This window comes from Anastrepha obliqua, chromosome 1 (assembly GCF_027943255.1).
Source record: "Anastrepha obliqua isolate idAnaObli1 chromosome 1, idAnaObli1_1.0, whole genome shotgun sequence".
NCBI classification, from domain to species: domain Eukaryota; kingdom Metazoa; phylum Arthropoda; class Insecta; order Diptera; family Tephritidae; genus Anastrepha; species Anastrepha obliqua.
This window is the reverse complement of record NC_072892.1, coordinates 4302089-4427922: the sequence shown is the minus strand read 5'-3', so window position 1 is coordinate 4427922 and position 125834 is coordinate 4302089. Positions and strand designations below refer to the sequence as shown.

The window sequence follows — 125834 nt, the reverse complement described above, 5'->3', positions numbered from 1 at the left end:
TCGTTTCATCCCAATTGGAAGTATTCGGGCATACGTCCGAAATTCCCAAGCCAAGCAGTCGTTCCAGCAAACGAGCATTTGAAGACCTGCAACTTCAACTCTGGCGTGAGTAAGCTCTGGTCCACCGTAGGGTTCCTATCGACGAAGCACAACGACAGTTTGGCAATCACTTTGGTGGGCGTATATCGTTGGTCCCGAGTAGATGCGCGAGCTTTTTTAGCCAGGAAATCATTTTGCATCCGCCGGTCGATAGGTCCAAGCATGCTTTCTCGAGCGGTGAGGTGCAGGTAGTCATTTACAAAGCAAAACCTTTCAAAGTCCTTGGCTCCGACGGAATTGACAAGTTGATGCTAAAAAAATGTAGTTCATAGGCAGTAAAAAAAATAAGGATGAATCAGTACTTTGTATGACTACGCCTAGCATCTATAACAGCTTGTATTCTGCTTCTCATAAAATTAATCAATTTTTAAATATTATATTAAAGTCATGTCATTCTTTGAAAATAATGGTTTTGAGCTTTGCTCGACCTTTTGAGTGTTCTTTTGCAACTTTTTTTTAAATATGCCCACAAATTGTCTATTGGATTAATAATACTTTGAAATTGAAATTTGAATTGGTCGAGCCAAGGAGCACCAAGAGATTTGGGGGGCTAACAATTTATGTTTTTAATAATTAAACTTGTAATGAAAAATATCCAGAAATATGCACACATTTCATGAAACTTAATTATTAAGAAAAGTAAAATCTATAGAACTAAAAGAGTATAAGACAAATGTTATTATATTTAAAATAAACAAATAGAATTCTTGGGGTGAGCTTATAATTTGGAGCTTAGTAAATTGTGTTGGATCCTGCTTTGATTATAACTTGTTAAAGTCGCCGAGGCATTGATTTGATTAAGTTTTTTATGATCAATTTTTGACCATTCGACATTAATCGCGCTCTAAAGCTTTTAGAAGCCGTCTTCTGTTTTTGAAGGCCGATTTAGAAAGTATTGCTCATACATTTTCGATTGCGTTAAGGTCAAGGCTGCAGGCAGGCCATTCTAAAATAAGAATTTTTTTCCTGCCAAAAACTCATCAAAATTATTATCAAATAAATTTTCTTCCGTTTATCAAGCCAATACATTTAGGAATCATCTGGTCTGTCAAGATTGAATTTTTTTCATAGGAAAAAATTACTCTTTCCAATATATTTATTTATTTTCAACAGGATTATTTGTTTTATTTGTACCTAAACATTTGATTTCCCGAATATCTCTAGCGCAAAGTTTTGGTTTTCTACTACTAGTGCAACCGTACTTTTCTTTCAAACTTAAGTAATGGAAGGCCACAGTTTTGCTTCTCTTCTCCAAGGAGTATCTATTCTAGAATTTGTAGAACCTACACCTGCTGTAGTAAAGCGATATCCTTTATGCCAAATACATTCCATTTAACTGAAATTTATTTGGTCTCTGACTAAAACCTTACAGAGCAGATTACAATAAAATAAGTACAATTCGGCCGCCGTAGCCGAATGGGTTGGTGCGTGACTACCATTCGGAATTCACAGAGCGAACGTCGGTTCGAATCTTGGTGAAACACCAAAATTAAGAAAAACATTTTTCTAACAGCGGTCGCCCCTCGGCAGGCAATGGCAAACCTCCGAGTGTAGTTCTGCATTGAAAAAGCTCCTCATAAAAATATCTGCCGTTCGGAGTCGGCTTGAAACTGTAGGTTCCTCCATTTGTGGAATAACATCAAGACGTACACCACAAATAGGAGGAGGAGCTCGGCCAAACACCCAAAAAGGGTGTACGCGACAATTATATATATATATATATATATATAATAGAGATAAACCTATAATAAGTGAGAATAATGATTTATATATAAATTTCGACAAGGAAAAACCAATATTACACTCTGAGATTTTGTTAAATCCGTAAGAGCTCCAGAAACAAATGACAAAGATGAACATACAGACCTGTGAGGTGCATTAAAGGATATCTTCTCAAGAAATTTTGGACAATCCAAAAATCAGCTACGAGTTTAAAGAAAGAACTGAACTGTTCCTCTACAACAGCAATGTGCTATAATTAGGGACATCATTTCTATTGCTAGATTTGCAAACTGGAGTATTGAGGCAATATTATACTAATGGAAGTGCAAAAGCAAAAAAAAAAAAGAGAAATTTAAGATCATAGATATAAATTTTTTGTTTTCGAATATCTGAACCTGCCTTGAGAAGCATGGCATGCGAGAAGCTACTTGTGCAACTGCTTTACCTTCATTAGGATCGGGTATCTAGCTTTGGAGAAAATGCGTTGAGGAAAATTGAGTACGACCAAAAATCTACTCACACATTTTCAAAGCGACTTCGAAAAAAACTGCTAACTCTTCAACTAACATTATACACTCTCTGCCTCTCTATGTGCCCGCACGTATTTTCTCTACACCTTGAAGCATTACTAAAAGGAAAAGAGATTACCTTTGAGCATAGTTTTGCGCGGGCACACCGCATGCTTAAGTGTAGTGAGTATGTGACAAATGCAGGTGAGCATTTGGTGAATGAATATGTGCTTCCCTCAGCAACAAATGGGGTAGGTACTCGCTGAGCACCACATGAGAAGTAAAAGTATATGTTTTGACAATTGTTCCGTGGTGGATGGCCACTGATGAACAATGCGCATATAATAAATTTAAGAGAACCGAAGTCATACAGTCACGAGAGAGTGCATTTTGTTTCCCTATCTGTTTTTCGTAGAGGCAACAAAAATCGATTCCTTGAATCTCGTTAACGAACTTTTAACACGAATTTAAAGATTCGAATGGTATGAAATCAGTACAAAGTAGCACCAAGAAACAGACAAGCAGACAAGCTGTGACAGTAGATTTTAGCTACTCGCTGCTGAAAGCCAAAGCCAAAAGTAACTCGGCCGACACGTCCGAAGCATGAAAATCGAACACCACGACGAGCGACCGAGGATGATGACCCACTTTTCGGAATTTTCGCATTAAGAAACAGCAATATTTGTGTCGAATTCAAATAGAATTTAGTGTTCAAATAAATATGTAAATAATTGTGTGTGTTTAGAAAAGCGAAGAGTAAACAAATTACTAATAATTAAAGGCAGTTAAATAAGCGTGGAAAATTTATAAAAATTGAAAAGAAGGAGGAGAAAGAGAGTTTAACCACGCGCATTGAAAAAATCTATTGGCAGAAAAATTCGCTCTATACTATAAAAGCACCCCACAACTCCGTACCGCACCGGACCGCACGTTAGTCAATGTAGCAGTAACAAATATGAGGAGCGAAAATGGAGCACCAGTGGAGCGCTAGCAGATACGATACAGAAAACTGCTGGCACGAAGTTGTGTGAAAATCGGTCGCAAGCTGGATTTCTTGGATACGCGTGTGAAAATGTGCTAAAGATTGTGTTTTCTGCAAAATGTTAAATGAAAAAGGCTAGCAATGTAAAGAATTAAGTAGATAGCAATAAAAGTGTCAAAAGTAGCGAAAATCTATAAAATAGTGGTGTAACAGAGTCGCAGTTTTTTGTTTGGTACACACACAGTGAGTTGGCGAGAAATGTAGAGCAGAGGTTGGCGAAAATAGATCGAAGTATACAAAAAAGTTATTTCTGAGTGAAGGTGTGAACAAATAGTAATATAAATACATACATACATATATCCATTGAAATGCATTTATGAAAAATAACTGAACTCCTCCGAAATGCAAATGTAAAATATAGAAAATCACCAAAAATAGCAACAATACCTAGTAAAATACATAGCAGCAAAAAAATCGAAATCTATATTACTAAATCTAAGCAACCATACGTATATACAGGCATACCTAACTAATAGCAATACATAAAAACCAAAAATACACATAACTAAAAACGTAAAAAATAGAAAACACTTAAATTAAATATTGAATTTAACAAGGAGCAGAAAATTTCGTTAGTAAGCGAAAAAGTGAGAAAATATTGTTAATAAACGATTGGGAAGTCAAACTTTCCAAACGCGAAAAAGCATATCGATATATAAAGAGGCGCGGAGGTGCCAGTGAAGGGTCAGCAGGTGGCAGGTTTGGCCAGCAAATTCGTAAAAATTGCACGCACGCATACCAACACACACACACACGGTGACAGGCAGACACACATCGCGCACGCACGTATACGCGCCGAGACAGCGAATATAAATACGTACACACATATACACGCGCAAAGTGACGAACAGTTGGATGATAGCAACGTAAGCAACGGCCACGGCGATTTGGCTGATTGGGTTGACGCTCACACGCTCACACGTTTGGCAGGCATTTTATAGGCGAGCTCGTGCACACTCGGCTGCACTGTTGTTCTGCAGCCTCTGTAGGCTGTGACTGATGAAATTTATGGTTGCTTGTAAAATCAACTCGCGTAAATGATTTCATACGCCGAGCGGAAGTGGTAACAACAAAAAAACAAAAAATCAACGGCAACAACATTATCACGATATACAGCAACAGCAGCACTAAGGCACAATAAGGCGGTATATCTCAATACCTAAAACAAGAACTACAACGGCGCTTTTAAATCCACATTTAACAATCACAAAATCATAAAAATGTAAGTATATAAAAAACACAAAATGAAATTGTATTATTATTAAATTCACTCATATATACACACACACAGTGCTCAGTACACACAATTCACAACTATACAACTATTTTTTCAACAATTTTGTTGTTTTATTTTCTGTGACAAATGCCGTCGCGTGTTGGCTTTTATAATGCAATGGGCGTCCGCCGCAAGCGAATTGTCTTGTCCTCATCCCCTTGAAAAAATGTTGTGCAGCATAAAAGTGGAAAATATAAAAAAAAAAACAAAATGGGAATAACAAAATTATAAAACTTTCTGCTCGTACGCGTGCATATCTACGCATACATACATATGTAAGCATCTACCCTTGCGCTCATTCCATGGCATAATATGTAGGAGGAACATATAAGCAACCATACATATTCATACGTGTGTGCGTGTGTCTGTGAATATGTGTGTCATACTCTTATGTCTAAAAGCTTACAAATGGTAGCAAATACAAGATTACAACAATTCTTTCACTTTGCCTGACTGAGTTGGCCTTTCTGATAAGAGAGCCACCAACTCATACCCACGCACGTACAAGTATAAAATTGCAGATATTGCTAGGGGTTGGCGATAGCGTTTTCTTAACTTTGCGCTCTTGGAATACTCATACGCCATGTACTCCCTCTCGCCATTCTAACTCGAGTCCAACGTCAATGAATTGACTAGAGAGCGTGAATGTATGAACGAGTATGAATGAGTGTGAGAATGAGGGGATTGAGAGGCTGGGTAAGTTATAATCAACATCGTTTCTGAAATCATATTCAAGTAAAAGTGTAACAAGAAGTTAAAGCAGCCAATGTGGAATAACATATTTGTACCTATTGCTGTTGTTTGCGCTATTGAGTGTAGTAGATATATTTTCGTGCTGACCGACTACCAGCCGGAAATAGTGGTTTTCTTAAGCTTTTTGAACACTATATTTTATACGAAAAACCATATGCCTAGCGAAAACAGCCTTATGAACTATTATGGGATTCTTCTTTATCTAGAAGTGGTCTACTCAGTTTCATATGTGATGCGCAATTAGCCGAAGGAAAAAATCTTGAAAAAAGACCCGATTTGCAAAAGAAAAAAATTCCTTTTTATCATGGAGTATTCACCAGATTTGGCCCCCAGCGACTTCCATTTCTTTTCAGGCCAAACATTTTTTTTTTTAATTTTGCGCCTTTATTACAAGAGAACTAACATAGAGGCTATCGGCCTGAGCAAAGTCTATAGTAGATATGCCGCATTTGGTTCTGGTTGGTGGAATAGCTTTCATTCATATATATATATTTGGCACGTACCACCTTTTTGGGTGTTTTGCCGAGTCCCTCCTCATATTTATAGCGAGCGTCTTGATGTTGTTCCACAAATGGAGGGAACTATAGTTTCAAGCCGACTCCGAACGGCAGATATTTTTTATGAGGAGGTTTTCATGGCAGAAAATACTAGTTTTTTTGTTATACATATGTATATTTATCTATTAAAAACTGTTAAATATTAACACTATGCAATCTTAGTACAATTAGGATTTATTATGCAATGTAGCTTCTGCTCAAATATGAACGAGACGGTATCAATAAAACGGTCCGCGGATGACATATGGCAAAAATAAATTTTTTGTTTTTTGGTAGGACTGTTATAAGCTTACATGGCACATTTCAGTGTGATATGTCACGTAGTTTGTTTTCTGTGCTACTGTAAACAAGACAAGCTCGAGTGTGTTCTTCGAATTTAACGATAGAAATTCAAAGAATTTGTTTGAAATTTTGTTATTCCAACAAATGTTGCAGACAACCTATGGGGACTCTGCTCTCAGCAACATCAGTAAACGACGAAAACATCGGAAAAGTAAAGGAAATTGTGCTTGGAAATCGCACAAATCGCAAAATCGGTTAACGCTGAATATTATTTAGACGTTTTAAAGCGTTTGCGCGAGAATATTCGTCTTAAAAGGAAGGAATTGTGGGACAACAAGTCATGGTTCTTGCATCACGATAATGCACCAGCTCACACATCACGTCTTGTTCGCGATTATTTGAACAAAAATAATGTTAATATTGTTCCGCAAGCACCGTATTCGCCTGATATGGCTCCATGTGACTTTTTCCTGTTTCCCAAGCTCAAGTTGCCGCTCCGTGGAAAACATTTTGAGACAATTGAAGTCATAAAAGAGAATTCGAAGAACACACTCGAGCTTGACTTGTTTACAGTAGCACAGAAAACATACTATGTGACATATCACACTGAAATTTGCCATGTAAGCTTATAAAAGTCCTACCAAAAAACAAAAAATTTATTTTTGCCATATGTCATCCGCGGACCGTTTTATTGATACCGTCTCGTTCATATTTGAGTAGAAGGTAAGTATTTTTGTTAATTCAGTGTGAGCTGTTTTAATTTTCTTTTCTTCGCTATATAAGTTGAAGAATTGTATTTATAGCCGTTTCCCTTATTTCAATTCCGTATTTCCAGATAGGAGTAATAATTGTTTTGTATATAAGCACCATATTTTACTTATGTATAAAGCGATAATTCTGATGCTCGTCCAATTTTTGCATTTTTAATTTTTAATTTTATTTGCTATATCTTTTTTAACTCCGCTCGGGAGCATAGGGCCCCGAATCTTCCATTGTACTCAGTTCTGGGCTGTTGTTTTTGCGCTGTCCCATGTGATGTCGACATCTGCTATTTCGCGCAACTTCTCAAGTGATCTGCTCTCTTGCGGGTTCCGATTAGCTAATTTTTGAAGTGTTAAAGTTGCCAATTTTTCGTCACTGTTTGATACCATTAAAACAGTATCAGCTGCGAGCGTTGCTATCATTTCATTACGTGTTGGCGGAGTTGGCAGTTGTCATTGGTGAGTTATCGGAATATTCGTCTTCAAATTTTATATAAAATTTTGGATGAAAAGTTGTTTTTTGTTGTCAGAATTTTAAAACGGAATATGATGAGTATTTTATTTTATACAAGCAGTTAGACCACTGCCACCGGATACATTGCACTATTTGTGTTGTATTTAATTTCATTTGAAAATTTTTTACCTCGAGGAAACACCTCGAACTAATATGAATTATGATGCAGGAAATGCGAAAGGCATATCGGAGCAGTGCGTAAAATCTGATAAAAAAACTAATAATAATTCCAAAAAATCTATGCGAACGGCAACGGAGTTAAAAAGAAAACAGAAACTAACAGACCATGAGCATTGCACAAATTCACACAAAAAGGTGTAGAGTAGTAGAGAAAAACAGTGAAAACCACAGTCACGCAAAAGAAGTACAGCATTCCAAAAATAAATAACTGAAGCAACTAAAAACGCCAAAAAAAACCGTGCCCATAAGGAAAGCTGAAACATTTGAAAAGAAAATAAAAAGTAGATACTTTTATATAACTATAAGAAATTCACAACGAAAAGTAAACAAAAACAGCTTTAGTAAAATATTTTTGCTAAAAAGCGTCTAAAAATACTTACTTCAACTAACAAATACGAGTATGTATGTGTATGTATGTAAGTACATAGGATACATACATGGGTACATTCGGCACGAATAGTAACGAAATAGAAATTGGAATAACTGTAGCAACAAAAAAGGTCCTTGGATGCCTTTTGACAATGGTTGCATTGGCTCCAGCTAACACGTCGTATAAAACTATAATTCATATGCAGTACACATATACATACACATACACTTATTTACACATATATGCTCTTATTCGCTTATATGGCACTGCAATGGTAAAGTGTGTAGATGTTGTTTTTGCACGGGCGCTGGTGGAAACAAATTTTCTACTACTCTAGAAAATATTGAAGATTGTTAGTTGCGATATCGTAGTTTGGGAGTTACTCTTTGCTTTGATGTGTTTATTCCCACAGCTTTGCTGATACTTGGGTACGAAAACGGCATACAATGACGCTTGTTTTCATTGCAAGTAAACTGAAAAGTTTGGGCGATGTTTAGGGGAAAATGTGGAAGAGTAGAGAACTAAAACTACACTAAATAAGTTTATTTAATGTTCTTATAGGTATACGACTGGATAGTTTTTTTATTATTCATTCGATTGCTTTTGAGTCGTTTAATCCGAATTAAAATTCAGGAATAAAGAATTAAATAAAATTGCTTTGATTTGGTATTCAAATATTTAGATTCATTGTTTGAAGTTTTTTGCTTCCCCTATGTAGAATGAGAGAGTTGATTGTTGAAAGCACAGGTGTTAAAAGTGTAGGTGACGTGCTATATATATAGGGTTATTCAATAGGTGCGCTTCAACTTTTTTCCGATAGGGAGGGCGAACGACGCAATATTTTTTATTTTTCGCTTGTCATTTGTAAACTTCATTAGTATACATTTCATCATGGAACGCTACACACTTGAGCAACGATTGCACATCGTGCAAATTTTTTTTGAAAATAATCGTTCTGTTGCTGCTACTTTAAGAGCATTACGGCCATTTTACGGTCCATTTAACAAGCCGTCCCGTTTTGGGGTTATGTGAAGTCATTGGGCTACAGTAAAAAGCCGGCGACGATTTGTGAGCTAAGAGCCAATATTGAACGCGAAATTGCTGGAATTTCGGCCGATTTATGCAAAAGAGTGGTCGAAAATTGGGTTCAACGATTGGACTTCGTAAAACGTGCACGCGGTGGTCATGCAAAAGAAATCGAATTTCATACTTAAATGTATATGTTCAAACTCGATAATAAAAAAAAAATTAGTTAAAAAAGTAAAACCGTTTGTGTTTTATTAAAAAAGTTTAAAAGTTGAAGCGCTCTTACTGAAAAACCCTATACTATATACAGCCTTGGTCTAAAGCAGTGGTCGCCAACCCGTCGATCGCGAGCTACCGGTAGCTCGCAAAGGCAATTCTGGTAGCTCGCGGTGCTCACGTTGCAAAAAATCCAAAAGCCTGAAAATCATACCAGTATTAGCAAATTTCAGAAATTTTCATAATAAATAGATAAACAGCGGCAACACTGCGGTAAGCGATTTCGCGCCGACAAACACGACGCGAAGTCTCGTCTCCGTTCTAGGATCGGCTGGAACCGATTAGCGTGTTCGAGAATTTTTTGGCTTTATATATACGCAATGCACGTCGACATTGCGCTCAGTTTAATACATAGATAACTAGATGTGAAACTTATTCATTTTGTTAAATTCTGCCACCAGAAAAGAAAAACTGAAACATTTAAAAATCCAGTTAATTGGACAACAGTCAATATTTTTGAAAACAATCGACAAAAATAAGGCTGCAACTGAAGCATCTTATCGTGTTTCCCAGATAATTGCACAAAAGAAAAAACCTTATGAAGACGGGGAAATCATAAAACAAGCATTTTTGGAAGCTGCAGATTCTTTATTCGCCAACTTTAGAAATAAAGACGAAATAGTGTCTGCTATAAAATCGATGCAACGTTCTGCTAATACAGTGATGAGGCGAGTAGAAGTAATGAGCAATGATATTTTTTTACAGTTAAGAAGTGACTTAGATAACTGTATTTATTTTTCACTGCAACTGGATGAATCAACAGATGTAGTTGACACCTCACAGATGGCCATATTTGTCAGGATGGCTTTTAGTGATTTTACAATTAAAGAAGATCTTTTGAAGTTTATTCCACTCAAAGGACATACTACTGGGCTAGAGCTGTTTTCTCATTTAAAAAATCTCATCTCTTCTGAGAAAATTCCAATATCAAAAATGGTAGGCCTGACAACTGACGGTGCTCCAGCTATGGTGGGTTGTGATAAGGGGCTCGTGGCGCTATGTCATAAGGATGAAAGTTTTCCACAATTTCTTAGTTACCACTGTATTATACATCAGCAAGCATTATGTGGAAATTTTCTAAACTTGAACAACGTTATGAAACTGGTGGTGAAAATTGTGAACAAGATTAGAGCTCAAGTGTTACAAAGAAGATTATTTAAAACCTTGGCTGATGAAATTGACTGTCAATACGGAGAGCTACTTCTTCATTCTGAAGTGCGATGGTTAAGCATAGGACGAGTGCTCAAACGTTTCAATGATGTCCTGCCTGCTATACTCCAATTTTTCAAAGAAAGCGATGAACAGATTCCTGAACTGGAAAATTCGACATGGCTCAGAGATTTTTGTTTTCTTGTGGACATTACAGAGAAATTAAATGAGCTTAACTTGCAGCTTCAAGGCAGGGATAAAGAATTAGCGGAAATGATTTCTGATATAAATGCATTTATTACAAAACTTGATTTTTGGATTTTCTTTTCGAAAAGTTATCCAAAAATCTATTAGAGCCCTATGACAGTAAATATCATATGGAAATAGTTTCTAACTTGAAGGAAAACTTCAAAAATCGTTTCAAGGATTTCAACAAAATTGCTTTAGTGACGCAATTTGCTGTTTCACCCTTCATGGACATTGATATACAACAGTTTGCAATTTGTGTTATGAACAACTTTGGCGAAGACATTGCTGTGACAGAAATGGAACTGATTGCTTTTCAAAGTGACTTGACTTTAAAATCTTTAGGTTCAAATACAAAATGTATATGGCCTTTAGTAAGTAAAGATAAGTATTCAGTTTTATGTCGTGTTGCGTTGAAAGTGAAAGCGTTATTAAGTTCAACTTATTTGTGTGAATCTTCTTTTTCCAATATGAGATTTATTAAAAATAAATACCGCAATCGGCTAACAGATATACATTTGGATAACTGTATTCGAATGACTGTATCAAATTATACTGCAAATATTAAAAAAATTATCGATGAGTCAGAATGTCAACCCACTCATTAAATATGCTCTTTTTATCTGCCCATATTTTATTTATATAATAATGTACTATTACTGTTTTGTTGTTTTTTAAGTCGCCTGTGATTTGCCATTATGACTGCAAAAAAATGTGTTACGATTGATAGGTGTAAACATGGATGTAGTTATGCATAAGTATAAGCACTATAAGTCATAAGTTTATTATATATAGAACGTATTTTAGTAAAATAAATACATGTATTGTATGTCGAATATAACTGTGTATTACTTAATTTATGTTGGCTTGTGCAAGTAGCTCGCTGTTTATTTCAAAATCTTGAAAGTAGCTCAACACATTGAAAAGGTTGGCGACCACTGGTCTAAAGTCTTGGGCACCCCACTGAATTACTGATTTTTTTGTTTTTAAAAGTGAAGTAATGATCTCTTAATAATAATTCAGTACAAATAAAAGGAATTTGTTGATAAAAACATTTATATTTATTTAGTACGTCCACTCCTTGCTTTGATAACAGCAGCAATCCTCTGGGACATACTGCGTACAAGATTTGCACATTCGGCTGTACTTATTGCGTTGCACTCGTGAATTAAAGAATTTTTCAGGGCTATTTGCGATATTCGGCTGTGTTCTTTTATCTTATGTTTTAAAATAGCTCACGTTTGCCTTGAGGGGTTTAGATCTGGAGATTGTGCTGGCTAATCTAACAAAACAATCATATTGTTTCTAAACCAATGCATCGTAGTCGTTGATTTGTGACAAGGAGTATTGCCTTGTTGGAATAGAACTCCATCTGAATTAGTGTCGCCGAAAATGCGCTTTAACAAAGGCAAATGTACAGTTCCATGCGACCGTCGCAAATGAATATTTCGCCATCGGCCACAGAATATTCGAATTGGTATCCAAACGCCTTTTCCGATTTTTTTTCTTCAGGGCTTTGCATACTTTAAACCTGCTTCGAGAAGCCTTAGAAGCCCTTTAGACCGAAACAATGAAGGGTATAGAATTTTGAGTGTATATGGATCAGAGCTTTGCAAAGAATGACGTCTAACAAATGCCAGCGTGGCAAGTGACATTGTACTCCCATGTTCTTAATCTCGTCGACCGATTGAATAGTGGTATTATATAAGTGGCACGATATAATAAGTGGCTTGGGCAATAAAGTATGACATTTTTTAATGTTAAAACTTAAAACAAAAAGATACAATGAAATCAGATCGGCATATGCCTAATCAGTTACAATATTATTTATTTTTTTTTTATTTCAATCACTTATCATTTCTTTAATGCATACATATCAGCACTAAATTCATGTTTGTGATCAATAGATGTAATTTCTTATTATGCTTAAGAAAAGTATACACCATAAGTGTGTGCTTGTAAGCAACAGCAACGATATGAGTGCCATCATCAATGAGAAACTGATGGTAGCCAGCCGTACAAAAGGATGATAGATTTATTAGATATCACCAATAACTATGGTGAAAAACAAAATTGTGAGGGGAACTTCGGTAGACACGTCTCGGGGGATTCGCCAACCGAGATCATACATATTTCACAACACACTCGTCCAATCAGTCGCTGTTCAGACGAGAACGAAGTGGAATTGCTTTAATTTCTTTCCTATATCACTAACACATTCTTGGTTTTTTCATAAACACCTGATTCTGTTAAATTCGCTGAGAGCCGGCTAACCACGCCGCTACGCCATTATAAAATTGCTCATATAAAAATGTCTCTCCAGAAAATTTAAGCTTACCAAATACGATTCGATGATACGGCAAGTACTTGTATACGGTGCTGAGATTTGGTCCGTGCCACTGGCAGAAGAAGAAATACTTGGGATTTTTGAGCGCATTAACTTAGGATTTCTTTTTTTCGGTTACCAGATACGGTATAACAGCAGCTGATGTGCAACGGCAGACGAACGTTGAGATGGCTACAAAACATAACCGAAGACCTGAAGAAGATGAAAGTAAAAACTGGAAGACGGCACATCTTGATCGAGTTAAATAGAAGAGGATTGTTGCGGAGGCTAAAGCTCACTCCGAGCTGTAATGCCGATGGATGATGATAAAGAAAAGTATATGTCTTTTATTTATATTAAAAATTAAAATAGCACTGATTAGTTGCCAAGCAGAAGTCTCAAATTATTATCTGCATAGTTTACCATAAGTACTTCTCTTGGCGCTGGTGGTGCGACCCTGTAGGGGTGGTAGTCCGAGGCATTGGCATTGACATTAGTCAAATACTTTTTAAATATACTCAAGGTCCCACGAGCCGAGTTCCAATCGCAAAAGTTTGTAAGGCAGGCCTTGAATTTGAGGTGGCCCTTTTGGGTAAGATAAGCGTGTAGATTTGAAAGTTTTTTTGTGAAATGCTGTATTTCCAACAGTCTATGAAAAATAGACTAAAGTTCAATAATTCAATCAATAATAAATTAAAGCTATAATTTACTTATTTGGTTTTAATGTAGAGAATGTAACATTTCTTAAAGTTTACAAAGAAATAATTTTAGAGAATACTTAGAAACTAGTTAAACAATTCATTTAGTAACACTTTGAAGTAGTACTTTGTGGAATTAAATTATAGGTCAGTATGGTTTGAAAGCATAATAAATTCTCTCAATGTTATGCAAACCAGATCATTAGCAGTTTAATCAGTTCAAACCATTCTTAACGAGAAAATACCATGAATTCGTAAGCTTCGTTGCGGAATATTGAAATTAAGTTTCTCGAGTAGCGATGGGGAGTCAATCAACCCAATTATCAAATCGAAGGCGAAAGTGAGAGAACGAGAATTCTTTCTAATATCTAGTGTTTTTAGATGAATGAGCAAGCGTCGGCATTTATAGGCAGGAATTGGATCAGTAAAATACAAAGAACGCAAAGCATAACGAACAAAAAAATTCTGGACACTGGATTGGCCATTCTTGTCCATTCACTAGGAAATAAATTCTTCTATGGGTATACGTACGAGTATTCTTCTTCGATAATTATAAATCATAAATTCCGTTGTGTACAATAATAATAAATTATCGCATTGTTAAATCTTCCCATTCCCCTCTATCGCAGGCATTTTGTATAAACACAATACTTAAACCCAATAGCATTGGATTACACTAATTCTTGGTTTGATTGTGTGCGCGTGTGTGTGTGTGTATATCTATATAAAAGGTTGTTAAATTGATGCTTTGTGCGTGCATCACCATGGCTTTAGTGGTTAATTAACTATTAACTCTGCGACTCGACTGCGCACATCCGTTTGCATAAAAATTTTTTAAAAGGAAATGGTGCAACTACTTTATATATTATAATAATTATTTATATACACATGCATGTGTATGTATAATGTGTGTGAGTGAAAGGCTAAACAGAATGACAAGGGTTAAATAAAGCTTAACGCAACGTTGGCGTTTAGCATTGCGACCTATACATTTTATATGAAATTAAATTTTCGGAAAAAATTATACAAATACTCGCATAGTAGATGGTGAAGCAAAAATTGCGGAAAAAGCTACTAACGGGATCTCCGTTTAAATGATTATTAAAGGCTTGCCAATGAAATACTTCTCTTGCAGCTAAATGGAGCACCGATGTGAATTGAAAATATTACAATAATTAATAATTTTATAAAAACTTTAGTAAATAATTAGGCATAGCAGTGTTTTTTTTTCTTGTTTCGCACCACGATGTTCTACTTGCTTTCGCTTATTTTTTCTTAGGTTTCATTAATTTTTTTTTCATGCTGACTTCACGGTCAGGTATGGGGCAATCTCGTATTATATCATGTTTCATTGTTGTCGATTTTATTAAACATGCGGAAAGTATTTGAAGAAGGAGATGGGGCAGATATTTGTAGAAGTGCTGATCAAAAAGCGACAGTAATCATGCGAAATTAAAAATGCACTAGGATTTCTGCAGTACGGTACAATGTGCACACTAAGACGCAATTTAAAACTTATTTCGAGTACTAGAGGCCATTAATGACTATCAGCTGACAGGTGTCTACGAGTTATGCAGCGATTAAGCGATTAAAGAGACGCGAGGGTTTAAAACATGCAGTTCAGTAAGTGCTGATACTATTAGAAAGTAAGGCGCATCGGAGAATATGATTGTTAAAAAAAGAAAATTAGATTCTCTTAAAAACTTTGCCCCCAATATAAAATATCTAATGCTGAAGACTGAAACCATATAACCTGGTGGAACTAGATAAAAACTAATCAGGAGGTAATATCGCCATACAGGTCTTATAAAAATGTTCAAAAGCTTCAGATAATGCTAACCGTGAAAAACGCAATCTAATTAAAATTTGTTAGCTATTCTAAAGAATAGATTTAGGGCTCACGAAAGAACCACCAAACATATAGAGAGTCTCTGGCTCCATTGAGACTTAATGGGCCGAAAAAACCAGGTTTTCCCAATGAAATGATAGAGAGTATTGAAAATATATACCAATTACAAAACTAGAAAAAAAGCTTCCAAAAGTGATGCCTGTACAAATAAACGGTTTAATATTTTATAATCTTATAAAAAGATCTTGACGAGTTTATTTGGATCCTTTAAGGGGGGAAACCGGTTTAGGAAGCCAAAATTTTGGTGTTTTTCGAGAATTTTTTGAACAAAGAAGGAATAATCAGAAATTGTTTAAGTTTAGAGGATATTTTATTTAAATTTTTAAGTACACTTTTAAATTTTTTTGAAGCTGTTTCCGCAGGAGATAGTGGCATTAGAGCGTGCTGTCCATGGACGATCGCCATCCGACTGTCTTGCTGGTGGGAATTCCTGAAGTTGCAATTTTTCTCTGAAATCAACAGTAATTTTTTTTTATTAACAACATATTTCCTAAAAATATGAACCTAACTGTGGTAAAAAAATACTGAAAATTGTCTGCTTTTGAGGCGCTTGAACACAAAGTAGTTTTTTATATCATATTTTTTCATCTATTTTGCATAAAAAACCATATTTTAAATAATAATATAATCCCAGAATTAGGTTCATATAGTTTAGAATTGAATAAAGAAAAAAAACCGAAAAATTATTCGATAACTTTTTAAGCTAGAATTCCCACTAGTTGAAAAAAGTAGTTTCGAGAAAAACGTCGTTCTAACTAACGCTTGCTACGGTGCGGAACCGACGGGCAGTCACTAGAATGGGAAATAATGCGAATTTCGCTTTAAAATTTTTACCACATATTCTTGAGTAGTTATACTAACGATTTATGCAACAAAAAAAATCGATTTTTTTATCGATCTAAACCGGTTTCCCCCCTTAAAGGCATCAACATCATAGCATCACAGTTCGGGGTAAACCATTGCTTCCGTTACAATTCGCCTCCACGTCACTCGGTCATCAGCTTTTCGTTTGATATCAGATATGTCCATAGCTTCAAAGTCGTCTTCAATGTCATCTCTCCATGGTTTTCTCGGCCGGCCTCTTCTACCGCCTTGTGGATTTGTTTCGAAGATCTTTTTTAGAGTTCTATCATTGCTCATTCGTAAAATGTTACTTTATTCTTTACCTCCCTTCACAATACAAAACAAACAAAAGTCGGAGAAATTACATGTTTGTTAAAATTCAGTGCATGGCTTGACAGTATTGTGATTTTTCGGTCCTTACCAGGTCCTTACGTAATAAATATCCGTTCCATTTGAATAGGTTCAGAACAAGTTATGCCTGCAATGCTCCCATTGCTCGCTCTCTTCATGAACTCAAGAGATCTTGAATTTTATTGAAGTCGATTTTACATTATCTAAACTATGTTTTTCTACTCGATTAAACTGTCTGTTGTAATTGAATTTTTTAGTAAGAGAGACAAATTGTAAATTAACTTTCTTTTTTTGTTAAATTTACTTTTGTAGTAAGTAGTCAGTAAGAACAACTGTTTATTAATTTCTGAAATTAAATAAATAAATCATAGTTTGCACATGTGTTTGATATTATATAACATTGTTTCTTGTTCTTGCTTTATTTGATTGCAATTAAACGTTTCAGTAAAGAATAACCTGCATATCTGTAAAACTGTTAATTTGTGGGCCCCTGTATGCTTTTTTGCTGGGAGGATGGTTCCATGTGTAGAAGTCCATGCAAGTGGGGAAAGTTACTGATCGCCATTCACTTGGGAGTGGCCAGGACGATTCTTCTACATATGGTTCAAGCAGCTCACAACGTCCGGGATTAGCCCACGTATCCTCTGGTTAGCTTCCGAACACCCGTTCGGGAGTGAGCTAACGTGAGAAGGCGAAGCATCCCAGCATAGCTGGTTGTGCGCTGGGTTTGGGACCCGCCACTTAAAAAGCCCCCCCAATGAAAACAGCAACAAAGCCTCGGATGAGAACTTCCAACACTGATGACGACCCCTGCAAACGAAATAAGGAACACGATTTGAGGGCATGCACCTGGAATGTCCGGTCCCTTAATGGGAAGGTGCCTCTGCCCGGCTGGTTGATGTCCTCGTGAGAGTAAAGGCTGACATCACTGCCATCCAAGAGATGCGATGGACGGGGCAAGGTAAGAAAAATATAGGACCTTGCGACGTCTACTACAGCTGCCATGTAAAGGAGCGCAAATTCGGTGTCGGATTTGTTGTGGGAGAGAGACTTCGTCGCCAAGTACTGTCGTTCACTCCGGTGGACGAGCGTCTCGCAATAATCCGCATCAAAGCGCGATTTTTTAACATCTCGCTAATTTGCCCCCACGCCCCGACGGAAGAGAAGGACGATGCGGCCAAAGATTCCTTCTATGAGCGCTTGGAACGTTCCTATGAGCGCTGCCTCCGCCACGACATAAAAATCGTGCTTGGCGACTTCAACGCCAGGGTGGGCAAGGAGGGAATTTTCCCACAGTCGAAAAATTCAGCCTACACAACGAAACATCCGGTAACGGACAGAGGCTAATCGACTTCGCCGGGGCCCGAAACATGGTAGTCTGCAGCACCAGATTCCAGCATAAAAAGATACACCAAGCTACCTGGCTGTCTCCTGATCGAAAAACGCGAAACCAGATCGATCATGTTGTGATAGATGGAAGACACGCTTCTAGTGTATTAGATGTACGTACGATCCGAGGACCCAACATTGACTCGGATCACTACCTTGTTGCAGCCAAACTGCGCACACGCCTCTGTGCAGCAAAAAACGGGCCAATAGGAACAACGCCGAAAATTCTACCAGAAAGTTCGGCGGCTTACAGAAGGTTTTAAGACCGGGGCGTTTTCCTGTAAGAACAAAGACGGCGAACTGGTGACTGACGTACAGAGCAATCTTAAATTACGGAGGGAACACTTCTCGAACCTATTAAACAGTGACAGCTGCGCATGTCACCGAGAAAGTGAAGATCCCGATACCCCAATCGTTGACGACGGAATTATCGTTCCGTTACCCGACCATGACGAGGTGAGAATAGCAATATCCCGGCTAAAGAACAACAAAGCCGCGGGCGTCGACGGACTACCGGCTGGGCTATTCAAACATGGCAGCGAGGAGCTGGTAAGGTGCATGCATCAGCTCCTATGCAAAATATGGTCGGATGAAAGCATGCCTGCCGATTGGAATTTAAGTGTGCTCTGCCCAATCCATAAGAAGGGTGATCCTGAAATTTGTGCCAATTACCGCGGGATTAGTCTTCTAAATATCGCCTATAAGGTTCTAACGAGCGTATTGTGTGAAAGGCTGAAGCCCACCGTCAACCAACTGATTGGACCTTATCAGTGTGGCTTCAGACCTGGAAAGTCTACCATCGACCAAATATTCTCAATACGCCAAATCTTGGAAAAGACCCATGAAAGGAGAATCGACACACACCATCTTTTCGTCGACTTCAAAGCTGCATTCGACAGTACGGAAAGGAGTTACCTGTATGCCGCGATGTCTGAATTTGGTATCCCCGCAAAACTAATACGGCTATGTAAGATGACGTTGCTCAACACCAGCAGCGCCGTCAGAATTGGGAAGGACCTCTCCGAGCCGTTTGATACCAAACGAGGTTTCAGACAGGGTGACTCGCTGTCGTGTGACTTCTTTAACCTGATGTTGGAGAGCATCGTACGAGCCGCAGAACTAAATCGCTCAGGCACAATCTTGTATAAGAGCGTACAATTGTTGGCGTATGCCGATGATATTGATATCATCGGCCTTAACAACCGTGCTGTTTGTTCTGCCTTCTCCAAACTGGATAAAGAGGCAAAGCGAATGGGTTTGGTGGTGAACGAGGACAAAACGAAGTACCTCCTGTCTTCAAACAAACAGTCGGCGCACTCGCGTATCGGCACCCACGTCACTGTAGACAGTTATAATTTCGAGGTTGTAAAAGACTTCGTCTATTTAGGAACCAGCATTAACACCGATGACAATGTCAGCCTTGAAATCCAACGTAGAATCTCTCTTGTCAACAAGTGCTACTTTGGACTAAGTAGGCAATTGAGTAGTAAAGTCCTCTCTCGACGAACAAAACTAACACTCTACAAGACTCTCATCATGCCCGTCTTAACGTATGGCGCAGAAGCTTGGACGATGACAACATCCGATGAAGCGACGCTTGGAGTGTTCGAGAGAGATTCTGCGTAAGATTTTTGGACCTTTCCACGTTGGCAACGGCGAATATCGCAGACGATGGAACGATGAGCTGTATGAGCTTTACGGCGACATAGACATAGCGCAGCGAATAAAGATCCAGCGGCTACGTTGGCTGGGTCATGTCGTCCGAATGGACACAAACGCTCCGGCTTTGAAAGTATTCGATGCGGTACCAGCTGGTGGTAGCAGAGGAAGAGGGCGGCCTCTTCTGCGTTGGAAAGATCAGGTGGAGAAGGACTTGGCTTCACTTGGTGTGTCCAACTGGCGCCGGTTAGCACGAGAAAGAAACGACTGGCGCGCTTTGTTAAACTCGGCCAAAATCGCGTAAGCGGTTATCGCGCCAATTAAGAAGAAGAAGTATGCTTTTTTGGCACTTACTGTCAGGTCAATCCATAAGTTCGTGCGTATTTTACCCATAATTTCACTTTTGTACGATTTTAGCATACCAACAATTATTCGCGGAATATAACGGAACTATTTATATTTTCTTTGATATATTGTGCATTCAACAAGTGATTTTAGTCGCGGATAGAAGCACGTGTTGTTAAAAAATAAAGTGGAATCTTCGAACGCGTATAAGAGGGATATTTTGTATTTTTTTTATAAAAGTGGTAAAAATACCACTGGAACCAAACCAGACGATAGCTGCTGATTATTATTCCCATCAGCTATCAAACCTGAATGAGGCACTTAACAAAAATCGACCGTCTTTAGTGAATAGACGCAAAGTTTTATTTCGCCACGACAACGCAGAGCTTCATACCGCAAGGCAAACATTAGGCAAGTTGAAGGAACTCGGATGGGAGCTAATGTCGCATCCATCATACTCTCCGGATATTGCACCTTGTGATTATCACCTTTTCCGTGGACTTCAATCGCATATGAGTAACAAGAACTACTCTTCAAAAGAAGCTATAAAAAGGGATATCGAAGCGTATTTTGGCTAATTTGATAAAAATTTGCCTAAGCGTTGGGAAGACATTGTAAATAATGAAGGAAAATATATTATTGATTAACAGATAATTTAAACATCTTTTTTATTAATTTTAAAACTACCTTTAAAAAACGCACGAACTTATGCGCTGACCGATATTTTTTCTCAAATATTTCACTTCCTGTTTTCAAACCCCCTCTTTGTATATACAGCTCATATCTGTATATTTCTTGGCCGCTGAGCTTAAAGTATGTTGGTAAGCAGATAATATTTTGAACTACTTTTTCATTGCTCCAATTTACTCATTCAATAACACTCCATTCCTGCCACTTTTAATCATTCACATCATTCACATCCTTCACTCTGTATTGCGGGTTTGCGCAAAATATTTTCCATTTAATTTATTCGATAACCGCATCTGCCAAAAAATTAGGTTAATAGAGTGTAAAAGACAACCTACTTTTTACCCTAGGGTCAAAAGTGCGCCGAGAAAAACTCTCCTTTGCAGATACTTCAGGCCAGTCTGCAGCCAACTCATTAACTCCCAGCGGTTGGCTGGGCTCAGTGTATGGGAACCCCAACAGCCCAATACGCCCAAGTAATGGCTATACTTTGATCAAAAACGAAGATAACAATAATAAAAACATAAAAACAACAATAACGAGTACGATATAGAAAATAATAAAAATGGCAACAGCAATAACAATAACAATAGCAATAATAGTAGACGACAGCCTACATATAAACGAGTACATTAACTACCCCAACAAAATTTTTCAATCCATTTCGCATTGTGTATTTCCCTTAACATGCCCGTGCCCGATTTTTCCCAATCTCCTAGATTTTCATTTTCCTCGTTTGCTTGTTCCCTTTACACTTCACTCTCTTGACACTTGGATCTGTCAGTTAGTAAAACGAATGACAACCAGAGGCGCACGCCATGAACATCAACTACTCCATGTAATCGAACGAATCAGTGGGAATAGTGGAATGGTGACAGTGCCAAGGCAACGCGCCAGTAGCGTTAGTGGCACCTACGCGAAGTGAAGAGCAATGAAATCTGGAGAGAGAATTATGCCTGTTGGGTTATAGTGTTGTTTTTGTTCTAGTAGCCTTCAGTGTAGATAAGATGAAGAGTGTGAAGTGGCAGCGGGAAGAGCCGTCAGAAATAAAACGAGTATGTATGTACAATATATAGGATAGGCTAAGGAGAGCTAACGGCTGTGCCAAAGTGAGAGGCAGGGACGGTGGGAGCACAAGGTAATCCTCTATTTAAGAAATTCACTAAAGTTTAGAATTCAATTATATTTTCAATTGAATGGCATAAAATATACACCATAGTTACGTATTTACACACCAAAATGCACACACGCACAATCAATTGGGTCATTTAGAACGCAGTAAAAAGTGTTGATGTAGGAACGAGCTGCGCTTCTCTTTCACATAGATTTAGATACTTGTTATCTACTGCCTACTGGTTGTCTTTTGCGACAGTTCGGAGCTGCTACATCCTTTTTCAGTTAGATTCACACTAGATCCACTTTTCGTATTCGGACGTAGTCTTTTCGTTTTGATTGACAAATAGTTTTTTCTGTGTGGTTCAATTTAGTATACCAAGTAAGGTCACTGTAGCGTCAGAAAAAGTTCTTAAACATTTTCTGACTTTTTTCAGCGGGGCAATAAGATATATCAAAATTCTGATTGTACCTGTGATAAGTTGTACAAATTATTATTACTTTTGTTTTTCAAACTAAATGAACTCTTAAACACGACCTATGGTCTTGGAACAATATATTCAATAAGGACTATAAGGAGTTCATCTCCAAGCCCAATTCACGTAACTTTTAAACGAACGGTTCTAAAATGACTAGTGGAGTAGGCGCTGAGATACACTGTCCAGAGTTGGACCTAAGGAAGTCGTATAAGCTTCGAAATCACTGTAGTGCACTCCAGGCTGAGATTTTCGCAGTTCGAAAGGCAGTAGACCATACTTGTGATACTACTAGGACCAACTCCAAGGTAAACTTTTACATAGAGAGACAGAAGAAAGGTTGACTGCGAATTGTAAGCTACATTTCTATTGGGTTCTAGGCCATAAGAGCATTAAATGAATGAAACCATAGATGATGTAAGAATAAACTCTCTCTCTCTCTATCCTTGAATTTTATCAACGACAGATTTTATAGACGAAAATATGATCCGAAAATTCAGGGAGAGCTTATCCACTTGTGAGAATACTAAGATAAACATGACGTTCATAGTCGTACTCGATTTATACTATCACTAACGCGAAGAGATTCTACAAGTGTAACTATGATAGGCGTGCTAACGGGACATAGCCCAGTACCAGAATATGGCTTATAAGATAGGAATCTCGGACAGCGAGGAATGCAGGAAATGTAGGGAGCAGGGCTCAAGGAGAACTGTAGAGCAACTCCTTTGCGGATGTCCTGCGTTATTAAAAACACGCTTGAAATATCTGGGGGCATCCAAGTTTTATAGATTGGAAGATATTTCAGCAATTGAATGGAAATGCCTCCTTAAATTCGCAATAGAAACAAGCACCGTGTGGGTGGACTATTTCGAAACACCTAACTAATGAATTCCATCTGGTATTGCTATGGACCGAACCGGTCTATGCTTGACTGCAAATTAGCCAACCTAAGCTAACCTTCCTAATATGAAAAAAGAAGGCCATAGCTAAATATTTTTCGATGTATCAACAATTCACAAATTTTAATTTATTGTGAATAAAATATTATTTTCTAATTATTCATACTAATAGCGAGCTTTGCAGAAGCCGCTAATTTTTTATTAAGAGTTCAAAACTAAAAAAAAGATGTGCGAGAATTGTTAATGAAAAAAATGTATGCACATATGGACATATAAACGGTTTTTCCAAAGTGACGCCTAGATGTCAGTAGTGATCGATTCCCAAACGGACGACTCAAAGGTTGGTGCAAAAATTCCAAGAAACCGTTTCTGTCTAGGTCTGACAGACCAAACGCTGAGCGTTCCGTTGGGAATATTACTGCTGTAGCGCAAAGTGTTGCTGAACAACCTTCAACATCCTTGTTTGGTGGATTTTATCTGTAGACGTAGACGTGCTCACTCATGGTGGACATTTAAGTTATGTAATTTTTCACATATAATTCTTAAGAACCGTATTTTGAATAAAAATAGTGAAACCCGAAAGACTCTACATTTTTATATGTATTACTTTAGAACAACATATAGGCACGTCTTTAGTATTCCCTTTATAAATATACAGGGCCCGCCATCTATCGTTACGGATTTGAACTAGGTATTATTTGAAGAATGGTAAAACTTAGCTGTCATCTGATTTGACAGAAAATTAGTTTTATTCTTCCGCTGAACGAAAATGGTTGTGTATACGCTCAAAGAACGCTGGGAAATATTGCGACATTACTTTGAAAATCAAGGTAATGTTGCAGAATGTGTACGAAAATTACGTACGGCAATGAGATGAAACTCATTTATATCTCGGCGGGTATGTTAACAAGCAAAGCTGCCGCATTTGCGGCTCAGAAAACCCGCACGCACTCGAAGAAAAGCAGATGCATTCACAACGAGTCACTGTTTGGTGCGGATTTTGGTCGAGAGGCATCATTGGTCCATTTTTCTTCGAAAATGAGCGAGGAGTGGCCGTAACCGTCAATGGAGAGCGTTACCGGGCCATGTTGAACGAATTTTTGTTCCGAGAAATTGAAGAGGAGGATATTGGTGGCATTTGGTTCCAACAAGATGGCGCTACTTGCCACACAGCGAATGTCAATCAATCGATTAATCTTTTGCGCACTGTCTTCGAAGATCGCATTATCAGCCGAAATTCTGATATCGTTTGGTCGCCTCGGAGCTGCGATTTGACGCCGTTGGATTATTATCTTTGGGGTGCCGTCAAAGACCAGTGTTATGCCAACAAACCAGCAACAATTGATGCACCGAAGACCAACATACGCGATGCCATAGCTGAAATACAGCCGCATACAAATGTTGAAAAATTGGACCGATCGTATGTGTTCCATCATTAACCGGAAGGATTGTACTTCAAAATACAATAAAAAAAACAGTTTCGAAAAATATTGAGTAGTTTCTTTTTTATAGTATTTTTAATTCCGTAAAGTTATATGGCGGACCCTTTAATTGCCAAAAAATCGCCTGAATTTCCAAGCAGAACTTCATTGTGCATATTCAGTTAAACTTTTAAGTCTGTCCGCTCAGATGTGTTTCAGTAATCGGTAATCTGGCCAGTCGAAAAAGTTATGTACTTATAGTTTAGAGCAACACGCGTTTAAAGTATTTTACATCTTTCTACTTGACAAATATTAAAGATAACGTGAAAAAGATACCGTGTAGGAATTATTCACTACTGACATCTAGTCGACACTTTTGAAACACTTTTTAGTATTTTCATTTGCCACCTACAGAAACTATTTGCCGCATTTGAAATCAAAAACCATTTAAGCCGCTGAACTGGTAAAATTTAACAGATTTTCCAGGAAATTTGCCAAGATCCTGAATTTTTTTTAAATTAAGCTAATAGAATGTGTACTAAACGGAAATCAAATGTGGCAACCTTCAAAGAAAGTATTAAGTAGATTAACGACGGATTCTCATTTAACATTGACTGGGTTGATTTTACAGAATACTCTGGATAATTAATTGCCAAAGAAAGAAGAGAAACAATAGTACGGTAATGGTTGGAATTATTAAAATTAATTATACTCAAAGTAATGGATACACCTCAGTCTCGGTAGTCTAGCGTAAGTGCCATCCCAGGAGTTGTGGGTTCGAATCCCACACAAAGCACGGGTTTCTATTAAAAAAACAATGTATTCCTAAACCCCAACAACCTTATCCTTCTTATCCTTACTCCCGCACAAAAGTCAGTGCATTACTTGCATTGTGGCTGCTAAAACATGCTAAAAACAAAGAAAAAAGACACAGTTACACATTTCATCAGTGGCGCCATTAAATTTAGCGAAGTCCTCAACCATCTGTGTTACCCTTCTGCCAGAAAAATGTGACTCACAGAAGGCGCTTCAAGCAGTATGAAGGCGTTGCTCCTAAGCAACGACAAGTGGGCATTCCTACTACTTAGGGCTGGTAGCGGTAGGCTAATCACCTACCCTGTCAGAAAGCAAAATAGATTAATGAAACCAACTCAAGACTGAGTCTTGTCGAGGCCCTATGCTCCCGAGTGGAGTGAACAAGGAAAAAAAATGGATGCACATATAAAAATCTAACTGAGCAGTGGCGTGCGGTAATTCTATGGGTATAGAGTTATAGAACTGCAATCACCAGTGACCTTTGAATAAGAATGTATGCATTTAACGCAAATACTGCTTCGTAAAGTTGAGTGGTCTATTAACAAATTTGCAGAAGCGGGAGCTTTGACGATCTTAATGATAATTTTCAACGCTTTGATTTACCTTGTTGGGTCGCATGACGCAAGCCGCATATATATTTATTATTTCTCTTTATTTGGTGCGATCAAAATTTAAAACGCAATTATTTTTAAGAGCATGAGAACTTAAAATGATAACAAAAAACATAAATACTGTAGGAATGATTTTTTGTTTTTATTATAATCAGGTAGATAATTCCATGGCATCTATTTTTTGAATACCATATCCGGCATAAGTCCTCCGCGCCTACGAGATATATACTGTGAGCATCAAAATAAAGTGTACAAAGCATTTTGTTATAATATGGATTTTATTTCAGTCTTTTGTAACAAAACAATATATTTTAATTTCATGTTTTTTAAATTAGTATTTGATTCTCTTCCAATTACTAGAAAACAACAAAAAAATAAATTACAACAACAAAAGTTCTAAGACAAAAACAAGATTTAGTGCTTATTTTAGGCGTCAAAATAAAGTGCACAGAGATATATTTTACAACAATGATACCGATTTAGTATTTTGTTGATTTCCCTTTTGCTTTGATAACGGAAGACAGTCTTCGGGGCATCGACTCAGCTAGTTTTTTTGGCACGTCAGTATATGGCCCATTCGATCAACCCAATTTTCGACTACTTTTTCCAATAAGTCTGGCCGTATGACGTCAATGGTGGCTTGAATACTGCCATAAATCGATTGTAAAGCCCGCTGATTAATTTTTGGAAACAAATTGTAACGGCAGCTCCTTTAATCGTAACGGCAGCTCCTTCCTCATTTCGTAAGATATAGGGATGCCGCTAAAGCTTTGTGAACTTTGCGAACAGATTTATTTTTTTCAATGCTAATCTCCAATTTGGAAGCGCTGTTGTGGCGTTAAACGATCCATAATGACTTGCCAAACCTTACTTAATAGATATGTCGATACAGCTTTCTATTATCAGCTGTGAAACCTTAGTTATCGACATTCATACTTCTCTTGCAGCTAAAAAACACCCTATATTACGAGCTTTAGTTTTTTCTATCCAACCTGCAAAGAACACCAGGAAATTTAATGAGGTACGCGGAAAGCGAGAACACAAAATACCCTACTTGTGCTGATATAACGGATTTGAATGTAAAGCGTATAACTTCTTGTATAAAATTAGTCACCCTATCGGAAGATTTATAACTTTTGCAAATGTACATCAATAATATTATATATAACATTTCTGAACTATATAGACAGCTGCAGTGTGATACAAACGGTATGGGTTGTGAAGCACGTAAAGGTCGAAATATTTTTTTTTCATTTAGTAATTAAATCTTTCATTAACATCAATATTCAATCTTTCGTTAATCTATGGCAAATCAAACGTAGGAAGTGGCGATGGATTAGTCATACGCTTAGAAAACCACTAACACTGGATTGGGACCCGCAAAGGAGCAGAGTAGCAGTGAATACATACTACCTTTCGTTGGGTATTTGGCCGAGCTTCTCTTACATTTTGCTGCGTGCGTCTGAACTGTTCCACAAATGGAGGGATCTACAGTTTTAAGACGACTCCAACCGGCAGATATTTTTTATGAGAAGCTTTTCTATGGCAGAAAACGTTGCCCACTATTAGTAAAACTTTGTGTCCCTGAATGGCAAACGGTTTTTAAGGGGAGCTTTTTCAGGGCAGAATTACACTCACTAATACAAGAACTTTCTCTATAATTTCATGATTCATGCTCAAAGTGGATTTCGAACCCCGGCCCTATCGAATGGTAGGCTGCATACAGCTATACCTCTTATTAAATTCGCATATATTAGGTAAATTTTATTCACCAGCTCAGGTTTTACCTGCAGGCTATATACTCAAATATATCAGTATGTAGAGAGTGCACAAGCCTTCATAAGAAAACAAGGAAATAAACAGATGTTGAAATGAATTTTTCCTATTCCCATTCATACATGCCATCTACACATGTGTTCGCGCCCAAATGAGTGCTTTGAGAGATCTCTACAAGTTTATTCTTTACAAGCGGACATCCTGTATCCTTTCGGCTTTTTGTTCGCGTTTCTACCCAACGCCATTGAAGAGTGTTGAGTATAAGTAGATTCAGTTAAACCACCACGCTTACACATGGCAATTAAATGGGAAAAATTCTAATTGCATGACTGCTTGAGTACTGCATAGTGTCATAAAATGTAAGAACACAAAGGCAAAAGCAAAGGCAGCCAGCAAAAGAAGGTAAAAAAACGAATTTAACGAATGGCTGCCCGCGAAATATAGAAATAAGAAAGATAACACATCAAAGAATCCACCAACCTCAGTCAACTGAAGCTAAAAACAAAAGGAAGCAAATATTTAAATAGAAATAGAAAAAATATGTATGCATGTAAATTGTCGCTGCACTTATGCTAATTTAGAATTGTGCCAATGAGCAGACAGGTCAGCAAACCGGCAGCTTTTCAGTCTGCCAGTCACTGTCTTTTGCAATTTGAATTGTACAGAAATATTCCTATTTTAGGGCTAGAGTGTTTAGGTTCATTTTCTGATATTCCGCTAAAACAATGAAGACGGACAAATTCTTGACCATACAACTAATTCATTGTCGCTGTGGGCTCCTCCCAGGTATTAACGTGCAGAAATCTGTAAATATTCGAACTGGTCTTTATTTTGAAGCTAATTCATGTTTTAAGGCTCATTTCCGACATATTTCCACCTTTCTGATATTCGCACTGTGCAAGAAAGAGCTTCATTAAATCAGCAAACCAAACGCGAACAATATTATCTGAGTGACACAGCCCCGACCCAATTAGCACAAAAGATGTCATTTTGATACAACATCTTAATTTCACTATATATCTGCCTATGTCGTCTATTTTATTTTCTGCAATTTCTTTGAAGTTAATCATCGATAATTCACCCAATATTCTATGTCGCAGAGCTCCCAGCCATGTGCACTCACACAGATGGTGTAAGACTGTTTTCTTGGATTCTTCTTGATTGCATCTTCTACATCTATCGTTGTACGGCATGGTCTCTCAAAGGCCAGTGACCGTTAGACCGCTATTAGAAACAACTTTTCCTTTAATTTGATAATTTTGACATTTCATACAGATTTTTAAAGGCTTTTTCGAAGTCTATCTGTTTCACATCAGCGGAGCTGACTCTCTATAAGTTTGATATATATTTGATTTGAGGTTTGCACTTCGACCTCAGCTCTTTTGTGCTCTCTACTCGTGACAGTTCTCTTATTAAACTTAAACTACAGCTGGGTTAGGCTGAGTGTATATGCCTTTCTTCTAGCTGAAATTGCCCAAGATGCCTCAAACTTCTTCGCGCTATGGTGCCGAATTGAAGGAGAAGGTGTATTGGAGTCTCCGGGGATTGGTCGCAGAAACGACAAGAGTCAGTGGACCATATCCCAATCCTGTGTAGATGATTGCACAATCTTCAATGGCGAGTGAGAATGCCCGTGAGCATTCTCGTTTTATCCTTAGTGAGAGCTATGAGTTCCTAAACCTCTTTGGATTGTACCTTTCAGTAGGGATTTCACCTGGCGTAGTCTCAGCTAACCTCCATTAACCTTAGCTCCTCACTACTAAGCTTCCACTTGAAGGTGTACTGGGCGCAGCGTTCGCTACTTCATTCCCTCTATAAATTTAAAATTTCCAAACAAGATTTTGGTATCATGATGGATGGAATGCTTGTGTGTTACAATCTCTACAAGGCAGCGAGATTTTCAGGTCTTTTTGATGTGGACAATTCCGAGACATCCATGGAGTCAATAAAAGCTCCTGACAGTGACGTCTCTCTTCTACTTACCAGAAATCCGATACCCAAATTGCGCTGAAATTAAGTGCAGACAAATACATCTGTACATCTGAATACATCTGTTTATTGGCTGTGATAAGACGTAGTTTTAACATATGCCAACAGGGCTTGCAGAGCTTCTCTGAGTCGTAGTCCTGGAAGAGATAAAATTTTATATTAATAAACTGAAGTCGGCGGTATACTTTGACATAAAGTTTTTTTTAGTCCAAAATTAGATCTAAAAACTTCAGCCATTTGTAAATTAGTATACATTTTTTGAAGAAAATCCCAGTTTCTGATATCAGGTAATGACATTTCAGAATATCCAGATAGTACGCAGATGAAGTAGCCTGCGAGCAACTTTAAGTCGGCACTTTCTAGCCGTAGTGCGTTTTTCTTACCAAAGGGGTATCTAAAAAGCCTTGCATCTTCAAGGCTACTGGTGAGTCTCATTTTCATTCCCTTCTTTACGATTTTTATTCAGTAAAAAATTTAAAAAGTTGTTTCTTACTCTAGGGCAGATAGCCACTTGAAGCCGCATCTACTGCCTGCTAATCTTGATGAGCTTTGAGTCACATTAGCGATTTTCTTCTCATAATCGGCCTTAAAAGGTATTCTTTGGGTACCCAGCGGATTTCAAACTAAAGATATCAGTTTTTTAGCCGCTTAATTTGCATAGGGATAGCTGTTTTTGGCACTACACCAAAAATTGCCCACCTCAATGGATTTCTATACACAAAGGCATTTTCCACAATTTTTTAGCGAATTCAAAAATATTTTTAATTAAAGAGATGTAGCTACGGAAATTAGTAGTCTGCAATATTTTCTAGTATTTAGTGCCTGAAAATTCAAACATTTATCACAGCATAAACTAAATATGGCCGGTATGTTAAGAGCTGAGTTAGTTTTTAAATAAATGTTTACTTCAAAACGGCAAACCTTAAAGCTTGCACAGTTTGCCAGTGCGTAAATATAAAATGTAAATAAGAATATACTTAAATGAACGCAAAGATAAATAAAGCATAGAAGACTCAGTTTCATATCCAATTTGCATGGCTGAGCATTTGAAAAATGTTAAACTTTTAAAATGATTGCTAAAATAAATTCAAACTTGAAGAGCAAATATGTGCTGGAAGTTTTGCACAAATATACGTGCATGTTCAATATAAATGTAGATACCCAGCAAACATTTGGGTTTGAAATTCAAGCACATTCTCAAATGCTGAGCGCTTGAAGGCAGCCTGATACTGAGAATTAAAGCTTTAAAAAAAGAAAAACAAAACGAAGAAATTGCTAATTCGAAGAAATTGCTAATTCTCAATTTAACTACAATATAAACGTTTTATTTTGTATTTATTTATAAAATTTGTATATAAACTAAAACTAATGCAGCGCTAGCTTCGGAGGCTTTCAAACACGTTTCGAATGCAGATATCAAACTTGTTATGTGAAAAGTAAAGGGTGATTTTTTAAGAGCTATAGGAAAGTTTTTCAAAAAAATATACGTAAAATAGTACAGTCCATATAATTTAATGTTTAAAGATTATTTCATGCAAATGTTGACCGCGACTGCGCTTTAAATGGTCCATCCGCTTAGTCCAATTTTGGCATACTCTTTCCAATGTTTCGGCCGGTATCTCACATATAATATAAATGCTTTAATGTTGTCTTCCAATGCGTTAATTGAAGCAGGCTTGTCTGAATAAACATAAGCTTTAACATAGCCCCACAAAAAATAATCTAAAGGCGTTATATCGCACGATATGGGTGGTCAATTGATAGGCCCCGAACGTGAAATAAAATGTTCACCGAACTCGCCTCTCAACAATACCATTGTTACGTGTGCTGTGTGGCATGTGGCATGAGCTTCGTCGCTGAACACAATTTTTCGATAAAAAAGTGGATCTTCGGCCAACTTTCCAAGATCCCATTCACCAAAAATTCTGCGTTGCGGTAGGTCGTTCGGCTTCAATTCTTGCACCAGCTGTATTTTGAAAGGCTTCACATCTAAATCCTTTCGCAAAATTTTCCACGTTGTTGAATAACAGAGGGCCAATTGCTGCGAACGGCGACGAATCGATAATTGATGGTCGTCATTAACACTGGCCGATATAGCTGCGATATTTTCTTCAGTTCGCACTCTACGTAAGCGTGTTGGTGGTTTGATGTCCAATAGTGTAAATTTGGTTCTAAATTTAGTCACGATAGCTCGAATAGCCGCTTCAGTGGGTCGATAAAACTGACCATAAAATGGAAGAAGCGCGCGATAAACTTTCTTAACAGAACACGCATTTTTATAATAAAATTCAATAATTTGCAAGCGTTGTTCGTTTGTAAGACGATTCATGGTTAAATTATAGACTAAACTGAAGACGTTTGACAGTGAAACAAATAGCTAAAAACAAATAGCTAAAAAATCACCCGTTACTTATTTTCTACAGTTTTTTTAACATCAGCGGTGGTTATATTAAATTGATTTATTATAGAAATATTTACAATACTAATTGTACTGATACTACACTACAACTTACGTAGTATATTACCAAAAAAAACCTTTTCAATTCATCTTCTTCTTAATTGGCGCGATAACCGCCTACGCCCAGTTTAACACAGCCCGCTAGTCGTTTCTTTCTTGTGCTAACCGAGGCCGGTTGGACACACCAAGTGAAGCCAAGTCCTCCTACACCAGATCTTTCCAACGCAGAAGAGTGCGCCGATTGTTGACTTGATGGCAGAAGGTACTTCGTTTTGCCGTCGTTCACTACAAGACCTAATTCAATTCACACTAACGAAGTTAACCCTTAATCAGCTTCCTTTTTGACATAATTTTGGCTTTTAAGCGGAATTATGAGCTTTGGTCCATTAAGCGACTTATCCTAGAATTTCAGGACAAATATTTTTGTGGTTCATTTTAACCCATTATATCCCACTCGTGTGAACATTTTTTCCCCTTTGCCATAGTCATTGTGTTTCACACAAATGTTCCTCGTTATTTGACGTAAACTTTCAAATTGGCGTTGTAGGAATAGATATTTTTTTTGTTTTTTAGCATAAACCGTGGTCGGAGTATTGTTACTTTTTTCTCGCCACTTCTCTCTGCCGAATCGAAAGCTAGTTTCATCGGAGCATCATCCAATGAATTCTGTCTTTGATGCGATTTGCATTTTCCTGGTATCATAAAGGTGTTACAGTTTGTTATTTCATTTTCTTGGGCATTCATCGTCCACGGGGGGGCGAGGCCTTCTCGCCTATTTTATATATCGCCCACATAAGAGGATGTCATAAAAAAACAAGTGTGTAAAGAAAGACTTGCAGGGTTTGGTTTTTGTTAGGCGTACAAGAACTCCACTGTTCAATTGCCGGCTGAACTCTAGCTAGATCCTGTTGACAAGAGTTATATTATACGTCTCTAAACCACCACACTGACATTGCTGGGTCTATTTATGCTAGTTTCTACGTTACCAAATCCCTTCAAAATTCTGAACTGTCAACAGTGATGTGGGTCTCAATACGTGTTTCTCAGAATGGTTCTTCAAGATTTTGATCGGAAGTAATGCATGTATATTCTGCAAATCCTTATAAGTTTCGCAGGAAGATCAGATTTATAGTGGAAATTTTAGATTTAATCCACGCTGATAAGTCCAAATCAATTGGTTAATGACGTCCTTAAGTCTTTCACATATTGAGAAAGCTTATCTTGAGTTAATTTTACAAGCGGTGGGGTCGCTGGTCAGCTGGTCTTACTAACACTTTACCAATGGCATTGAAAAACTTAGACCATAAACCAGCAGCTCCAGTGACTTTGTTGTTGCTGTAGTAGCTTCAAACTTCGTCCATGAATGAAGTGACATTCTTTGGCCGGGTATAAAACTAGCCTGTTTCGGGCGCGAAGATCTGACTGTGATGAAAACAAGGGTTTTGGTTGATTTAGGCCGCATTATTGCAGAATGGCAGAGGTTCGAAACCTCGGGCATGAAAACCAATTGACAGAAAATGGCGGTCACTCCTCAGGAGATATTGGCAACCCTCCCAGTGTATTTCTGCCATGAAAAAGCTCTTCATAATTAGGGGGAAATGAAATCCATTATTTTTTCGTAAAATGGTTGTAGATGCTAAAGAAAAGGTTGCTAAAATAACAGAAATAATCGAACTTGATTAGCATGTTAGTAGTCGTAGCATCGTCCAGGAGCTAAAAATCGACCATAAAACCATTTTCCGCTTGGGAGGCGTTACATAAACTTCCCACCTATATTTATTTCTCACTTACTTGAACATGTGTTTGCTGGGTACGACACCTTCTTTTGAAGTTGTTGAAATGTGAAAGTATCAGAAGTGTACGTGTGTTCAAAAGGCGTAGCGAAAACTATTTTATGTATTCATAAAATCTCTGACGCTATATGGGACTGCACTGCTGTTTCCGCATCCATCGCAAACGACGCCACTGAGTTATTGATGGTACTTCAGGCTGACGTCGTCATTGCATCAGCATCATTACCACCATCGCCATAGCCATTGCGAGCGTGGTTGTTTCATATCTAAGTAGAGGCGACGATAGACGGCCGGCTGTGGCGCGCGATGGCGATGCTTGGCGGATGCAAATGTGGCCAATACATAACAGATGCGGCTTGTGCAGTAGCTATTCGTGGTTTGCACTACTAATGGCAATTTCCCCTGCTCATTTTTTTCTTTCGCTTTAAATTGTGATTATTTGTTGTTGTTGTAGCGTTTGGTAATGCTCGTACATAGTTGTTCAACTTAATTTCGCCTGAACGCGTTCAGTGCGCTCAAGTGCAAGCAAAGCAAACAGGCGAGCCAGGCTGTTGCAGAGCCAATGCAGCAGGCGGCTATGGAAGGCAGTTGGATTTCTCTACTTCAACAATATCATTACTCTTTATTGCAGTGCTATCTCCCTATCAGACACCAGCTAAGTGGGGCATTAGAGTGTTAAATGTGCTTGGGTTAATAATAAAATTCTCGGTTAATTCATACAAATGAAAATGGCTTTGTAGGCGCATACATATGTACATATATACATGCATATGTATGTGATAGAGAGGTAGATGGGTTTTAAAGCTTATTTACGTGTGTAGCGTACTTGTGGGTCATAAATACCTATATGTTATTACTTTGAATTAAATAATTTTCCACCTTTACACTTTACAACACTCGAGTGGTTTTTAAACACTTTTCACATTTTCCGTACGGTGTTTAGTTGACAATCTTCTACTTGCGCATAGTTTGTCATTGCTACTTTGATGTGCTTGCGATTTTGCTAACTGAACTTCGTATTGCCTTTACATCACAGCTAAATATACACATGCATACATACATAGTTATATATGAAAGGTAGCTTCTTTCAATCTTAAGTTGCTTAATTTACAGTTTAAGCTATTTATCTGCAGGAAAAGAGGTGAATGTGTTGTTTTTATTTTTTTTTTTATTTTGTTTTTCATTAATAGTAGGTAACGGTGCTTGACATGCTTTCCCTCCACGAACAAACACACTCACACTTAAACACAAACATGCCCATACATATATGGCTACATCGCTGCAAGTACCCGGCAGGTGTTCCCTTGGTGAATTCTCTGAAAACAGCTTTTCTGCTTACTCTCTCTCGCATTTTTCCTCTTTCATGTCATAAATTGTCTCACATGCTCCTATTCTGTATGTATGTGTATGTAGGCACATTTTTGTGCAATTTAAAATGCAGGTTATTTAAAGAGCTGGCAACTTTAAGATTCACTCGTCACAATTTCCCCTTTGAATGTATTCCTTCTGAGAATTAGCGTAGCCCCATTTCTTTTTTAAATTGCCATAGACAAATTTAAGTCATTACTCATATTAATAATTAGTTTGCAATACCTGTTTCTTTTTATTAGTATGTGTTTATTAGTATAGTGATGTGAAATTTTGTTGAGCTATTCTGAGTATGAGTGCCACTATAATTAGCCGATATACAAGGTGGGGCAAAATTACGATAGGGTGGTAAGATTTATTATTTTTGTTAACGGCGTCGTACGACAATTAGATTTGCGACATGGAGTATAGAAACAGACATTCCATAGGGCGCCTAAATATAAGGTTGGCCAAAAAGTCTTGCGGTATTTCCGCAAGCTTGTCTTTGCAAGCGCGTAGTTCTAGTTGTATTCGTCGAATCGGTTCACGCTAGAGCTTTTTGGAAAGCTCTTTTCACGTGCTAACACGTGTTTGATTAATTGTTGTTTGCTTTTAGTCGTTCGTGAGTTATAGCGTCGCAAACATGGAGCAAAATAAAGAGAAAATACGGCATATTTTACAGTACTACTACGATAAAGGCAAAAATGCATCTCATGCTGCCAATAAAATTTGTGCAGTTTATGGACCCGATACAGTTTCCATTTCCACCGCACAACGATGGTTTCAACCTTTTCGTTCTGGTGCAGAGGTGACCGAAGATGCGCCACGGTCCGGAAGGCCTGTCGTCGAAAATTGCGATAAAATCGCTGAATTGATCGAAAGAGACCGGCATAGTAGCAGCCGTAGCATCGGCCAAGAGCTGGGCATGAGTCATCAAACCGTTAGAGAAAGCCGTTAAAGAAGCTTGGATTCAAAAAGAAGCTCGATGTATGGGTGCCACACGACTTGACGCAAAAAAACATTTTTGCCCGTATGGATGCATGCGAATCGCTTCTGAATCGCAACAAAATCGACCCGTTTTTTAAGCGGATGGTGACTGGCGATGAAAAGTGGGTCACTTACGACAACGTGAAGCGCAAACGATCGTGGTCGAAAAGCGGTGAAGCTGCCCAGACGGTGGCCAAGCCTGGATTGACGGCCAGGAAGGTTCTTCTGTGTGTTTGGTGGGATTGGCAGGGAATCATCCACTATGAGCTGCTCCCCTATGGCCAAACGCTCAATTCGGACCAGTACTGCCAAATACTGGACCGCTTGAATGCAGCACTCATGCAGAAGAGGCCATCTTTGATCAACAGAGGCCGAATTGTCTTCCATCAGGACAACGCCAGGCCACACACATCTTTGGTGACGGGCCAGAAGCTCCGGGAGCTCGGATGGGAGGTTCTTTTGCATCCACCGTATAGTCCGGATCTCGCACCAAGTGATTACCACCTATTTCTGTCCATGGCGAACGAGCTTGGTAGTCGGAAGTTGTCCACAAGAGAGTCCTGTGAAAATTGGCTCTCCGAGTTTTTTGACAATAGGGAAGCGAGCTTCTATAAGAGGGGCATTATGAAGTTGGCATCTCGTTGGGAACTCATCATCGAACAAAATGGCGCATATTTGACTTAAATCGCATTATTATAACCAATTTTATGAACAATTGAAAATTATATAAAAATACCGCAAGACTTTTTTGACAACCTTATATCAAAATAAAGATTTGCATCACTCTTAAAAATTTTTTTTTTGTTAAAAAAGTTATTAAAAAACCAAATTGGATGATTAATTTTGCGCCCCCTTGTGTGCACATACGCACACTAATGTTTATCGATTCTTTCTATACTATTTAACGAATAACAAAGGTTTTTACTCTTTTTGTTGATATGCGACAGATTTCCTATGTATTATTACACGATCCTGGAAATCAAAAGTATCCATCACGGTGTGGTTTTTAAAAAAGTGGGGAGTAAACCACGACGTGATGCACCCTTTTGGGTCCCAGAATTGCGTTTAATGCTCAAAAATACAACCGAAATCAGTTTCATATAAAAACATATAAATATATTGTACTTGTAGATCTATGTAATTAGAGCTGAAATTGCAACTCCTAGCAAAAAAATTTTGAAAGCTTTTAAAAGTAAAAGTTCCCTTTGAAAAGCCAAAAATAAAACCAACGAAATTTATTTGGGTTATGCCTTAGTTCTATGAAAAAGTATTTGTTTCAGTTCAGTTTCGCCCAAGCGCTGATGGGCTTGGCCGAAGGTTCCAAAAGTTGTCTACCTTAGAAGGACTCATCTAGTCGTCATAGATTGATTCCACATGCATGGAAATATATATTTGAGAAAATGTGGATCTAGCATGATGGCGCTACAGAGTATTTATTTGGATAATATACTTAATTTATCATCCAAATTTGTTTTTGAATCATTTTTTTACTAAATAAACAAAAACATTTACCTGTTCCTAGGTAAAACTTTAGTGTGAAAAGCCCAATTTTGTAATGATATGGTTGTGATATCAATTTTGTGATATAGCTTTGATTTGCTTCGTTTTAATACAAAATATATATAATAATGTAATATAATATAACAAAATGTTTGCTAATTTTTTGCTAAAAAATCATCGTTGCTGCGAAATTCATCATACAAAAATTATCCTTATATAAAATGAAGAAATTTCGAATATGAATTCATTTACGGTCTACTCATGATTAGGGTTTCATTACCAAAAGTACCTATAAGTATATAGTAAAGTGTCAACTCAAATGACGAGTGCCGACGAATGAGCTGTCCAGTGCATCGAAAGCTAATTTGCCTACGCGACAAAACTGCTTAAAAAGCTCCCAACATGCTTCGAGGCAATGTTTTTGTACCGCATTACTTTTTGAGGGTTCGATATCTGGAGAAAAACCGATTGAATCTTTTACGCAGAATGAGCGTAAACAAACTAAACTAACTGAATATTTGTAGACCATTTGACGTGTTCATTAAACAAAAATCAAAAAGTCAAGACGTACACTATAAATAGGAGGAGGCCATTTTCTGACTTTCAGAGTGTGGCAATGTTGATTGAATGGAAAATTTGTGGATGAAAAAAATGCTTGTAAAAAAAAAAAATATTCTTTTGATTTCTCTTCGAAATAATCTTCTACGGTCGCGTTCATTTCATTATGGGTTAAAAAATCTTCATCCCCGTAACCCTCGTTTAAGGTTGAAAAAAGACAAAGTTCCTGGGGATAAGCTCTGAACTGTGGCTGACCATTTTACGTGAATCCTATAACATATGTAACTCGCAACACTATCTCCACAACTCTCCAATCGTTGGTGATTTTTGAACGGTGTGAGCAATCGGGATATTCTATGCGCACAATGATTGTTCTTGTGTAAATTTTCTTTTAAATTCGTCAATTAATTCAAATTAATTCTTTCCTAACCTACCGACATTAAACGAAATTTTCAGTTTCGGTCTTCAGGTTTTTCTAAATGTGTTCTCCAAAATCTCTTTAATGGTATTTCGCCGAATGGACATCTGAATAAAAATATAGGTTAGTTGAAAAGTTGAAAGTAAAAGCAAAGGTTGGAGAAATTTTAAAAGATTTTTAAATGTTAATACACTTAATCTATTTATTCTGCAATATTTCATAGCATCTCCGTAATAATTTAAGCTCTGTAAAAGACTGTTCAACAGTTTTTTGTTGTTTTTTGTTTTTTCCCACCTGTAATTCTTCATATATTATAAAATATGGAATATTCATTCATTTTCGACGTCTAAGCGGACAGCGATTTTACGCTTAGTCAAACGTGGATCCTTAAGAATAATATCATGCAATCAATAGCAAATTTCTGATTTTGTTGCACTTTTTAGGCATCCACTACGCGGCACATCTTTAACGATTAAGCGACCTCGTGCATACTTTAAAACATATTGATGCACAGTTGGAAATTAAGAAGCAGTATTCCTTAACACTATCAAAATTTTTTATGAATCTCTGTTCATCAAAACTAAAGAATTTCATTACTGCATGCCATTCGACCTTTTCCACTGTAACATACACTGGCTGCCAACCTTAAATCGCTTGTAGATAATGAGTAAATTAACAGAAAGAAATTAAAATTTCTGTATTTTCAAATGAAATATAAATTTTAAAAATGGTGAATACATTTTGAGTGCTCTACAGGTTTATAGATGTTGCTTTCAAAACATTTCAACTAACTTGTATAATATCTATTTACAGTGAAGCTAAGGCTAGAAGCTCGTCGCTGGTAAATTTCATTGTGGTTATTTTTGGTGGGAAATAGAAAATACGACAGTAAAGAAGGAATCAGGATTTCCATTTCATTTGGAACAAAAAAAAATAATAATAATAATAGTAATATTCTTCGATCCGCTCTCTTATTAATTAGCATTATATGTAGCGAGTAGAAGTTCACCTCACCACACTGCACAATATAAACCTATCTGGTTTGCATATAAGTTTTTGACGGTTCAAAATTTTTCTCTTAATCGTGCGAATAATAGCAGTTTTGATTCATAGTTGCCTGGCTAAGTTATTTTTCATAATAGATATGTGTACCCCCAATTTATAACTGTCTCAACCATTTCAAAGTATCCAATAAGTTTCACTGACCGCATTTTACCTTACTCTACATGTACACAAGCACATAAGCAAGTATGTATTTGCAAAATTTCTTAAGGAATGCGTACAACCGGAAAAAGAATGACGATAAGGATCACCACGATAATGATAATTACTATGGAGATGGTAATGACAGTGACGTGGAGAACAAGAATGGTCGAGTAATTAACGTACCGAATGCTGGATTAAATGCTAACCAATTAGACAATTACACAAAAATAAATCTATTAAGTCAAGATTAGACAACTGACTTGATAGTTACGCTCCCACAATGTTCGCGTGAGTGCCTGCGTATGCGAATTCGGTTGCAAGTATACGACTGTATGTGAATGTGTGTGTGAAGGGGGTTATTTTTGCCTCAATCTTAAGCAAATACATTTCCCGGTGCCTTAACTTACACCTCTACCACAGTACTCGCACACATTTCTCTTACGTCACACGTTACGCCAACATCGCCCCACTATACACCGTGCTGTCTACGCTTAGTGACAGCTGTCACTTTTGATTAACTATCTCACCCACATTCCAGTTGATTGTTTTTTGTAGTTGCATTTAATATAACGAATATCTCGCTGTTTTCTATGTAGCAGTCGTAAGTTGATGGGTGTAGATGTACTCGCTGTATTCAACGGTGTTGAAAGCACGTCGAAGAGAGCCATATATTAAGAGAACATAAGAGAAAGAGAGTGAGAGATTGAGTGAAAGAGAGAGGGAGCAATTCACCAAAAGAGCAAGTTGGTTAAAGAAGATGTAAGAATGATTTGTATGACTGTCGTAATCTTTGTTTCCTGGGCAACATATTGGTCTCTATTATCTTTAAATGCAACCCTTCTAACCCCTGAGATAATAGTGACCAATATGTTGCCGAGGAAACAAAGATTACGACAGTCATACAAATCATTCTTACATCTTCTTTAACCAACTTGCTATTTTGGTGAATTTGGAGTACTCCCTTCTAACTAGACCTCGCTTAGACCATTCAGGTCGTCGAAAAAATATTATTCCAGAAATTTATATTGCTGCACAGGTACTATACAGAACCTAGCACATTTTCTGCACAGCACATTTTCTGCACCGACGGACCCAAAAAAAGTAATTGTAGCGGATCGGGATGGCACTCAGACTAAGACACTAACTACTCCCACGCTACAATACAGATGGCTACGGTATTCTTAACGGAAGTCTATGCCAGTTCGAATGTAGCATACTGGCTAATTGAGAAAAAGTGGTGGGGTAGTTTTATTGGAATTTTTATTGACAGTCAAGCTGCACTAAAAGCCCTTGCTAACCCACCCTGATCTTCGAATATAATTGGTGAATGTAAGACAAAACTGAACAATGTTGGAAACACCACAAAGTTTGTCTTATTTGGATGCCCGGACCTTGTGATATTACATTGAAGGAGTTGGCTGATAAACTGGCTAATGAAGGCTCTGCAAGCATACCGCTAGGCCCTGAAAACTTTCTAGGTGTAAATTCTGTATCGATTCAACTATGGATTGACGACTTCATGAGGTCTACCCATAGAAGACGTTGGCCTGAGTTGAGCTCCTGCAGAGTAACCGGTAACTTAGTAAGAAGGACCTAAGAGTACTAGTAAGGGCACAACGCCTGTGGTCAGCATATGGCTACCATGGGAATCATTGGCGACCAAATATGTCTATCCTGTAACTGACCGGCGTTTGCTAGAATCAGACTTAGGCTATTGGAGTGCGATGCACTGAGTATGGATAAAATTCGTACTCTTCCTCTTCCGAAGATTCCGCTAAGATTCATCAATGAATCCAAAAGGTTTGCGGAAGAGTGATCTCAAACAAAATTTTTCATCTTACCATCCAAACGGTAGCTATCCTGCATCGTCAACCCCCTAAAAATCTAATTTAATCAAAGGTGCTGTTATTGGTATTCTCAGAATACGTGATCGGAATCCTTGGTCGTGTGAACGTCCACTTTTTTTAAATCTCCTTCTTTTAACACATACTACAGCAGAGGGACAATTACTACGCTCAGTCCGGATGGCGAAGTTTTGATTTGGCGACATCCGCCTACTGCTATTCTGCTCTCAGAGAATTTGACAGAATCTGCTGATTTGCTGATGCAATAAATGAATATTTGTACTAATTTTATTGTTGCATTGTTTTTAATTTTTACTGTTATACACTACGCCTTTTTCTGTATTGTTTATTCAACTCTTACATCACAGCCGAGAGTACTCCCACGCATGCCGGAATCTTGAAATATATCTCTCTTGGCGCCACCAAAAGTGTCTTAACGAGGTGCTGCAGTAGTTGCAAGAAGTATGAGTGGGCAGAAGTAAAGCTCTCTGCTCTGCTGTAGAGCAAAAACTAAATTACAATTGTAGCAGAACTTCAAGGCACACACCGTAAATAGGAGGAGAAGCTCGGCTGAACATCCAAAACGGACGTGGGCACAAGGTGGCGCAATTTAATCATCCAATTTTGTTTTTGAACAACGTTTTTAGTAAATAAAAAGAAATGATTTTGAGTGATGGAAAGCTTTATTGTGACCTTTACGCCCTTCTTTGCTGGTCTTTGTGTATACTGCAGGTGTGTGGTTCACAAGTGTCAAATACGATTGACTTTGGCGCGATTTGCAAGAATAATATAGATCTTCCGATAAGGAGCCACATTGTATATATGAAACAAGCACTGAACGTTGTACCAAAATCAGATAAGAAGAACGGTGCAGAATTGGTCTCTCTATTCCACTCCAGAAAAATCTATCAAAACTAAGGACTTAGATAATCTTAATAACTACGTATATTTCTGTTAAAGCGACAAGAGTTCTTCCTCTTCTTTACTGGCGCGATAACAACTTACGCAATTTTGGCCGAGTTTAACAAAGCGCACCAGTCGTTTCTTTCTCGTGCTAACCGGCGCCAATAGGAAACACCAAGTCAAGCCAAGCCAGGTGGAGAGATCTTTCCAACGTAGAGGAGGTCTTTCTCTTCCGGTACCGGCAGCTGGTACCGCATCGAATACTTTCCGAGTCGGAGCGGTTGTATTCATCCGGACGACAGGACCCAGCTAACAAGGCCGTTGGATCTTTATGCGCTGCGCTGTGTCTATGGTGCGGTAGAGCGGCAACACTGCTATATCATATTTTCTATATTTTCCTCGTTTTTCTCTTTCTCTTTATCAAACTTTGACCCTTTTTCAACATAGTATACTCGTATGCTCCCTACAAATTCGTTTAAATTCGCGAAAACCGCTTGAAATTTTCTTTGTTTTCTCTTTGTTACTCGTACACAGTCACTTTGCTCTACTTCGCCTTTACTCTTAATTCAGAAGCTTCCAAATTTCATTCTCAGCCTCCGCCACCAGAACGCGCTCGTTCACTCTTTTGCTGTATTTTCTTCTCTAACCTTTTACTTTTCTACCTCAACATGAATTTTCGATTTCGCTCTTCTTGTCTTCATTTTTATTTCCCCTGCCCCCCATTAGGTATAAATCTTTGCAAGCTTTTTGTTCTCTGGACTAACTCGTTTGTGTATTCCTTATACTCGTACTCGTATATTCTCAATCACCCCATTCTCGCCTGCTTTCATAGGTCGCTCAAGTAAGTTGCTCACCCAACTCGTTTCAGTTGTTTCTAACCGATTTTCTCTCCCTTTAGTTAATCGTGGCCACAAACGGACTTGTTTCAAGAAAATATTCGCTGGTTTTCTCCAGCTTTAGCTATTCGTTGCTTTTTAGCCAGTTTTTCGTTCCCAACTGTCACATTGCAATAGCAACAGCAGCAACTAGTGGCCAAAGGCGACTCTTCTGCTCGTATGCTGCTCGGGTGCATACGCTGAAGCGTATTGTAGACACACACATTCATACATACTTATCAATAATGAAAACCCGTGTGCATATAAATATTTTTATACATACTTAAGCGTATATAAGCATATGTATAGGTGCATGTAACCAGCACGTACAACTCTATGCAGAAATTCCTTTTCATATTCGTATAAACATAACGACGTAAACTTCGTAGCTCTGACGTTGATATTCGCTGTATATCTGTGTGCGTTTGTATTTGCATTGGGATATGCTCATATACATGTGTGTGCGTGTGTGTACATTTGGGGCTATGCGTACGAATTTTCGTCATCATCTCGCGAGTGTTTGGCTGAGCAAGAGGACGTCGAAATTTGTTTATCGCTTAGTATTTGCGTGATTTTTTTCCTAATTAAAAAGGCAGTGATATTTTCTGTGTAGTATTTAGCTTTATAAAATTTTTACAAGCTTACATATACATATAGAGAGTTTTGGTTAATTGTGAAGTGAAGTGAACATTTTCTCCTTGGTAAGTTGCAAGTGGCAAGTGCAGAAGCGAAGTGATAAAGTAAATTGAATTCAAATTAATAAAAGTGAGAAGAAAATTTGCGAAAGCAACGCTGTCTTTTATAAGCTTTTTGTTCAGATGTGCTCTAATACTTTTGATTTACTGTTTTTTTTATTTCGCAGGTTTATCAATGCAAATTTTTCGTGTGTGTATCTCATGAATATCTGATTGCTGCATTTTTTTAAGTTTTCTTCTTAAACTGATGCTTGGCAAAGAGTGGGCAAATTTTTTATTGTTTTCTTTCATTCTTTTTTGTTTTTCGCTGAATAGTAGTAACGGTGTTCCTGGAAATGTAGGTGGCTTGCTGCATTACTTAGCAAACTATCCTTTTACCTAGTATACATGTATTTATATATGTATGTATATAGGTGTTAAGTATATGCTGTTGTAATCTATATAAGTATATATGTTTGTGTTGGTATGTGCTTCGATGATTGATTGCGATTGTGTCTGTGAGGCGACTGCATGAATGAATGGCTATCGTAGCAGCACAATGCAGTTAGTGGCGGTGTACGGTGGCGAGAAGCAGCTGGAGAATTAAATGACAAGCAGAATGTCAGGCTCTTTACCCTGATTTATCATCGTTCCCCTCTATCTTTACGTCATTCTCCATCTTGAAACTCCGTTATACTATTAAGTAATGGGCAATATACTTATGGGTGTGTGTGAGCTTTCTTGTAGGATAGTAGGTGCTCAGAGTAGGTAGTGAATGAAAAGATTTCTAGATGCTGCAAACTAATGTAAGTATGAATGCAGCCAGAGCTTTATCGGTAAATGGGAGCGCTATGACATAAGTCAATTTGCTATAAATGGTCGAAGTATTGAGAAAATTTGTGATTTGAGCTTTGATGCAACGGAGTAAGATGAATTTTCGAGCTGTGAAATTTCTGTGACAAACAGTTCTTTTCATGCATCGCGATCGAAAGCTGTACTACTCAGCAAAGTATGACAAAGAATCCTTATCTTAACGACCAAAAGAATGGGACTGCTGTCATATATGGTTGTCCGTGGGCAAAACAGTCCTCGTTTAAGTAAAGCTCTAATTTGTCAACGTCTGACCTTTTGCTTTATTCGCATGAAATTTCTGCGCCTAATAATTTGAACGCATTGTCTTAATTATAAGCTTAGTATCGCTTACCGATCCTTCTGCTGCATTAAGATTACGGATCAATACTACGACGATTACAATCTTCAGTCTTAGGTGATGCGGCGGAATTCCACAGAAACTGAGAGAATGCAAAGGAAGGAGGAAGGAGGAAATTAACACATCATCTTGGGAATCCTGAGAAATTATTGCTTCTGTGCTGTGGTAAATTTTTATTTGATCTTGCAGCGCATGAACTATATTTGTATTTATTATGAAGGATTGATTTTTTAGATATAATATGGCTGAACTGGTTAAGTTGCAAGTTTTATTATTACTGAATCCAGTTGAAATACTCGATCAATGAGATCTTCATCGTTTTCTTCTTCTTCTTAATTGGCGCGATAACCGCTTACGCGATTTTGGCCGAGTTTAACAAAGCGCGCCAGTCGTTTCTTTCTCGTGCTAACCGGCGCCAATTGGACACACCAAGTGAAGCCAAGTCCTTCTCCACCTGATCTTTCCAACGCAGAGGAGGCCTTCCTCTTCCTCTACTACCACCAGCTGGTACCGCATCGAATACTTTCAGTGCCGGAGCGTTTGTATCCATTCGGACGACATGACCCAGCCAACGTAGCCGCTGGATCTTTATTCGCTGTGCTATGTCTATGTCGTCGTAAAGCTCATACAGCTCATCGTTCCATCGTCTGCGATATTCGCCGTTGCCAACGTGCAAAGGTCCAAAAATCTTGCGCAGAATCTTTCTCTCAAACACTCCAAGCGTCGCTTCATCGGATGTTGTCATCGTCCAAGCTTCTGCGCCATACGTAAGGACGGGCATGATGAGAGTCTTGTAGAGTGTTAGTTTTGTTCGACGAGAGAGGACTTTACTGCTCAGTTGCCTACTTAGTCCAAAGTAGCACTTGTTGGCAAGAGAGATTCTACGTTGGATTTCAAGGCTGACATTGTTATCGGTGTTAATGCTGGTTCCTAAATAGACGAAGTCTTTTACAACCTCGAAATTATAACTGTCTACAGTGACGTGGGTGCCGATACGCGAGTGCTCCGACTGTTTGTTTGAAGACAGGAGGTACTTCGTTTTGTCCTCGTTCACCACCAAACCCATTCGCTTTGCCTCTTTATCCAGTTTGGAGAAGGCAGAACTAACAGCGCGGTTGTTAAGGCCGATGATGTCAATATCATCGGCATACGCCAACAATTGTACGCTCTTATAAAAAATTGTGCCTGAGCGATTAAGTTCTGCGGCTCGTACGATGCTCTCCAACATCAGGTTAAAGAAGTCACACGACAGCGAGTCACCCTGTCTGAAACCTCGTTTGGTATCAAACGGCTCGGAGAGGTCCTTCCCAATTCTGACGGCGCTGCTGGTGTTGAGCAACGTCATCCTACATAGCCGTATTAGTTTTGCGGGGATACCAAATTCAGACATCGCGGCATACAGGTAACTCCTTTCCGTACTGTCGAATGCAGCTTTGAAGTCGACGAAAAGATGGTGCGTGTCGATTCTTCTTTCATGGGTCTTTTCCAAGATTTGGCGTATTGTGAATATTTGGTCGATGGTAGACTTTCCAGGTCTGAAGCCACACTGATAAGGTCCAATCAGTTGGTTGACGGTGGGCTTCAGCCTTTCACACAATACGCTCGTTAGAACCTTATAGGCGATATTTAGAAGACTAATCCCGCGGTAATTGGCACAAATTGCAGGATCGCCCTTCTTATGGATTGGGCAGAGCACACTTAAATTCCAATCGGCAGGCATGCTTTCATCCGACCATATTTTGCATAGGAGCTGATGCATGCACCTTACCAGCTCCTCGCCGCCATGTTTGAATAGCTCAGCCGGCAGTCCGTCGGCGCCCGCGGCTTTGTTGTTCTTTAGCCGCGTTATCGCTATTCTCACCTCGTCATGATCGGGTAGCGGAACGACAATTCCGTCGTCAACGATTGGGGTATCGGGATCTTCACTTTCTCGGTGACATGCGGGTCAAATATATAAATTATAATATATTTTCACACAAACATTTCAGGATTGAATAGATCAATAGCTTTGGGGAAATGCTCAGTCCAAAGATCTTGGCACCGTCATTAACTGCGTTAATCCAGGTTTTTCTTGGGCGACCCTTTTTATAAGGTAAATATTAGAACATGTCCAATCCACTTAAGACACTTGATGTAGTCGGCGCGATTTGTAACTTGTTATTGTTGTAGCAGTCCTTGTCCGTGTCGTTTCAGCAACTTAGCACCTACTGTCAGCTAGACATTCATCGCTATTACGTAGGCGACAGTTGACGTGAACTATCCGCACCGGTCGAAGGATGCAGCGTAGGATTTTTCGTTCAAATAAGTTAAGCTTTTCTTCATCCGTCTTACGCATCTCCTAGGTTTCAGAAGCATAACTAACACAGAGCCTAATTATAGAGTTTCAGTTTCGTTCGCTTAGAAAGAAACGAACAACTTAGCAACCTTGCATAGCAAAAAGAAGACCACGTTCGTCGCCTAGCACTAACTTCTTGTTTGGATGTTGCGTTCGCAGAGATGTTAGACCCAAGATATTCGAACGACGTGATCCACTCTAAAGTGTAACTGAAGATCAATAGGGCAGATTTACATTCAATTGGAACTGTTCCAGTGCAAAAAACTTTAGTTTTTGATTCGTTTATGTGGTTCCCAAACTTCTGACTGCGTTTTCAAGTAAACGTTTCTATTGAGAACATGAAAATGTTTGGCTAATCTGTGCAGTGTCCAAATTAATTTGATATATAACTCAATTCTGTGGCTGCTTGAAATTGCCTACGTTAAGGCGTAGGTCGAAGGATTTAACATTAACGAATATTAACAACTGGGTTTTATAAGTCTCTCAGAGTCAGTTAATCTGATGTTGAACAGAATGTTAGTTTTACAAATCTAAAATGGGGGATCATATATAATGAATATATTAAAAAAAAGAAAAAGATTCCCTATTCTGGGCTTTTAAATCTAATTTTAGTAATCTGGAAAATCTCATCTTAACTAAAAAAAAATCGTAATATTGGATTCACCATTTTGAATTTGTCAACTTTGACTACAGATATCCATTCAGCACATCAACAAACTGTAATAAATATTTTGTGTTTTGTCTAATCTTGTTTAGTGTTAAAATTAAAAAAAAAACTATTTTATTACCTCATTGAAATTTTTTATCAATTTAGCTCTCAAAGAAATAAATTACTCACATAAGTACTTAAATGCATTGAATTCATTCTACTCATAAGTTACATTCTACTACTACTACTACTACTACACATACACACAAATAGTTGCACATTCAAATCATTAATTTTACGCGTTTTACTCATAAATTTGCCTTCCACACCGCATGCAAATTCACTGCATATTTATTAAACCAATGCAGCGCAGCAATGCAGAGTAGTACAATCGCAAAATCAAAAAGTTCATAATTTCAATTTTATTACTTTACGCGGTATTCGGTCAATGTAAAGTTAAACAGCAGCATTCTACGCACACATCACTACATACATATGCATGTATGGAGCTTTGCGTCTCATTTAATTGCGCTACTACTGTCTAGACAAACTAGCGTCACTCTGTATTGTGTGTGAGTGTGCAAATGTGTATACTTTTTTATTTTCAATGAACTCGTTTTGAATGTGGCAACTGTTTAGCGGGGCGTATGAGTGACCAATTGAATAAATTTGTACGTACGCACGCGGGGCGTATAAGTGACTAACCGGAGCGATTGAGTGTTGCCAAATGCGTATGAGTAACCGAAAAATGTTCAACCAGCGCAAGTGTACGAACAAACGAATAAGCATGCATACATATATACATACATACATTCATACATTCTTACATACATACATACATTTGAATATATCTTTCAATATGTATGAATGTACATACATATACATATACTTATAGATGTAGGGTGTGTGACACATAAGTGGACAACTGGGCGTATGAGTGGTAGCTGTGTTTAATAAAGAAGTGTATTACACTTCTACATATTATACATACATAACTGTGCATATATATGTACATATAAATACAAATAGTAAGTATGTAAAGTAAATAAGGAATGCGCGTTTAAGCACCTTACGGGGTGCATGCACTATTTACAATATATAACATTTTTTGCATTAAAGCAACAAAACTTGCATGAAATAGGGAAGGGAGAAATTCATTCAACAACTTAGTAATATGAATGCCTATAAATGCTTATAATATGTTTATATATACAAGCATTTGTAAGTCTTTATATGTATTTTGACTACCAAAACTTGTCAAATAAAATCCTAGCACATTGAAGGCAACCAAACCCGTCTGGCATCATGCAATGATTCAACATGGCAACTAGAAACCAACAGCCGATAAATATTGTATTATAAAAGGGTGCGTTTATATATCTCATATACCGCAAAGTTTTCCAGTATCGCAGACCTTAGCCATTTTTTGTGTTTGTCTTGCTCTCTTTGATTTTGGTTTTGCCTTCCTGTTTCGGTTTTCCTATTTAAGTGCTATTGTCCGTAGTTACGCACAGAAATTGTCATATTTTGTTTTATTTTATGATCCGGCATTTTTCGCTAGTGTATGCCGTCCACACTTTGCTTGGATTTGCTTTTTCCTCTCACCTAATATATTTTCTTTCCGGTTTGAGTTTATCGCCGTTGCCCATTCAGCACCACCAGTGCTACATTTCCCTGTTCCATTCAATTTATACTTAGTGCGTATTGTCGTCTTGCTGTCGCAGTTTCAGCTGGTCGCTGTACTCGGTTACAGCTCAATGAATAAATAAAAATGAATTGGTATATTTCCATAGCTCCAACTCCAACTCCAACTCCAACTTCAATGCTGATTGTGGCTTTGGTTCATTTCCGCTTTGCCAATAATTGAGGAAGATTTTTGTTGTGAATTTAAGTGCGTTAGCTACATAGACATATGTACATATGCGTGAGTGAGCAAGCAACTGTTTGCAATTTTTTAGTTTTATTTAAATAGATTTTTCAGCTAAGTGATTTGGCGCATAGGAGTGCGTTTTTTTGGACCTAAAAAGGCCAAAAGCAGGCGATCAAAGACTCGAAAGGCTAATTGGGTGATTTATTTTTATTTAATTTTAAGAAAATGGTGAATTGCGTATGCAAATTTAATTTTATAAATTAGTTTGCATTTTTGGCAGAGAGTGGCAGAGAGATAATTTTTTAATAGGTAGATATTCTGAAATGTTTATATGTATATTAGATGGAAGTTCTGAGCGTGAAAATTCAGATTTTAATGTAACCTTCTTCTTCTGACTTGGCACTACAACGGTTTATTTGTGTGCGATCATGTCCTTTTCGAATTTGCGCCAGTTACTCGTATGAAATTAAGGGGTAACACCACTGTACACGCGTAAAATAAACACGATTTTTAAAGAGTTTTTTTGTATAGAAGGAAACGGGAAACAATCACTCGGATTTGGGAAGTTATTACTTATAAACAAAACTACAAAGTTTGATCGAAAAATTTTACAAAATGGCGGCATTGGAGACACTTTTGTAATGTGGTTTTTCTTGAAGGAGCTCCGCGGCACGCAGCACAGAGGGTGCAAATTTTAATCTGGAACAAAGAAACATTTTTTTTCTTAATCTAGATAAAAATAGCTAGAGAAACACGTAGGGGATTTAAAAAATATTTATTTTTGTGGAATTAGCAAGCATTCGAAGAAAAAAACTCTATTTTGGACTAAAAAAACGGCACTTAAACAATTATAACAATCGTTTAAATTAATCTATCGAAAATCCCCTACGCTCTTCTCTTAAGAAGGTTATTATACAGACGTAGTGAAAAACCTGATTAAAAATATTAAAATTGTTTGAGTTATGCTGCGTGCCAATTTCAGAAAACGTGTTTTGAGAAAAACGCGTTTAAAGTTTGGAAATTTGGAGAAGTCGTTAGGTAGCAGTCACTAACGCTTGGTTAAAAGCTTAAAATATTTATGAAATAGACTTCGGTTTGTTCTGTATTTTAAAAGGTTCAAAGAATTTTTTAAGCTTATAAAAAAAATCAATTTTTTGAAATTTCTACAGTGGTGTTACCCCTTAAGATAGGTCCTTCTGCACCTGGTCGTTCTACTTTTGGTCCTACTAGTGCGCTTTTCAACGTTTTTGCTTTCCCTACGAACCCCTAATTGCCTAGTCGAAAGTTATTTTTACAGCAGTATCATCGCCATACTATCAAATTATTCTCAGCTTCCTTAGACAACATCCACGTTTCTGTGCCAAAAGCAGCCATGATAGGAAATTTTACAGCGTGATTTTTATTCGTCGAACTATTTTTCGTGTGATTTCCAGGTTTATATTGTTCGTGGTATTAATTCCACGTTCTAGATAAAAAAAGGACTTGGCAATTTTAAAGTTTTGTCGGCCGCCGTAGCCGAATGAATTGGTGCGTGACTACCAATCGGGAGTGCGTTTTTTCTTATAGCGGTCGGCCCCCTTGGAATTTAAGTGTGCTCTGCACAATCCATAAGAAGGGCGATCCTGCAATTTGTGCCAATTACCGCGGGATTAGTCTTCTAAATATCGCCTATAAGGTTCTAGCGAGCGTATTGTGTGAAAAGCTGAAGCCCACCGTCAACCAACTGATTGGACCTTATCAGTGTGGCTTCAGACCTGGAAAGTCTACCATCGACCAAATATTCTCAATACGCCAAATCTTGGAAAAGACCCATGAAAGGAGAATCGACACACACCATCTTTTCGTCGACTTCAAAGCTGCATTCGACAGTACGGAAAGGAGTTACCTGTATGCCGCTATGTCTGAATTTGGTATCCCCGCAAAACTAATACGGCTATGTAAGATGACGTTGCTCAACACCAGCAGCGCCGTCGAATTGCGAAGGACCTCTCCGAGCCGTTTGATACCAAACGAGGTTTCAGACAGGGTGACTCGCTGTCGTGTGACTTCTTTAACCTGATGTTGGAGAGCATCGTACGAGCCGCAGAACTTAATCGCTCAGGCACAATTTTTTTTTATAAGAGCGTACAATTGCTGGCGTATGCCGATGATATTGACATCATTCGCCTTAACAACCGCGCTGTTAGTTCTGCCTCCTGTCTTCAAACAAACAGTCGGCGCACTCGCGTATCGGCACCCACGTCACTGTAGACAGTTATAATTTCGAGGTTGTGAAAGACTTCGTCTATTTAGGAACCAGCATTAACACCGATAACAATGTCAGCCTTGAAATCCAACGTAGAATCTCTCTTGCCAACAAGTGCTACTTTGGATTAAGTAGGCAATTGAGCAGTAAAGTCCTCTCTCGACGAACAAAACTAACACTCTACAAGACTCTCATCATGCCCGTCCTAACGTATGGCGCAGAAGCTTGGACGATGACAACATCCGATGAAGCGACGCTTGGAGTGTTCGAGAGAAAGATTCTGCGTAAGATTTTTGGACCTTTGCGCGTTGGCAACAGCGAATATCGCAGACGACGGAACGATGAGCTGTATGAGCTTTACGACGACATAGACATAGCGCAGCGAATATAGATCCAGCGGCTACGTTGGCTGGGTCATGTCGTCCGAATGGATACAATCGCTCCGGCTTTGAAAGTATTCGATGCGGTACCAGCTGGTGGTAGCAGAGGAAGAGGGCGGCCTCCACTGCGTTGGAAAGATCAGGTGGAGGAGGACTTGGCTTCACTTGGTGTGTCTAACTGGCGCCGGTTAGCACGAGAAAGAAACGACTGGCGCGCTTTGTTAAACTCGGCCAAAATCGCGTAAGCGGTTATAGCGCCAATTAAGAAGAAGAAGAAGAGGTCGGCCCTCAGCAGTGCATTTTTGCTATGAAAAAGCTCCTCATAAAAAACATTCACCGTTCGGAGTCAGCTTAGAACTGTAGGCCCCTACAATTGTGCCATAAATAGGAGGAGGAACTCGGCCAAACACTCAACAGATGTGTGCATGCAAATCATTTATTTATTTATTTTTAATTTAATTTATTTCATTACCAACCAATACGCGAAGGCTCTTTATGGTTTGCCAGGGTATATTTTCTCTTGTTATTGTTCCACATTAGTTTAAAAATTCTCTTGCTCCCCTCTCCAAATTCCAAGTGCCGAGGACAGTACTGATATAATCTGCTTAAGCCATTCAGCCAGAGCGCGTTGGAAAAAAATTTAATAAAGAATGTGCAGTTGTAGATATCCCGGCAATCAGACTAAGAGGTTTGAGATGCAGTCTCGACCTTACTTACAGACACTCAAGTATACTTAGAAGCTTTGGGTTCTTTCCTCTGACGATAAAACATTCTCTACTTACATTCCATCGAGGGTGAACCTCTTCACGGATGGCTCGATGTTGGAAGGAAGGGTTGGCGGAAGAGTATTCTGCGAGGACCTTCCCATCATACTCAAGTTTAGGTTACCGAATTACTGCACTGTGTTCCAAGCAGAAGTATCCGCAATTAAAGAAGCAGCTGAATGGCTACTCACTTGCATAATAACCTTTAATAAAGTAAATATTTACCTCAACAGTCAAGAGGCAATTAGGGCCCTGGGCTCAATAACGGTGCATTCAAAAATCAGGAAATACCTGGTTTCACTTATTCTTTGACTTAAGACTCATCCGGGTTTCTGATCGTAGCGACATTTGGGAAACTGCGATGCGGATAAGCTGGCCAGACAAGAGACCTATGAGGTAGTTTCCCCGTGAAAAGAGGGAATTGAGACCCCTTGACCACCTTCAGTTTGCTTGTCGAAAGATGGGCTTCGCATCAACTCAGGGGGCGCTAGGCAAGTACACACCCGAGGGATTTTAAGAGGTTGACAAAATCTTAGCTCCCGAATTTCGTGGGTGTCCTCACAGGACACTATCCGCGAGGTATGCATGTTGAGAGACGTGTAATTATTTCGAGTCCTCTTTGCGCCTATGAATTGGAATCATCTCAGCACCTTCTTTTTAGCTGCCCTGCTCTCGCGGAGCTAAGATTTAGACATCTTGGTTCTCACTGCTTTGCTTTGCCTGCCTTGATATATATATTATTCGTGGCCATATGTATCCCAATGGCACTTCTATCGCTAATCACGTGAAGAGTATTACCTTTCCTGGCTAGTTCATCGGCTTTAGGCTAAGGCTGACCTTGAATATGACACTAATATCCTTTAGGGATGTCCAGCATTTCTTTGATCTTAGTATAGCTGCATTCATTGATTTAATGACCACGTGGCTATCCGAGAATGTATTTATTGTAGTTTTTGTTAAGGCATGGGCATTTAGATACGTAGCCACTTCTTTTATAGATAGAGCTTCTGCCTGATAGACGCTGTTTGTCTGTTAGTCGAACGGATAGTTCAAGTCCTAATTCCTTCGAACAGACTTCATAGCCAACCTTGTCGTCTAGCTTGGAACCATCTGTATAGAAATGTAATTCCCTTTTCTCCGTCCAGTCTGCCACTCTTTTCTTGACGGTATGCTCGTCTGTCGAAGGTGAATCTAGGAATAGAATAGTTTATGTCTTTTTTGTGATTATTCAGAGTGTGCAAAATAAAGGCGTGGTTGAACCACCCGTATTTCCTTAGCGCCATACTTTTAAGTCTAAGCGCCGCGGCGGCGGATACGTATTTCCCTACAAGATTTCGTGCAGGCACGCAGATTAGCACTTCCAGCGCTTTGTTTTTGGCAGTCCTTAAAGCCCCAGAGATGTCTAAATGCTCGGCTTTTGAGCAGATGACCACCATACAAGTATTCTATACATTAAGATTGGCCTAAATATAAAAGTATAGATAGAGCCCATGTATAGCACGAGGAGTTAATCTCCATTTACTACCGACTGCTTTTTTGCAAGAATACATATAATGCACTGTTGGCCGTATTTAGTCTTTCCTTAATGTTATATCGAGTTCCTTACTCTCTCTCCACTTACTAGAACGCAGAATATGACAGCAATTACTAGATGACCTGCGTAAACAGTGACTTGCAACTCCCTCTCTCCAGGATCAGCAATAAAGAGGGGGAGAGGACTCCACCTTGCAGTGTGCCCCAGCAGACCTGTCTACTTAGAGTATTACTGCCTAATTTAGCCGTTACCTCTCTTCTGACGAGTATAGCTTCTAGTAGAGCAAAAACGTTTGCTTCAACTCTGAAATCTTCTTCCATAAGGAGATATTTAAGAGAAATTTTGAATGAAAAGTTGCCATATTGGACCACTGTGCATTGCTGCCGTATCAACTCACTTAATATTAATTGCCTGTGTGTACTCTGTCAGTAACCAGCATCCATCCAACATCCATCCATCACCAAACAAGCAAACTTCTATACACAGCAGTTGAAAATTCAATAAACCAAAGAGAATAAACTGAAATTTAATTTAAGTGAAGCTGAAATTGAGTCGAGTATAAAACGATTAGTGTTTGCAATGAACGAAACGAACGAAAGGTTGATGTAAAGTTGACGCTGCACAAATTTGTTGTTACACGCGAATTGAATTAAAAGCAACATAAGAGGTCAATTTGCGCAAACAGTTGCAATTAAAAAGGCTAAACAAATTAAAGGAAAATGCACAACAAATGGATTTGAGTTGGCGTATAGCTAGCGGTTAATTATAAGCAAAAATATTGCGATTTTTATTAATTGTAAGTGCATACCTATGTATGCGTGTATGTGTGTATGTGAAAGCATTCGCAAAATGCAACTGGGCTGGCAGCGGAAGTGCGGTAATGCAGAGCGGTTGGGCCATTAAGTTGATGGACGACTGCTGGCGCTTAGTTGGCTAGTTGGCCTGCTGTCAGTGGGCTATATTTGGTGTAGCTACTTCCTTCGTGGCTGTGACCATCTTCTTCGATTCTGCTTTATACCAACAACTTTTCGCCTGGCATGTCTTGCCTTGCCGTTGGCTGCTTAAAACACGGTCAGCAAAGCAATTAACCCAAAGTTCAAAGTTCAAAAGCATTTGAAGATAGCGGAAAAGCGCGTGAAAATCTACAAATCTACAAATATACCAATGTACAAATGTATGTACATATGTTTCTAAGCAAACATACTTAACGTTACGTACACATGCACACAAGCAAACATACGATACTCTGCAGCTGTCCATATATAAATATTTACGTATAGGTTTATATGCGGAACTGTGTACATACAGTAGCGGCCAAAACCATAAGACCATATTTATTTTTGTTTTTTATAAAAATATAGTTCAGTCGCCGTAGCCGAATGCACAAGCGCGTGACTACCATTCGGGAGTGCGTAGGTTCGAATCTCCGTGGATAAACATCAAATGATAGAAAAAGTTTTTTCTAATCGCAGTCGCCTTTTGGCATGCAATGCCAAACCTCCGAGTGTATTTCTACCATGAAAAAGCTCCTCATAACAAATACCTGCCGTTCGGAGTCGGCTTAAGACTGTAGCTCCCTCCAATTTTGTAAGAACATCAAGACGCACACCACAAATAGGAGGACGAGCTCGGCCAAACACTTAGCAGAAGTGTACGTACACTTTGTAAAAAAGTCAAAACAATGTCGGCAGATATTCATCAACATCTCAAATTTTTAGTCAGACTTTTTTACTAAATATGATATTGTGCAAGTTTGAAATGATAAATTATTCCCGTTGAGTTACAAGGATTCGTTAAATGGCAGAAAATGCATAATACCGACAACAAAAAACAAAAAAAAGGTAAAAAATCAGTTCGAATTTGGAACCACTTGGAATTTGCGCATCATGGCAATTGCAGCTCGGGGTAAGCCAGTGTTTCTTTTACAATATTTCTCCACACGTCTCAGTTCGGTGCATTGCTCCTTCTAGCATTTATCAGCCATCCACCTTCTTGGTGGTCTTCCGCGTTTTCTTCTGCCCATCACGTAAGAGTTGAAGGTCTTTTTCTTTATCCTGTTGTCGTTCACCCTGAGCAGATGCCCGAACCATCGTAACCTCTCCGTCTTAGCAAAGCGCACAGTTGTTCGATTTCGTTGTTATATCTTTTTCTATAAGTCCCATAAGCTTCCTTTACCGGACCAAATATTCTCTTCAACATCTTTCGCTCAAAGCGCAGGAGGTATCTCTTAATATCGGTGGTCATAACCCAAGCTACGCAGCTATAAGTTGCTACTGGTCTTATCAGGGTCTTAGAGATTTGCAGCTTATACGACCATGAGAGCAGTTTGTTTGTGAGCAGTTGTGAAAAGTAATTTAACAAATGTGAAAAGTAACTTATGTTGGCAGCTTGGATTTCATCACTTACGCAGATTAGGAGGTTCGCTATGCTGCTAAGGTTTATATCCGGGTATTTGAAGGTTTCCACTTTTTGAAAAGTATGTGGACCAATTTCCGGGTTGCTGTAGCGAGTGGTATTGCTTGACTTTAAGAGGTATTTTGTCATATCGACATTACTTTGCTTTAATTATGCGATTTAATACCTGGTCGGCAAGTGTGCGTGGATTTCTTGCAATATATAATAGCAAGATCGTCAGACCTGAATGCTCTTCGTGAAGATAATTGCACCAGGATCGATTTCCAATGATGACAAAAATTAAAAAATTATAAATTTACGCAATAATATACCAAAATTTATGAGCAAAAAAACTGCATATCTAGAATTTTTGTAAACATTTTTATGAATTCTTTTGAAGTTTTTAAAATTTGTACCACATTTGAAATGTTTAGTTATACCTACCGTTTTTATAAATAATAGTAAAATTAAATAAAAAATAAAATAAAAATAAATAAATAGTCCAGATTTTGCAATACGCTGCGTTGGTTTTAACCTCTACTGCTATTTTAACTGCCACTGTATATGTGAAACTACCATCTATGCATATACAAATAGTTGTACGAATGGTGCAGCAGCTGCTGCAACAACTCGTACGTAATGGCTAAGGCAGGAATTGTTTGCTACTTGAGCAAAACTTATACATATTTGTTCTTGCATCGGAGAGTTTCTTTTTGTTATTGTTATTGTTGCAATTGTGGTTTGGCGCGTGCACGAGTTCGTGTACGTGTCGTTGTCAAATAATATTTGACCTCATTTCTTTTGCATACACACAATTATACACACGCAAATACGCTCAGCTCCGCATGTGTTACTATTCTCCTTTGTAGAGTAGAAGAAGAGGTGAGTTTGGCGAACCAACTGCTCTTCAGCTCTTATTCCGTTTTCTGCTGTTTACTTCTTTTTTAGCTGCTGCTGCACATTCATACTGCATTCATTCCATTTTAAAAGCAGTGAGGGGTGGTCTATTGCTGCTGCCGCTCTAAATTAGCCACCAATCTTGCTATGAAAGGCATTGCAGTTCATTATTTTAATATTTGGCTCCAGTGTTGGCGGTATTATAAAGCTAATAAAAAAAGAAAATTGAATATTTATAATACAAGGCGGCTCAGAATCATTCATACAATTTTGTTTTTGAATAACTTTTTTATAAAATAAAAAATATTTTGAGTCATGGAAATCTTTATTTTGACCTTTGCGTGCTTCACTGTTTATCTGCTTGTGTATTGCAGCTGCTTAGTTCACGCTGTTACTGTAATTTTTTTTTTTGCAAAGCCCTATCGATGGGGTTTCACTGTTTCAGAGGATCAAGTAGATTCACATGCAGACTATGGCATGCGGAGGAGCGACCACTATAAGAACAACGTATTTCTGCCATTTGGTGTTTCATGTACGGAGACTCGAATCTGGATACTGCCAAATAGTAGTCTCGCACTAATCTATTCGTCGATACTTCGATTACTTAAAAAACTGTTTTAAGCTAATTTTAATACTAAAGTTATTGTATTTGTTGACCGAGGGCTTTGTGATCCTTTTCTTTCTTGTGATTGGCACCTCTGGACCTTTACTCGCCACGCTACGTCTATGTCGCCGTAAAGCGCGTATGTCCATCGCCTACGATACTTGCCGTTGCCAACGTGCAAAGGTCCAAAAAAATTCCGCAGAATATTTTTCTCAAACACTCCAAAGGACGTATGGCGTAGAAGCTTGGACAATGGGCTTAGTGATTACCATTACTATAATTTCAAATTTAATTTTTTCAGAATTAAAATTAATGTAATTGGCGCTCACATCCCTTGTTGGGTGTTTGGCAGAGCTGCTCTTCCAATTTGTGGCGAGCCTTACCTACTCCGAGCCCTACCTAATGGTAACGCCGCACAAACTCATTTAGCTCTGGCGGCCAACTTAAATGGCTTAAAATTGTGATTAGCAGTTCAGATTTTTGGTAGTTATATTTAAATAATTTTTTCGCCTATTTCGTCCGATCTGAGTAATGCCTTAAAGACGCTAGATAATAAAACATAAATACAAGATATAATAAGCCACAGGCTGGAAGACTCGACAAATAACAACATATACACAAAACATCTTTTTGTAGATTTTAAGGCCTTTTTCTACAGCACGGAAGGAAATTTTCTCTGTATGCATATGCCTAAATTTGGTACCCCCAAAAAGCTTTGTAAAATAACTTTAAGCAATACCACACCGACGGTGAGTCTAGCAGATACATGGATATATATACTCGCAGCTATAGTTAGCGAATAAAGATCTAGTGGTTCCGCTGACTAAACAATGCCAAACGAATGGATACAACGCTCCAGCCCTGAAAGTAAAAAGCGAAATCTACTGGTAGTAACAGATAATGATGAAGGCAGGGGAATTTGAAGGACAAAAGAAGACAAAGGTAGAGGTTCCGCAGATTTGAAAGAGGATTCGGTCACTTTGTTCTTTGTAACTTGGTAACCACATAAATTTGGGTGTTTGGCCGGGCTTCTATTTGTGGTGTACGTCTTGATGTTTTCCAAAAATTGAAGGACTTATGCTGCTTCCGAACGGCAGATAGTTTTATGCGAGGAACTCATTTGTTGCAGAAATACACTCGGAGGTTTGCCATTGTCTGTGGAAGGGCTGCCGCTTTTAGAAAAAATGTTTTCTGTCACTTGGTGTTTCATGCACGAGGTTTCAAACCCGTAGTCTCGCATCAACCTATTCGGCATATAATATTCTAACTGGTTCTACAATTTCAAATACAATTTTGGGCAAGAGAATTGATTTTCTATTACTTTGTACGTGGCTAATATTCGGCTGTTTCAGGTTCAATACTCACCCAAGTATAGAAAAACTTCTGAGCCTGTTCCTATCACGAAAACCCTTCTATAAAAATCATTTACCTTTTGGAGGCAACATAAAACTGTAGGTCCCTCCATAGTAGCAAATTCTTAAACTGCTTTGGAAGCCAGATTTAGGCTCGAAAAACAAATTGCCAACATATTGATGAAATACATATACCTTGAATACTTATTTTTAGAATTCACACATGCCTGTACTACATATAAAACGCATAACTTTTTATTTTTTCTTCATTGCAGTCGCCAAAATGCCATACGAATCCATGCACCACCACCATCAGTCACCAGCGCCCAACGGCATGTTGGATTCGTTGAGTTTGCAGCTGCGAGATGCGGAAATGCGTCGCACCGAAATTGAGCGCGCACACCAGGTAATAACCAAACAAAATAAATAAATTGCAAGTTTGATTAAATTTATGTCTTTAATAAACTTTTTGTACACGTGTTTGGGTGGCGCAGGAAACATTGGCACAAATACGCAATTTGTCGAGCAACAGTCGCCCGGACACGGAAGCTGTTGAAAATCTGCAGTCGCGCGCACGTGAACTCGAGAAAAAGGTGAGTTTTTTTGTGGCGTTTAATTAAAGTTGTGTTATGGCATAGGTGTCAAGCATTGTAAAATTTTATAAAATTATTTGCCATGCACCACTTTTTGTTATACTGCATTTTTTTGGGTTTGTTTCCAAGTTAAAGTAATCTTATTCACGGTTCACCCACTTAATGTTTAGGTCGCTTTAGAAAACGTGCGCTGCGAGGAATTGCAAATTGAATTGACTTCCGCGCTGAAGGCGAAAGCGGGGCGTTCTAGTGGCAGCGATCGCAGCAACTATGGCGGCATAAGCGCTTCAAGTGCGAGTGCTTCTTCAGCTGCCGCCACATCAGGTACCAGTTCTACTGTCACATGGGCACCGACAATCAGTCATCAGGACCAGGGTTCTGAAATCGATATCATTATGGCGAAAATCGAACAGGTAAGAAAATGTTTCGCGCTACTTACAGAGATTAGTTTCCACAAGGAGCCTACCTTAAATATTCAACACACTGAAAGGGAAAGATATTCAAACCCTAACTTTTTTAAATAAAAGTGAAGATTTGTTTATGAATGTATTTAGGTATGGTTTATGAATGTAAATAGGTAGGTGGCCGATTTTTATTGTAATTTTAGTTTCTTTTCCTAAATCAATTTTGTGATTCTAATTTCTTAACAATAAGGACGCGCTTCGTTTAAGTAAAGATTTACGATTTGATAATTTAAGTTAAATTGAAATCCATTTGCGAGCAGCTCTTTGTAAGTTTAAAGGTGCAGCTTCTTCGGAAAATTTTAATGCTAATGGACTTAAATCCCATTTATCTTGACACTGACAACTATTTCGTATTCAAAAAGCATTAGAAACTCAGTATAATAACGTTTCGGTGCTATTATTGTTGTTGTAACAGCGTAAACGTTACTCATAAATGTTTGCAGGATGGTGCTGAACTAAAAGTCCGTTGACAGAACGACCTGTACAATCTTTTTTCTTCTTTGAAATCTCCTGGTTCTGACGATATCTTGCCTGTGATACTTCAGAAAACAAGTAGCTTGGTGGTTCCTGCCTTGCAAGAAATCTACACGGCGTGCATCGCTCTTAATTACGTTGCCGCCAACTGGCGGGTAGGAGGGGTCACATCTCGGCAAAGGACTTCAGGCCTATAAGTCTTACCTCATTTATACTAAAGATGTTTGATCAAGAGCACATCGAATCCAAACTATCTCCAGCTCAGCATGCTTATCTGACGGGGAAATCCACGGACACGTCCTACACGAGGTGGTAGGGACGTGGAAAAATCTCTGGAGGGCAAGCAATACACTTTGGCGGCCTTCATATTATATATATAGATGGTGCATTTAATAACGTTAGGGTGGAATCAATTGTCTCTGCGTTAGATAGCCTAGAAGTGGAAGGACCTATCTGTCCGTGGGTCTCGTCCTTGCATGGCTGTAGGGAATGTAATGCGGTGGAAAGTGGGGCTAAAGCCACTAGATTCGTGCACGGGGGGACGCTGTAGAGTGAAGGCCTTTCACCTCTTCTTTGGCTAATTGTTATTCACGAAGTTCTAACAATGTTAAGTAAGGCTGGCGTAAAGATAGTAGCATACGCCGATGATCTGGTCTTAATGGTATCGGGATCGTTTGAAGTTGCTGATGACGGAATTGGTCTCAGAGCTCTCTTCCGCGATCATCGGCATCCCCCTGACTGTTGTTAAAGTGTAATTGCATAAGTTATTTCTCAGGAAAACGGAAAAGAGATACAGCTTCATTGCTTCATGTGCTATTTCGAAAACCCTTTGGCCCCAATACAATCTGTGGGGACCTTTCAGAGAAGGATACCGTTCAGCACTTTCTCTGTAAATGCCCGAGTGACGCAGCTAGACGATTGAGGTCAGTGACTGCTGGAGCAGTAATCCAACCTAAATCCCATCAATCTTCTCGATTACATCAACAGCTCTGGTAGATATCTGCCTGTTGGAGGTCTCATAATGGTACAAAACGGCGTTTTAGTGCTACTTGGGGAGTGCCAGACTGGTACTTTAACCATTTCACCTACCTACCTACCTGACAGTCCTTGACCGGATATATGTACATCCGGTTCGGTCCGGTAAGAAAGATTGTCGTGGAAACGACGAATGGATTGCTTGGATGGATCTTAAAAATAAATTTCGATCGAGATAATGAACCAACCGAACCTTATATATGTAAAATTCCGAGAAAATGGAATTTGGCATTAGCAACATAAGCTATCCCTGTATCCGTACAGTTAGTTCAAGTGGGGACATTTCTGCTTTTCTCGACAGTGTACAGCCCCAAAGAGCTGTTTGTGGATTAACCTGACAAATCAACTCGCCGCAGGCCGCAGCAACTCATTAGCCCCAGTAGTCTTAATTCGGCGTAAAGCTCTCGGCGTGATTGCTTAGAAACGTAATTTAACTCAGATATTTCGTTTGATTTCGCTTCTCTATATAGGAGACAGCTTGAAAACTATAGACATTTTTCTAAAAATATTTTCACTTCGAAAATTAAGTTCACATGAAAAAAATTGCCATACTTGGTGCTCGGAAAAGTTCCACAGTGTGACTGTTTGGGGCAGTTATATCAAGTATTTGCATTATTGGTTCATTTTTGTACGAAGTAAAAACTTTACGGTTAATAGAGAGCCTTACAGAGATATGCTAACCAATTTTTCCCTCACATTGCAAATTCAGGTCAGCAATGTTTTCAGAAGTATGGCGTAAGAGGTCGTTTAACCTGTACGGTTAAATCAGTTAGCCTTCCCTTTTTGTAATCTAATAAGGCAAATAAATGTTCTGATACATTTTTAAGGTTTGCGGTTGACGATGTCGCTTGCTAAGCGGAGCGCTCTGCTGTATAAATCCTTTAAATGCGACACATTTTCAGTTAGTTCGATTCCTCATTGGTCAAAAAGAGGAACACCCACCAGCCAACCTAAATCGATTTTGGTCATTATTGGGAAAAAGTTATATCCGTAATATCTGCCTTAATTCTGATTGACTTCAAATCAGTGCACTCGTATGTGTCAAAAATCCCGAACTGGGGTTATTTTGAAAATGGTTTCGCTTTGTGTATGTATAACCAATATCGATCAAATATCTCATAAGTCCATTGAAAATTGTATAGACAACGTTGGCGAACGTTGTTACAATAAACTTTATGAAAAGTTTAGTTCGCAGTGACAATACAACCTAGGACCAGTACTGTATTATTCATTGAATTTATTGAAATTTATTTAATTTATTTGGTTAATTTCAATTGCCATGCAACCAAAAAGCGTAAGGCGTATATACATAACAGGTGGCACGAAATTAGTCATCCATTTTTTTAATAGCCAAAATTTGCCAAACAAAAAAAAATTCTGTTGCCTTGTTCAGAAACGTGAAATATGATTGACTTACAATGCCAGGTGCCAAATCTATAAATCTTCCGATTGGGTGATTAATTTTGAACCACTTCGTACATACAACTATCTTAACACACTACTCCCTTTGCAAAGAAATCTGCGTTTAAACCTATCAGGGTAGTCCGTGAGAAACAAATTTCCCATCAATCTTAATTCCACTCATCAAATATAATCTACAGCCCCAACAACTTATTTGGAATATTAATTCATTTTTGGTATACTTTCAGGATAATCGCGTGTTGGCCGAATTGGAGCAGCCACGCACATCGGCCATGGGCATGTCATCGATGCCGACAAGTTCGATACTGAATACCACAAATAGTGAATTTAAAACCATATCAAAAAATGGTGAGCAAATACATATAATGGCATAAACTGAATAAACTCACTTTTGACTAAAACCCACACCAAAGTGAACTTTTTCTCTCTTCCAGAACTAGAAGAAGAACTGAATCGTTATAAACGAGCAGGTAAGCACGTTTTTTTTATTTTTGCAATTTTCAATACGGTTGTTAACCCCTTTGTTGCAGTGTTGGGCGGCACAAGCGGCACCGCTGTCGGTAGTTCGGCGCTCACCAGCAGCTATGGTACCGCGGTCACCACCGGTACTAGTGGTTTACCATCATCGCTTACCTCCACATTGCCGAATGGCGCTGGCGCCATGTCAGCTGCTCTGGCTGGTGGTGGAGGTAGTAGCGGTCTTGGTGGGGGTGGTGGCAGCAGTGTCGGCAGTGGTGGTGGTAGTGGCGGCGGTGGTGGCATGGGCCTCTCATCCATATCAGCGCTGGTGCCCAACTCCATTGGCGGCATCTCGTCGAGTTTGAGCAGTCATGCTATACAATCGATGAACGCGGCGGCGTCCGCCTATGGCGCTGGTCCCACGTCCGTTGAGAAACTGCTAAGCGGAACAAGTGGAATCGCTGGCGGCATTCCACCATTGCCGGTAAATATTCATACGATGAAGTCTATGCCATCAGCATTAAGTCAGGTAAACTATTTTTAATAATGAACGAAACCAATCACAAATCACAAACTCAGATAAAAAACAAAAAGCAAAAACATCGTAACTTTATTCGAAAGCTAACATAAAACAAAAGACTTTATTTTTTATTTGTATACTAAACTTCAAACGTTTTAGAATTCAGTTAATCAAAATTAAAATTTATCGTACATACAATCGTAATCGTAAAACTCGAATTGGCCTCACTAAGAATTTTGCAATTTTACTGTACTTGTATTTTGTATTGAATACTAACTCATCCGCTTGTTATGCGAAAGAGAGCAATTATTGGTAAATTTGTCAAATGCTAATGGATTTATATTGAAAGCGAAACAATGGAAATTGAGTGGAATGAGAGGTTAATGAATAATGCAACTAAATGTTATTATTAAACAAAAAGTGTTAAATCTTTTAATTATCGAAGGCTAAAATTATTCTGTTCTAACAGTAGGAAATGGAGATGTGATTACTTTCCAAAGATCTAGGGTTGTCTAATAGTGATCGAAATGAAAGTATACCTGATAGATATGGAAAGTAGAAAAAATGAAAGCGGTAAAGTCGCTTTAACACTTTGGGTGGCCCCATATATGTAGGTATAGGGAATTCGCTTTCTCAAGGTGTCATTATTGTATTGGGTTGTATTTTTCTCAAGTTTAGTATTATACCTTACAGCCAAAAAAAAAATTAAAGATTGAAAAGAAAATGTAAATAGTACCGGTCCAAACGACTTTTCACTGTCAAAACTTGGCTTCTTGTTTTTTGGAAAAGTGACTAGATTTTCTGTAATATTTATATAAACTGGCAAATACTGACAAATACGGACAAATATGTGTTATATGTAATAAGTAGTTTTACAACGAAAAAGTCTCGCATCAGAGCCAAAAAGGCGTAAGCATAATTAGAAAGACGACCTTGACACTCGTATGAGCTCAATCATGCACCATTTGCTCTTGCCCACAAATAAAGTAAAAATAAGCCATTTCTAAAAACGCTGTTATTGGTTTAGCGTTTCGGCTATATTCAACCACAAAAGCTAGTTCAGTCTGGGTTGGAATTCGGCAAAAAAGGCGAACTTTGGCAGTGCATTTCTTAATTTATATTCCTTCAGAAAAAATAAAAACAACTTTGGGAAATTACATGATAGCAATACGATTTACAGTAGTAATATTGAAACAAAAAATATTTTTCATTACAAACGAATTGGATGAATAAATATCTGCTAACACAAATTTTTAGCATTTTTGAGCACCGGTGGATTTGAAAGCGAATTAAATTATCTCAAAATTTTAGAAATCCGAGTTTTTTTGTAGCTGTAGTGTGCCCAACGGCCGACACTTTGACCCTTCGGAGTATTAGAAGCATAATTAGTTCTAAATATCACTAAGCAAAAAATATCATGATTTCGTAAACTTCGCTGAGGAATATTTCGACTAATTCTCAAATCTCTCAAATCGGAACCTAAGGAGGTGTAGTGTGCTAGGCACCATGTTGAAGAAAAAATTTAAAATTTAAAAATGTGACAAAGGCTATTTTAAATAATATCAGAAAAAAACACTCAGTCCAGTGTGTGCTTTCAATGTAAATTCACGCTATTATTGTTGTGCAGTAGTTTCATTATTGAAAATATTTTCAAATATAATTTATGGCTTACTCATTTTTTAAATCAAAAACAAGTGAGTAAAAACTATACTCATAGCATTAATTTTGTAATATTTCTTTTCAAGTTCCTTCAATACTTACTTTTTCCAAACTCATTTAAATATTACGCATTTAATTTATTCACTTTGTGGACTTTGGCTTTCTTCAAATCTGGTGTTTTACTGTTAAGAAATGCCTTGAGTTTTAACTGCATTTAAAAAAAATTCTAGTAATTACATATTTTTTCTTGCTTACATACTTTTCCGCTTTAATAAAAAATAAACAACAATTTTTTACTTTATTTTTGTGCTGCAACTAAATTTTAAAAAAATAATATAAAAAGACAAGAAGACATTTTTATATGTTTAAGTAAATATAATTTATTGAGTATAATTTTCGCTTACAGTGGTGGAAATAAAAATCCTTACAGCTTAAAAATACCGTTTTTACTACAGTCCAAAGTTCGAAAATTTATCTTTCTCAATCGATACTATTCGCCTCTACAAAAACTTGTGGAACTTGAGTTTTTCACTGAATTATTTCAGAAGAACTTTAAATGTATGCAACTCATTCGATCTACCTCCCGTAAAGTTGTTCCGTTTTATTTATTGATCGTAGATTCAAATCAAATGAGATTTCGAGTATACTCAGTAGATAGATAGATATCAGTAAAATAATTGCATTTTCAATAGAACTTCCATTAGGCAAAAGAAATGTGGTACAATTGCCTTCACCTCCTTGAAAATGTGACGATACTTATTGTTCCAATAGTTAAGGCTAATTGTCAGACACCGTAGAGCATGACCACGGTGACCATTTTCCCACCCGAAGCAAAATTGTGAGAGTAACTTCGGCTGCCACGTCACATGGAGCTGTCACATGAAATCTGCTCGCTCATTTCATACATATTTACACAAATCGCTGTTATGACCCCGGTTACGTCAGAAAATCAGCGGATTCCTTCAAAATCGGTGAGATTCGGTCACAGAACAGTCTGATTTGGTTTTTGGTTTTATATTTTTACATCACAGTCAGAAATACTCTCACGGATGTTAGATTATGACGGCTTCTTTCGAGCTTTCCTAGACATTTCTTCTCTAGCTTTGTTTTCTCTTTCTTGGCAATGTGCTCACTCACTGTTCAGTGGCGAGAAGTCGGCTGAGATAATTATAGCTTAATCATCGGTAGGTGAGACTTCTCTCCTTTTTCTGGAAGTTTCTTAAGATTTAACTAACTTTCAACACGAAACAACCTACTTTATTTAATCTGCCCCAGGGAAAGAATGTGAAATATTGGTTGGAGCACTGATGGGACATTGTCTCACTCCATATTATGCAGCCAAAATGGGATTGGCCCAGAACTACACGGGCAACTTCGAAGAAGTTCTTAGCAGAACTTCTTACAACTGCTTGGGGTCGGTATACTTTTCATCTCTGTAGGATATTGCTGACAAAAGTTTAAACAGTTTATTAAACCTCGCCAAGACATATATTGCAATCTACACATATGTATAACACGACTCCAACAACACTGGTAATCCTTGTGGTATATGTGAGATCTATTCAGATTAGCCAGATATACCTAACCTAACTTAACTAACTTAAAGTGGTTATTTGTTTCTTATATTTATTCATCAGCCTAATAACCTTAACTTTCGGACGCCTTAGCCGAATGGATTGGTGCCATTCGGTAGTGCACAGGTTTGAATCTCCGTGTATAAAACGGTCGCCCCTCGGCAGGCCATAGCAAGCCTCTGAGTGTATTTCTGCAATGAAAAAGCTCCGCATAAAAAACAACATTTTCCCTTCCCCTCCCTGTTAAGCGATTAGTTTTATTTAGACAGCTCGATTTACTGTGCTGAATTAATTTCAAGCGAAGATTGTCGATGCAAAACCGGTTTTCAGCCAAATATTGGGTTCACCGTGCGCGTTGGCTGAACGATTATGATAACGATTATAAGGAAATTCAGTGTTTATGCTTACTTTATAATGTCAAAATAACAGGGAAATTTTCGTTTTTTGCTTAACTTTAAATTTCATAGCAAAAAAAAGGCATACGACATGAACTAAAAAATGAACTTTTGAAATTGACGCATATATATGTACGACATAATCACTTAACAGATTAAAACTGTAGGTCCTTCCATTAGTGGGACAAAATCAAGACCCCCACCATAAATAGGAAGAGGAGCCCGGCCAAACTTCCAATAAAGAGTGTAAGCGCCATAAGTGTTATAATTAAATCTTATGATACAAATTTCGGGGTTTTCAGTAGACATGTATGTACATGTAAATAAATCGGAAGAAGTTGCTTCGGGTTTTGAAGAAACTCCAAATTTTCGACCTCCAAAAGCCTTGACGAAAAAATAATTCACACAATTACGCTATCAGACATCGGTGTGTCTTTGACCCTTGTTAAAGGGGAACTGCATAATTTCTTTCTTAAAAAAGCACAAGACAGGTGGAGTTCTATTTTATCCTGCACTATCTAACTTTGGTGTCAGTACGGTAGAAGCAGGACGCCTAAAGTGCTGGGTACTCCCCGCTATTCAATTTCCAAACTTATAGCGAGTCCGGGTGACGGAACTCCTGCGAGGAAGCTTTGACTTCTGTAAAACTCCCATTGCAGAAACTGTGGGGATCCTGCATAGAAAGAGACTGTTGAATACTTTCTTTGAAAATGCCCAGGCTTGACGGCTACGCGCTTGAAGTTCCTTAGTGTGCCTTTGGGCAATAGCATGAGACAACTCTCCAGCCTCGATCCCTTTTCTCTCCTCCACTGCACCAACAGTACTGAATGTCTGTAGATGGTTTTTCTTCCTTTAAGTTTTGTAATTTTTCGCAGGTTGTGGTCAAACCTAAGGTATCAAAACCGCATGCTAGTGCTACTTGTGGTGTACCCGTGGCACTCTTGCCATCTAACCTACCTACCGACCTACCTACGCTATCCTCATTTCGATGAAGTTACCTTTTATTTATTGTCGGAACGAGAGATATACGGTGAATAAAATGACCAGAGTTTGAGGGTTATTTTTTTGAAGTCCGGCTGAAGGCCGATAACGCAAAACGGCGTTTTACGTATATAGCATAACCGGAGTTCGACTTACGAAAGAAGCAGTTAAATCTTTGTGAACACAATTTCGGGCTAAATTGAAATTCAGCGAATTAAAATCGCATTGTAAATTTAACACTTTGTTGGAAATTTGTTCAGTCAAGTCTTGAGTAAGAGGTGACTTCCGTAAATATATGTATATAAGGAGTTATTGACCAACTAGGATAATCCATAAACACTCTGGGTGTAGTAAGTTATTGCTTTGAAAGTGTTTTCTTTAGTATTTTCATTTTTAATTAATTACTTTTTTATTTTAGGTAAAACTCAGTTGAATTAACCAACTACATCAAGGCAAACTAATCGATTTAAAAATACGCATTTAATTAATTAAAAATATTATATTTTACATGCCTGCCACTTTGCAAGAAAAATACAATTTCAAGCTTTTTGCATGCCTACATATGTATATTGTTAAATTGTTGGAAAAATATTTCTTTTCTATATGCTATTTATTATGTGAACTTAACTCTAACTTAGGTTGTTGTTTCGTATAAAAAATACTAATTAATAAAAATAGAATCTTTTTATATCCCAGTATATAATATAACTTTCATTTCCTTTTTTGGTTCCCAAATAACTTTTATGTAGAAAATGTAATTTATTTTTACCGCAAATTCCCACAATATCTTTGTTTCATATATTATAATCCAGTGAAAGAAGTTTGGGATCCATTAATAAGGTTCACTCGATATTTTTGTTCCTGACACGACATTCTGCTAGCAAACGCGTGATATGCCTTCTTTCGATGGCAAACGAGGTTTAAAATAAGAAATGTGCCCACGCTTCAACTGCGAACACTGCGGTTTAGAGATTCCTTAAGGACTTCTATTTGGAATCTCCCTTATGTAATCTAAACTATTTTTGCATGGATTTTCTCATGACTGAAGCATCTGAAGAGTAAACTTGATCAAGTATGAGTAGATTTCATCAAGCCATCACTTTAAGAAAGAATGCGATAGACGTATAGTAATTCTCGACAGGCAATGACAAACCGCCGAGTGTATTTCTGCCATTAAAAGGCTTCTCATAAAAAAATCCATCTGCCTGTAGGAGTCGACTTAAAACTGGATGCCCCTCCATTTGTGAACAACATCAAGACGCACACCACAAATAAGAGGATGAGCTCGGCCATCAATTATACACAATATATACACATATATTATTATATGTCATTGTATGTACTATATATAATTGTTAGTTTCGATCCCACTGCGAGTCTGAAATGTCTAAATTATATGATATAAGGGGCACTATGCGCCCAGTGATTGGCGTGATAGCAATTAATCCTCATCATCATCATATTATATGAAAAGTATTTTTTTCGCCCCTGCTTTGAAAAAGTAGTAACAATTCTTCATAAACAAAAAGTAATTTTATCATGAAGCCAACAACCTAACCCTTAACATTCAAAAATCTCCAGGAATAGAATGCTTGGATATGAAAGGAAAGGGTTATGGTTTTTGCTTAGCTCTGCTTAGGGACTCAATAAAACTAGATGTATTAAGTTGCAGTCATATCTGTTTATAAATCTTCGAATAGGGAGGAAAACACTAGCTTTGAAAGAAATCGAGTTACGCTCATGTATTGTTTAAAGAAGTCGAAAAATTTACTCTCGAAAATGTAGACTTTTGATACAGTGGAGAGAATTTAGAAGATGCGGCTAACATCAGACCGTTAACTGGCTCTCAACGATTTTCAAGGGATCAGCCGATTTTCTGACGTAACAGGGGATGTTACGGCGGTTTGCTTAAAGCCGAGGTCGACAAAAATTGAAATTGTATTGGTGATATACGAAAAAACGCAGTCTCCCCTGAACCATGGTGAAAATAATTCAGAAGGTGTGCGCTTTGAATTGCTCCATGATCATATTTGTATAGCTAAGGTCAGCGGAAGATGGGTACTGGGATGCTAACAGTATCTCAGAACCAAAATCGCAACGACAGTTTAGCGAGTTTTTGCAGCGGAATGAATTTATGAACAAAATTGCTATTGAAAAACAAATTTCATCTCGTCGCAAGCAAATTGTAGCTCGTCACAACAAGTTCAGCTTAGGATTGCAGAGCTAAGGGAGGTTTGCTGGCATCAAACTACAACCAAAAGAGGACTAGAAAACTCATAACTGAGAATGCTCCTGTTGTTTCTGCGTCCAATCCCCGGTCAGCGAGCACCCCTGCACTCCTTCTTCTTGAATGCGAAGAAGGTTAAGACAACTTGGTCGAATTCGGCCGGAAAAAAGACACATACGCTCATTCCAATTATGCGCTATCTTAGATTTATTAAGGCAACTGAGCTTGGTTGAGCCCCTCTGATGAGTAGAGGGTACAAAAGGCCATGATATCGCAGTGCAAACCTCAAATCAAACAAGTTTAGAAAAATTAAAAGACGCCACTGAGAAAAAACAATGGGAGAATGCAAGTTGTGCTTCGTCTGCAAGACTATGGCCCGTTCTTCGGAGTCGTTCAATCCACACATCTCTTTGTAATGCATTATCACTTAATGTACCTTATAAGAGTACAATTTTTTTATTTCGCCAAATCAAAAAATAGCTTCGAGAAAAAAAGTGATGGCGTTGATCGGAAGTTGGTTATTTTTACTTATTTTGAAAGCCCAAATAAAATGTGTTTTTTTATATTTTTATAAAGTGAGAGTAAACAAATTTAAAATAATTTGAGAAGTGCATCAGGCTCGGAGGAGAATGTTTCGGAAACTTAATTTTACAAACTTTTCCACATCCCCTCGTGGATTATAAGTAGTAAGAAACGCATTTTTATCCGGTCCTTCAAATATTACCACGAACCTCTGAACTTTTACTTTCTTATAAACATTTTTTACAACATTTCTTCATTTTGAAAGTAGTAGCGCCTCTAGTGTTAGGAATCCACTTCATGCGTTATTTGTAATGCAGGTAAAAGTAATTTCATATTTAAGTTCACACTCCCTTTTCTTCAGTAATGTAGTAATGGAACCATTTCTGATTTAATCAAATTTTGTACACTATTTTTCTCCGCTTTCTTTATGTTTTCAAAAACATAACCAAAATTATCATTTCATTTTGAATATATTTTTTGCAGAAAATACAATGCATCTTGTTGTCACAAAAAATTTCACTTTTATTATAATTGTATGTATGCTTGTGTGTGTTATATTTGTACGTATGGAAGTTTCAAAAATTTTAATTCGCTTGAATTGGTACTTGGATGCATACCATCATGTCCGGAGCAGCCCTTTTAGTTACGTTTCGCTCGATTTTATGCGAGTACATACATGCATACATTATTTTTCTTCTTCACCTTCTTTGCTCAGTCCATTAGTTGCAGAAAATGCTTAAATATGTTTTAGATTGTTTTACGCTACTTACGTTAAAAGAATTGAGAATTGCTTTCGCCTGCGACCCCATCAAAACATGCCTTCATATGGACATACATACATTTACATACATATGTACATTGTATGCTGTATGAGTGTACGCGTAATCGCATCCGTTTACGGCGGCGTTTCATTCGAATGACGATTTAATAGATCCGCTTCTAGAAAAACATATAACCACATTTTTCGTACATTGATTCGTACATAATCGTATTTAGCAGCATCCTTTTCGTATAATTACAATATATAAATATAATGAATAGTTCATGTGTATGTGTAATACATCGTTTCGCGCATACATATATATACTCGTACATGCATACTCGTTCCGTATTTAAAAATATTTTGCTAAAACTTTTCTGTGTTCTGAAAGGGAAGCAACGGTAACTTAAAGCAACGAATTTTTCATTTCTCTTTCCTTCTTTCATATGTGCTGTTGTCTCTTTCATTCTTTCTTTTTTATATCAAACGTTAAACGATAAAATAAAAATATATTTAAATTGTGGTACATTAACTGTTTTCTAACCGTATAACTAACTGTGTTGTGTCGCAATAATCCAAAAACTTCTTAAAAAAAATATAAAAAAAATGTGCAATATATTTTTTATATTACCTAAATAATAAATAATCAAATATGTTGTCCTTGTCTAATGGTGTCTAAATATATCGCTGTCTTTTTGCAATCAAAACAAAAACAAACAAAAAATCGCTCTTTGTGTCTTTCTCTTTCTTTGTGTCCCTCTGTATTTGCTCTCTCCCTCTCTTTCTTTCTCACTTGAATCCCTATTTGCGTGTGTGTCTGTAATTGTGTAATGTGTAAATATATTTAAATACTAACACTAACCGCAAATATTATATGAACCGTTATTTGAATTAAACAACACCGTTTTTCAATTTTTCGACCAATAATCTATAAATATGCAAATATGTTTGCATAATTCGAAAATCACTAACTAAATATAGCGTGGCACAATACAACTGTACAATTTACAGAGCACAACCATGCCCATCTTGTCGTTGAACGCGCATAACATACCGACTGGCACCAGCAGCTATTCGGCATTGGGGCTAAGCGGTGCCAGTGCCGGCGGAGTACCACCGCTCGGTTCATCGCTGACGCACCCCACCTTGGGCAATATGCTCGATACAAGCACTTTACTGGGCACTACTGGCTTGTCGGGGCTGAGCGGCGTGACGGGTGTTTCTTCGCTGTACGGCTTGGGCAGCAGTGTTGGTATCGGCGGCCTAAGTGGTCTCTCAACTGGACTGCCCAATTCTTATCCCCCACCGTTCATAGATGTGGGCTCGAGCGCCTCATATCCCTACTCATCGGCTGCACTGCGTACCGCTACGAAGATGAAAATGCTCGACGAGATCGATATACCGTTGACGCGTTACGGGAATCGTAGCTCACCATGTTCGCCGATACCGCCTAGCACGTGGGGCTTGGATGAATTCACGGACAGCTTGAGTGCGTCTATGCTGCACAATCGTGGCAATTTGGCGCTGGGCGCTTTGGATTTGGAAAGTGAGTGCGGAGTGTAGTGAGGTAAAGAGGGAGTAAGAAATATATTTGCTAACGTAAATTTTTAATTATGCAGCCCGAAATCACAATTTGAATGGCGTGAGTGAACCACAGGTGGACATGTTGGACATACCGGGCAAGGGACGATGCTGCGTCTTCATCGCACGCTTTCCATACGATCCACCAGAGTAAGTACAAGAAGTGAAGCAGGTAGTGAATTAATAATTTTGGAGCGCATGTACGTTTGGGCGAAGAAAAGATATATTTGCTTGAAGTTAATTTATGTGCGCAGATAAGTTCAAGTAAACTGAAGTTGTAAGCAGAGATTGTTATGTTCGGAGTTTTGGATCTAATATAGAAATATATATATAAATATATATAGAAGGAATATATGGTTGTGTAATCAAAATGGTACTACAAAATGTTGGCGAGACGGAACAGAGTAATAAGGCAGGTGGTTCTACTAATTTCTTTATCGCAGCTTATCGGGAGATTGGACTTGGAACCAGGCGCATACATATTTTGGCTGCCAGACGTCAAATATAGCCTAATTATCTATCGATACATGAAAAAGAGCGGCCACAAAATTTCAGTGAGATTGAATACAACAAGAAAGTTTAGATTTAAATTTAGGTGATTTATCCAAGCAGCCAGATTCTTAGAATGTTGTATATATGTTGACTTACGTAGAAGATACCAAATGGTGCTCGCTTATCTACATAGTTTTAAAAGTAGTCTCGTAGTTAAAAGTAGATTTGATATCAACGTCCCCTACCCTCAAAGTATTATGTTCGCGCTGTCGGAAGGAAAACAATGGATGCATGGATTCATATCGGACTGTGTTCGGTTAAGACTCTCATTATAGCTACAGATCCCATCAATAAATCCCTCAATTTTTTCCATATTCAGATCAGTATTTTCGCTCAGAACGCGCTAAGTTGAACCTTATCTGCCCAAGAGTAGACGAGTAGATCGCAGGCAGCCGGAAGAACTTCCATTTTCATTGAGTTTGAAGAAATTAACTCAAGGACCTCCTGCATTGCCAAATCATCTGCCATGTAGCTTCTTGGAATGTCTCTGGCACCCATTGGAGCTTTATTGCATGTGACCAAAAGCGATTCTTCAAACAGTTTCGATCGCACAGCCCTTTAACACTTAAAAGTTTACTCTTCTGCGAAAGTTCTCGTTCAAAAATATCTGAACACAAAAATAAACAGTCTTTGAAACGTTAACTCAACTAAATCTTAACTGCTGGTATCACTAGGAATATTAATTATCCTAGATTATTCTGCTAATTTCATCTAACCTCTGCTGCATTACCTCACCCACAGGGAAGCCGAAGGCGAATTATCGCTTTGCGCAGGCGATTATTTACTCGTTTGGACTAGCGGTGAACCACAAGGGGGCTACTTGGATGCGGAATTGTTGGATGGCAGGCGAGGTTTGGTGCCAGCCTCCTTTGTGCAACGTCTGATTGGTATATTTCTCTTTCGATTAGCCACATTTTGGCTGCACTTTGAAAATGACAAATTTTTCATATTTTTCTATTTTTCTCATCACCCAGGTGACGATCTTCTGGAATTCCATCAGGCAGTATTATCAACACTACGCGATGCAGAGGATGGTTCTATGCAGTGTGATACTACATCGTTGCCATCGCTGCCGCCACACAACCCTTTGCTCACACACACCCAGGAGGATTTAGCACGTTTGAGTGAGACGCACACTGATTTGGAGCACGATCAGGATGATATCAGTGATAATGGTGAGCAGTTATTTGATTTAAGACACACACATACATAAATAAATATGTATGTCAAGATATAAAGGGTGATCAATTTAGAGGTATCGTATTTTAAATTGTATAAAACAACGAAAATCTATTAATTGGTAAATTTTTATTATTTTTGTGTAGAACCATTCATGGATATATATTTGTTAAAGATAATCCCTTTAAAAGGTTTTTGTGCAACTCGCAATGATTCGGTCATCCGTAAACAACAATTTTGAATGACTTGCTAGAGGACTTCGGTCGGTATCTCGTGAATAACTTTACTAGTGCTTGTTTCCAATGCTTTAATCGAAGCTGGTTTATCCATACAGCGTAAATCGTTTCATAATGAAACGGCAATGAATACTGAAAAAGAGTATGCATTTAGTTTGACAGTAGTCACGCGTGATCTGCCAAAGAAGTCTTATTGGAAAAAGTACCTCCAATCTGATCACCCTGTATATTATTACTCTAAATAATATTTGCATTTCGTTCAATGTATTTATTTATTTAATTCCTCTTTTTGTTTTCCTTTTTTTGTTAAATTTTGCTTTGGTGGTTTCTGTTGATATGTTGTTGTAATCTGGATGTCGTTGAAACGTGAGCAAGTATACTCTGAAATGCGTACGAGTTACATAGGTTCATCGAGGCCATTGAGTCAACTGCTTTTAGGTTCCGCGCCTGCATTTGAAGGCTAGTTGAACTTTTATAAATGTCTTTAAGATTTCGAAAAAAAAGTATTTGTGTTTAATGAAGCTAGAAAAAATGTATGAAGGTATGGGAAATGTGAAAGACTTTCTTATGTCGCTGAAGGTTGCAACAAATAATTAGATTGCAAGAAATATGCACCTGCTAACATGTTTGTAATATTTTTCGAAAAATTACAATTTTATCAAAAAAAAAAAAAAAAAGAAAAGTACTATAGAAGTAAGCTCAATGTAATTATTATATATATAGTATATATAAATTTCACATATTTAGAAAATCTGTGCCTGTATTTAGACTTGAAAGCAGTATTTATTTATTTATTTATTGTCTTTGAATGGATACATTCTTACAGACTATATTAAGCTAATGTACAATAGTTTAGTAGTATACTATGAAAAGAACGATTTAAGATGATTGACTAAGATGCCATACGGCCATGTAAAATCAGCACCAGAAAAATTGAAAAACATATTTAAATCTGCACATGTCCTAGGAATCGGAGCATTCACCCCATAGTTGGTTCTCGAGAAGCCAATTTTAAAGGTTTCATACTGTCGGAGCCTCATATTGGGTATATTAAATTGAATTTTACTTAAAAGGGAAGGACAATCAATAGATCCAGAAATGATACGAATAATAAATGAGCACGAAAGAATAGATCGTCTGCTATCAAGTGGTTTTAAGTCAATTAATAAACATCGAGAGCGGTACGATGGTACAGGTTCAGAAAAGTTTAAAGATCGGAGCGCAAAACGAAGAAAGACTTTCTGAACTCTCTCAATCCGATTAGACAGACCTATTTGGTACGGTCTCCAAATAATAGCGGCATACTCTAATCTTGATCTAACAAAAGCACAATACAATGTTTTGAGAGTGTATGGGTTAGTAAATGCAGAACAATTTCGGCGTACGAATGCTAGCATCGCATATGATCGTCTTATGACGTGGTTAACATGGCTGGTGAAATTCAGCTTAGAGTCGAAAATAACGCCTAAGTCTTTAATTTCCTCAACGGATTGCAAAGGTAAGCCAGCAATATTATACGAGGTATGCAAAGTATTGTTTGATTTAGCATATTTTACGTGAAAGCATTTGCTAATGTTTAGTGACAAACGGTTTAAATAGCACCAGTTCCGAACATTGTGCAAGTCAGCTTGCAACTTTTCAGAGTCACTAAGACTGTTAATCACCGCAAATATTTTTAGATCATCTGCATACAACAAGTGTTCTGCAAAAGAAAAGCAAGAACCAATATCGTTAATAAAAAGTATAAAGAGGAGGGGTCCTAGAATACTTCCCTGTGGGACACCAGAGTATGCAATAAATGCACGGGATGTCGTATTATCAACGGCTACTACGCAGTGCCTGTTGGACAAATATGATTTGATCCACGACAAAAACGTGGAGTGTATACCCAATGATGCAAGCTTCGACAAGAGTATTCGGTGCGATACTTTGTCAAACGCTTTAGAGAAGTCTGTATAAATTGCATCAACTTGAGATCTGTTCTGGAAGGCTGAAATGCAGAAATCATTGAAAATAGACAAGTTAGTGACAGTGGAGCGACTTGCAACGAAACCATGTTGGTTGGTAGATATTAGGCCTTTGACAGCAAAATATAATTTATCATTTACTGTTATCTCAAAAAGTTTTGAGACAGACGAAAGCTTCGAAATCAGTATTTGCCCAAGTACGCTAGAAAATTGCTCTTCACTTACGCAAAGGAAGCTTGTTCATTTCAGATTAAAACTCGACTCGTTTTCCTATGTATTAAATCTAATCATTCCCCCTCTGCACCCTCCACAGTTCCAGCACCCAAGCACTTGACGCTCGAACGGCAACTGAACAAAAGTGTGCTCATTGGTTGGTCGCCACCTGAACCGGTCGGTTACAATCTCATCGACAGCTATCATGTTTATGTGGATGGAGTACTGAAAGTAACGGTAAAGGCTAACGAGCGCACACGAGCGCTCATCGAAGGCGTAGACTCGAATCGGGTGAGATATAAAGAGACTAAAATATTTTTTATTTATATTTTAGTTATTTTTTTTTATTTATATTTCTAATTTATATTTCCTTTCTCACCACCACAGCCCCATCGTATAAGCGTTCGGAGTGTTACACAAAATCGACAGACATCACGCGATGCCGCCTGCACTATGATAATTGGACGCGATACCTCGCATCTGGGTCCATCAGCGGTGCGTGCATCACATATAACGTGTTCATCGGCAGTCATTTCGTGGCTGCCGGCCAACTCTAATCATCAACATGTGGTGTGCGTGAATAATGTGGAGGTACGCACAGTGAAGCCGGGCGTCTATCGGCACACCATCACCGGGCTGGCCCCGAGCACACAGTATCGGGTCACTGTACGCGCTAAGCATTTACGTGCACCGGGTGGTCAACCCACGCCGGGACGTCCACAGGAGGAAGCACCGGGTGCGTATGCCGACTTCCGCACGTTGACCAAGGGTCTGCCCGATCCGCCACAGGTGAGTTTGATTCAAAGATTTGCAACGCAAATGGAAATAATTAAATAATTTCCGAATTCATTTTTGTTTATTTTTAGGATATCCAACTTGAGGCTGGTCCTCAAGATGGTACCATTCTGGTGACATGGCAGCCGGTTAACCGGCCAACTTCTTCTGGCCCCGTAACCGGCTATGCTGTGTACGCCGATGGTAAAAAAGTTACAGACATTAATTCACCAACTGGGGATCATGCGCTCATCGATATCGGCAAATTGGGCGTGTTCAATCCACGTGCGGTCACCATACGCACCAAATCGCGAGACGCACAATCGGCTGACAGTGCACCAATACTAATACCAAGTAAGTTGCCAATGGTACACAAGGCACTCAATTCATTATATTACACAGGGCGACCGAAAAATTGGTACTAAAACCAGATGACAGTTTTCCAAAGGATCAACAAAAGATAAACGAATAAAGATTTTCATTTTAGGTTTTAAAATGGGCTTAGAAGGTGAAGATCTATATTTTGAGATACTGTTACGAGCTTTAAAAAATTAGCTCATAATCTCAAAAAAAGAGTTTTTTGCACTTTTGAGTCAGAGTATATTGAAAAAGTTACGTTTTTTTGTGGTCAGTCTCAAATTTAGCAGGACAAGAACCTTTACAGACTTTAAGTCTAGTTTTTGGTTCTGAATGCCAACAAAATTTTGTCGGTCTATGTTATTAAGGCCACACTTTTAGCCTTCCTGAAGATTATGTTAAATAAAACTTTTGTTTCATGGCGGTTTCATATTCAAACTTAGCTGGAAAAAAACTCAATTTACAGTATTTGCTTATGCTCCACAAAATAATTCTCGATTGAATATGCAATCATTGGAATTTGATTTCGTTTCAGACACTGTGAGAAGCGCCGTCGGCCGTCGAGGACCTCAACAGATGGGGATGGGGCCACAACAAATGCAACCTGGCATGCCCGGCATGCCCGGCCAAATGGGTATGCCCGGCCAACCGCATCAGCAACAGCAGCAGCACATGATGGGCCAGGATCCGCATCAATATGATCCGAGTCAGCAAATGCAACCGGGACAACAGCAACAGCAACCGGGGCAGCAGCAGCCGGGCCAGCCCGGACAACAGGTGAGCTATTCAATGCATGAATTACATGTAATGAAAAACAAACAAAAAACTATAATATAAAAATACACGTTAAATAAAACAACGTACAGACAAACTTCGATCGGTTTTTAATGGTCGCTAAAAATCGATATCACTTCAATGCTACACTGAAAAACATACTCACTAACAACAATTAAATAATACTATAAATACTTAACTAAAGCGTTGCGGTCTTATGCACAAAAAGAGTTGCTTCCATTATAACTTTATGTTCAATAAATAATTGGTATATATTATAATCTTCTTCTTAAGTGTTCTACACTGTAAAAAAATTATATACAAATTAAAGACTTTTACTTCCGATCATGCGCGTTGTATATATTTTCTTTCAAACTTCTGTAAATACCTACATACATACATATAGTACATTCAAACAAACGGAAAAGGAAAATCCTCAGTTTTTCTTTATAATTTGCTTTGCTTCAACGCAACAAAGCACTTTGAAAAGTACAGCTGAACACACCAAACAACAAGCACAAATTCTCTCAGCACTCAATACTAACCCAACAGAAAATATTTCACTTTAAAAACATTAAAAAAAATACTATCAAAATAAACTAATTAAATATAAACGAGTATTACAAAATATCTTGATAATTTTGTTTGAAATATGTTTATTTCGTTGGGTTTGCACTGAACTTATTTTTGTTACAAACTATTTTAAAATAATTTTACATAATGCCATTTGCAATAAATACTACTAACTACACACTAAAAAGAAACAAATATTTTTGAAAAATCGTAAATGGATGGTTGCATTTCTGAATCTGAGAACTGAAGAGTGAGGAAACGCAGTGGAAGAGTGAGAAAGTGTAGAGGGACAGACAAAGGCAATTGTAAAATCCGTCGTCGGTTAAATACAAAGTAGTGAAAAATTAAATATGACTAAAAATAAATGTAAAACTAAATAACATTAAATAAGGTGAGAGTAAATTAAATAGAATTAAGTTAAATAAAAAATACTGTAAAATTAAATAAAATTAGCAATAATGAACTAAATTGAATTAAATAATGAAAAATAAAATGAAAAAATTCAGTAAACAAGAAAATTAAAATATAAAGAAAATTGAGCGGAATTAAACTAAATTGAAACAATTTATAAAAACCAATATAACAAAAAGTAAATAAACAAAACATTTTATAAATAAAATAAAATAAAAATAAAATCAAAGTCGATATTATATAATAGAATAGAGAAAAATTATAAATAGAAATAAATAGAGTTAAAATAAAGCCAAAGTAACTAAAATAAAATGGAGTAAATTTAAATTGAGCTAAATAAAATAAAAATTAGAAAAAAACTAATTTCAATTAAAATAAATTAAATTGAACTAATTAACAAATTAAATAGAATAAAATGAAAGTAGATAAAACAAAATAAAGTAAAATGCAACAAAAAAATGTAATTGAGTGAATATATGTAATATAATATTGAGAACACAGAAACACATATAATGGAATGGAACAAAAAAAAAGTAAATAAAATAAACAGAAATTTAAAATAAAAACATAATGGAGGTAAATAAAATAAGATAGAGTAAATTTTAATTTAATTTAAACTAAATAAAAACAAATTATTTCTTATTAAATTGAAAATTATTTAAAATAAAAATAAAATAAAAAAAGACAAATCAAATACATTTAAATGGAGCAAAAATAAATGAAGTGAAATAAAATAAAATTAAATTATCAAATAAAATAACGTAAATTAAAAATAACTGGCTAAATTATTTATTTTAATTTATTTGGCAAACTTTTTTTATTCCGATTAATAACTAAAAGAGTATAAGTGTATATTTAAATTTTTTGCTTTAAAAATATTCTTATACTAATTTAAGTCATTTTTTTACAATACTAATAACACAAATCACCAGCGAGACGTTTACAGTGGCCTCGCCACATCATCAGCTAACTTTGCCTAAATCATCTGGTATTTTGATTCCAGTGTTGACGACGGCTTGATTGCTGCCTTCTTCTTTAGCTGAACCTTTCGCAATTTCTGCACGTGTTTTTCCCTCCGTTGTTTCTTCAGTTTCTCTACTACCGCGTCCTTTGTGTAAGTGGACGAGAATAAGGCTATAAGACATACTGCAGTTGCTCTTATTGATTGTTTTTATTTATGAAGTGCCACGTCTTAATTGTAAAAGCACAACTGATAATAACGCCTCCAAATCAGTTTTCTTCCTAGCTTTCCACCCCTATAGACGTCTTCGATTCACGAAACATTATCAAGTGGCGAATAGATGAAGCAATTGGTATAAATAAAAATATGTTGGCAGCACCGGAAAATATCTGCCAAAAGTTACATGTGTTTGGAAGTACTTAATGAGTATTAGTGAGACCGCGTTCATGCTGGTAAACATTTGTTGCTTCAACTCGTTACTTGTGATGCTCGTGCTTTGCTAATTCGCTTGGTGTTCTCGTTCTTCTCAATGTTGTTGTTGGTTGTAAACTGAACTAACCGTTGCAAGGTATGAGAACACGAAAGGCAACACAAACAGAGAGTGCACAAAGTTGAAGCAACAAAAGTTGCTCTGTATGAACGCGGTCTAATGAAACTTGCCAAATATCGAAAAATAGAGTTGAATACATTGAAAATAGAGTTGCCAGTTATACGAGTTTTATGAACCATAACCAAGAATGGTAGAATAAGAGATTACGCGTTCCAAATTTGCTGGGCCGTCAGACTCCGAGAAGATACAAACAAAAAGAAGGGGAGTTACTTGTTTGCGAAAAGGAAGAGTAGGTGAAAAAAATATTGCCCCAATATTACCAAGCCATTCACGGAATTTTCACAAACATGTAATTTCTCCTCCTCTTGTTCGTTTGTTTTGTTTTATTAAGGTGCCTGACACCAGATTTGTTAAAATCGCGAAAAATAAAGTAACTATTTTGTGAAGACGCTGTCTGTATTCAATTTGCCTTAAGGCATAATCATACTTGCTACTGGCGAATCTTGCTCGACATGTTTCTGGTTGCTTTCACATGCAAATTTTTCGTCAAGCGAACAGATCCCCGGTGTACAGAAACTAAAAGTTGCACCTTCTGAAAATCGCTACTTAATTTTTCCCGATTTTGACAACCGGTTGACGGTAGTGTTTGAATCAAAATAAAACAGATAAACAAAACAAAAAACAAATATCCTTGGAGCAGAGCCCAAACATAGCAAGCAGAGAAGTGGCGAATGGAAGTGTCCTAAAGGGTATTCTATCGTTCTTTGCTTTACACTCGGCTTCGCTTATTCTGCATCTGCCTTTCGTTTATTTATTTTCTGTGCTGCTTGAATTCTCTAGCTAACAACAATGTAAAGGGAATACATAAAATTATAAAAAATAAACAGTCAAATCAGCTGCTGCTACCGCTGCGAATTTATTGATGTGCCATAGCTAAGACAGACAACGGCGTTCATCGGGATAACCAGCGCAGTTAATTCTGATTTAAATTGAATACTGATACTAAGAAATAATTATTTATTACAAAAATTATTTATTACAATTTCTCAAACTGCTCCGAAATATTAAAACAATTAACCCTCCGATGTTCGGTGCCTTATGATGCGGTAAGTGCATCATAAGGGTCTGCCCAGACCCATACAAATAATATAAGAAATACGGTTTTAAAAATAATTTTATTTATTTATTTGAACGGATTAGTATTAATTACGAAGAGTAATTGGGTTTACAACTATATAGTTGCATAGAATGTTCATTAAGACATATGGGACAATTACATTTGCTGCAGTTATAACGAGTTTTACGTCACTTTTTCGAAGAAGAAGAAGCACAATGGTAGCACGATGACCGTGTTGAAGCAACTTGAGCATATGATTGTTGCTGTGCTGCATCTGATGTCGATGGACAAGATTCCGGTACCTAAAAGTATCGAAATAATTTATTTTAAATCAGTAAATATGAATACATGCATACACATATCTTTATACGCGGAGATATATGTAGGTGTGTATATAATTCATACTCACCTTGATATTGAAAAGATTCATTGCTTGTCTTATATAAGCAAACCTCCATACTAATGGGTTAGTCGCCCGTTTCGTCATATGTGGGATAACTAGCTGCCGTGCCAATTCAATGATAAATGAGCGCCTGTTATCACTCTGCTTTGATAGATGATGAATGAGGCCAAACCGGCAATATCAAGCATATTATAAAACATTGACAGACAAGGGTTTGTAGAGCGTTTGCACGAATAGCCAGTCAACATTTGATCCATTGTATCTACCCCCGCTTTAAATTTATTGTAGTCCAAAATTTGATCTGGCTTGAATCCTTTCAATGGATCGGTGCTTTGACGGTAATGGGCAGTGGTTAACATAATTACTGGCTTTTTCGGCTTTGCCATATACGAGCACAGAGCGATATTATTATTGTGATAACAAAATAAAGTGCTTTTAACATCACGCTTCGGGTTAAGCAATTCATGCGGAATGAAGGTCTTATTTTTTCTTACGGTACCGACGAAAGCCACTCTACGATCCATCAACATTTCTGCCAAGTTGTATGTTGAAAAAAAAAATTGTCAGCATAAACAGTCCTACCGCTGCCCATATAATTGACACCACCTTGATTCGTTTCTCGCTGGCCACCTGGTGGTTTTCCGGTATAAATTATACCTTTCAAAGGGTAGTTTGAAACAGAGTCACAAATCCACCACACTTTCATGCCATATTTTACCGGCTTACTCGGAATATATTGGGTGAATCGAGTGCGCCCACGATATGAAAATAACTGTTCATCGACGGTTACATGACAATCCGGAGTGTATGCTTTCTCTAAATTGGCCATCAGCATTAGCCATACATCGTCCAGGGCAGCAGATTTGCTTTGCTTCAACCTCTCAACACAAGTACCACTGTTATCGAAACGGATGAAAGTAGTTAAGCTCTTGAACCGATTCAATGACATAGTGGCCTTATAAATTGGCATATTGTATCTGGCCCACAAATCCTTCCCTGGCTTAGAATTCGAGTGGATACACCAGCAATAAGTAGCATCCCAAAAAAAGCATACATTTCGTCTTCGTTAGTCATTACCCAAGAACGCTGTTTATTACTGGGATGCTTTTCATTCCATACACGAAACGCCTCAACAGCTTTTCTGTTGGTTTCCCGCACAATGATACTTACGATTTCAGGAGACAGCAATAGATTGAAAAGAGCTTTATGACTCGGTGACGCTCCTCGTAGTGGCCCTTTAAGAGTAAAAGTTGTAACATTGTGACAACGAGGCCTTCCAGGTGATGGAGGATTTGAATTCCACATCTTACCATCTTTCGACCTGTATATAAGGCCCTGGGTAATAGATGTGCTGCATGATTCCATTGTGGTTAAAGCCTGAAGGGCGATAGCTTCTCTATACAAATCCTCAATATCATCATGGTTTTTATCCAGAACAACCTCTAACTCGATTTCCTGTTCTATATCTGATGCTTCACCGAAGTCATCTTCATCTGGAAAATATTCATCATCTTCTACGTCGCCACTTGTTTCAAATGGATCGGACACCTGTCCCATAATTTCTTCAATTTGCTGCACTTAGCTTACGAAGCAAATGCGTTCATCACATCATCTTCATCCATATTTACTTGTTCCATTTTATTTAAAAAACATTTTCCACTAATTAAAAAACACGTGTTCACTTTAATTTTCAAATGTCAACTAAAAAATTATCTCTCGCTAACAGTTTAGTTCTTTACACCTAACGGTTAACCAATTTACATGAGAAGCTTATATGGGTCTGCACAGACCCATGTGAGCTTATTTAACGAAATTAGTTTAAAATTATTATTTTTACAACAAATATAGCAAAAATCTTAATTTTGCTACTTCATTGTGTTTATCACACTACATTTTAGGAAGTCAAGGGCTAAGAAGCCTCAGATGCTAAAAATAAAAGATCTACATACATTTAAAGATCGAATGGGTCTAGCCAGACCCATATGAACATCGGAGGGTTAATGTAATTTCGAACGTGTTAGTGCAAACTAGCATTGTATCCAGTTTTTCTTGTTCTTCTCTTTCAGAGTTTCATTATTTTCCATTCGCAATAGATATTAACTGTCGTTTTACGGCAGTGTTGCCATCGAAAATTTCCCTAATCCCCGTAAATGATGGGAATTAAGCATAATGTCTGAGATAATTCCAAATTAAGTCGTTTATTCCGATTAACGCTACCGTCTGTCTAAGCTATTACATTTCATAGGTCTATGGATAAGTTCGTGCGGTCTTACAACAGATGGCGTAACTTGATTATTATTCCATCGATCCACATTTCCAAACATTCATTGGAGAGCTACTGTCGTAAGGCACAAACGTCAGTATAAGTTTTTTATTTGAAGCGTAAACAACAATATTTTTACCACACTTGAAAATGTCGAATTTCGTGCCAAATAATGTGTTTTTGCGGGGAATTCTTCTTCATTATTTTAATATGAAGAAAAAAGCAGCCGAAAGTCATCGTATCTTGGTGGAAGTTTATGGTGAGCATGCTCTAGCTGAGCGAACGTGCCAGAAGTGGTTTGCACGCTTTAAAAGTGGTGATTTTGGCCGCGCCGCCAAAGTTCATGGATACCGAATTGGAGGAATTGCTCGATCAAGATCCGGCTCAAACGCAAGAAGAGGTTGCAAAAACTTTGGGAGTTGATCAATCAACCATTTCCAAACGTTTAAAAGCCATGGGAATGATCCGAAATTCAAATTTCGAAAAAAAACCGCACGAACTTATTCATAGACCCATTATGTTGTTAACCTATTGACATTAACACACTCGACGTCTTCGAATAATTGAGAACATTCGATAAAATGAGAACAGCTGATTTGTTTTTTTTTATCTTACGCCTTAATCATTCGAATGTCAGCACAAAATGAAATGATGAATAACCGTTCCATTGTACACTGCTCTAGTGTCTTTTGTCGCGACATTCTAATGCCACCACCTTTAATAGATTCGCCCCTGAACCGAATTGTACCAACGATACAAGGTGTCAAAAAAACATTAACTGATAAAAACATTTTTCGCTCTTCCTCTAGTATTACTCTCTTCAGTTTTCGCTGGCTCTCTTTCTCTCCCTCACTCTTTTAACTCACCTTTTCTTGTGCTCTAACTTAACTGTCCGTCTGTCCTTCAATGTAACTTCTTTCTAATCGAACACTTTTTATTCATTCTGCAATTTTTTTATTCGAAACTCTTGCATTTTTTCAGCTCTAAATTTGTTTTGCAATGAATTAAATATTGTTTTGATGTGTTTTTTTTTTTATTGGTTACCACTTTAAGTGACTTAGATAGAGGTTTGAGTATTAATGAAAAATTGAAAAAGAGAAAAAAATACTACTAACCAAGAAATTGCAATTGCACTGTATTCACAAATGATTATTTTTTATGCAAAACCTATTTATTGTCCCTGTTTCAAGAGTTTCTTATTTTGAGCCCTAGTATACCAAGAGAATTGAGAAAAGTTCTCATCAAATGTATGTATGTAAAATTTGGAGTATGATTTTCATTGTTCTTAAAGCTATTTAACTCATAGCATGTATACTGTGTTTGGAATAAAGTTCACAATTTTCAATTTAAAAAATTACCATTTACTGCAATTTTGAGATTCATGCAAATTTTATCGAACATTTTTAAACGAATAAATTCTGAAATTACATAAAAAATAGCCGAGATTGGTAAATTTAATTTTGGGGCCAGGATTATAGTAAATGTGTTTCATTTTTCTGATTCAGGCATCTTCTAAAAATATTTCGATTTCCAGTCTTTTCCAGTCCACTTTTGTCACTCCAAAGCGGATACCTCCAAAACGAGCTGTTTAAAGGCTTCAACAGCCTCTTTAGGCGTTGAAAAACGTTGAGCGCGGCAAACTGGCAAACAAATGATTGTGCACCAATCAGATTTGACTGTTTTAAGTTTTTCTAGTGCTATAGTTGCGATATGACTAGATTTTCCGAAAAAAATAAGCGACCATTTGCTTTAAGGTGCTTTTTCCGCGAATGTCAATTCATCACCATCATCATAGACGTACTTTGAACCACCGCGGTTCTATATCTTCAATATCTCTTTGCATTAATCGGTACGAGTCCGAATACCATTTTGGGCAAATTGCAAATTATGCGATATCCAAAGAGAACAAATTTTCTTGACGACCAAATGGACATGCAATATTGAGTGTATGCTTATTCTAAAGGGTGTCTCTATATCGCGTTATGTCACATGATGATCTTGCGTTATAAATTGACGCACAGCACAGCATGTCACAACAACCGCCGTCGATTTTAGACGGCTTTCATGAAAATCAGCCTGCAAGGGTGGAATTCGTTGTACCAGCCTTTTTTGCTAAGTGTGGTGCTTCAATACCAAAAGTAGAAGTAAATTGATCAATACACTCTTGCCTCTATAACCCACGCCGAAAATCTAAATAAATAAAAATAAATTTATTAAAAAAAAAACAAATAAAGCTCGTAAGATAAAACCTATATGTGAGTTCACACTAAAAAATATCAAACTTTTTTATAAAAATATAGAATTACAGCTCATCACACGTAGATTTGCAAAGGCGTAAAATCCGAATAGTCACTTTTACAATATTATATTATTATTTTATTTTTTTCTGAGCAGTTATTTTCATGGCAGTTACTGCACTCGGAGGTTCGCCATTGCCTGCCGAGGGGCGACCGGTAGTACTTTAAAACTTTATCTATCATTTGGTGTTTCATGCACGCACTTCCGAATGGTAGTCATGCACAAACCAATTCGGCTACGGTGTGCGCTTGAGAGACAGTGGAAACTTAAAATTGAATTATTTCGAGAAAATCAGCTGACTCAGAAAAACGGATTAAGATTACGTGTCTCGGCGGTTTTATATGTAATTTTAGGGCCCCTACAGTGGATAAGAGATTTTTGAAGATTTAATTAATTGGTGTTTTATGACCAAAAATGTACTAAAAAAATGAAGAAAAAAAAACAATAAATAAAAAACCGGTTTTTAGTATTTTACGAAAAATAGAATTCAGTTCAATATGTCATTTATTTTCTAACTACAAAACATGCATACATATAAACATTACAATAAACGTACCAATCAAACAGTTCAAACAATCAATCAAACAATCAATTTTAAACAAACAAACAAATCAATTGAAAAATTCAAATCAAATCAAAATCAAACCTACCAACATTTTACAACAATTTTCATAAAACTCAAACGCATCCATCTGTAATACTCGCACTGCAGCCAGACGGAAGCCATGGCTTATTAGGTGGGCTGCTCGGTGGCCTCTTCTCAAAACCCACTACTCAGAGTCAAGTGAATCAGAATGTCAATGTAAGTTACTCACCCAACAACACATAAACTTAACACATACTTACTTACTTACTTGCCTACTTAAATTAAATACTTAATTACATATGTTATTAATTAATTAAAATAAATAGTAATAATACTTAAAAATAATTTTCTACATATTATACAATACTTAAACTTAGTTATGTTTTACTACTATACACATACAATTAGCGGCTAGTGTTTCTGGCATTTACAAACAATATATAATTTTTTAAGTTCTACTTTCGAACACTGGTTTTAATCAAGTAATATACTAAGCTTATATTGATAACTGAATGCATTTGAATGCTGAACACTAAGTATTGACACACATACATATATGTTTGATTTACAAAACAAATACAATATTATTTTTCCTATTTCTTCCTTTACACAATCACATTAGAAACGTTCATCTACTTTGGTACATACTTAGATTTTGCTTGACCAAAAAAAAAATATATATATAAAAAGGAATTAAAAACAAATTCATATTATTTTATAACATCAGAAATTTCCACATAAATATGTATTACGCCCTTAGATTTGTATATTTGTGGTGTTAGCGGATGTGTAGAATTTGAAATTCCGACTTCTAGTTAACCCTCAGTGATTACCTTAATAAGTAATTCAATGTTGTTATTGGAAATATTGTAACATTTAGTTGTGTAAAAAATCCGATAATTAGTTGAATTCAGTTGTTTTTGTTTTGCCAAAACTTTAACATTTCAGAAAAACGTTGAATTAGGATCTTAAAATGCTTAAAAACGCTATACTTGTAAATATCTGGGTAGGAGAAGGAATTGAGATTTAAAACTTATTGCCACTTATGCGCCGTTTTCTTCAATAATTTGTATGCATTTTGAAAGAAACTTTGTACTTAATTCCGTGATACCGTGAGTGAAGAAGTCCTGACTCCTATTCGTAAAACAACTTGACTGGATTAAGGATTAATTGAGAACTCTCACGGGCGTTCTCACAGGGTATTGCAGATTGCATAGTCATTGCGATATGGTCCATTGACTCCTGCCGTTTCTGCGATTAGTCTCCGGAAACTCCTCTGCACACCTTCTTCTTGAATGTAATGCTATAGCGCGAGGAAGGTTGAGACATCTCGGCCGAATGCGGCAAGAAGAAAGACACATACGCTCAGTCCATTCCTGCGCCATTTTAGATTTATTAAGGCAACTGAGTTTGGTTGAGGTCCTCTGATAAGTAGAGTTCACAAAACACCGTGAAGTGCTAACCTCAGTTGAATTCATTCATTCAACAGTTACCACCCATTTCGGAAATAAGGCGATTTTGTTCCGATTCAGCAGTAATTCTCAGATTGAAATTCGATCCTTAAGATCCCATAGCGTTAATGCCTGTGCCAACCTTATTGTTGAGCTTGTTTTTGTAGTAGCTTTATTCGCACATATACGATGTGAGATACATCATCTTTTTATTTTCTTCTTTCTCGCAATTTTGGGCGAGTTTAACAAAGAACGCCAGTTGTACACACCAAGTGAGGCCAAGCTCTTCTGCAGCTGATCTTTCCAACGCTGAGAAGCCGTTCCTCTTCCTCTGCTATCACCAGCATCGAATACGAATACTTTCAGAGCCGGAGCGTTTGTATCCATTCGGACGACAACGAGCCAACGAAGCCGCTGGATCTTTATTCGCTGTACTATGTCTATGTCGTCGTAAAGCTCCTATAGATCGTTGTTCCATCTCCTAGTATACTCGCCGTCACAAACGTGCAGTGGTCCAAAAATATTGCGCAGAATCTTTCTCTCAAACCCTCCAAGGGATGCCATCGAGTATTGCCATCGTTTAAGCTTCTGTGCCATACGTTAGGACAGGCATGATGAGAGCCTTGTAGAGAGTTAGTTTTGTCCGTCGAGAGAGGAACTTTACTTTACCTCTATCAAAATTTTGATATTTGATATAATAAATATTTGATAATTTCAGTAATGACTTCGAAAAGCGGATAGCTTTTTGTTTGCTGTTCTTCAAAAGCGGATAGGCAGTCAGCATGTAATTTAGTTAAAAAAAGAAATAGTAAATCATAGATAACACAATGTCGGTCTCTTACGCTGGGAATTTCACTCTCAAATTGGACTTTCAGTAAAAGAAATTTTCAACAGCAGTCATCATCGGCTCAGTTTTCGCAAAACCAAAATTGTAGAGAATTCACTTTATTGATTTTACTTTATTGACTTTAAAGGTGTACTTGCAGCATTTCTCTTTAGGAACTAAATTTTAATTATGTTTTTTTCATTCTGTAGCTTTCCTTTAAACTTTATATCTTTTCTTATGAAAAATAAAAACAAAAACCGTATATTTCCTCATTAATGTAATGCGCCTTTAAAACTACTCGTGTACTTAAGTTCGGCTTCTTTTTTAAGTTTGAAAAAGTTTTACATATCCACAAACTAATTTGTTTAAAAAGCTAAATGCGAATCGTTGTCACAGTGAACATTTTTATGCAAACCAAAAAAAAGTATTAAATCGTAGCATTAAATCAACTAAACCAAATTTCAAAATTTCTTTACAAACGAAATTCATGCCTAATTTATCATATGCTTAACCAATATTCATTCGATTCAACCTAAAACAACAACAACCACAACTATTACTACGAAATCCACGACTACCGATTGTCAAAAAAAAAATGCGCGCTATTATCGAACACCCAAAAACAGGGTTACCAGCCGGGCACAGGGCAACGTCCCATGATGCAGGGCCGACCCCCCGGTCCACAAATGATGGGCGCGCAACAGCCAGGCCAGCAACCGTACGGACCACAAGGTCAAATGGGGGTACAACGTTTCCCTGGCCAACGAGGGCCTGCACCCGGTTCATTGCAGGGGCAAATGCAAGGCCAATTGCCCGGCCAAATGCAGGGTCAGATGCAGGGACAAATGCCTGGTCAGATGCCTGGTCAAATGCCCGGTCAGATGCAGGGCCAAATAGGCGCTCAAATGGCCGGACAAATGCAGGGCCAAATGCAAGGTGCTATGGGTCCACGTGGCCCTCTCAATCCACAACAACAAATGCAACAACAACAACAGCAACAGCAGCAACACCAGGCACAAATGAGCATGGGTCCTGGGCAACAGCCATTGACACAACAACAACAGCAACAACAACAATTGGCGGCACAAAAGAAACCACGCTATTTCGTTGCTATGTTCGACTATGATCCAAGCACAATGAGTCCCAATCCAGATGGATGCGACGAAGAACTGCCATTCCAAGAAGGTGATACAATTAAGGTAGGTGGTAGTGTTGTGGGGTAGAAACTAGTAGAATATGTAGTAAACGTATAGGCGTAGTACACAGAGTGATGGGGGGCTATGCCGTATTTATGTTAATACATACATACACATGCATAATACCTACTATATACAAGTACATAAATATAAGTACGGAGCGAAAGCACCTTGAATGGTGCAATGAGGTGAGCTTGCGCGTAAGTAAGGGAATAAAGCGTGTAGAGCGGCGCTGTGGAGGGAGGTGGACAATTGAAAAGTGATGTATGGAGTACACCGATTTGGGAGTGATAAAAGGTAATAAGGCATACACACTTACATCCACCAACAAGTTCGCTTTTAAGTTTAGTTTTTCTCTTCGGCCAATCGGAGCAAAAATTAATCGGTAATTGCAATCGGGTGTTCACTTATACATACATATATGTAATCTCTTTTAATTTCACTAAATATTTAGATTTATAAATAAATATCTCACTCTAACCCAAGTTGCATGTCTTAACCGTTAGTCATTTGCTATACGATATTTAATCATCCGCTGTAGTCTTGTGTTCAGAATATGAGAAACAAATCCATTTTGAAGACTTTCACTTAACCGTTCTCGATATAATATTTGTTTTATGGCATAAGTATCTATTAAAAAAAAAAAACAAAAAATTGTAAATCGTTTTTCAAAGTTTAAAAAAAAAGAACAAAATTTTCATAATTTCTCTCTCTTTACTCCACGCAGGTTTATGGCGACAAGGACTCCGATGGCTTTTACTGGGGTGAATTACGCGGTCGTCGTGGTTACGTGCCTCACAATATGGTAACCGAAGTGGATGATGGCACCGGCGGTATGGGTCCGATGCCCGGTGGTCCACCACAACCAGGTGGTCCGGGTCAAGTGATGCCCGGCCAGGGTGGTCCCCAGCAGAGTATGCGCAACGTAAGTCGTGATCGTTGGGGCGATATCTATGCCAATATGCCGGTGAAACGTATGGTCGCACTATATGATTATGATCCGCAAGAGTTGAGTCCGAATGTGGACGCCGAGGTAAGTACTCACGAAGGAATGAAGAAACCAATTGCAATACTACTGTTGATACTTAAACAGAGCTCATAGTAACTTATATCTGTGTTCATATCCAATCAATGTTTATTGTTATTTAGCGTACGGAAGCAAGTTCCGGCTTCTTAGGCGGGTTCATAGATGACCTCTTTGGAACACCCCAACCAAATAAAAAAGTATCACGTAATGTGAGTGATTTTAATAGAATCTGTTGAGTTGGCTAGGCTACCTGCACCTGACATTAACTGGAGGCACCTTTATTAGGCAAAAGCCAGACGAATTATATTAATTATTCTTTCACATTTCTTTACTAACGGTTTCAAGTAAGAAAATAGAACTGGTATAAGTTGGAGTATGGAGAAAAATGTTAACTCTTTCAGGCTTCGTGTTGAAGTTTTTAAAGTATTCAAGGCCATATAAAGGATACTTGAGAGCGCAGCGAGAACATTAATTAGATAACACATGAATACTGAATAGATTAGAGCTTGCAATGACAACTAAGCTGCTTTGAGAGCCCTGGAGAGCGCCTTTATAATCTCCAATATTATTCCGTAATGAAGGTTGCGCTTACTTTCGGAAAAGTAATAAGTTTGAATTTATGTAGGCTGGTACCTACTAGGATATTGCGGTGTTTAGAGAAACAAACGGGCTAATCGACTGGAAATTTATAAATCTGAAGTTCACCAGTAAAAATTACAAGTTTTAGTTCACAGTATACTGCTCAGTGAATTGGAAACCTCGATGGTATAACTGAGTCTTAGTGTGACCTGAACATCTGCAGGGTAACTAAGTGCTCAACAGGGATTTATATACCCAGGTTTATGTAAATTGGGAACCTCGCGAGTGAAGCTCTGCTTACTAAGGGATGAGTAGGGAGTAGCAAAGTTGCTTAACAAACTGAAGAGAACGGAGTAATGATCTCTGATACAATTAATTATGTGACATAATTCATGGGGATTACGTAAAATCAACCAGAGGTATTTCGACCAGATATGGATGAGGAACGAAGTACGAGACATTTTAATTGCGTTAACCAAACTTTTGTTAGACTAAAGTACCTGTTTAAGTCACATTTACTGCGAATGAACAATTTGCATTCTCTACCACCGCATTCCTTTTTTTAGGTTTACCAAGGAAAACACCATGGAATCCTCCTACATTTTTGGATCACTGCTAACTATCAGCTTCCCAATAGCAATAATGGTTTCACTTCTGGCATTTATTTGCTTGTGAACTTGGACACTCGGCCATAACACTCGGTCTGGGTCCAAGCAATCCTGTTGACTATGGTTTGGATGAACCATATTTTAATAGATTATTTAGCATTAAAATTCCCGCTGGACGTGGGTGGGTTGACAATATACCTGGTAGAAAAAAACTGCTTACGGTTCTTTACTGATGGCTCAAAGCTTGACGATAAAGTTGGCATTGGCATCTACGGTAAGAAGCCAAAAGTAAGGTTTGTCTTCCTAATCAGAGTAGTGTATTTCATGCTGAAATTTCAGCCATTACTGGATTAGCTGTCTGGTTGGGCACAAATGTGACTACCTTTAGAGAAATCTGTATCTCTTGGTGGGGTTGTCACTAATTCCATTATTGCTCGCAAATTTTGGACATCTCTTAACGAGATGGCAGATTATTTTCGCATCCATTTGATATGGGTACCAAGGCATAGTGACATACAAGGGCAGTAGTGAAGTAAGGTAGACGAATTAGCGGAAGAGGGCACTACTACTCGCCTCCCTCTTGGTATAGAGGTTTTAGGTATACTTCTCTCAACTTAGAAACTGCATGGTACAAGAAACATTCTCACTTCAGCCAACAAGAGATGGATTAATAGTCTGACAGACTTGTAAAATGCTAAAAAAAATTGGCCAGAGTGGGAGGTTAGTTACTTAAAGGCGCTATATAACTAATCAGTCAAGAAAAACCTTCTCTATGTTAGTTGCTTTGACTACACGCCTTTGTCCACTAAGTCGACATGATCAAAGGTTGAATGTACAGCATTTCAACCTCTGCAGAAGGAGCAAGAATGAGGAGGTGAAAGAGTCTGTCAGACATCTTCTTTGTTACTGTCCTGCGTGGCATGCCACTAGGTTTAGATATTTTGGCTCATCATTCTTGAATGATACTGATGATAGGTTTGCACTTGAAATAAAATGGTTTAATGAGGAGTAGCCGGTAAACTGTTACTGTGGTATCACCTGATGTTGTTGCTCAAATGGAGAAAGCTACAGTTTTATCTCGCCTCCAAAAGACAAATGGTTTTATATGAGAATTATTTTTTTTAATGGCAGAAATACACTCGGAGGATTGCCATTGTATGCCGAGGAGCGACGCCATTAGAAAAAAATTGGTCTATCATTTGGTGTTTCAAGTCCGTGGATTCGAATCCATGCACTACCGAATGATACTCACTCAGCAATCCATCCGACTGCGGCGGCCTTCTTAAGCTCTTAAAAAACACCCGATAGTTAAATGTTCAAGTCAGTCCGTCAAGATTTGTTCGAGTATATCTTTTCGGTACGATATACAAGGACTGAGAGAAGCTGCGCCACAATTGAAAAAAGAAGTACTCAGATATTTTTGGTATATTAGTCCTTTAAGTACATAGTTTTTAAGCTACTAAGGCATATTTTAAGCAAAAACAAAACAGCAATATTTTTTAGTTTCTACAATGCTTTTATCCGTTAACCATTTGCATACCATTTATGCCTATTCATGCATTTTTAATTATAAGTTCCCTCGTATTTGTCCAGCTGCTCCTTTTCAGCAAAGCCTTATCACTATTAATTAATTTCTTTCTTTCTTCAAACTCACAGCAGGTGGAATTGAGCTTCAAAACGGGTGAGATAATACTCGTTTATGGTGATATGGATGAAGATGGTTTCTATATGGGTGAATTGGATGGTATACGTGGTCTCGTACCGTCGAATTTCCTCGCCGATGCACCCGATCAGTACAACAACCAAATGGGACCGGCGGGACGTGGTGGCGCAAGTCAACGGGGTAGAGGCCAAGGCCCCGGTGCTCGAGGGCCACCTCCGCCGCCCAGAGATAATATGATGCCCGGCATGGCCGGGCAACGTGGTCCACCTGGCAAAAGTAAGTGAATTTTGTATCAATTTTAATGAATTTTTTTTTCGGAAATTTACACATGGGCCATACATATAAATAACTGTATGTATGTATGTATATGTAACTACTCGTACTACTTACTTATACTATTTATTAACCAAACATTAAACAAAACCGAAAAATGAATGAAAACAAAAAAAAAAAAAAAAAAAATATTAAGAAAAACTTAAAACAAAACTGCAAATTATATACAACAATAAAATACGTGTACTTGTATTTCTTATAACTGTATGTTTTTATGCAAATTTTATGTGATTCTAAGTTTGTAAATTTTATTCCATTTTCATTTTTTCATTTCGTTTTTTATTTGCCTTCGAATGAAACAATAAAATGTACAGTTGAAGGTCAGTTTCTACATACAGATTATTGCTATTTACCTATTTATTGTATACATTTTATCAATTTACATATATATATGTATATTTATGACAAACAAACTATACTATATTTGATTTGATTTAAATTTCTTTATAACATACGTTTGCAATTCCGTAGTTACGCATAAAACAAAAACAAAATAAATTTTTTATATACCATAACGCAATTAAACAATTTGTTAGGTGACCAAATGACAATTTACAAACAAGTAACTTTTTTTGTTTACAGAAAAATAAAAAACGCGTGTCTAGGCACCACCTCAAAACCGAAACTAAAAAACGACCATTTTTTTCAGTGCATACAAATCATCGCGTAAACAAAACCTAGGCTGCGCTTAAGAAAATATACTCATTATCCATTTTAGGTATTAAAGCAAATTAATTTTACCCGCCAAACTTACGCAGCTGTATACAGAGCAGTACCGTTGAAGTAATAACAAAAAACAAAGAAAACAAAAAATAGAGCAATTTTTAATTTTATTTTCGTTTAGTTTTCGTCTAACTAACCTTTGCTGAAACATATAAACTACATATTTCTTAAATATAAATTACAATTTCTTATAAACTAACTTTTCGCCTACACTTAAACTATTTCTGGTTTCCAAAAATTATTTTATGTTTTGTTCGTTTTCTTTCTCAAGTATTCGTCGATTTTGATAAAATTACAAAGTTTCACTCTTCCAGTTTTAAGATTTTTTCAAAGTTTATATTAAATATTTACAGTTTTTCACAATCCTTGCCTTCCAAATTACATACTTGCGTATTTAAAACTGCTTTTGTTTTTTTCATTACAAATTCATTGTTTGGTTTAACATTTTGCAAATATTGATTCCTACCCAAAACTGAAAAAGTTTGCAAAAAAAAAACAATAAACAAATAGTTGTTGTTCTTGTTGTTGATGTAGTTACTAAATGAACTAACCCACTCAACCACCGAGATTCTTGCATACAAATTCTACACTCGTTTCGAACTCATATTCCAGAACAAATTCATAAATTAAACACAAATCATGATACGTAAAATGAACATATCGAAAATTAGTCTTAGCACTGTTTTCAGTTGGGAGCCTAACTGGTGCTCCAGCTCGAAATCCATACCAAACATGCTAGGCGCTATTATACAAGGTGGGGCAAAATTAATAACCCTATCGGAAGATTTATAATTTTTGCAAATGGCTCGTATATAAATCATATTTGATACTTGTGAACTAGAAAACTGCATCATACAAACGGATAAGCAGTGGAGCGCGTAAAGGTCAAGAGAGGTCAATAAAGATTTTCATCCTCCAAAATCATTTCATTTTATTTAGCAAAAAATGTATTCCAAAACAAAATTTGCTGATCAATTTTGCGCCACCTTGTATAAGCCATCGCGCCCGGAATGCATGGCATGTGGTTCTAGCTTAAGTATATATATATATATATATAATTGACGCGTACACCCTTTTTTTGGGTGTTTGGCCGAGCTCCTTCTCCTATTTGCGGCGCGCGTCTTGATGTTGTTCCACAAATGGAGGGACTTACAGTTTCAAGCCGACTCTGAACGGAAGATAAAGGGTGTTTTTTTTAGAGGTTAGGTTTTCAAGTTGGCACTACTTTTTTCGTAGATGGTCTTTTTGACAGCTGTCACTTGATTTATACTCAGTTTGGTTTGCCATTTCATAATGAATAGACTTACACCTGAACAACGTTTGCAAATCGTGCAAATTTATTATGAAAATAATGGTTCGGTTCGCGCGACGCATCGAAGAAAATTTTGTTCAGCGATGAAGCTCACTTTTGGTTGAATGGGTATGTCAATAAGCAAAATTGTCGCATTTGGAGTGAACATAATCCACAAGCCATTGCTGAGACGCCGTTACATCCTCAAAAAGTCACTGTTTGGTGTGCTCTATGGGCAGAGGGAATCATTGGTCCATATTTCTTTAAAAATGAAGCCGGCCATAATGTTACAGTCAATGGAGAGCGCTATAGAGCCATGATTATTGACTTTTTCGTGCCCGAATTGGACGATGTTGATGTGGACGACCTTTGGTTCCAACAAGGCGGCGCTACATGCCATACAGCTAACTCAACAATCGATTTATTGAAGGAAGCTTTTGGTGAGCGCATTATCTCGCACCGTGGACCTGTGGCGTGGCCTCCAAGATCGTGCGATATAACACCGCTGGACTATTTCTTGTGGGGCTATGTGAAGTCGCTTGTCTACGCAGATAAGCCCGAGACGATTGACGTCTTGGAAGAGAATATTCGGCCCGTTATTGCTGACATACGGCCCCGATTGCTGCAAAAAGTGGTCGAAAATTGGGCCCCTCGACTGGAATTTATTCGAGCCAGCCGCGGCGGCCACTTACCCGAAATCATTTTTAAAACATAATGGCAAACCCTTATCTTTATAATAAAGCTAAATTCTTGGCCATAACATTAAATTATATACGTTTTATTTCATCTTGAAAACCTAACCTCTAAAAAAACACCCTTTATTTTTATGAGGAGCTTTTTCATGGCAGAACTACACTCGGAGGTTTGCCATTGCCTGCCGAGAGGCGACCGCTGTTAGAAACATGTTGTTCTTAATTTTGGTACTTCACCGAGATTCGAACCTACGTTCTCTGTGCGAATTCCGAATGGTAGTCACGCACCAACCCTTTCGGCTACGGCGATAGCTTAAGTACTCACTTTAAATTTATTTTTTTCATGTTTCATTACTTTAAAGTCAATATACAAAGTTAGTCTTAAAGCATAAATTTAGTTCCTATTTAAAAATACCTCTGGTGGAGTACAATTACATATTAGTTTGGGGAAAAAGAAATCCATCCATCCATCCGTTATGACCGATCTTTAGCTCCACCAAAGCATAAATTTAGTTCTTATTTAAAAATACCTCTGGTGGAGTACAATTACATATTAGTTTGGGGAAAAAGAAATCCATCCATCCATCCGTTATGACCGATCTTTAGCTCCTGGGCGATGCTACGACTACTAACATACCGGTGAACTTCGATTATTTCTGTGATTTTAGCGACATTTTCTTTAACTTCAAAAATGCCTGAACAGAATCGACGAAACCAAAATTGCCCATGATTAGCTGTTACAGTATCGGCACCATAAACACCATTCACAATTTCAGCGGCCTGGCTTGCATTTTCGCCTTTATCAAAAAAAAAAAAAACCGTAAAATGTACCGAATTTTCTTTTTGTTGACTTCCATTGTTAACACCCTGTGACTTAAAACTAAATGAAAGAAACAAAAACAGCAAACGAATTTGTTTAGTGTAAAATGCCGCCTCGACAACGAGCATAAACTTTAAGTTGTGTGATAAATAATATACTTTACGAGATATCGATCACTACAGCCATCTTCCGCAAAAATAATGGATTTCTTTTTCCCCAAACAATATTTATATTAGAGACAACTTAGAAAACAGATACGATCTTATATAAAATTCTAGTATTGAAGTTAAGCGCTTCACCACCCCAACAACTCTTTTATATTGTGCTGCGTACTTTCGTGACATTTTAATATCTAATATAAGAACAAGACGCCTGTATAATGAGTGTGGCTGTAATAGGAAATAGAAGAGGAACATTGAGATTACAACAACGGATGCTTACTCCTTTTTAGAACCTCTCCCCTAGTGTTGTGCATATATGCGGTTGTTGTATTTATTATAAATTGTCAAGTGTATGTAAATCAAAATCAGTTTTCAAGGTTTTTTTTCAACACTTATATTTTGTTCTGGTCCTGATTTATTGTTACATTAAATTGTGTAATAAAAAAGCCTAAGGAATGTAAGGGAGGGTTCATGAAGTCACTGATCCAGGCTGATAATTGAAAGAAAAAAGTTTTTACATACACCAAAGGTTAGGTTAGGTCGACCTGGTTGGCTGAAAGCCATCACATAGACCTAGTGGTACCAGATGGCGCCTAATAGTGGTACCGCGATGTATTGGGTGTTTTTTTAACTGAATGAGCACTATCGATATCGATAACTATAGTTTGACAGCTGTTCATTTCGGTTCAGTAAGGTTTGAGAATACTTATCGAAAATTTATTGAAAGAATTTGGCTTCCAACCAATTTCCAACCTGAGGCAGGGAACCTCTACGTTAAATAGAACCTGATGTAAAATATTTCAAGTCATAGTGACAGCCAATACCTGTAGTAGGACACAAAAGATCTTTTAGGTCGAAGTTCGGTCTGTAGGCACACCACAGCTACAAAATTATCATACAATTAGCATACAAAATCATACAAACTATTTAATTTTTCATTTAGCTACGTGGAAAAAAAAAAAAAATGTATCATCCTAATAAAATTTCACCATTACACATAGTAAATATTCTACATTTCATTCTGTTTAAATTTTTATACACATACGTATATATTATACTTATAGTTGATACTTATTTGCGCACTTTGCATCGAAAATATTTATATATAAATTATTAATTATTGTTTTTTTGTCTTAACTTAACTTAAAGCCGTTACGGTCTTGTTGCATGTGAAAATAAAATACAATTAGTATTGTGTAATCGCATGACAACTGTTTTTAATTATAGAAATAAAGAATATTAAATAATTCGGTTTCAACATTTTTGAACCTGTTTTTATTAACTAACATTTTCCCCTGCAAATAGTTCCGTTATTGAGTGATTTATAAAGTTTTGCAGCATTTTCCATTGCACATTAGTTTGAATGTGTTGGATTGCAATCGCAGGTGGTTTGCCCTTTATATTGTAACAACTGACTTCGAGTTTCTACTAAAAATTGATTGCCTACTATAAACTGTACTAAAAAAAAAACAAACAAAAAATGTATAGTGACTTATAAGCTTTCCCTACGTGCTCCTTAGATTAGAAAATATCGTATTCTAAGCTATATTAAAAGTTGATGTATTATAAATTTCTTGCGATCGGAATTATGTAATTTAAGTATTTAACTGCTGTTATTTCACTTATTTGACCAAGTTTTGTGTAAAACTTAAGCATTTAGTGCCTTCAAATCAGTGTCCAATTATATGTATGTACATTTTGTTTGACTAAAACACTACTTTATGCCTAAGTCTCATTTCTGCGTACCTTCGAAGAGAGACACCACTTAAGAGTATCCAGTAAAGGGTCATGAAGCATAGGAACTCCACGATCCGGCGTCTCTATTAGGATGAACCTAAGCTGAGAACTGAGCTGATGGGGGAGCCTATACTGAACAAATAAGTATGTAAGCGTCCTTTCGTCTACCAGACTACTGTACCACTTTTCAGGCTAAAGTAGCTTCAATACAAGAAGCTGCTGACGGCCTACGACTAATTGTTGCCACAACACTTACAACACTTAGGACTTACATTTACACAGATATACACCATCTGCTCAAGGTGCTTGACTCAATTCGGAAGCAAAAGCGCTTTTTGGTAGCGCGATTCGCTTTTCAGGCGGTATGAGTACACGAACATTGTAATATAACAAATAACGAGAAGGTAGATGAAATAGGATATGATTTTCCTAGGCGTGGAAGAAATTAAACGCGTACGAAACGTACAGACGCAGCTATTCAAAGACGCTTCGAATGGGAATGCAAAGTTGATCAATAAGAGAGTCTTGATTAACCAGAAATTTTGATGAATCACGTTATTTATAGTGTACTGCGAAGAGAACACCACCGCCCCTAGTAGAACCCGTTTTTACCGCGTTTCTACTTTACGAATTGCATCGTACAGATTGAGATCAAAATATTCTTAAACAAAGAAGTCAGAATTATGCCAAGTCTCTACTACAGCGAATATGTCATAATCTTCCTGGCGACATCGCGCGAGTGGACTTAGCTTTGGTTTTGAGGGGGAAACATTATGAAAATAAAATTTAAGATAATGGGCGTATATTGGCGCTGGCTGGCCAGATAGTGGCCTACACAAAAGCTTCTCATAAGCGGAGACTCAAAGTTTAAACGAGGGGTGCGGTTCAGCGCGCTTGATAGGGGTAATTTTCTCTGATTTCCAGCCTGTCGAAACAATCATTTCCTGGGCCTACCATTAGATGTGTTGGACGATGACGATTGGTGACTACACTGCACTGGCAGGGCCCAGTGAACTGCTACAACAACAATAACAACTCCACAACACTACCCCTGATATAATCAATAATATCATATTTTCAGATGTAACCACTTCATACGATTTAGATTCATTATTTCAGCCAACAATATGCGTGTAGTTTTTGTTGTTTTTCTTCTTAATGGCTTAACATCACTTGATAGCATCGATATCGCAGACCATACATCAGCTGAAGGCTGATTAAGATAGACTGTATGCAGTTCAGATTGCAGATTTTCGATTCTCTTTTTGAGCAACCTCTTGTCATAACGCAGGGTTGTATCTCTTTGTATACAACTACCACCACACCTAATATCTTATTGCTATGGGAAAACCCTAATACAACCACAACAAAAGTAAGGGTCTCCCTTTACTTTTGCAGAAGCAGCAGCTTTACAGCCTCCAAATGAGGCCGAGAAATTCTCAGGCGTCTGTTAAGTGACTGCTCTATAGGAGAAGACAACAGCAATGTAAGAGAAAGCAGGGTTTTAAACTGAGCTGAGTGCACCGGAAGGCTTAAACCTACCTATGACAACTGACTGCTGCAAGCCTGGAAATTCGTTAGCAACCACCTCAACCTAACCCAGTCTTCGGAAACAATGCATTTTTTTTTTTCAAATTTTCAAAATTATAATACTTTTACATAAAAGGTGGGCATAGTTATTGTATGCAATTTGTTTTTATAATATTGTGGTTGACTTTGATAACCAACCATTGAGTAGAGTTCAAATCGATGGTAATTTTCTATAGAGCGCACAGAAACCTTTATATTGAAATGCCGTACTCCTCGCTCTAGAGTTTGCTTTGGACATTATGGAAAGAAGTGAAAGTCATTCATTTTACTCTTCGGCGAACTCTACAGATTTCCTTTTGCACTTGAAAGGATCTTCAGTAGTGAATAAGAATTGAAGCCAAATTTATGAAGTTGTAACTGCCACAATAGACTATTTTATGACTATCCAACGGCAGTTGGCATAACAGTATGAGACGTTATTTTTGAGAGCGATCTTCAAAAGAGAACAGAAGTGAGATTAAGTGCCAGAAAAGTAAATTATTTGAGCTCAGTAGAACTGTATTTCTATAATGCAGCTTATCGTAGCATAATTGGATGTTATGTGATAGAGCAGATTATCAATCAACAATGTATCGGATTTGCTAGTCTCCTTCTTCTTGTTGTTGATTGGTGCGAGAACCACTTAAGCGATTTCGGCCGAGCTTAAAAAAGCGTGAAATTGAAACCAAGTCCTTCTCCATCTAATCTTCCCAACGCAGAGAAGGTATTCCTTTTCCTCCGCTACCACCACCGGTGTTATGGTAGGCGAATATCGTTGTCTACTGCGGAAAAAAAATATTAAACGGTTTTTTTTCTAACAGCGGTCACTGGTGAACCGCCGAACGCAATTCTGTCATGAAGACGCTTCTTATAAGAAATCCATCTATTTGTGGGACAATACAAAGTGCACATATCAAATTTGAGAATTAATTCGACATTAATTCATTTGCGCCAGTTTTATTATTATTATTATGCGCTTAAAATATATCTACGTAACTTCAGTACCAAACTGGTGGCTGTTTAGAGATTGGTCAATCTCTTATTGTAGATGAGCGACTGCTAAAGCTTTGAGTTCCTTTTTAACTATGTCAAAACCAGTAAGATAGAGTAATTCATACCTAACTTTGTTGGCACACAGGAAGGATTTCTTACTATTTGGGTGCTGGTACAACTGGGAACGCCAAAAAATGAGGCAAATACAACTTAGCCAAGATTGGCTTTTATTGAAGCGCAGAATTCTATTCTCTAATTGAACTTTATTGCCGGTTTTCGAGAGGCTCTTTAGGAGATCTTAAGCCTTAAAGTAGCTCATCGCGTTCTGTAGGAGTGGACAAACTTGGACGAAGAAACCGAATTCATCCTTTGTGATATTTAATATTATTCGGATTTTGCGTATCGAACATTTTTGTTGGCGTGGAATGAAGTGCAGTTAAACCCAACCTAAGTTAAAGATTTACTACAAATGACATAAAATGTAGCAGCATATAGTTGGACATCAGTTTCACGGGTTATAAATGTACATATGTATGTGTGCATCTGGGGGCATCTTACGAAACTATGTGACAAGTATTATAAGTTTTCTAAATTTGTTTTTCAAATTCTGTGATAAGTATGCGTATGTTTCTCAAATATGTTGCCATTGTAGTTGTGTTAGTTATACTGTTCAATATCGGTATATACTATAACTATGTAGCCTGTATTTAACCATTTCTCAATCTTTTATTCGTAAAAAGTTGCTTATATTTTTGCCTAATTTTTACCTCGATTCGATTCGCAAAATGTTACTCTTTGAATGCTGAATACGATCTGAAAGCCCATTTGTATCATCTACTTTGTTTGAATTTAATTTTGAAAATATTTTAAAAGGCAAAGTATACTGGCAAATGCTTCGGCAAAATACTACGAATACAAAAAATAGAAAAAAACGGAGCCGGAAATGTGTTTTACTTCTTTACAAAAAGCAAATTGTAACTTTATCGTGATATGATCGCATAACACAAACACCTATATTCTCTTACGTCATCGCAACTTTTTTTTATAAATTTAATTCTTTATAGCCTTCGGGTACCACTCGTATACTAATAACATGCCTTAACTTGGTCCCAACAGTTCCGATATCTTAGTAGGAATGTTCATATTTATAGAGAATTCTATACGACTCAACTGGATATAAGGATTTCCTTGCAACACACAAATACAAATACATGTAGTCTTGTATAATATTGTGGCAGCGATTCATGTATAAATATTAGGTTAGGTTGGGTGAAGTGGTTGCCCTTCGACACACCTAGGCCAGTTAGAGGTCCCTTGTGATACCACCGGAACTATCCTATCCTTACTCTACTAGATCCTAAACCACGCCCTCTAGTCCAGAAAATCGAGTCCGAGAAATCTCAACCGCCCTCTACACAGTGCCATGCACCCTGATAGCTTCGACAATAGTCATTGGATCATGCCTTTGATCTACTGGCATGCCTTTCTATTAGACCGCAATCCTTCCTATAGATCAGCAAGTAGACTCTTAGTGCGATCATTGTTCCATTCGGGCCACGTGCATTATGAGCTTAAGGTATTTTCACTGAAAGTTAACGAAATCCCACTATAAAACTTGCTGGGACTACTAAGTATAGTCTGAACTATTATTATTCCAAAAAAAATTATATTATAACAAAAAATTAAGAAAAACTTTTTTGTTTTTTCAAAAATCATTTTGCAAACAGGTTCTAGCCGGACCTCTAAACTTTCTTCGATCGGCATAAAATTCAATAGTCTTTTATGTAATCTTACATTTCTAAAAGGTGTTCTGAAAAATGTATATGTGATTTTCACCCTCACAAACTTTAACCACCCTAATGTATGTATAAACGACTCTAGTTTCAAAAACTGTTAGAATAACGTTTTTCAATTTATTTAGAATATAACTGTATATAGATAAAATCTGACAACTTTTACTTTTACTAAGGCTAGCCTCGTACATTTCTACTTTTAATACCTAAATTTAAAATAAATATTTTTCTTTTTTCGTGTCTCTGTTTACATAACATGTGATTCTATAGACACTACCCTCCTCCCTACCTATCTACCTACTTACACCCTAAACACAAGATTATCTGTATAGAAAATATAGCATACATTTATTAACTACCAGATACAAGATAGGAAACTTAGTAAACTGTCATTGTGTATATTAAATTGTTGCGAGAGGCTCACCCAGTGTTGGCTGAGGCCCACCGCAATTACTTAAAGTACACACTCACTACCCCACGCTCTCTTTACTCAGAGGAACCATATGGTACCCTGCGCTGCTAGATAATCAGGTTCACCATAATTTCAATATGAGCTTCTTCTCATATCAACTTAATAGCGAAATATTCAACTGAGAGAGAAAAGAGAAGTCCATTTCACATTAGCTCAGGCACTTAATTTCCTCTTTTCTTGAGAAATAAATGTTGATTTTCTTAAAGTATATAGCACAACTAAGCAACAAATCGGCTGCTTCGAGACTAAAATGCTAACGTTTCCATCTAACTTCGAACCATATGCTAGTAGGTTCTCTGGTGCCTGGTTTAAAATATTACATCCCACCCTATCCTTTTTTGAATGAATGTCACACTAGTCAGCCCAAACAGTGCCCTTGAAATTTTCCAGGTAATGTTGGTCAAACCGAAAGCTTATATTCGTATCCACAAATCTGCCGCACGTTTGCCTGCAGTTTTGGGGAATACAGTTATATGCTGTGTACAGTGCAATTTAATACATGAATGAGTTATGAAAATAGTACTTGTTTTTAGCTTTATAACGCGGTTTTAATAAATAGGAATATCATAGTTCAATATACATAAGTATTACTCTTAGCATATTTTGTATCAATAAATGTAGGTATGTAGGCACTCTAAAAGTGCGAAGTGTTATTTTATTACATACATATGTGCATTCATACGTATATGAGAACAGAATTTTCAAAATTACCAGATCTAAATTCTTTTTAGCATTATTTCATTCGCCCTATAACAGAGAGCTCAACGAGTAAAATATAAACAACAAAATATAGTATTAGTTTCATAGTAAAAACTACATTGCATAGGTCCTTTATAAGATATATAGTACTTATGCCAGTCGACAATTGTTGTAATTAATTAACCAACTGCAGTCAGCAGTACAATTTAACAGAAACAGTAACAGCAGCAGAAATAATTAATCACCTACAGCAGTGGTCGGCAAAGCTTGCTCATAAGAGCACAACACTCATCACGCATATTCTTACACTCTTCCAATCTGCCCGTTGAAGCAACATGTTTACTGGCTGTGTTGATTTTTTCTTATTTATCTTCAACACCATTTTAGTTATCCTGCGTTCACTAATGCTCCTACTTTCAAATTCGCCGACCTCTGGTCTATAGTCTCTGTTATATTGCAAAATGGCTGTTGTATTTGCATCGTTAAACTCGATTGATATCTGTTAATGTCTCTGTTATTTTGTCTGTTTCTGTTGTTGATGTAATACATATTTGCCGCTCTTTTTCTGTTTCATTCAATGTACCCTAAACGCCATTTCGTTTCAGTTCAAGCTTTGTGTAAGTTACGAAATTTTATAGATAAGTTAAATAACAGAAACAACAAAAACAACAACATGGACTTTGTGCGCACGTATGAACCATTTTTAATACTTTTTTTTGTTACAAATGTATGAATGTGTATAAAAACCGATACCCTCTCATTTATAAATAAAATGCATATCCCTTGTAAATAAATTTGAGTAATCAAATCGTAAATGCTGGCATATTATAAAGTTCAAATATTTGCCAATTTGAAAAAACGGATTTTAATCAATAACGCGGCAAACTGTAAAAATGCAAATAGTTTTTAAATAACCTTAAACTCTTGAGTATGATTACTAGTGAATGCTCAGTGAAGTCAACACGCAGGCGCGCAGAAAAGGTAATGCCCAGCCTTTATCATTTTGTTTGTTATATTTAGAATAAATTACACTTATCTATTTAAAACTATAAATTTCATGAACGGCATCTTTGAAAAAATAGCAATCGCATAGTTTACTTAAATAAAAATTCACGCTTAAAGGCTTTCTTCATAACTGCCAGTGTGTGGATAGACACTTTGAGAAGATAATTGGTATTCTTCGAGTAGGCGTTGCTTCTATTTGCAAAAACTAGTAAAGGTAAGCTTCTACAAGTTTAGAAATTAAGTACGTAGTCGTGGCAAGGCTCTGATGTGGTATAGCAGTTATGGGTAAAGCATTTAAGCGTGAGCACAGGAGCGAGTCAGTAAAAAAACACATACAGACATACAGTTTGGGAATAAGTAAAAGAGCATTTAAATCGATTACGAGACAACTTTGAAAGTTACACCGGGTAGTCCGCATGCCATTTTTTTTAAATAAAAGTTGTTCAGGTATAAAGCAATTAACTCTGTTCTGCGGAGGCAATCATACATACTGACAGTTAGCTGAAAGGGGTGAGTTGCCAGTGATACTTGCAGCTGCATCACCCTGTAAGAGCGACTAATGACTTGAAATGACAGAATAAATAATTCAGGGAATGCACTCTTGAACTGGTATTTATTTTTTGTTGCAATTTCCGCTTTATTTATTTCACATCTCTGTATTTTTTCAGTCTTTTGTATGACCGAAAAACTTAAAATCGAATAATTTCCGGTGAAATATATAGTAAAGACATATTTTTTAATGTGCATTAAACTTAATTAGCTTAATAACTGCCGTATAAACAATACTCATTTTATTAACAAATGTTAATAAATTCAATTGAAATACAACTCTGCGTGCATAGTAAATGTAAATAGATTTTAGCATAACCGCGCATAACAAATGCGATATTGCAATTTCTCTTGTTTTTTTGTTTTGGAAATGTGACAAAAGTGGAAAGAACTTGTATTTACTAATTAAAAAATAAAAATCGTAATAATAATAAAAAAACTGCACTTTCTATTTGTACTCATACTCGTATTTATGGTCACTTTAGCCGGTGTCTGTCCAGTTAAACGTTTTTTATTTTAACAAAGAAAAAAAAAACTAACAACTTATGCAATTTACGTGTCTTTTCTATTACTATTTAAGCCTTTTATAGTTTTTTCAACTAGTTTTTAGTTTCATTTATAAGTTCATCTATGCTGTATAAATTTCATATATCTATATATTTATCAATGCAATATTTAGATTGAAAAATTGGCATTTAAAAATCTGAACAAACAAAAAAATCATAGCAAGACTGTGAGCAATTCGTTAGTGAGTTGGAAAATCAGCTCTGCATCAGTGGCTAATTTGAAACGAAAAAACAAATTATTATATTTATTTTATTAATTTCCAAACTAAATTTTACTGACTTATTTCTATATGTTTTTTTTTTTTAATTATTTAAATTTCCATTAATTTTATGAATCGAAATTTCAAACTTAATTTTAGTTAAATTTTTTTTCTGTAATGGTCTGCTGTGGTAAATGTGAAGTCTTTATGTTATATTTGTTGCTATAGATGCTCGCCCTGCTTCCCCTACACTGTTAGACAACACGGGCCTCCCTGCCCCCGATCACCAAACGCAGGTAAATACTCTTTCTCTTTTTTAACGAAAAAACGCATTCTTCTCTACGTTCGTTCGTTCTGTTTCGTTTTCTTGTCTTATTTATCAAGCAAAGAACAATATATATATATACTTATATATGAACATTATCAGAAAAATAAAACATTACTTTACCAGTACTCTATCACCATCCCTTTCTCTTAACTCCACCCAACCGATTTCTGCTACCTTTTATTAATTATTATTTGGTCTTATATTTTGAACTATTTTTAGCGGTTTTTTTTGTTGAGTTTCAATTTAGTTTTCAAGGTTTGGTTTGAGCTTGAAGTAACTTGTAAAAATGGTGCTTTAAAAATTCGTTAAAATACTGTTACAAAGCCGAAAGCGCCATTGGATAGCTACAAATTCATACTAACTACTATCTGTGTGGATAGAGGAAAGTTAAACAAATCGCAAAAGGTTGGAACTTCCGCTGCAAGGCAAAACGAATTACGTATTTACGACTTTATGGTGCGCGGTGCGCCATGTAAGAAATGTTTGTATGAATTCGGGTTGTTAGTTTGTAAAAAATCATAAAAATAAAAAAAACCTATGTCTCTGAAATACTATATAGGAATATTTTTTATTTTTTTTTCTACTAAATTTAACGCAAATATGTTCTCAGGTGTGTCTTCAGCTTAAATCTCCAATTAGGACTATATTCTTCAAAATTTGAGTACTAAACGAAATTTTCAAATTTAGTAGATACTAAAACATTATCCAAATTTTGTTTTTGGTAAATGAGAAACATGGATATAATGTTATGGATGCCATTTTTACAGTAAGTGAACTAAAAATTCATAAAAATTCCAAAACTTTATTAGCTGGGGATTGTTTAAATAGTATACTAAATTTAGTACATGAAATATTGCACGAATTTAGTGTTTGAAGACAAAATGCCCTTTCTTCATAAACGAGTGCGCTTGAGATATGAAAACCGGTAGACAATAGTGAACTGTTTTTTACTAAATGTTGGGTATTTTAAATTACTGCTAAATTTTAGAACATTAAATAAAATTATAATAAGTTCCAGTACTAAAAATAATATGTACATAATTTTTACTACATGGGAGCTAAATTTCAAATCTTACAATAATAATAAACCTTAATATAATACTTACAGAAGATAAACAGAGATTGTACTCAATTTTTGCAGTTTAAAATGATACCGAATTTATTAAACGAAAATTTATAACTTTCGCTTTATAGATACTAAATAAAATCAAAGTCGAATACCAATTGTACTAAATTTTGGTTCTTGAATTTGGTTAAATTTAAATACCGCAAAGTATTTTATAACTTTGCTAAATGAGCAGTAAATTTTAATAAATATCAGCATACATAAAAAGTAATACAAATGGTGCTAAATTTTAGGGCTCTGGAATTTTACTAAATTCGCATTATCATTCGTGCTAAAAATGTACTCAATTTTAATGCTTTAAATAATAATAAATGTTAAATGTAAAAATAAAATACAAATTGTACTAAATTTTAATACTTTGGAATTGCTCCTTATTTTTGTACTAAAAAGTACTTATAATTTGTGCCAGCTTCAGATTAATAAATTACTGTACATAAAAATTTCATACTCAGGGTAATACATTTTAGTACATTAATATTTTATCAAATTTCAATTTAAGAAGGCATACAAGTATTAAATTTTGGTAGTAGTAATAAATACAACTTTATAAAAATTGTACTTAATTTTGATACTTTGGAATTGCACAACATTTTTGTATTAAAAAGCATTTCTATTGTAGATTGTGCCAAACAGGTATTTAATTTCAGATTAATAAATTAATATATGAAAATTTCATACGGATAGTAATAAATTTTAGTACATTAACATTTTACTAAATCTTAATTTAAGAAGCCCTATGAGTAGTAGTAATAAATTTCGGTAGTAGTAATAAATATAACTTTATATAAATTGTACTAAATCTTAGTAGTTGCAATTTTTGCATTATAAAGCACCTATTTGTTATTTTTGTTGAGAAATTTTTGTACCTGCTTTAGAATTGTACTAAATTTCAGGTTTGGACCAGTTGAAGATTGATTTCGTTAACAGAAAATACATTTTATACTTAGAATAAATTTAACGTCGTTTAGAGTACAAAAACGCCTGGCAAGGTAACGCAAAAACGCGTAAATTTTACTGGAGAGCCTAAATACACTTTTGATTAAAAACGGTTCTCTTTTTTAGGAATAAACCTATTTCAGTTTAGCTTTATACAATATCTTGTATGAATGAATGGATAAAAAAGGCTTGATGCCAGGAGCTTTCGGTAAGCAGATCTCATTTCTTGCATAAATGCCAGTTGCGAGGTGTTGCTCAGCTACCATCTGCAATTGGCCTTTTAAATGACGCTAAATGTTAATGTATTAAGATTGTAGTAAATTTTAGGACATTTGTTAAAAAAATTTTAGCACATTCTAAAAAACAAAAAATTTTATTCAAAATTTGTGTAATTCTTAATCTGAAACCAGTACTAAATTTCTGTTGATGCAACAATGTTTCAAATCTTAAACGTTCAGTGTGTTAGTGTTTTTGTTACCGTCCACTTATGAAGTTTTAGCGTAGTGGGGCTTATTAAACTTTGGTATTGTGGCATTACTCAATATGTCATTCACTTAATCAGAATACGCCAAAGCTTCACTTACAATTGTGTTAAAACAGAAAAGTACTGTCGACTGGAGAAGGAAACCGGCGGTCAGCATGCACTTTTTTAGCTTTATTCAATTTCGTGCTAAAAATGCTTCACAATTTTCAAATTAATAATAAAATTTACAAAAGATTTGCAAAACTAATGAGTCACTTACATTTGCTTGTGCTCACAGGGTTATGCGACTTTCTCTGTCACCAGTCAACGTGAAAAGAATTTGCGTGGAACATACAAAAGCGCACCTAACCGTAGAGGCGAATGACGTTTAGCCAAGACAAAGACCATAAGTTCTGGTCCATAATCATGTGTGCACAAGTGATTCGTAATTCGCAATTAGTAATTTATAATTAAGATAACCCTCATGCGTCAACAAGTACACTAACTCTATTAAGGGCGGTTTTTAATATCAATTCCAAAAACTAAGCTTTCCTCTAAACCACCACTCCTCTGATTAAAGTGAAAGTAAGAAAAATGCTCGGCATTAAAATTAAGTAAAGATTTGTAACAAGCGCCGTAATTTCCTCCTTTACAACTTAATTTGATTTGCATTTTAATACCTAAATATTTTATTTGTTATAATTTTTGTCGTTTTATGTATTTTATTTTTCTCTTCCATCTCGTAAATCACCAAGCTATAGTTTCACAATTTCTCAACTCGATTTACAGCACAAAAACATCGAAATGTTGAAAAATAGTCAAATTAGACCAAAGAAAACTTAAATCATGCAACCAAAATTGGACAAAAAAGCTTTGTAAAAGAAACCGAAAAATCAGTCAAGCATTTATTTACAGAAATATATATGAATATATAAATACTTATCAATCAATACCGTCATATTGTCAATATACCTATATATATATATATTCAACAAACAATAAACTAAAATATCAAATAAAAACTTTATGTATAGCTAGCAACATTTTGAACAAAACTCTTGTAGTTACCATTACCAAATACTATATTCGTATCATATTTTTTTACCTTAGTAAATACTCGTATTTCTTAAAAAAAAACTGATATACAGTACCACCGCAAATGTACTCTAGTACTCTTGTACATTTTTGTGCCTTTTGAAAAACGTGGTTTTTAGGCTTTTGTTTATTATTTAACTTTCCTAATTTTGGGTTTTCCTTTACTATTTTATTTATCTACTTTTTCTATTCAGAAGCTTTCTCATCACAAATATTTTTTAAGAAACTAATTAAATCTACAAGAAATCTTAATTTAATTTACATTCATTTCATAGCTTCATTGAAGCTTCCAGTATTTTCACTCTTGAGCCGGAGCCGTTTTCTTTACACAAAATATTTCAAACTTATACGAATTGTGACTAGTCAAATCTAAATTGCCCAAAAATGTGTGGAATTCACGAATTCATTTATTTGGTTGATTTTTAAGAATGGGCATTTGAAGGTATTAAATTTCTAAATCGAACTTTTAAAATTCAATAATATATTATACAATTGATGATGATTTTATGCACATTTATGCGTGTATGGATAATTACCAGGTGCTGTAAAATCAATCAAGATTTATAATTTTTGCAAAAGGCGCCGTGCGTCAATCAGATTTGACATTTGGGAACTAGACAGCTGCAGCCAACACTCAAAAGCATTTTTTTATTTTTATTTCGTAAATAAGGTCAAAATAAAGATTTCCATCACATTTTGGAAATAAAAAAACGATTTTGAGTGATGGAAATCTTTATTTCGGCCTTTACGTGCTCCATTGCTCATTTGTAAAAAAGGTATTCAGAAAAAAAATTGGATGATTAATTTTCCGCCAATTTGGTTACGTGAGAGCGGCATCAGAGTGAGATACTGAATATTTTCATCAGCCTCACAAACATTTCAAACCGTAACCAATGACAGCAAAGGCGTTCCACAATACCACAGTATAATTCATACATTTCATTCATTCATTGATCTTATATGGTTTTCATTTAATTTCATCATTTATTTCTTGTTTCTGATTTTCAACTTTACACGAATTCAAATCAAATGGATTTTAAGCTATCATATAACTACAGACAAAGGGTATTCACTATGGACTCTGTGGCAAAATGACGGAGATAGACGAAGAAACCAATAGCATAATTGCTTTCGTCAATCTCGTATTTCCTGATAAATGGTGTTTTTCACTCATCTGCAACGATTAAACTTCTACGGTGTAAGAATCTTGGATGAATTCTGAACCAAGTCATGGAATACTAAGTTAGTCGTGTATTCTATTGTGTGTTGTATCAGCTATTAGTTCGAAGATCTTGGGTGCAAGAAGCGAAATTATACAATCAAATATTATCTTTCCTGTTGCCATCTCGGCACAGACCTCCGAGCTCCTCCTCCAAATGGAGGGCCTACAAATTTAAGCTTTTTCGTGGCAGCAATACACTCGGAGGCGTGCCATTGTCTGCCGAGGAGCGATCACCATTAGAACAAAATTTTTCTATCATTTGGTGTTACGTCCCCGGGATTTCTAATCTTCGCTGTGACGCACAAATCCATTCCACTACGGCGACCCATTTCCAATAGTCTTCTCCAATCGACTATAGCACACTGCATAGTAAATCTGTTGGGCAACTTGTTTTGCACTGGGTCCTTATTTTTGAAATGAATTTGCAGAGCTTTGCACAAGTATGAGAATTTCAGCCGTCAAGGTCTTAGATTTGAACTTTATCGCTTTCTTAATTTACAGACATTCTACTTACTGTGATTTCACAATAAATCGAGTTTTATTACTGATGCTAGACCTCTGTTTGAATTTCAACGCCCTTTTCCATTCGCTGCGCTCTCACCACCATCTGCACCGATAATTAAAGTCCTCAGTAGAAAGAGGATTAGAAAAGTATAGTTTTGTTGCCTTTTTCCCGACTTATTTTCTCTGCTTCTTTTGAAACAACCTCCTCAAGACTAAAACTTTAGTTAGAAGATATGGAAATGTATTGGGTGAATCCTTACTTGTGGTTTTCGCTGATCGGACTTCTTTGCTGAAGCGTTTATATTTATTCGCATGACATGAACAAAAAGCTCACGGAACCGGTGAATGTTTATTCATTCATGTCTATGGCGCTCTAAAGGTTGGTTCCAACGGTTTGCTTGGCGACAGGAGATACTTTCTCTTGTCCTCGTTCACCACCATTGCCTTCCGACTGAACAGATGACGTGCATATTTTCAATCCGGATATATCACTAGATTTTCCATTTACTCTGCTCACTATCTATGACAATGTCCTTGAGTAGGTCTCGGAATTCCTTATTTCTTGCCGATACTCATCTACATTGGTACTTTTCAATGGGGTATTTCACATGAGCAGTTTCAGTCACCCTCAGTGCTTATTTTTGCAGATGATAAAAATATGACGCAAGGTTGACAGATGATACCAGGTGTAGCCTTCAGATATGGTGACAAACTTCCCACGTCACTGGGTACTTCGCAGCAGAATTCCGACCATCCATTTCACACGTATTCACACACTCGTCCAATCAGTCGTTGTTCAGACGGAAATAAGTCAATATGGGTATAGACTGTGTTGATTTTTGTCGAATATCACGAACACAATCTAAGTATGTTTGCAAGCAACCCGTTGTTATGTTAGCTGATTTTAAATTCGCTGAGAGTTGCTTAACGGTCTGATATTGGCCACACCTTCTATATTTTTTTCACCCTGAATATGACGCACTTCAAGAAAAGTTTTTGGATCAATTGCGTGTCGTAGGCCTCAAACGATATTTCGTAGCTTTAACGGAGCGTTCTTCAGGCCCGAAGATTAGATATCATCATCTCAAGAACTCACTTACCACTTTTATTTATATGAAGTTCACAATCGCCATACTGCGAATGCATGTCTGGTATGTGAAGAAGATGCTTTTAATAACACTTTCGAATCCTATTTACCCAAAACAGCGCAATATCGAATCTGACCGCGTTGACGTGGGATGGTTTTTGGACTACTTCTGGGATAATGTGGATTCTATAAACATTCAATGAGTCAGCTCAGTGGAGTTTAGTAATATATATTACTTTGGTAGTTCATGAATTATTCTAAGCCTTTTCTGATTTACAGGAAATTAGAAATAGAATACAGGCAATCTAAAGTTTTAATAATTTCGATATAACTCAGGATGTTTTCCTCATGCCTGCTGCAGTGACTGCCTGTTCGAAGTGCAAAATTGCTTTTTCTTCTGTAATTGAGAACTGCGGTAGTTGGAGTTTTTCTCCAATTGATTTTTCAAACCTGCAATGTTTTCAAGCCTTTGGTACTAAAAGCAAATAAAGTGTGGAAATTTTACTGATTTGTACTACCGTTAAGTTCTTCGTTTTTTTATTTTTTTATATAATTTTTTTGAGTACTTGGTAAACTAGGTTTGTCATAGAACACCGTTACTTCTCATTAGCACTCACTTTCGCACATTCCTCCTATGTGTACAGACATTAACCAAGTCGCAAGCCATCACTTTTAACATTTCACACAAACAAGCAGAGCGAATTGCGTAGTCGTGAAAATTAACATGCATACATACATACATACTAACAAACTGTAAATACAATAAACGTGCATACTAACACACACACACCCTTACTTACAATGACTAGATTTTTGATTAATACTAATTTCAAATCTAATTTTACTTACAATAACAAATGCTATTACCGAGTAATTAGAGATTTTTTAACTCCCGTACACATGCTGTGTAATTACAATTATTTTCATTAGATGACAGCCAAATAATAATAAAAACAAAATGTGTACTTTGTAATAAATTTAATTTAGTTTTTTTTTTGTGAACGTGAAAATATTTGTCTTAATACATATAATTTTTATATTAATATTGGATGTATAATGAGTGTAATTATTGTATTGAGTAAATGATTTCTATGTGATTCACTGTGTAATGTATACAAAAGATGTATGGAACTTTTTTTATTTTTAATTGTTAGTGTAAAAAGCTTATTTTTTTAGTTTTCCATTTTTTCTGTTAATTTTTTTTTTTTTTAGTTTTTATCCATTGTAAAATACTTTGTCGACATTGTTTCGTAATTCTTATAATTAATTAAATATTTTTTTTCGTGCAAATGTCACCTTAGATTTATGTACAATAAAAGTGTTTTCTTTTAAGTATTTGCTTTTATTGTAATTTTTTTCTGCAGGCGCCCACATATGTTTGTTTACGTCTATCCATGTGCTCTCATTTTTTATACTTGCATAGTAACCGTTATGTGGAGAACGCAATTACCGCACATAGTTTAGTTTTTTGTTTAATTTAATTTCAAATGCCTTAGTATCATAAACCATTTTAGTTGAATTTAGTTAATGGTCAATCTGTTTTTTTTTTGTTTTTTGTGTTTTCTACTTACACATCTTACTTTTCTCTGTTAAATTTCTCTCTTCCTATCGCTTTGACTTTTTTATGAATTTAACAACTGTTCGCTTCTTAATTTCCCCAATATTTTGTAAAGTACACCGAACCGTCAGAAATTACTAACATTAAAATAGAGCAAAAGATGTAATTTACATATAATAAACAAATGTATTGAAAGATAAACTAGTTTCAAACACAATGGGAAATTGTTCGCATATTCTTAGAGCTAAAAACTTACACACGTGTAGATTTGAAAAACAATCGAAAATTTTACAAACAAAATATTATACAAAAATTTAGGGGCAAGACCTTCAATAATCGAAATCGATCGCGTAAATATATACATAAAAAAGTATCTGCTTCTTTTGTTTTTTATTTTTAAATTAATAAGTATGTATTTTCTTGCGTTTGTTTTAATAATTTTCAAAAGCGAAGAGAAAAAACAGTAATCGACTCTTGCCAATTACCACCAAAGTACCACCCACCTACCGAATCAACTAATTACACCACCACCAACAACGTAATCACAACTCTCACCATCGACAAGCGTTCCGTTACTTAGCTTCGTATCCTAATTTACCCCTCATACATACATACATAGTACATTGCTTACTTTTCACATACCATATACAGACATATATATAAACTTACATAATTGCTTATATGCTTTAGCTAAAAATTATGAATTATGATTAAATATTACGAAAGTATGAATACACGTTTTGAAATCGAATACCTATACAAATTGTGGTAATTAACATCAATAGGATTAAAAAACCAAAAAAAAGCGTTGAAGCCTACATACATATATATTTTTGCCTAAGACTTGTAATTTAGTTGTGTTTCATTGAGTTTTAAAGTTGTTTGAGTTTTGAGTTCAAAAATAAACTACATACATATATAATATATTCCTATTAACATTAACATCTCTTTGAGTTGTCTGTTTTTTTTTTTTTTGTTAAATAAAACCTACTTGTTTTCTAATAGTATAAACGAGTTCTAAAACTAGTTCCTTTAGAGTGTTAAAAGTTCGAAAATGTTATGAAAACGTTGCTAGTTCTACATATAAACCCATTTTCCTAACTATCTTCTACTAACTTTTATTGAAGATTTTTCGAAGCAGTAAGCGAAGCCAAGTGAAGTAATGTAAAATAAAGTACAGCTATGAAGTGCTATATGAAAAGTTGTCTAAATGCTTTGCAATTGTAAAAATGGTTATTTATAAGTAAGAAAAGTGGTTAACAAGATTTTGGTGCATTTTTAGGTAGGCTTCCTGCCATTGGCAGATTTACGGCGATTTTCCCCTTGTGTATAGAAGCACCGAAATTCGGCGTATATAACTATAATAAATATTACATACGTACATACGATATATCACTTTAGAATTTAACGCAATATAACTTTGAAAACATAAAATATACATTAAACGAATAATGCAGCTTACAGCATAAATAATGTTAAATAAAAGCAACCATAATGCTTAATTTGCGGTTAATTTATTAGGGAATGTTCTCCGCCTTTAAAAATATGTTAAAAGCCGTTAAGGTTTTTTATTATTATCTTGAACTCCTCTTAATGCACGACCTTCTTTTTTTACGCTTCAATCGCTGCTAATCCATCTCACTCGAACAGGCAATCATGCAAAAAAAAAAAACGAAAAAAAGTTTGCGGTTAACTGGTTTAACAGATGGTGCGAAATTATTAAGGGCCCACTGTATTTTATTACAGCAGTACTTCACCCAAGACATGTTGAATTTGAGCTGTAGTCCGGCTGGTGTCAATAAGAATTTGAAAAAAAAAGAACAAAAGTCTGTACAAGAGTAAAGCTAATGAACCACATAGGGGATTTTAAAAATTAGCAATTAATTATTTACATTTGGAAATCACCATGGTAAGGCACTAAAAAAATGAGAATACATATTTGCGTGTATTGGCAAATTTCATTTAGGCCGGAGACAAAGTTTTCCCCCTTTTGCATGTAAGGATATAATATCTTTAGCTGTTCAATTCTACAAACAAGGGGGAACATTTTTGTGGCAAATTTTATTCCTCTAACTTCTCATTACATGGGTATTTTTGGAAGCAAGTTTTCATAACAGAGGAGTATAAAAATGAAATAAATAAATAATCGGCGCGTACACTTCTGTTAGGTGTTTGGCCATGCTCCTCCTCTTATTTGGGGCGTCCCTTGTGATGTTGTTCCACAAATGGAGGTACCTACAGTTTCAAGCCGATTCCGAACGGCAGATATTTTTTATGACGAGCTTTTTCAAGGCAGAAATACAATCGGAGCTTTTCCAAGTCCTGCCGAGGGACGACCGCTATTAGAAACAACTGTTTCTTCATTTTGCTGCTTCATGCAGAGGAGTATAATGGGTGTAAATGTTTCACAAAAAAACAAAAAGGCGGCGAGAGTTGCAGAGTCATCACATAGGTGAGCGCATTAGTTAGTACGAACTGAAATATTTGGCCGTTTTAAGGCGCTGTGAGGAGACCTCGGAATATCAAAAAATAATATTTTTTAGAGATTAGAGTTTTTGGATCATGTTTCGAAAGTTTTAGAGCATAAAAATCGTAGAGGTTTAAAAATTTATTTTTGGAAATAGTACTTACAGAGGTGACTTAGATCTATAGTCACAAGGAATAACCGGCTCGAAATCGAAGTTTATGTTTTCGCGAAAAAACACTTGAGCAATCTGTATTTTATACTGAAGCCAATATGCTATTACCAATAAGATTTACGTCACTCAGACAATTTTTACTTTATTTAGTAAAAAAGGTTTTCGAACACATTGGATGATTAATTTTGCGCCATCTAGTACTAGGTTGTTCAATAAGTTTTGCGGTTCGATAAAAGAGGGAACTGCTACTAGCCTAAACATTGTTTTTGTTTAGAATCAAGGTGTCACAGTATTTTCTGCAATGGAAACAATCAAGCATCGTGCAGTTGTTGAATTTTATATTATATTTTGAAGGTTTAAAAGTAAAGGAAACTTATGAACAAATGCTGAAAGTGTATAAGGAATTTTCGCCATCAATTAGTACAGTAGAAAGATGGTTTGCTGAATTCAAACGTGGTCGTACAAGCGTTGAAGACGACCGACGTCAAGGGCGTCCAAAAACAACAACAACACCAGAAATCATGGAAAAAATACAGGATGTCGTATTGGCAAATCGTCGAGTGACTGAAAGAGATTTAGTAAAAGCCCTAGGCATCTCATTGGGCAGTGTAAGCAATATTTTGACTGAAGTATAGAGTTTGTATAAGAAAGCTAGGTGCACAATGGGTGCCTTAAATTAGCTTTGTATCAGGAAACTAATTATTTTGTTTTAGGTTGGCTCTTAAAAATCTGTTGCGAATGCTGGTCGCTGTACTACAGCAGATAATTTTTCGCGCCATGAGCTATGACCATCAGAAAAAAATTGCCGGCATACATTGAGAATAGCGTACACTGTCTAAACAGGATTAAATCAAGGTTAGATCAAAGGCAAGAAGAAGGCAAGCAATATTGGTCCGTTGCCCTAACAAAATGGTGGAAAAAATTTTTACTACGCAAAAGCCAATTAGGGATAATTGGGGCCACTTCAGCTTTTTGTGTGTTGAACTTTCCTATATGAGTTTTGTTAAAGGAAGCATTAAGGGCTGCAGCTTCTTGTCTTTATTCGCTATTTTTTAACTTGGTTCTGCATTTAGTTGCTTACAATAATTATATTCACAGCTGCGAAGCCATTTTAAGTTTGAAAGGTGACTAGTTCCAGAGTTGCTTGAGAAATTGGTAAGTTGGTATCAGAGTCAAGCTGGAATTTTATCTAGCAAATGGGTTAGTAATAAAGCACTATATTTAATAAATAATTGGTAGATGCAGCCTTACGCCGTTATAGTCTGAAATCTTGTTAACCACATTCGAAATCATTGAAATTAAAAAAATTAATTATTAGTGCAAATTGAAATGTTCAACGTTCAGCTTAAAGATCTGCATATCATTTTAAATGAAAAGAAATTATGTGGAACGTATTAAAGAGATTGTTTTCTTTGTAAATTTCTTGTAGTTATCCATTTTAGTGTGAACCAAATTTTGGTTAGTTTGTGTTCCATTCAAAATCCCGCGTTTCAAGTTTATCACCGAATATTTTTTCTAGTACTTCCTTCAACTGTTCAACTATCTTTTTCGCTCTCTACCACTTTAACCTATCTCGAATTCTATCTCTTAGCCCATCACTCCCTCCTCGTCTCACCCTTGATGATACAGATTAATTAAAGACTCCCTTTCGTAGTTACATGCGGTACTGAAAATTTGAAAACTAATCTGATGAATTGTGTGCACATTTCCAGGGGATGATCGGTCGCGGTGGTAATGTTGGTATGCAACAGCAACTTCAACAACAACCATATGGTCAGCAACAGGCGCAACAGCAACAACAACAACAACAACAGCAGCAGCAACAAATGGGCATGGGTCAAACGGGGCAGCAACAGCAGGGTATAATGGGTCAACAACAGCCGATGGGAGGACAGATGGGCCAAATGGGTGCCATGGGCCAGATGGGGCAAATGACGCCACAACAACAACAGCAACAGCAGCAACAACAACAACAGCAGCAGCAGCAACAGCAAATGGGCATGGCCGGACAGATGGGACAAATGGGCCAAATGGGTGGCATGGGTGCCATGGGCCAACAACAGCAGCAGCCTGGCATGATGGGCGGTCAACAGCAAATGGGCATGATGGGCGGCCCGATGGGTGGTATGGCGGGGCAGCAGCAGCAACAACAGCCGCCCGTAACGACGCAGTCCTCTGGTGGTTTATTCTCTGGAGCGACAAGCCTACTCTCAGGTGCTACTTCGGCTGCCACCGGTGGTCTATTTGGTTCGAAACAACCACCGAAACAAGATCCAATGCAACCACCAGTCGGTGTGCAGCCAACGCAGCCAGGCCAACAGCAGCCACCGCCGCAAGGGCAACAGCCACCGCCACAGGGTCAGGGACCCGGGGCGGGGCTGTTGGGCGGACTGAAGGGTATTGCAGCGGCGGCGCCGGGCGGCGATGTACTGTCAAAAGGCAAAGATCTCTTCGGCAAATTCGGATTCGGCTTCGGCAAATAACCCCGGTCATTTTGTAGGGCATTTCTATTTATATTGTATTTAAATTTGTATTTATTACTAACTAAAAGGCAAAAAAAAATACAAAAACAACAACTATTATTAATGCTAAAAAATCACAATAATAGTAAATATTATAAATATAAAAAATATGATTATTATAAATCATATCACGCATATAATTGCGTTGATGATTATGCAAAACTAACGGTACTAATATTTTTTATTACATAATACAATGTGAAGAATTGCAAAGCGATGTAAAAGCGAAAAAAAGATTAATAGAAATCTTAAATGCATTTTTTTTTGTTTCTCGATTTTTTGTTTTTTTTTGGAGGGACAGAAACGCAGCGAATATACAAACATATACACATGTAGGTATATCTATTTAATGAACCGAGTGCGAGTGTCTTTTGGCACAGCGGTGCATGATGAGTAGCGGCCACGGAATATACATACATATGTATGTACTTGTGAGGGGTAAGGGTCGCCTGAGTTTGAAAGCGAAACATTATACTAAAACAACAACAGCAAATACACAAATACATAATTAAACTAACCCGAACACACTGAGAGAAAAAAACTATAGAATTGTTGTAAAAATTAAGATTTAAGTACGCACGAATACAAAATAACGCCACACACACACATACCAACTGAAGAGAGAACTCCATCAATGCAGATATGACATTA

At 37.0% G+C, this 125834-nt stretch overlaps 1 protein-coding gene across 1 annotated transcript; it reads left to right on the top strand.

Annotated features, from left to right (window-relative positions):
* The first annotated feature begins 4518 nt into the window (after nucleotides 1–4518).
* LOC129253486 (uncharacterized) lies at nucleotides 4519–125301 on the top strand. The gene is made up of 21 exons (XM_054891882.1): nucleotides 4519–4594; nucleotides 61146–61276; nucleotides 61365–61463; nucleotides 61634–61876; nucleotides 65086–65206; nucleotides 65293–65328; nucleotides 65389–65846; nucleotides 74937–75501; nucleotides 75575–75686; nucleotides 76830–76975; nucleotides 77063–77263; nucleotides 79784–79974; nucleotides 80071–80472; nucleotides 80550–80811; nucleotides 81350–81591; nucleotides 90877–90966; nucleotides 93654–94226; nucleotides 94951–95256; nucleotides 98094–98376; nucleotides 111932–111999; nucleotides 124374–125301. Exons 2-21 carry the CDS (start codon nucleotides 61154–61156, stop codon nucleotides 125142–125144), a joined length of 5292 nt encoding a protein of 1763 aa, XP_054747857.1. The 5' UTR covers nucleotides 4519–4594; nucleotides 61146–61153; the 3' UTR covers nucleotides 125145–125301.
* The last annotated feature ends 533 nt before the right edge of the window (nucleotides 125302–125834 follow it).

Excerpts from the sequence above, each read along its gene's own strand:
- LOC129253486 (XM_054891882.1), top strand. The coding sequence starts at position 61,154 with ATGCCATACGAATCCATGCACCACCACCATCAGTCACCAGCGCCCAAC. Across the intron at positions 94,227-94,950 it reads AAGAAGGTGATACAATTAAG|GTTTATGGCGACAAGGACTC; the intron begins GTAGGTGGTAGT and ends TACTCCACGCAG. Across the intron at positions 95,257-98,093 it reads GTCCGAATGTGGACGCCGAG|CAGGTGGAATTGAGCTTCAA; the intron begins GTAAGTACTCAC and ends TCAAACTCACAG.